The sequence below is a fragment of the Ammodytes marinus genome, assembly GCF_949987685.1.
Source record: "Ammodytes marinus genome assembly, chromosome: 16".
Classification (NCBI taxonomy): domain Eukaryota; kingdom Metazoa; phylum Chordata; class Actinopteri; order Uranoscopiformes; family Ammodytidae; genus Ammodytes; species Ammodytes marinus.
The window spans coordinates 26032911-26149621 of NC_137220.1; the positions used below are offsets into that span (position 1 = coordinate 26032911).

General features: G+C 40.3%; 5 protein-coding genes across 10 annotated transcripts; 1 reads left to right on the forward strand and 4 right to left on the reverse strand.

The window, feature by feature from the left end:
- Nucleotides 1-11530: 11530 nt before the first annotated feature.
- Nucleotides 11531-66673, reverse strand: LOC307263208 (E3 ubiquitin-protein ligase rnf213-alpha-like). 3 transcript variants are annotated; one of them, XM_080044298.1, is made up of 68 exons: nt 66606-66673; nt 64961-65075; nt 64349-64494; nt 63006-63599; nt 61381-61986; nt 61090-61247; nt 60817-60984; nt 58279-58478; nt 57864-58153; nt 57516-57772; nt 57155-57382; nt 56857-57049; nt 56710-56765; nt 47911-48082; nt 47649-47807; nt 47458-47556; nt 47249-47371; nt 46845-47028; nt 46466-46639; nt 46181-46333; nt 45479-46089; nt 40365-40524; nt 40064-40281; nt 39658-39795; nt 39389-39553; nt 37867-39151; nt 37578-37759; nt 36605-36760; nt 32902-36507; nt 32675-32799; nt 31231-31344; nt 31026-31150; nt 30819-30941; nt 30679-30743; nt 29417-29570; nt 29193-29334; nt 28903-29094; nt 28661-28791; nt 28404-28561; nt 28095-28301; nt 27788-27975; nt 27565-27685; nt 27361-27461; nt 27077-27259; nt 26694-26860; nt 26495-26597; nt 26271-26385; nt 24981-25188; nt 24356-24552; nt 24117-24239; nt 22271-22381; nt 20263-20505; nt 20093-20168; nt 19967-20001; nt 19479-19579; nt 19227-19383; nt 18566-18740; nt 17917-18011; nt 17535-17786; nt 15295-15427; nt 14921-15004; nt 14646-14826; nt 14183-14384; nt 14014-14091; nt 13705-13902; nt 13416-13505; nt 13128-13306; nt 11531-12440 (listed from the first exon to the last, which is right to left on the reverse strand). In XM_080044298.1, the coding sequence occupies exons 2-68, from the start codon at nt 65055-65057 to the stop codon at nt 12284-12286; spliced, it is 16167 nt and encodes a 5388-aa protein (XP_079900424.1). In that variant the 5' UTR covers nt 65058-65075; nt 66606-66673; the 3' UTR covers nt 11531-12283. The 3 variants fall into 3 exon arrangements, 2 of the variants coding, with proteins under 2 accessions (XP_079900424.1, XP_079900425.1); XM_080044299.1 differs by having other exon boundaries at nt 64961-65078; nt 66606-66662; XR_013845272.1 differs by lacking the exons at nt 11531-12440; nt 13128-13306; nt 13416-13505; ... (8 more) ...; nt 18566-18740; nt 19227-19383 and having other exon boundaries at nt 19483-19579; nt 20093-20164.
- Nucleotides 66674-70750: 4077 nt separating this feature from the next.
- On the reverse strand, nt 70751-71875 carry LOC307263539 (uncharacterized protein). Of its 2 annotated transcripts, none has more exons than XM_080044702.1 (6): nt 71740-71875; nt 71492-71585; nt 71352-71406; nt 71099-71226; nt 70931-71008; nt 70751-70849 (listed from the first exon to the last, which is right to left on the reverse strand). In XM_080044702.1, exons 1-6 carry the CDS (start codon nt 71744-71746, stop codon nt 70810-70812), a joined length of 402 nt encoding a protein of 133 aa, XP_079900828.1. In that variant the 5' UTR covers nt 71747-71875; the 3' UTR covers nt 70751-70809. The 2 variants fall into 2 exon arrangements, with proteins under 2 accessions (XP_079900828.1, XP_079900827.1); XM_080044701.1 differs by having other exon boundaries at nt 70931-71011.
- Nucleotides 71876-78334: 6459 nt separating this feature from the next.
- LOC307262864 (neuropeptide B-like) lies at nt 78335-79599 on the forward strand. The gene is made up of 2 exons (XM_080043870.1): nt 78335-78612; nt 79364-79599. Exons 1-2 carry the CDS (start codon nt 78358-78360, stop codon nt 79490-79492), a joined length of 384 nt encoding a protein of 127 aa, XP_079899996.1. The 5' UTR covers nt 78335-78357; the 3' UTR covers nt 79493-79599.
- A 621-nt stretch (nt 79600-80220) lies between these two features.
- On the reverse strand, nt 80221-94639 carry LOC307263327 (guanine nucleotide-binding protein G(o) subunit alpha-like; the record flags this gene model as incomplete). The annotated part of the gene is made up of 10 exons (XM_080044459.1): nt 80221-80402; nt 83516-83603; nt 85359-85430; nt 85544-85670; nt 88068-88196; nt 92026-92186; nt 93696-93788; nt 93898-93989; nt 94072-94207; nt 94601-94639. The coding sequence occupies 10 exons, from the start codon at nt 94637-94639 to the stop codon at nt 80221-80223; spliced, it is 1119 nt and encodes a 372-aa protein (XP_079900585.1).
- A 2785-nt stretch (nt 94640-97424) lies between these two features.
- On the reverse strand, nt 97425-101220 carry LOC307262422 (ethanolamine-phosphate cytidylyltransferase-like). Of its 3 annotated transcripts, none has more exons than XM_080043301.1 (12): nt 101132-101220; nt 100408-100569; nt 100171-100237; nt 99807-99891; nt 99634-99675; nt 98918-99050; nt 98701-98783; nt 98529-98606; nt 98041-98106; nt 97881-97946; nt 97695-97783; nt 97425-97559 (listed from the first exon to the last, which is right to left on the reverse strand). In XM_080043301.1, exons 1-12 carry the CDS (start codon nt 101211-101213, stop codon nt 97442-97444), a joined length of 1071 nt encoding a protein of 356 aa, XP_079899427.1. In that variant the 5' UTR covers nt 101214-101220; the 3' UTR covers nt 97425-97441. The 3 variants fall into 3 exon arrangements, with proteins under 3 accessions (XP_079899427.1, XP_079899425.1, XP_079899426.1); XM_080043299.1 differs by having other exon boundaries at nt 98918-99065; XM_080043300.1 differs by having other exon boundaries at nt 99628-99675.
- Nucleotides 101221-116711: the final 15491 nt, after the last annotated feature.

Genomic DNA, 116711 nt, shown 5'->3' on the forward strand with positions numbered 1-116711 from the left:
GTCTCCATGGCAAACACAGTGTAAAAAGCTATTACTGTAAGTGCTACTTGTGTCGTATGAGAATCCAGTGGCCTGAAATCACCCTCTGACTGCAGTGTGGAGTGTTATGCAATATAGTGTACAGATAAAGTAATGCATCATCTCACATATACACATGTCTGATCATTGGCAAAGAAAACACTCATGAGCATGTGATTTAGTATGTCATTAGCTTGTGATTTAGTCAGTCAACGTGCAACGTAACATTTGTCTTGAATCTATCTAATCTATCTTGGGTCTCAAGTGCTGCCTTTCTACATTCAGACCACTAGCCTGTGTATAGTTTACAGGCAGATATAGCACAGCATTGGATGTTAAACAAACAAACTAGGGGCTATCGACCACAATCTGCACAGAACCAAGCTCAAGTTGCTTTTTTCTGTGAGCTCAGCCAGTGCAGTAGATCATTTGGCGGGCCTTTCCAAAACCACAACCTTTAGCACATATTACAAAAATCCACTGAAAACCCTGAGCTCCTTTGCGGCTGACACAGTGGAAGTAAAGTTGGCTTTCCCCAGTAGCCGGCAACAGAGCTGCCGCCGTCACAGCTTACCGACTTTCAGACGTGGCTTTTATAGGGGGACATACAGGGTGACAGGGGGAGTTCAGGCCCCGGCGCAGTGACTTCCTCTGGCTCCTTGGTCTTTGTCTGGACACCACTATAACACTGTACCTTCTCACCTCGAGGAAAAGAATTGAGCTGACATATTGATTCACTGTTTTGCGGCGCTGAGACCCTGAGGAGCTATGGCACCAATGGACTCACAGAAAATAGAGTGAGGGTTACGGGGCTTCCTCCATCTGAGGATAATCCCACCACCCTACCATTACCATACACATATACACATATACACATACACTCCCTGCAGCTGTTGAACATGTGCATGCAGCCCAGCTATAGACGTGGAGATGGTGACACATTCACACCTGTTAGCACCGGCAGAACCCGGCCAACTCTGACTGACAACTTCCCTCTGGCCATCATCACCTCTCAATCGCAGGAGATCTGTCCAAGCAAACAGCCCATCAGCAGCACGTCGGGAAAGGTTTTCGCCGTACAGCATTAGAGTCAACAACCGCTCCACATATCTGATGATTATTGGAGAGAAGGGTCTGAAGAAACAAGAGAAGATGTATTTTCTTTGTTTGTTAATATAAGCTCACTTTCTGGAATATGAGCCACTGGTTGGGAATAAGTGTGTGTGTGTGTGTGTGTGTGTGTGTGTGTGTGTGTGTGTGTGTGTGTGTGTGTGTGTGTGTGTGTTTACATGTGCGTGTGTGTTTGTGCATGTGCGTGTGTGTGTGTGTGTGTGTGTATGAACTGTTACACTGGGTGTATGTTGGGTATAACCTGTAAATTAAAGATATGAAACAAGTATGTATTGTTAATGTGTGGCCTTTGGCATTACAAGAATATATTGTTTTCAGTTTTGTTTAATTGAGTCTACAAAAACAGAAAAAGAAAACTGAATTCAAAAGAAAACATAACGTGTGAGGCAACTTTTAAAATATTTAGTGTGTGTGTGTGTGTGTGTGTGTGTGTGTGTGTGTGTGTGTGTGTGTGTGTGTGTGTGTGTGTGTGTGTGTGTGTGTGTGTGTGTGTGTGTGTGTGTGTGTGTGTGTGTGTGTGTGTGTGTGTGTGTGTGTGTGTGTGTGTGTGTGTGTGTGTGTGTGTGTGTGTGTGTGTGTGTGTGTGTGTGTGTGTGTGTGTGTGTTTAAGATTTAAGGCTATACATCCAATAACAAGTTAAAAGATCTCTGGTCATTGTCAAACAAGTATGTTTTCTAATGTTCCAATAGCTTCAAAAACAGCCTTCATAAGAATCCCTCTTCTTTGCCGCACAGAACAGAGCCATAACAGAGCCATACACACATAACAGAGCCATACACACATAGCCTGTGTGTTTGTTTTCATATGTGTTGAAGAAAGAGCTGTGAGCTTTATTTAATGTGTTGGGAGGAATGGGACCTGTCCGGGATGAGGAATGGGGAAGATAAATTGTCTGTTATCATAGATGAAGATCAGAAGGAGTGCAGAGAGGAGATCTATAGGTATGGATAGGTATAAATCTCACAGAGCTTCTCTGAACCAGGGGACATTCTGTTGAAATATTAAGATCTCATGGCTCTTTATTCAAATGACGGATTTACATGTTTGAAAGGTAGAAAGAGGTCAACAGATTATACCTTTTTTTTTGAGCACCATGGACATAAATCCATATGAGCATGAGAAATAGACTGGGGGAAAAAAAAAACCTGAATGGCATTTGCCAGTATCTGTCCCCGTGACAAGTGATTCAATGTCAATGTCAGCTCTTGCTCAGAAGTGAGGGAGACAGTATGCTACACACTTTCCTGGGATGATCCCTGATCCCTCGTTCCCTGCTTATCTGCACTGGAGACCTACAGATGGATGAGTCCAAAAGGAGGGGTGGGAGGGCGGAGGGGGCGGGGGGGGGGGGGGTGAAGGTTGTGTGGTAAAGTCATCATGCGCTGATGTAAAGCAGGCGCACGGCCGTGGCTTCTCCACAAGTTCAAAAGGAAATGAAATACTTATTTGATTTTTGTTTCATTTTTTCCCTCTCTCTCTTTCCCCCAGCAGCCTCCTTCTCCTCCATCCCACCAGATTTATTGATGTTATTCTTGAGATCGTCTGCATAATGTATGTCAGACGTTTACATGGTTGACCAGATTTTGGTCCGGTGTCAAGGCCTGACATAGTAAGCCTGTCCTCAGTCCTTGGTTTGACCCAGAGGATTGAAAAAGGATCTACTGATGTGTCCAAATGTCCTTAAAATGACAAACTGCTCGTCTCCTTCCCAGTGGAATCCTAAACTTGTTTTCAAAGTGGTGCGTGAAGCATTGCAGCCAGTATATTACACACTGATAAACTGAAATTTCATCTGATATTTACAACTGATAATATAGAACCTTATTGAGGTATAACTACATCTGGTATATATATATATCGTATTCTCTTCGGGATATGACAAAATGTCTGTGGTCAATCAAAGTGTATTTTTTAACTGAGCGCTGAATGCACATGTTTCTCCACTTCTCCAGACCCGTTCCTCACCCCCTTAAAGAGAGCAGAGAAGCTCCTTCACTGGTAGGAAAGCTTATTGTCTCTCCTTTGTAACAGCAACCAAGGACCTCTTAAAAAAACTGCAAGAGGTCTGATGGTCCATGTTTATTAATGTAATTGATAGGATCAGGATAAAGATTTTTTTTCAATGGAGCTTGAGGATACCCAGTATATACAGTATTAACATTGTTCATTTGGCCAAAACAAGCACTTAAAACAACTTGTTTTCCATAAGCCGAGCTGACCTTGGTTATCTGTCTCACAGTTAGGAGACAGTGTGATTTCTGCATAGGCCGGGAGCCGTTCAGGTTATCACCTGTGCCTCCTCCTCCACTGCTGCTCATCCTCTCCAGTTTGCATGGATCCCTGGCACCACTGATAAAGTCTATTCAATGAGTCAGTGGGGGTGAAGGCACAAACAACAGTATGACCTCGGTTTTCGCTTTGCTTGGAGATAATGCACTGCTGGGTCTGACGTGTGTTTCTAATACGGCCGATTAACACTATCTTAGTCTGTGTCAAATGAGCAACCTATAGCCGCTGTAGTGTTAGTGACCCATGACAAACTGAAAATCAAGAAGCGCGGAACATGGAAAACCTGCAAAAATAATGAATAAAAAAACAATAAACAGTTCAACTGAATGAGGAGTGTGTATGATATCTTCTGTTTTCATGAGCTCATCACTCTTATCCACTGCAGAACCTCTCAGCTGAGCTGGAGACCCTAAAGGTCAGGAGGCTATAGCATGAGCCTTCCTCCCCTTTGTGAACAGTTAAAGAGTGAGTTCTGACATCTCAGAGCTGTTATTCTCATGCTGTGTCACCGTGAATCTGTCTCCTTTGAGTCAACGTAAGAAGTGCCACTAATTTGACCAATTCTCTTCTTCCAATCCCCACCATTTAAAAGTGCAAAGAGTGCAAATGGATATTCCCTCATTTGATTGTGGCTAGTTGTTGATGGGACCAGCTGCTTGTGGCCAGTAATTCAACCATTAGTCCTGTGTTGGCCGTGGGCCCACACCACCGGCTGTGCTATCAACCCGGCCAACTATCTGATGGTTGTTGAATACTGATGCTCAGCTGTGGGGCCCTGTGAGGGTGAACCTCTGCTCTCAAAATCCTCCTTTTTGTGCCAGTCCCTTTTGTTTAGACTTAGATTTCCTCCTAATAAAGGGAGACCAAAGTGAAATAGATTGCCAGTAAACCAGGTGGAATGAGTTTAGGTCTACAAATTGTTTGGTGGAGATGGAGATTTACATAACGTTCTTGTGTCATGGCTAAGCAAAAGTTGTATCACTAAATTTCCTATTGGGCATCTGGTAGTCGTAATAATCAGAAAATGTTAAAATTGTCCCTTTCGTTCATACAACATACACATAGCCTTGTTATAATCAAAATTCACAAAGCACCATCAAGCACAATCAAACAATTGGTACACACTATAGGAAGTGATCTCACTCAGAATAAGCCTCAGACTTCACATAAGCCATATTTCTGTCTTGCCAATGCTTGAATGTAATATAAGCAGACAACACAAGGAGCTGATTGACTTTCGATACGGAACGTTCAAACAACATTCATTCGAGTCAGTGTGCTCATTAATATCATTTAATTGCATGTGACCTTCCTGTTATCACCAGCTAAACATCATGTAATTCAAGATACATTGTAATTAGTCTGTATTGTTGGTGCAAGCTTTGTGTATACAGTTTGGAAATCCATCCTATGGGGCATTACGAGGTAGAGTAAACAGGCTATTTCTCAAAGCCAAGTGCAGTTCTGGAGCATATTTATAAATGGTCCGATTCAGACATTTCATTATAAATCTAAGTTTTTCTGAGACCTCAAACCGTCTCGATCGGCAATCTTGATTTTGCTTAGAAATATTGCTGCTGTCGACAAAGGAAAATATACATGTTTCATTTTGTGAAATCAGAGACAGAACATGAGTGGGCTGCCAGTGAGGCAGCTAGTAATAACCAAATGACTGGGCCCTGGCAGGAAATTACACGCATGTCGTTCCTGGGCATCACAGGGTATTGCTGACTTGCCCAAAAATAGGCCCTTGCCAGTAACAACAATATAACACACAGATCTCTCTATGCGAGTGCAGGTTAAGAAAGCAGAGGGCTGGCAGCCGTTCCTTCCCCTCATTATTTTCATCTACTTCCCCTAGCTAGAAAATCCTCAATCCTCTGATGCCATCTCTAATAGCCAAGACAATCAACAAATCACAGGCTGATCCCCAGTCAGAGCTCCAGCTTATGGTCGATGCCGGCTGAACCAGAAATGAGACGGATGATCTCAAGACGTATGGGGTGCCAGTGCCACAGTTTGAAGCAATAAGGTCCATAGGTAAATGGGATGCATATACTCTCCGATTGGCCAAGTTAAATATTGCTCTTTTAGGTACAAGAGAGATCGGAGTTTTACCCAAATGCATGCAATGTTATGAGTCTCCTTCACAATCAGAGGTTAGTCTGAAGTCATGTGGTAAAGAACTGCTAGCTAACTAGGATATGTTGGTTTGGTGAGTTTAATGCAGCACATTTAGCTTTAAACTTCTATGTGAAATGGGTTACTCATGACGTTGAAACCCACTAGAGACTTTGTTGCCTTTTCATTTCAGCTCATTGTTTTAGGTTTCCAGTTTGCAACTATTGTACTGCTTGTGTCTACTCTCACTACCATCCAATTGTTCTTCTGGCCTTGGTAGATATCTGTTTTTGCAAAGAAGAAAAACCGCCCAGCCCCCGACAGTAGACAGACGCAGTTAGCGACTAGCAACTTCAAAGTCTGACATTTTCCTCAGGATTTGGTACAGACAAAGAAAAGCAGAGAGGAAAGAGTGTGAATATTGGACTAATCCAAAAATAACATTATGTTATTGTATGTATTGTATGTATGTTAGTGATAGATGTCCACCAATTTAAAATTATACAAGGTAATAATGTGACGCTTACAGCTTGTGTTCTGCTGAACCCCAAGTGGTCAAAAAAATACCTTGAGATTCCATTCTCCCCTTCAAAGACTCATCCAGCATGCAAAGCCAACAACCTGCCAGTGTCGTTTTCCATTCTGGATAGTATCAATCATCTGCTCCTAATTAATCTTTTTCTACTATGGCCGAGACTGAGGCTGAGGAGAGTGTCTGCTTTCAGGAGTGCTTCTCGTACTTGTATATGTGTGTTTGACCCATTTATGACTTCACAGGTCGTGGAGTCCTGTTTAACTGGAGCCATTTATACCTTTGCCTAGTTTGAATGCAGAGAAGAATGAAAGCAGGATTCATGTATTTAAACTGCGACCACCCTCTCACATGCAACACTTATAGTGTGTATCCGCGCTGGTTTAACATTTCACTATAGCAATGCATGCACTCATCACAAGGACAAATATACAGCCAAGTGTTTCCCCCCATTGCACCGGAGCCCTTAATGGCTACATTGCTTATTTTTGCCCCACTGCTAGAAGAGAACACCAATTGTCCAAGGTTCATGCAGTAACACACCTCTGCAAGGCCTAGTCAGGGGGCTCAAGGCCGCTCCGCTTTGTCTGCTGCCACTGTATTCCACTCAAGAATCCATATCTGTGGAATTCTAATTGAGGATAAATATTATCAGGAGCAATCGGAGAGGGTGTTGTGTATTTGTGCTGGGGGCCAGGAAGAGAGACACTGTGAAACTGAACACCAACTTGGTTCCCTGGCCACAAGAGAGCTTAGTCGGAGGCATGAGGAACCATCTTCCTCTATGGACCTCCACAGGCATCAGGAAATACCAAGGTGAGAGGTCAAGGTAGAAAATGACTCCACAACTACAACCATGTATCAGGGGGCTACAGCTAACACAACTCTGAAGAATGAACAAGCCCTGTATGGAGGAGCAGCCCCCCCCCCCCCAGTTCCTTGGGCACATGGCATTGTGACGATCAGCCTTTTTCTTCTAGTCTCTCATCACCAGGTGGAGAGAAAAACAAGCCAGAATCCAAGTTCTCTATGTGGTACAGAAGGACTGTCAGCACCTCCATACACCGTGGAAGGCTTCCCCTGCTTGTTACAACACTGGCACCAGTAGTAATCGCTCTAATCCTTTGGTATCCACGGTAAACAAAGCCTCTCGCAACAGTCATTATCTATTCACAGCCAAAGGCCGTCAGATAACAACAGGCAGAAGAGAGTGAAGGGAGATGCAAGCTAGTGAGAGAAAGTAAAAGAAAGGAGAGAAAGAACGAAAGGAAAAGAGTGTGAGAAAAAGCCAATGGGAAAAAGACAAGGGGACAAAGAAAGGAGAGAGAACACTATTTAATTGTATTATATAACATTTTGCTTTGTGCCAGACAGCAACTTCTCTCCCTTTCAAAAGGAGAGATCTCTGTTGCACCAGCTCCAGGCATTTCTCAGCCTTGATGTAAATTGATACTAGTGTTGTTGGATATATGAATAATATATATATTTTAACACAATCCAAACCCCTCAAAGAATTTAAACTCTACACTGTCAATGTATTGGGAAATCCAACGTAATAGCAATTAAGTGACATGTATGCCTACAATTATAAAAATGGCAAGCATTTCATTCTTTCTTGAAGTACAGCCACCAGCCAGAATGGAAGAGTGAGGGAGGGCACACACACACGCGCACACACACACACACACACACACACACACACACACACACACACACACACACACACACACACACACACACACACACACACACACACACACACACACACACACACACACACACACACACACACACACACACACACACACACACACACACACACACACACACACACACACACACACACACACACACACACACACACACACACACACACACACACACACACACACACACACACACACACACACACACACACACACACACAGCCTGGCAGGTTTGCTTTGAGTGCCTTGAAAAGCGCTATATAAATCCAATCCATTATCATTAAAAGGCCAGAAGTGGTTGTAAGCAAGCACCACTTATAGAGACTTCATTCTTCATGCAGTATCTGCTGGGATACTAGTCCCAGCTGAGGATCTGTAGCAGTAGCATCTTCTGCTAACTTGGCAGTCCATGTTGCAGGGTGGTTTATTTTTAATCTCCACCATAAAACATTGAAGCTGGAGGAAGAATGTTATCTCTCAGGATGCCAAAACCAACACAGTATGTGACCAGTAGGCAGGATATTACCTATTAAGAGTGGATGGCTTCAATTGACATCTTAGGAAAGGCAAGAAATACACAAATGTATGGTGTAAGGTGATGGTGAACATTAGCCACGACTCTGCTATAGCACACTAGCCCAATAAGACACTAGTATTATAACGTGGCAGGAAGCTATAACATTAGAGTATTTGTCGCGGAGCCTTGAGCCAGTGCTAAAGAAAAGTCAGTGAGAGCAGCAGGAGCTCCTTACAGTGAACACTCACCACCTGACACATAACTGTGCCTTGCCTTTGCTTCTTCCTATTATTTGGGAAATGTGAGACATATTCCTGGGCTTCTCAAACATGTTCTCGTCTTACCATAACAATCAGATTTAATATGTGGTTTTATTGTTATGGAACGCAAAGGGCTGAGCTGTCTGCCTTGTAGCCGACAGTTTGGTATTGAAATTCAAGCTGTAGGAATGGGTCGGACAGTTAAAGTTTCTGTGCCCAAGGTGAGTGTTTTGCAGCGGGCTCCACCCAGACTGGGGACTCAGTATTGACTCTGAAAATCTTGAAATGCTGTGCCTCTCATAATCCCATGTGGTGTGTTCCCACTTAACTAGTAATTGTATTTTCTCTTCGCGTATTTAATAGAACAACATGGCAGCAGTGCGCTTAATTTCTTCCTTGTGCTTGGAAGGACAACCTAAGTGTTGAGTGCACGGAGAAGTGCATACAATTAGTTAATATATTTCACAGATGTGCTCACTGAGGGATTTTTCTGTTTGCCTCATTCTCCCTCATCCCAGCATTTAACACAGCAGCCTGGGTGACCTGAGAGTTTGGACACGGTCTCTTGCTCTCACCCCGCCGTGACCTACTGGCACATACATTTCAGATGACGTAGCAATTAAAATACACTAATTTGATAATAATGCAATAACAGCAGCACCCTGAAGGGCTAATTCAAAGAAAACATTTTCCCAGACCTCCAGTAAAGCATATTTAATGCCCCCATAGAAAATACAGTAGCCTATTGGTTGTGCTTTCTGAGGTCTCAGGGGTGTTTCGGGGTGCTGATTTCATAGCACAATCATTAAAAAATCTTAGCTCCCTTTTGGCTGAGAGCGCCTGGCTGGCGACGGGCGCATGCGAGTGATATTGGATCCCCGAGGTGTAAACTTGATGAATATCTGAGGCTGTTTTGCAAAGGGTTAAAGTTTGAAGCTCAAGGAACAGATCAAGGAACATTGACGATCCAACGTTGAACTTCATATTATTTTAACTGGATTGTGAAGTTCATAGGGCATCTCTGTGAGGGTGAAGCCGCAACTCAAGACATGTATAAAAGGGGAGAATTGATTAGGATGGCTGACCTAGATTTAAAATTTTAAACTATGGTTTCATATTTGGCAGAAGAGAGAACAGGAACCAAGTGGAGAAAGTCAGCGGGGTTACATGCCAGGTTTGCTGGACACGTTCAAAACCGAGCATGTCTTCAACTAACGAGCCACCAGGGAAACTGCTTTTGTTTCAGATATGGTTTGAAATGAAACCAGATCATTTGAACTTTTCTTGTGCTTTAATGCTGTTTTTTTCTAAACGAAACATCCTTCAGAGTCTCATTCAACAGGTTTTAGAAAGAGAGAGTTCACGATGCATGATCTGTATTGGGCCTAGAAAACTAATTCTTCTTAACAATATCCTTAACACTTTTGTGCTATTGCATAATTATTTGAGGAGGCACTGCAATGCCGGTCAATTCTTCCGACATACTGTAGCTGCAAACCAATAGAGGTTCTGCACATCATTATCTTGCCGTTAGTCACAAAACACTGGTGCTTGTGACCTGATCCCGACTGTCCATCTAACATGAATTATCATTAAATGTGAGCCACGATGCACAGTAATTTTGCCCCTTATTCCTCCTCATCAAGAGACAAAGACAGGGAAACAAACAGAGTGCAGCGAAAAATAATTTGGCCCCTTTGTGTCCTTTCCCTTTGTACCGTTGGCATGGTGGCTTTGAAGCCTACGGGAGTGGAAGTTAAAGCAATTGAACTTGCTCAGCGAGGCTTGTTCTTCTGCAGCACATAGTTGGCGCTAAATCACGCCTCGTGACCCACTTGTGGGTGTGTTTATTAACCCGATGTACAGTTCTTCCACATTTGGGTTTTTGCTAATGAGCAGCGAGGACATGGCTGGATAGCACATGTCAGCATCACCTTTGCCTGGTGGAGTTCAGCCCCGCCAACTAGAAATGAAGCAAGGCCTGCTGCAACCTATTTCACAATGTTTTATAGATCAGATTTGTTTGCATCATCATTATGCCACATAGCAGAAATTAAATAAAAACATAATGGTATTTGGTAAACATGTGAAAACACTACAGACTATGACTACTCTTAAGGATATCATTTATAAAGCCTGCAGACTCCCAGAGGGTGGTCGCTGACATGGTTTACTTTCACAGGCGCATGCTTCCATTTGTCATTGTTATGCTAAACACTGCTTTGGTATAGAGGAAATTCAATTAAAGAGCCGTCTTGTCCTTATCATTCCGTCTCCATCAGCCTGATCAGAAACACATTGCGCTCCCACCAACAGAGGGTCAGAAAGTCACGTAACCCTAGGCAGGCAGCCATTTCCTGAGCACTCCATCACGGATAGCCTCTCACGGCTTTTAGCGGTGATGTAACATGTAAATAAGTTAATTTACTGGTGACCTACAGTTGTAGGTAGTTGACAATCTACTGTCTAATACTGGTTTTATAACTGTACATAGATACAATGAATTTTAAGTAGAACAGTATAACTTGTTTTACCCAATTGTCTGTGGATTATCATCACTGCAGAACACACTGTTGATGCCCTGTTAAAGTACTGTGAGAACCAAAAATGTAATTTTAGTCAACCCAAAGAAGTATCAGAGATGAATATCTAAAAGTCTTTCCAAAGTATAAGCAAAATGATGTGTATGGGCAGATACCACAAGGAGTAGGACAAAACAGGTTTTGAATGATTGCAACAACACACCAGAAACTATATGTAGAAAAAATCCCAGTGGAAGCTTCACTTCAGTGTACTTGAAACAGTATTTAGGACTACTGAGAGTCCAATTAGTAGCTGACAGATGAAATAAACCAGTGTGTTCATATTAAGGTGTTTTTACTGAGTAGCACTGAAGCCCCTGACACACCAGCATGACATAAGACACATTTGAGAAATGTAGGCAATGTATTGTGATGTATTTCACAAAAAAAGTTACACAAAGGGTGAGATTTCTGCTTTATTGGAAGCAGTATGTGTTACCAAGTGCACTCCAAGTGAAAGTATATTGTGTTCAGTGATTATGCTAAACACCTCATGAATAAAGAAAACTAAATGAAGAAAAAAGTCTAAACCGGAATGCACAAGTACATTTGGTCTTGAGTAATATGTTGAACACAGTTTCTTTAAAAAAGTGGAATGAAATTGTACACAAACATGACACCATCTGCATAAGATGACTGCACCATGATACATAAAAACTGAACAAAATGACAGAGCATGCTTGATCAAGTGATACAGGTAAGTTTCAGCATTATTTTTCTTTTTAAACCTGAGTAGAATTCAGATTTTGTTTTCTGCCTCTGTGGGACAGACCCAGTCACATTACAAACAAAGTGCAAGAAGTATTTCAACCTTACAGAGAAACCCTGTAGCTAAGGACGAAAATGGAAAAAATAATACAAAACGAGAACGGCTAATCGAAAGAACAAAAAAATCTTCACATATTCATTATTATGTGGCACTGTGTGAAGTTTCAGAATATAACTCTTATAAAAGGCACGTTTCCTTCTGCATAAATGTGTTAAATACACACGTTATCACACCGCTTAAACACTATGGATAGGTCATGATTGTAAACTTGATTGTAAAATGATTTGAGGAGATCAAGTAGAAGGAAGGCAGACAACCCCAAAAAAAACAATCCTTTTCACCTTTTCTTTCTTTTTTTCATTGTCTCTGGCCGCGCTCCTGCTTGAAGGCCACGATGAACTTCCAGGCTTCAACATACTTGGCCAGGCAGATCTCCTCTGGGAAGTGCTCCTCCACATCAGGGGGGATGTCCAGGTTTTTGCGCTCCATGTAGGATACTAGAGTGTCCTTCAGGCTTTGAAGAGACAAAACATAACACTTTATACACGTGACATGTATGTCCATGACATGATGCTCCAGTCAAATGTATTTGTATTCTTTAACTAAAAAGAAAACTTAGCATGTTGCATGTAGGCTGATGACTAGACATTTTGAAGAGTTATAGACACAGAAAACTCTTACACTAAAAAGGTTCAGGGCCCTGTCACTTTAAAGCATAGTTATTCTTGAGGGATAGGGTTTTCAACTTCATGGCTTCAAAGGAGTGAAAATGTTCTTCGTAACCCAGCCCAATCAAATAAGAGGAATTTGTCCAAAATGTAAGAAAAAACATTTTGTCTGTGGCTTTTCCCCCCCAAGACAACCGATTCCCAATTTGTAGAGAGAGTCAACTGTGAATAAAGTTGAGTTCTGGTTTGATTGATTGCAACAAGGTGGCTCAAAGCAGTAACAGAACGACATCCACTTTGTTTCAACTGAGAGTTAAAAAGGTGCAACACAATGTGATTTTGCTGTCATTCATTTTTTCAGCGAGCCGTCGTTATTACAAAAGTTCAGAAATGAATTCAGTTCTTTTATCAGAGTTGTCACAGGATTTCTAAACAACACACCTAGAATCACAGCATTTTAGAGTGTACTGAAGATTTTAAGTAATCTACAGAAACTGTCGAATAATCTAATAAAAAAAAACATTTGGTTTTACCCCCAGTCTGGCCTGTAGATGTCAGGTGGGTGGGGCTTCTTAAGAACCAGCACCAGGAACTCGTGCATCTCCAGCAGGAAAGTGTCTGCGCTGTTCTTAGAAAAGAAGCCGGTCAGCAGCCTTTGCTCATCCTCACCCAGGGCCTGTTTGTACTTCTCTGGGACTCCCACAAATGGATCCTAAAGAACACAGGGAATGCATGGAATTAGCAATAATAATAATAATAATAATAATAATAATAATAATAATAATAATATTCATAAAAATAATTTGAAGAAAAAATAATACCCTTTTGAGTCGCAGAATATTTTCTGATTTGAGTGAGGCCAGCAGCTGCCAGAGAGCCACACAGTGCTTTAGAGAGCACATGCTCAGGGCCTGTAGACAAAACAAAGAGAAGTCTGATCTCATGTTCATAATCTAGTTTTGTATGATAGCATAAATACCAAGAAAAAGTTGCACTGGGATTTTAAATAATTAATTTGGTTGCCAGTAAACAATGTATCATAATTGTTTGTTCGGAGGGAGCGAGAGAGCATGCAACAGGATAAAGAAATGGTGTGTCAGATAGGCTGACCTTGAAGATATGCGGAGCCATCTGGTTTTTCATCTGCAGAACTTCCTCCAAGTAGCAGGACAGCTGCATCTGAGGCTCTCCCCCAGTCATGGCAAGGAAACCAAGGGCCATTTGCAGTGTGGACAAGGCCTCACATACCTCACTGTAGGAGTGCAGCTCCCCAGACATGGCAAACAGAGTTTGAATTTGAAGAGGCTCCTGTCGGAGGTCAAATCATCTCATTAGAGAGAACAAAATGTTTAACAAACTGTATGTGATAAGAAAATTATAGCCAGTGGGATACCTACTGTACTGTGTGTCACAACTTACTTGCTGGATCTTTGCTTTGACATCCTTCAGGATGATCTCATAGTTGCGCTCATGTCTGTTCACTAGTGTTGGGATCCCCTGTGAGGAAGGGAGACAGTTAATATGGAAATATAAAACAAATTCAAAATATACACAATTCTAAGTCACTGCGCTTCCTCCATTTGCTCACATTGAGAGTGATGAGAGGCTTGCCCTGTAAGAAGCGAGAGACAATCTGCTGCTGGATCTTGGGCAGGTCATACTCATGCAGAGTCTCCTGACCTCTCTCAATGCTGTACTGAGTGTTAGACAGGACCAGAGGCATCAGGTCCCTGTCCAGCTCATACCGGATCACATGCAGGTCGGTCAGATCAGCAGGGCTCACTTTGTAGCTGGGGGAGGGGAAAACAGACAGCCATGAGTCAGTGTCTACAGTATGTATTGTGGTATTAAATCTGTAAGCAAGCTTTTTTGTCCAGTTCCCCCCCCCCCCCATCTGTCTATGACTGAAGTGACCTCGATATGTTTTTAACAACATCTCAGTAAAACCAATGCACACGTGTAGTCTGAATTTAGGGGGAGAAGTTCACACACTTGAGTTCTTACAGCCAAACATGCGCTAGTGAGGAAAAATGTGGCATGAGCGCCCCCACCTGGTGTCCTCTCCAGAGTGTTTGTCCACACAGTAGAGCAGCTCATTGTGCAGGGTGATGAGGTAGCTGACCAGGGCCGTGGAGCACAGACCAGGGCCCTGTCTCTGCGGTAACAGCACCTTCAAGTCACTGTTGACGTCCAGGTCTTTCTTGCTGAACTGGTCCGGGATCTTAATCTCACCTGAAAGACAAACGTTTTATATCACAGTCAGATCACCAAGCTGAACAGGCCAGTGTCAATGTTCAAAAGATAAAATACATTGTTTTGTATTTACCGTTAGTTGCCAAAGACACTCTGAGCTGATTCCAGGTATTCTGGAAGATTTTGATGTGTTCCTCATACCAGGCCTTCAGCGAAACTGCTCACATGAAGAAAGCAAATATGTAATCTCAAGTGAACACATGCCAACTGACGAGTGTAATAAGACAGCTGTTCACATTAGTGGTTCTCACACGTGAAATACACTTAGTTATTGTAAAAACTTATTTTTCCAGGTTAAAACAACTCATTATTTGGCAGGCAGGTCTTTTAAACATGTTGCCAGCTGTTTGACAATAACATTGCAGAGAAAGAGGGTTTTTTTTAGGACTTTGTATCTGTGTTGTAAATGAGTCATTCAGTTGAAATGGTTGAGAACGAGTGGACTACCTGCTTTCTGACCCTGAAGAAATTCGGCAATGGTGCCACAAGTCAGCTCTGTGACGTTTTGAAACTTCTTGACCAGATCTCTCTGAAGGGTGAGGATGTCAGGAAGGTGCTTCACCAGACGGAGCTCTGCTTCCTAAACAGACAGACACAACAACCCTGCCTCAGTGATTTGCTGCAGATTATCATTTATCAAACACTCTCCGTCAACTGGTTAAGCATGTGAAAATCCCAAAAAAATGCCAATTCATGAAAGTCTGTTGTGAAATTGAGCTGGTTTTCTGGCATAAGAATTGGATTATGATTTATGGTAGCCTAATTATGGAACCTTAACACTAAAACCGCCAGAAGGAACATTTTAACCATGTTTTTTTTTTATTGCCTTTAATTATAATTTTATAAAATATTAAAGCCCCACTCTTTGACTTTTCCTAAAATGGTGTTGTTAAATGAAGTCACAATTAATCAAGACTAAAAAGGTCCAAAACACATATGATGATTAAACAAACTAATTTATGACTTTATGACTTTTTTGACACTAGAAATGCGGTGGGCAGGCGCATGTGGTGGTTACAGTTATGAAGAGAATGCTAGCAGTATTACACAAATTCAATTCAATACATTTTAAAGGCAGATACATTTTTATTTTCCGAAATTTTTTACCATTCAGGTTAGGAGTAACTTCCCCAAAACCTGCTATACAGATGCATCTAAAAAAAATGTAATATCAATGAAAAGTTTATTTTTTTCTGTAATTGAATGCAATAAGTGAAACTTTTATATAGTCTAGGTTCATTAAACATGAAGTGAAATTAATTAAGAATAAACATACTTTTCAGAAGGTTGACATTTATGTATTATAAATCCTTTTTTTGATTGGTTTTACGTAACATTATACCTAGGGGGCAAAACCCCTTTTTTTGAAAAACAGACATGGAGCGTTGTAAAAGGTTGTTCACCAGAAATGATATCCAGGACCTTCCAGGATCCCAACCTGGGTGGACAACCTGGTCAACTATCTGCTGGAAAGCTTCAGGGGGCCGACATAGAGCAAATCAGAACCACTGTTTAAGCGAATGGGGGTGGGCTAATAGGGAATTTTTTAAACTTATAGATATCATTATGAAACTTTGCAAGTTGATTACTGACATTAAAACAACAACTTTTTTTATTACAGTATTTTCCAAAAAGTTTGAATAAATATGAAAAATCATCAATATCTTACTAATGATGCGTACATTTGCATGTCTGCAAAGCCCCAACATCTAGATGTTGGACAAAAGCAGAGTCAATTTGTTTTTAAATTTTGAAAACAAAACAAGTGTCCAACTGCTTGAAGCTTTTCCTAATCACAGTTCAAATTTGATCAATAACCCATAGAAAATTAATATTTTACACTGTTTTTTCCAAGGGAATGTCTAGCCGTTTCCTAAAATACCAGCTGGAGACTCCAAAAGGACGCTTTTGGTCCATGGCACATGAAATGTAACTGTGTAAAAAATGTATTTTCTATGGGTTATTGATCAAATTTGAACTGTGATTAGGAAAGGCTTCAGGCAGTTGGACACTTGTTTTGTTTTCAAAATTTAAAAACAAATTGACTTTGTTTTCTTCCGACATCTAGATTTTGGGGCTTTGCAGATATGCAAATTTTCGCATCATTAGTAAGATATTGATGATTTTTCATATTAATTTAAACATTTTGGAAAATACTTTAATAAAAAAAGTTTTTGTTTTAATGTCAGTAATCAACTGGCAAACTTTCATAATGATATCTATAAGTTAAAAAAAATCCCCATTAGCCCATCCCCATTCACCCCCATTCACTTAAACAGTGGTTCTGATTTGCTATGTCGGCCCGCTGTAGCTTTCCAGCAGCTTGTTGACAAGGTTGTCCACCCAGGTTGTGATCGTGGAAGGTCCTAGATGTCATTTTTGGTGAACAACCTTTTACAACGCTCCATGTCCATAAAATCACTTTTCCCCCTGGGTATTATAATATTTTGAGTTACTGGATACTTACCTTGAGCTGTAAACCGTAATAATCAAAATTAAAACAAAAGAAAGGCTTGACATATTCCACTTTGTGTGAGGAATCTAGAATATATGAAGGTTTACTTTTTGAATGGACTTTTCCCATGATATTCAAATGACATTTTAAATGCACCTGCCAGTAGCGCAACAGCATTCTTTGGTTATCTTTTTAACAGTGGACTTGCATGCTAGACCCCTTGTTTTCCTACCCGGTGCAGAAATCTCCAGAGCACAGGCAGGGTGTCCTTGCCATCATTCTGCTCTACAATGTGGGTTAGGCTCATCAAAGACACTTTCTCCCTGCAGCTCCACACAGCAGACCGATGGATCAGAGAATCTTTGGGGAGAGAGGCCAAGAGGAGACGGGGGTCCCCAAACAAGAGCTTCATGATTGGATTGGCGGAGATGTGGGAGTCGGCCCGGATGAATGCGTTCACTTCCTGTAGATGCCTGTCCAAATGCTGAAAACAAAAAAACGCATTTCAAGCAGATCACTAATAAACAGGCAGAATTATAAACTGAAGTGTAATTATTTTTGACTTGAAATGTTCCCATTTAAAAAAACAAAAACATAGTCAAAAGTATGTATACCTTCAACTGAGGTGTGACGATAGCCTGGCTCACTTCCATCTCCCAAGCATTTCTTGATTCTTTGGTGGAGAGCAGATTGTCATAAGGAACTGGCCCTGAAAGGGAAGACCAGCTGTGTTTAATAGTAGAAGGGTTAAGGTTAGGTAAACACACCACCACACATTCTAGTGAGGCAGAAGTGGTAATTGAGTCGGATTACTTTTGTGTGACTATTACAATTTTAATGAAAATGTTGCAGAATCTACCTTTAATAACAATACATTTCCATATCATCATGGACTATTTGACTATTAGTGGAAATCCTGATCTACAAATCATGCAATTGTTGTGAGCAACATGCAACTGACCATGTGTCTGACTTGTAAGGACTCCATATGCACACCTTTATAACCACCCATGCCTAAACATCAATTTCAAAATTAAACCCACACAGTTTCTACCACTAGAGGTCAACCCTTCTTCTTTTAACAATCGGTCAAGAGAGGGGATTCAGGAGCAATAAATGGTTCAGGAACGACCAACTATAGAAACATGTTTCACCACCCTTAGAATGGAGGTGGAAACAAGATTACTCTGCTATCATTATGTCTCTTTAAATATTGAAGCACATAATAGTTTTACTGTAGGTCTGTTTTAAGTTGTTCCTTACATGTGATTGGCTGCTTGGTTTCCAGCAGGCTGCTGATGAGTAGGTGAACAGCACTGACTGTGTCGTCTGTTCCTTTACCCAGGGATCTGATCAGATGTTTCATGTCCTTTCGCAGGTGAGAGAGTAGAAATGCACCTGGGTCAGCTACCGGAGGCTTGATGATGGCAGAGATAGACTAGAAACACAAAAAAATTAGGGTTATTGCCCCCTCTCAACCACAAACAACAGGATGCCAACCGTGCCAGAACATTAAAATTATGTGGTTTGCTTTGTTCAGGAGCTTTTGTTTTGGGTCGCATACAACCGCACATCTTGCAAATGGTCTCATTGATCACCAATAGAACTGTACTTAAAGACAAACTTCACCGGTGGAAATGTGAAGGTGTATTGTAATCTGAGATCCTATGTAGTATAAATGTGCAAAACAAATTGAAATCGGTTCATCCTAGCCTGAGAAAAAAGACAGAAAGAGTGTGTTACGGTCTCACTGTCTAACCCTACATTTTCCCAAAATGTAGGGTAAGGATTAAAAGGACAGCTGGGCCAAGGGAAGACTGAGGGAAGAAAAACCTCATTCAATATATTATAATAGCAATTTTATAATGATAGAACGCCGGTTCCGTATGGTCAAAGTATTCCTTTAATGCTTTACTCAAGCTACCTGTGGGTCACGGCAGACACCGAGCAGCATGGCCATGTGAGTGAGCATGCGGACCATGGCGAAGGAAACAGGGGAAATGCTCTTTGTGTCCAGCATGTCTGGATGGTCCCTGCGACCTGGATCACCAAGGACGTGGCCCGTCTGTGTGCGGTCGCCCCTGTCAGAAAACAATTTAGAAGTTAATAAAAAATTTGAATAATTCTACTCTTCTTTTCGTCATGTTTTCCTTTAATGAATTTAAAGAACACATACTGAAACTGAAGCCTTTTAAATCCAGCCACAGGTTGGTGGTTGATTCCTCCAATCGCAGCACCACAGTCCAAACAATGACTTGTTTGTGCAGGCTGGCCACACTAGAGGACACAAGAAAGATGGATTCATCTATGAGAGAATACTACCGTATTTTCCGCACTATAAGCCGCACTGGACTATAAGCCGCAGGTGTTTTAATGTTTAATTACCATGTAAGAGTTTGTGCACAGAGGGGATTGTCGGGAAAGAGATGGCTGCTTGAGGAAGGTCCCATTTATTAGCATTTCAACAAACAAGTTGCATATTTTCATAACGTATTCAAGTGTTACCATTTAGTGCAATAGTAGACTAGCTACAGAACATATAATGTGCTGTGTAATAACAGGGTCGAAAAATGGGGAAAAAGTCGCGGCTTATAGTCCGAAAATTACGGTACAACAAAGAGACGCATTACAAATGTATTAAGAGTCAGACTGCACATAACATACCTCTCCAATGGTGCAGGGGTGACCATTTGGACAATCTATGAAAAGAGTCAATCAAAAATTACCATAAAACTTGTCGAGCGCTGCTTTAAAGAATCAAGAGTACAATTTGTTCTGTTTGTGACTTACAGTACCACTGCAATGGTCCCATAGCTTGATGAGCCACTGCTAACATGTCTTCTGGCATGGTCGGCAAGAAAGCTGCCTGTACAAACACATACAAAAATATGTTCACTTCAAAGAAGACAGCCTACAGTAGTTGCTAGCATTGGAAAAAGCTGACAACATACAGTACATACCTGCATGTTAGCAGGTGCCATTGCCAGCTGCTGAAGGGGAGCTGAGATCCCCTGGTTCCCACAGAGCAAGACAGCAGCCAGGTGGATAGTTAAGTCCACCAACACACACTGGGCACCAGAGATCCCAGGAAGAACACTCAACGGCCCAAGTTGGTTGGTCACCAGAGCCCGTGCGAAGGCCTTCACCTCTGGGCTGGCAAGGACTTTGGAATTCTGGATGTATGCACCCAGGGTATTCAATTGCTGTATGTACAAATATATATTATTAAATGTATGAACTTGGGCTATGCCATGAAATGAAAACAATAGTTATCTCAATATGATTTTCCTAAATAGAAATACAGCACATTTAAATTGAACCCGCCATATACCGTGACAGAGGTGGCAATAAGGCAGCTAAACCTCTAGTTGCCACCCCCAGTAAACAAAAGAAAATGACAACAGACCATTATAATGCAGGAATAGAAGTTGGCTTGGCTGATGGGCTTCCAGTTGGAACATTCAAGACTAAACAAAATCACTAAAAGCAACTCTGAAGAATGCGCATTTTTGATCCTGCTAACTTTTACAAAATTGTACAGTTTTTCTTTTCGAAGACATTTGCACATATTTAGGGGAGAACAGGGGAATGTGAGCCATCGGGTAATGTGAGACACCCCCAGTATCTAGGCAATGGAACACATTTTTGGTCACCTGAGATATATGTTTTCAAGCCCCTCTCATTTCCCCTTGGCCATGAAAGAGAGGACCTCATGGTGATGTTGTAAGCATGTTTTTTTTTCACAAACATTTCTTTTTTGCATGTAAAAGTACATTTTCTTGCTGTCAACTTAATCGATTGTTGTGCTAAAGTAAATTCATTCAGATAGAAAAACTTATATCATACATGTTGATGAACTACCAACATATGACACCATGTGATGATGATAACTGAAGATTAGCCTGATTTTCTGAGAGGAAGTTTTTTCTCAAATTGTGGCAGTGGGGTAAAGTGAGACAGTGTCTGTGCCCTCTTTTAATGCATCCATTATATTTGAGGTAGCAAGGAGACTAGTTTGAATAAGACAAAAGACAATGTGGGCTGGAGGAGGGTGGTGATGGTTGAAGGGGTGTCAGCAAGGGCATGGTTTGGCACGTATGTATGTGGGGGACATGACAGTGACCTTTAACATCAATAGACTCTAAGTAATATGTATTTATTCAATGAATGATCCCAATAAAACAAATGCAGAAAAATATTAATCAAAGACTCAAAAAATGGAAAATGACAGCTGGGTCTAGTCCTGTGTTCTGAGTCCCAGGCTGTTCTAACTGGTTTTGATTGTTCTTTGCTCTGACCCCCAGACACTAGCTGGCTCTAAGGGTCCTGTGTTCTGACCCCCAGACTGTGTTTTAATCTAACTGGTTCTATCTGTCATTTGTCATCTGTTCATCAATCATATTTTCACCGCCTTTTGTCATGAATAAATTCTGCTAATGCCCTTTTCTAGGAAACATCCTGACTTAATGGGAAATGTGTAAATTTGACTGATAAATCATTTTAGCTCCCTTAGAGGGGAGCAAATGTAAAAAGTGTCTCACATTACCCTGTTCTCCCCTATAGTTTATTTTTTTCTTGGACCTTTAAAATATTTTTTTACTTAATGTTGATTTTATGAACAGACCCAGAATTTTGTTTTTAGAATACCATTTATAGGCATATAGCTCAGCCCATATATGAACTTATTAGACAAAGACACAATTAATTCCTATAAAGAACTGATTTAGAACTTATATTTGGTACTTTCAATTCAAATTTCTAATATTTTAAAATAAAAAAAGGCAGAAAACCTTACAACAAGTCTGTTCATTGAAAAGAGCATATGGGACATTTGAAAGTAAAATAGAATTTCAGTTTCTGTTTTGTTGTGGTCCTTTGCAAACACAGGTTCAGATGAATGTATATAAAAAAAGACCAATGATCTGATTGTATAGGAGCAGCTCATTATGTCTAGATGTAAGGATCTACCTCAGGCTTGGGGTGGAAGCTAACATTGGCCTCTCTGTAGAGAGTGGTGACTTCTCTGTACAGCGCCAGCAGAAGATACACTGTTGTCCACTGTGGTGAGCATCTACACCCCTATGAGGAAAAAGCAAAAGAGCAACAGCATACATACAGTCATATGAAAAAGTTTGGGAACCCCTCTCAGCCGGCATTATAATTGACTCTGCTTTCACAAAAAAAAGATAAAAGTGGTATGTCTTTAATTTACCAGGAACAGCTAAGTACTGGGATGTTTTCCAAACAAAGATTTTTTGAAAAGCAGTATTTGGTTGTATGAAATAAAATAAAATGTGAAAAACTGGCTGTGCAAAAATATGGGTACCCTTGTGGTTTTGTTGATTTTAATGCCTGTAACAGCATGTAAAACTGATGACTTTAAACGCAAAGTTGGTTGGATTATGTTGTTAAGCCTTGAACCTCATAGAATTGTCTGTTTAATCATGGGAAAATGTATTTTAGGTGCCTAAATGCAAGTTGCACTTCTCTTTGACTCTCTGCTGAAGTGAGACATAATGGGATCATCAAAACAGCTCCCAAAAGATCTGAAAAACAAAGATTGTTCATTGTCATGGTTTAGGGGAAGGCTACAAGAAGCTTTCCCAAAGGTTTCAATTGTCAATTTCGACTGTAGGGAACGTTGTCAGGAAATGGAAGGACACAGGCATAGTGGCAGTTAAACCCAGGCATGGCAGACCAAGAAAAAAACAGGAGCGGCATAGGTGGAGGATTGTGAGAATGGTTGCACACAACCCACAGATCACCTCCAAAGACCTGCAAGAACATCTGGCTGCAGATTGTGTATCTGTACATCGTTCAACAATTCAGCGCAATTTGCACCAAAACATCTGCTTTTTATAAAGACCAAATAACTTAATTTTTGTCTCATCAGTCCAAAGCATTTTCTTCCAATATGAAGCTGGCTTGTCTAAATGAGCTTTTGCATACTCCATGCAACTGTATCTGTGGCGTGGGCGCAGAAAGGGCTTCCTTCTCATCACCCGGCCATACAGATGTTTTGGTGCAAATTGCACTGAATTGTAGAACCATGTACAGATACACAATCTGCAGCCAGATGTTCTTGCAGGTCTTTGGAGGTGATCTTTGGGTTGTGTGCAACCATTCTCACAATCCGCCGCATATGCCGCTCTTGTACTTTTCTTGGTCTGCTAGACCTGGGTTTAACTGCAACTGTGCCTGTGTCCTTCCATTCCCTGACAACGTTCCTTACAGTAGAAATTGACAATTGAAACCTTTGGGAAAGCTTCTTGTAGCCTTCCCCTAAACCATGACAATGAATAATCTTTGTTTTTAAGATCTTTTGGGAGCTGTTTTGATGATCCCATTATGTCTCACTTCAGCAGAGAGTCAAAGAGAAGTGCAACTTGCATTTAGGCACCTAAAATACATTTTCTCATGATTAAACAGACAATTCTATGAGGTTCAAGGCTTAACAACATAATCCAACCAATTTTGCGTTTGAAGTCATCAGTTTTACATGCTGTTACAGGCATTAAAATCAACAAAACCACAAGGGTACCCATATTTTTGCACAGCCAGTTTTTCACATTTTATTTTATTTCATACAACCAAATACTGCTTTTCAAAAAGTCTTTGTATGGAAAACATCCCAGTACTTAGCTGTTCCTGGTAAATTAAAGACATACCACTTTTATATTTTTTTTGTGAAAGCAGAGTCAATTATAATGCCGGCTGAGAGGGGTTCCCAAACTTTTTCATATGATTGTATGTAAATACACAAACAAAAGCAGAATCCTGACTTGATGCTGAGAAGAAATTCATGTAACATTACCTCACAAGTCTTGTCCAGTCCATCCACTTTGCCTTCCATAACTACCTTGGCAACAGCATTTCTGATAGTCTTGTAGTGTTCCCCACACACAAGATACTGGTCTATTGGGGTTGCTTCTTCACTCTAGGTGTAATGGAAATCAAAACACACTATATCATTACTGCTAGCATTGTATTTAGAATACAACTTTTCCTTCATTTTGGCTCTAACACTGAAAATCACAATGTGGATAAGTGAACCTTTTCCAGAACTTCTTCGGGGAAGAGCCAGCCCATTTGATCCACTTTAAGAAGTTTCAGGACATACTCCACGCCATGCTGGCTGCTGATCTTACGGATCAAGTAGACGCGATACCAGTTGTTTCTGCTGTGGCGACACAAGTTCCTCACACTTGTCAGGAAGGCTGTGGTTCGACCGTCACCCCTCTCTTGAGCCTCTGTTGAGAGTAAAGAGGAAAAGGAAGAATTACATGTTGGTAAAGTTCTAAAACACCCTCAACAATCACAAACCTCTTCACATCTTTCAATTACTGATATGTGTAAAATGGTAAATGGACCTGACTTATATAGCGCTTTTTAGCCGATTTTCTCAGCCCCAAAGCGCTTTACATTTCTTACCACATTCACCCATTCATACACACACTCATACACCGATGGCAGTAGCTGCCATGCAAGGCGCCCTCTGAACCATCGGGAGCAATGTGGGGTTCAGTGTCTTTCCCAGGGACCCTTCGACATGTAGGCGGGGGATCGAACCTCTGACCCTGCACTCCAGAGGCGACCTCCCTGCCCACTTCGCCACTGCCGCCCTACTATGTATACAGTATGCTAGAAAGGGATACTGCGTTTCATCAAAATAACACACCTTTGGTCCTTAGTTTTTCCACAATGAGGTTAACAGCCATGTCGAGGTCCATACGCACTCTGGCCACCTGCTGCAGATACTCCACAGTGGCTGTTTCAGCAGACTGACCATGGGACTGCAGGTAGTCATTCAGGAAGGCACTTTCCTCTTGCAGACAAACCCGCTGTTCTTCAACGGACCTGAACTGCAACCTTTCAAACATTGAATCCTAGAAAAAATGACAAGGTAAAGGATTAGGGTTGCAAAATTCCGGGAATTTTCAAAGTTGGAAACTTTCCATGGGAATTAACGGGAATTTATGGGAATTAACGGGAATTTTGGGAATTAACGGGAATAAACGGGAATTTACTAAATTTAAAGCAACCCAAATGCACTAAATCCTTCTAACTATGTTATTTCAGTCCAGGCAAACGTTCTAGACTGTAAAAAGCAGTTTTTTCAACTAAGTTTTAATATATTTATGAACATTTAGTTTCAAATCAGATTTTTTTTTAAGTTTATTGACACACCCAACTTGATATCATATATTGCTTTTTACTAGACCAGGTTTACAGAGGCTTAAACTGTGATTTTAAATATAGTTGGGGACGATATATTTTAGCATAATCTTGACTAAAACAACCAGATTTTATGCAAGTACACTTGGCAAATTGCACATAGCACGTCCTACTGCAGGGGTACTGAGGCTATGCCCCCTACATGCTCTGTGCATTCCTCCATCACATGGGGGGGGGGGGGGGGGCATTTGACTTTATTTATTGAATGGGTGGGTTCAGAGAGATGAGTAATATTTAACTCAACATTCATCTTTTTGTTGTTCAGTGAAATTATTGATTGTTCATAAAATAATCAAAACTTGATAAAGTTCTTCTTACAAATAAATCTGTTCAAATGTAATGTTTTTTTATTATATTATTTTGCATGGATGTCTGCCTATGAACAAAGATAGTGTTTAGATTTATGTTTGGATATGAAAAAAAAAATCATTTAAATGACCGACATTTAGTTAATTCCTATCATTTCCAATTTTGAATATTCCCAAAATTCCCGAGCGAAAGTTCCTGTGGAAACTTTCCGGAAACTTTCCGGTAATTTACCGGAAACTTTCCACCCCTTTGCAACCCTATAAAGGATAAATATATACTATGGAAACAAGTTGCATCGCAATACAAGGCACTGCAATCCACATGTTTGATTTGAACATTCACATTTATTAATCTAAACAAGTGTTGCTGAACAAAAGGAAAATACTTTATTTTAAATGAACAGAAGGTCTGATTTCATATGTACCTCAAGGCAGTTTATGTACAACAAGTAGAGCTCTGTTTTGTCCGTCTCCTCCAAGATGTTGCTCTGCTCAACAACCACTAGATGTTGCTGCAGGTATTCTTTAACGTCATCAAAGCTACAAAAAACAGTACAATTTATACAAAAATTTGAAATGCAGCTACAAATATTTGAAGCAAAAATACACACAGATAAGACTTATGCAACATGCAATTATAGCACCTCACCTGTACTTCAACAGGAGTTTGAGCACTACTGACCGAACCACTGGATTTTTATCCATAGACTCATCAAACGGAGAGAGAACCTTTGTCAGGATTTGTCGATTACCTGGCAAAAAAAAAAAAATATAGTCAGAGCTGACATTTCTAAGCATGGACAAGGTTGGGCACACAAACACAAGGTGCCAGGGTTAGTGTCCTATACCTCCGAGAATTGAGACAGGGTTGGCCTCCGTCATGAGAAAGGACAACAAATGGAGAATGACGGCTGGACAGGGGGGAGAGTTGTCCTTGAAGCAAACAGTGGACACCAGGTCTATGAAGAAAGCGTTGCACCGCTTCCTGAACTGAGCATGTTTATCGATGAGAGTCCTAGAAAAAACAAAAGACATTAGAGTTCAACAGTTCTTGTTGGAATTCATTACATCTCAGATTTTTACTGAACTAATAACCACACCGGATACATCAAATGATGTTGTATGTGTAAGTGTGTGATGAGAAAAATTGCATATCAATGTCTTTCATGCCGAAAAAAAACATAATGAAATCAGTTCCTGTTTCTTTAAATCCACATCCTCATTCACAAACCGTATGCTGTCTGAAGGAACCATAGGGAAGTCCTCATCCACTGGCTGCATGCAGAGGGGACAGTACATCTGACCGGGTATCAACCACTGTTTGATACAGGCTACACAGTAGATGTGATCACATGGCAGGCAGAGCGGATCTTGGGGGTCTCCCATACACACTGGGCACAGCTTTAGACCAAACCTGGATGAATCATTACCAACAGGTGAAGAGTTGAGGATGAAGGCACACTACGGTAAGGGGGGATTCTGATAACATTTAAAAGATAGAAAGTGAATCTTTACCTGAAGATGCGCTCGATGGCTCCATCTTTGCAGGTTTTGAGCAAACCAATTACCGCCTCAAATGATTGCTGAGTTTTGAGGTCGGAATTCTTTTCCAGAATCTTGATGAGAGAGCACACAAAATTATTTAGTATGGATGGAGGACGCAGTATGGTAATGCAAGTTTCAAGGTAATTTTGGTTTGGAGAAAGAACACACACTTACCTGGCAAAGCCCTTTTGTATGCTCCAAAACTAAAGGTGTCAGCTTACTCTCGACCTCCTCGATGCCCAACAGCATGTGCTCCACAAATAGAGAGAGAGAAAATATCCGATTCCATCCAGCCCTAAGAAGAAAGAATCAAATAAGCATCCAACTCAATAAAAAGAAAATCAAAGAAACTGTCCCAATGGTCCTACTCAAATACTTTTAGTGACGCTTCACTTACTGGACTCTACAGACGAGTGCCTTGCTCCTCTCTCCACAGTGTCTCACACTCTCCTCTGAGCAGATCAACTCAATGGGTACCTGTAGTGTTTTGACCCGTTTTAGCCAGGCTTCTCGTTTGGCATCCGTGTCCAGGACTGTAGGCTCAAGGTACTCCACGCATGCAAAAGCAGCATACACATCGAGTACCTTGGAGACAAGGGGAATGTGATCACTACACTAAAACGGCAATTTAAATAGTGTTAAATATCTCTAAAAAATAATAAAATCTTAATAAAGGTAATAGCTTGCATGTCCAATTCAAGTACCAGTTCATCCCTGTCAATGGCATGAGGATTTTTCAAGAGGTCCTGTGTGACTTGGGGCTCAATGCAGATCATTCTGGAGAGGTTCTGCAGCCGGTTCTTGAAGTCATGATAAGCAGCATGGACCCATGGAAGGGATGTTGCTGTATCCATGGCATTGAGATGCAATCTCAGCTCATTGACACAACAATTCAAGGCACCACACAGGAGCTAGAAAAGCAAATAATTTCCATTAGTATACAGTATGCACGCCTTCTATGGCGCCTGGATGGATGGAACCATGTAGAGGTTCCGAAACAAAAAAACAACAACCTGTAGATCATCCGGACAAGTCACATTCATGGTCATGGAGATGAAATCCTGGAGGTAGCGGTGAAAAAACTCTGTCTGCATCTCTGGGTCTGCTTTTGCAACGTATCGTCCCAGTGGTGTCTTCCAAAAGAACTCATTAAACTCCAGTTGAGTTTGGCCTAACAGACATATACATTTATTGTAGAAGCAAGTCACAAAAACGTTATAGTAGCGAAATTCCAATTATGGAGAATCCTGATAGACTAACCCATCATTACCTTCGTGTTGCAGCGCATGAACCCAGAGTTCCTCCAGGTAGTTCTTGATCCTCCAACTGAAAGGCATGCTGCAGCTCATGTTCCTGTCTGGGGCAATGTGGTTCTGTACAAGGATTGTTCTTGTTTCAGAGCTGTAAACAGAAAATAAAAAAGTTAAAATAAAGTAAGTAAACTATGTTCAATCTTATTAAGTATAGGAAGTCGGGATCCTTTATGCAAAGAGCAATTTTATCACCACTTACTTGTGGTCCAGTGTTGGGTGTGGGATTTCTAGCAGCTTGTCATTGCCAAAAATATCTAGCCACAGCCTCTTGACAAATTCACCACAGTTTCTATCTAGCAGGATGTCCAAGTTTTGGTCGCAATCAATGACTGCAACCAGTTGCGCCAAGAGGGGGGCGACCACAGCCTGAATACGCTTCCATAAGGTGTGCCTGTCATGACACCCAAGAGTTAACAGTTCTGTTTTAAAAAAAAATAGGATTGTACAGGCAAAGTTACAAGTGTTATATTCGGCAGCTGAAGCACAAACCTGAAGGTGCCTCCTTCTTGCAAGGCATCGATGTTTGAGGCCTCCTTAATGACCCAGTTGCTTGTTATGGCTGAGAAGGTGATGCCATCATGAGTCCCCAGCAATGAGTGAAGATGCCTCTTCACAGTCTGCAGAAATTCACCTGGCAAGAGTAGGATAATATGATGAGTATGATGGTGTAACAAAAAAACAACAAAATACTGAAAAAAAGTTGTTCTTAGTACCCTTCATTTTGTCATCGTCACTGAGGAGTGTGAGAAGGATCTCAACCCTCCGAGTACTGCGAAAGCCACTTTCTACCTGGTCCCGCAGCATGCCTACTGCATTCTGAACACAGCTGCGCACCAGTGCTGTAGTGTCCAGAATGTTATCCCGGCCCTGCAGAAGGGTTAGACAGGTAAGACACACTGGTTAAAGCAACAACAGGTAACTTTACCACCTTAATAAAACATGTTCAAAGTCATTCTAATAGTCCAATTTGTGTAAACAGGGAGAATGATGTCTGAGCCAATCCCACAGAGCGCCCCAGTCGCCTGCTTATAGCACTATGTAACTTTGGCAGCAGGCCACGGCAGTCTTGTGAGAATGCATGGTGCTTTACGGCACGAGCAGCATTTGACACACCAGCATTCAGGTAAATGGAAGGCAGAAAGACAGTTAAGATCAGGTACAATGGAGACAGAGTAACGGTAACAGAGGAAATCAGGAAGAAAAAGAGAGAAAGTGACCGAGGAAGAAGCTGGACTAGAGTGAATATTGTTCAGGTGTTTACACGTTGGAGAGTGCTTCACCAAGCAGTGGGCTGCAATGCTAATGCATATACAGTCTATTGTCCGACGCTGAGCTAGTGAGCAGCTTTATCGAGGGCAGAACGTCATGTCATCTGTTATGTATCAGGCTTACATACAAATGAATAAATTGACCTTACATAGAAAAGTGTCTTCTTACTGTTTAATGTTCAATCTTCTAGTTGTATAAGTTTGGAGCCTTACAAAGCTATATCAACTAAAAGTGGTGTAAGGAGTACCCAAAAACCATACTTAAGTAAGAGTAGAGCTGCGGTTCTAGAAAGGTTACTCTGTTACAAGTCACCTATTACAAAACCACTTGAATAAAAGTATAAAAAAGTATCTAATATTAAAGATATTTAAGTATCTAGAGTAATCGTGTAAGTATAATCAGAAAATGTACTTAAAAGAGCACCTAGTATGCTTTTTCAACTTTTTTGACATATAAATGTTATGTTATAAGAATGTTGTATAGTCATGTAAAACGATACCAAACTGTCATATATTGACTTACATGCATTTAGACGTATTCCCCTATTTTCCGATGGAAATACACTTAAATGCAGATTGCAGCTTTTAGCCCTAGTACAATCCACATGAGATGAATATGCAGGTCTAGATTTCCAGGCTAGTACATATGTCAAATATAAGTCAAAAGTATTGGATTCTTCATTTTAGAATATAATGTCAGTGCTCACATTTTCATCCAACTCTGCTGCTTCCTTCTGCTCATCATCAGTGTACATGTCATCCACTTCCATGGCTGTAGAAAAAAACATGTTATTTAATGCCTTGATCGATGGATATATAAGCAATGACTTATTTATCAGTCAGTTACCTTCTGGCTGACTCATCTTTGTTTCAAACATTTCACTGATTGTCATTCTTTGCAAGGCTTTAATGTCTGAAACAATGTCTTTTGACCGTCTGAGGTCATCAATATGAGCTGATCTCCAGGGCCCTGGAAATATCAACATATATTGGATTAGTCTCTATTCATCAAATAATGTGATAACATTGTATTCACAAGTTGTGGTAACCTTACCTCCATGAAAGCCAACGTAGGAAGACCCTCCTTCCATTCTTGGTAGTCTGGTGATAAAGTAGACAAACACCCTGCTCCCCGAACTCTCCTGTGTTATTTTGCTGATTTCATTTATGGATGAATACCTAAAAATTAAAAGTAAAACTCAATATGGCAAAATCAAACACTGGGGCATAACCAATAGAAAATACAATTTTGGACCTACTTTGCTGATGCAATGAGATTGGCACTATGAGAGGCATCAAAATCGCACTGAATGATGAGGATCTTGTTGCAGAGTCCAGTATTGCTTCTTCCATTTTCAGCTGTTAGAAAGTTCCTACAAGGAATTTTTTGTGTTAATATATGCGTTATATCACTCCATATTCCTACAGCAATCACTTCCAGAGTGCGGACGTCATATCACAGGTCTCCAAGTCATTCTGATTTGCAGTAATAGCCCAATTAAAATGTTGTAGTATCCCGATGTTCTATCCAATCAGGAGAAAGAACGCTACAAACCGTCACTCGTCTCACTCATATTTACTATATACACTCCATGGTCTCACTGCCGGTGCACGCCAGAGCAAGAGATGAGTGAATGTGTATGCGCCTACAATGGCGGAGCAGGTAAAAATCCTTCCCAATGTCTGTTTTGATGGTTTTTATCATGTTTTATCCAGTTTTATCACACTTATGGATCCGAGATGATGCTAGATAACTTGCTGCTTGAAGGGACGAGCGAGGGGACTGCTAACTGCAGTAACTGACAGGAAGTTAGCTAAAAGAACCATTCCGCTTACAGCTCCTTTAAAGAGGACCTATTATACTACTTTTCTGGTCTTAATTTCTTGTTTTACACTGCTATAGAGCAACCTGACACGAATCACATCACAAAAAACTATGTAGATTTTCGGGAAGCTCTTTCTCTTATTTTGGCGATCCAGCACGTCCTGTCAACACTTGAGTGTGTGTGCTTCGGCAATCTCCGCTCCCTCCGCCTGTGCATCGGCCATCTCCGCTACCCTCCCCCCCCCCCCCTCTTGCAAACCCCACTCCGTTGTGATTGGTTACCTTCCTTCCGGAACACTTTCAGTGGCGGGAAGCGCGAGCATGGACCTATGAGGGCGCGAGGCAGACGCGAACAGGGAAGTGACAGCATTACCATACATGGAAACATCCGCGTGGTCACGTCACAAATTTTTATGCGACGTCACGAATTATGAAAGGGTAGACCGCTTTGAAGACGTGACTTCTCGACTGGCTAGAATAGTGTTTAGTGCTCTGCACAGACACCCCAGACGGTCAGCAGGGAATTCGTCGAAATGCATGCAAGTCATTATTTGATAATTTAGTATGGTTAAGCATGACTATGAATCATCATAACAACGTTTATAGGTCATAAAAGTCAAAAAGCATCATAGGTCCTCTTTAAGTTCTTTAGACTGAGATCATATCTCAAGATCACAGGGGTTAGGTATATATCCTTGCTAATGATTCAATTCAATCCTCTTCTGAACATAGTTTATCCTTACAAACACATGGTAAAAATGCATTTGTATAAATTGCTTTAAAAAAAACACATTTAACTTTAATTCCAGTAAGAGTGTAATTGCCATCTGAAGTTTTTGTAAACAAGTGTAACATTATTTATTCCCATATCAACTAACCTGATTTTCTTCAGGAAGGAGTGTTCAGTGTCAAATTGCTGGAGTGAGAGAAGTTCAACACTACGCAACATTTGCTCCAGTGGTTCCAAGTCAGACGCTGTTAGAAGTCTGGAGAATGTTGTCACCTGTGGTTAAGAATTACAATTATTCAAACCTTATAAGGACTTAGAATACAAGAATATATCTGAATATCTGAATCTGGCATTGTATGACAACTTTAAACTTACCTCTGTGAAGGAGGAGTAGCAATGAACTTCGTGGGCAGTGTGAGCAAGAATGAAGTCAGCTAAGCAACTGTTATTCTGCTCTTCAAAGTAGACTCTGGCCAGATTTTCACTCTCAACTTTGGGAAGGCCTGTGCAGTCCAACCGCACAACTGAGTCTGGTGTAGCACATTTGAGCAGTATGAGTTTAGCTTCTTCCAGTACTCTCATCTCTGGGTCTGGCATCTCCAAACGTTCCTTTTGTGTCTCTATTACTTGAAGTATCACAGAGGCACATGTGTCTGAGTGGTAGCCAATGAAGACGTCTGGCGGTTGGTACTTGTAAGTCTGAGCTACTGCTGCATGTTGATTGCTAAGAGACACAAAAAGCCTCACCCATTCAATTAATTCTTTCACCATCGTCTTCTGTTCAGTTTTAAGGACGGTGTGAATGTCGAGGTAGTGTTTCTCCAGTCTGTTGATGAGAGGTATTGGGAACTGTTTGTAGACCACCTCTCTTTCCTCAATGACAATGAGTCGGAAGTCTTTGTGTACCCGGCATTTTACACGGTGGGTTCCCAGTCCAAGGTCTACATATTTCTGTCCCCCCAAGTGGACATAGTATTGGTTGAGGGCATCATAGAGACTTTCATAGAGGTTCTGCAAGTTAAGGAGCACAACTGTTAGACCTGTCTCCATGCAGATCTTTACTCTGTTTATGTTGCGGCAGATTTGGGTATACTCTTGATCTTTCGGGAAACTGGATCCAAAGATTATTTCTGGTTGACTACTCTCTGTGAAGAAGGTTTGCTGAAGGATCTGTAAGGCTGCATAGTTTTTCGTTAGCACCAGCAGGTACCGACATTCTTCTTCCTGTCCAACTGCCTGAATGTTTTCTCTCACAAACTCAATGGCACTTATGTTCTCTAGGTTGGGTGCAATTTTCAGTTTTTTGGTAAAGACAGAAACTGCATCCACATCGTCCCTGCCACTGAAATTTCTCAACACTGCCTTTGCAGTTTCTTCTGCAGTGGGTTTCCGTTGAGAGGCCTTGGCCACTGCAAAAATCATCTTAATCAAGCTGTAATAGTCGCGCAGGCCGAAAAATCCCTTGCCTTGTTTGTGGCAGATGTTCAAGTAGGCTTTTGCAAATGGTTGGAAAAAATCTCTGACTTTCTCCAAAACCATAGCATCAGATCTGCATATGCCTTTGGCACTCTCTATGAGTTCCCTCTCATCAGGGTCACCACGTGAGACAAAAATGCCTCTGTTCATCTTTGCAGGGTCTAGAGCCCAGTTGGAGATGCCTATGAATCCAACTTTTTTGTGTGGAAGTGGCTCATCATCAATGCATCCCTCCTCTAGCAGAGGATGAAGGGTTTTCAATGGCATTTTTGGGGAGTCCTCAGCGAGCCCAATTTCATCAAGAACCACAACTGAAATGTACTCATCCAGGTTCTTCCCTTCTTGAAAGCGTCCGCATTGCTTGAATGTATTAATGATGCCTTCTGGTGTTGAGTGAGGGCTACACTGGAAGGACACCAAATGGATCTGTTTAAGCATTTTGTAGAGATCAGAATGAGCTGCTTGTCCCTGCATTGCATCTGCCACCAGAGTTTTGGAGAGGGATTTTGAACTTCCAGGTTTTCCAACTAAGAAAAGAGGGATTCTTAGCTCAATGCAGAGCACCATCATGAAAACATTCTCTTTGAGGGCACTGTTTCTTGCAATAGTATCCCCCATTGGCACACCTCTCAAAAGTAAATCCTGCATCAGTGAGATTTCCTGCATTACCTTTGCTGGGCTGTATGCTGGTGGTAGGCTTCTGCTGACTTGTTGTCTGTATTTATCCTTATGTTCTAGGCAGGCATGGTAGCACACTCCAATGGCCAAGACTAGAGACCAGAGCACAGCATCTCTGCCCTCAGGTACTCTATAATGCCTATCAATCTCAGAATTTGGATTTCTCTGAAATTCTTCAAGCTCGGCAAAGAACCTGACGTGGTTGGCATAGAACCAAGAAAAAGCCTGCATGCAGCGTTCTACATCTCTCAGGCTGACAAAACTGCATTCATCCTTTCTTGTCCGCATGTACTTCTGTGAAGCTGAAAGGACATCAGTGATCCACTTGATGTAAGTTTCATCAATTGCCTTGTTTTCAATCACTCTTTGCACAATCTGCTGGATGTATATTTTCTCTGTCTGATCGTTTAACTGTCCAAAGTCCCACACCAGAGGAATCATGCTTGGTGGCAATGCTTGAACTCTATAGACTAACTGGCGGAGAGGGATAGAGCCAAGCTTTTCATCAGTTTCTTCAGCTCGAACTCTGTACCCAAGGCCAGCAGATTCTAACCTCTGAATCATTACATCTGTGTGCTTTCGGTAAGGGTTGCATGCTGCAATAATCTGCAAACCACAATCGGGTGCCAAACTTTCTCCCTTGACTGAATTGTCACATAGGATTTCCTTTATACTGCTGATGGCCTCTGTCGTATTAGCCTCATCAAAGAAGAGAACAGAGTCAAATCCATAGTCTTCTTTGTTTATTGAAGCAATGTCTTCTGCTTCTCTCACTTTGCTGTAAATCATCTCTGAAGTGGTACCTCCATGCACCTTGACCAGTTTCATGTTCTCGGTGGCCACTCCACTTCTCCTCAATTCACAGAGGAATTTGATAAGCCTTGTTTTACCACACCCAGTCTCTCCCATGATAATGACAGGGATGCCACACCTGAACCGCATGTGGATTGCCAGCATCTTCAGTATGTTGTCAGTTGTAAGCTCATATGTTTCATCTGGGTCCAGAGGCCACTGGATACCAAGAACATTGCAAAGTCTCTCAATTTTCTCCCCTCTTGGAAGGCCATCAAAGTCCATGTTGAAGGGGACTCTCTGTAGTATTAGGCCTTCATACAGTGCTCTTGTCATGATATTCTGCTTAATCACCTTTCCTGATCTGGGATCAATGGCATCAATAGAGTTCTGACCATTGGGTTGAAGATAAAAACCAATAAAGGTCATGGACACATGGTCATCATTAAAGAAGATGTATGGATGTGGTTCTGTTTCCCATCTCTTTCTAATCAGAAAAGGAGCCAAGTCTTCATCTTGGACACCAGACCGGTCCATTTCCATCCTGCCAGGACTTTGGTCAGAGATGCTGAGTGATGGAGTGGCAAAGTCCTTTGCCATTAGAATCATGAAGTCCACAACAAAGGTTTTGAATCCAGCTAGTGTGTCTCCAGTGAAAGTAGCATCACAAAAAACAGATGTCTCACAGTCTTGTAGTTGAAGGTTAAGGAACCATGCAAAGTTTCTCAGTTCTGCCCAGGATGGGTCCATCATTCCACAGTACATGAGAAGCATCTGAAGACATTCAACGTGTGACCCTTCAACACCCTGATATGTGAACACCTCAAGATCATTGTGGTTATGAAACCTTGTTAAATACTGGTATGGCCGCTGAAATGCCGCACTCCTGAATTCTTCGTCATCCATCATTGGGTCGTCAGTGCTTACAATTGCGGGATCTTCTCGCTTCCTCATCTCTAGCATTAGCACCTCTTTGGGTGGCCGGCAGAAAATATTTGGAAACACTTCTGTAAATGTGCTGTTCACAGTTTGAGCCTGTGCAAAAAACAAAACAAAGATGAAAACAAAAAATTAGGTATCGAGTGGTATAGACTGAGATGACAAATGATAGTGTAAGTGCCAAAACTCTCACCTGTCGTGAAGCATTTGTGGTTGACTTGACAGTTGGCTCTAAAATCTCTATGACATACAGTTGGTTATCACTGCACTTCCACATCCTTCCTTCAGAGTCCATCAAATATCGCAGAATCAACAATTTGAAAAGGAACTCATGGAGACCTTTCTGCACCTTTTCAATCACATAAAATACAGTCTATTAACACCGCATAAAAGCTGTCAAGACATGTTTTATTAATGACAGTGTTTCCCCTATGTTCATTCAGATGTGGGCTGTTGTCAGACTACTCCCTCCCACTTCTCTTCAAGGGACGTATACATAGAGTAGCTTCGTTAAATAATTGGGAAGTGTGTAATGTAGCATAGCTGCTTAAAGGAAGAAGACAGTGCAATCAACATAGCAATTCTGTGGGCAAGCGAAAGACGAAGCACAATCATCTCCCAAACTGCATTCACCATAATCTTTCAGAGGAAAGGGTAAGCAGTAAGTTGGCCGTCTGGCACTAAATGAACAGTATAGGCTACAGTGTGTAAGTTAATAAGCCCTAGAAAACAACAGTTAATAAGCCCTAGCATCCCTTTGGCTAATGTTTCGGTTTCTTAGCTGAGCAGGAGACTATATTATTTATATGTTGCCTATCTAAGTGCATCATGGACCCCCCATCAGTGACTTAATCTATAAAAGAGCCCTGGAGCTTTTCTACCAAAGGCCCAGAAAAATGTAATTATCACAGGTAGGATTATATTTTATTTTATTACGTGCTAATATAAACGTCAAAAGCTGTGATTTAAGACACAGAAGGCATATAACTAATATATGTCTATATTGATACCAATGTGAATCCCACCCACATGAATAGGAGCCTGTGTCGCATGTTCGCGGACATAAGGCACACTCAACAACACCGCAGCGGAAATAAATTCTAGGGGAAACACTGAATAAGGCGATATTTTACTTAGTTAAGCATGGACTTGAAACTCATAATTACCGATGATGTGATGTCAAAGTGGAACATCATGAGTTTATTCCTTTTGGGGGTGTTCAACAGAGATTGTAGGATGACATTCTCATCAACATTAGGTTCTGTCAAGCGAATGCATTTCAACATTGACGCATTTTTGGTTGAGTGCTTCAGCTTTTCATACATCCTCCTAATGAAGAGAGATTTACCTGAAAATGTTTAAAATAATGGCAAGTATGAATTAATTAAGCAGGGAAATATTCATCATCAGTGAAATGTAGCAATTTCAAATGGCAGAATAATAATATATACACACCAACTCCAGCCCTTTTGGATGATACAACACCGACGCACAGTTGGTCTTTGAATGCAGCTGCAGCACTGCATTGATCTGCTGGGTCAACAAAGTGTTTGTGGAGGTACCTCTGGATTCTTCCCAATGGCTCATGGGGAACCATGTGCAATCTGTACTGGCTGAAGGCTGAAGGAAGGTAGGCATGTTCTCTTTCTGAGCTGCAGATGATAACAAGTCTATAATCTTTCCTGCTCTGCATTTTCATTCGCTGAAAAAAGTTCTCAACTTTAGAGCTCACATCATAAGTGAGCAGATCTGCATACAACAGAGAGTATATCTTCTGTCCCCTGTAGCCTGTGCTGAGACAGCGTCTGAGGAATAGCTCCACCTGTTCATATGGTGTTGAAGAGTTGCATAGGAGAACCTCATCATAGGTGGGAAGAGTCTGGTCTTCAATACTCATGTAAATGGAGATGCAACAGGTAAGGACCTCATCGTGCGGGCAAACAATAAGGTTTGGATTTCCAGTGGCCAGGCCTTTAGGTAGCTGCCTCATAATGAGATGTCCAAAGGTATCATCAGAAATGTCCTCTTCAGTCTCATCATCTTCACTCTCCTCTTCTTTGTTGGCCAGTATTTCCAACAGCATTCCAAGACTTTTTGTATCAAGAATGTGTGGGAGATAATTCTTCATGTCTTTCATATAGGCATTCCATATCAGATCAAAATTGTGCGAACCATTTGTTTGTTCCACAAGACTTGGCAGAGGAAGGTCACTGGTACATGCTGGGTCTCCCAGCACATTTATTGGCACCACAACAAAAGTCTGGAACTCAATGTCCTCATTTTGCTCTTCTGGTGTTGTGAGGATTTCATACTGGAGTGCATGCCAGACCTGCCTCAAGTCTGATGCTGTGCAATTTGGCTTGATGAAGGATAGCATCATGAGAACTTGGTCCTCAACATCTGTCACATTTTGCTGACTCAGCTTCCTGCATAGATACACAATCTGTTCAGCTGTATAGTAGTTAAGATAGTAATGATGGGATCTCTGTTTGTCAACAAAATCCATCCAATAGTCCAGGCATTTCTCCATTTTCCTACAAAATTCAGGAAGCTGTTCCTCTATACTGCCCTCCACTATGATAACACTGACAACACTGCCCAGGTTGAAGTCCATCATAATGCTGGGTTTCTTGCTGCTAAAACAGCAGTTGATTTGTGCTTCCCAGTGTCTGAACAGAGGATTCCCAGCAGTGTAGAGTGCAATGAATGCCTCAGCTAGTCTTTGAACACTGGCAAAAATCTGAAAAATAGATACAAAATAACAGTCAGATGCAACTTTTTATTTTTTTTAATTACAGTATTTTCAGAAGGCATACAGGTTTTTTGCACACAGGGCGAAACAATTCTGTTGACACGTTCTACAAAAATAAAGATGCATTATCTTTGAAATATATTAATATACAGTATTATGAGGATGGTGCATTTTTAATTATTTAATTATTTTCTATGCTAAACAAAATAACAACAGTCAATATACCTCTGAGAAGTGATCAACTTCATTCTGCCCTTGGTCCCCTTTCCCAGACATGAGCATGAGTTTGTTCTGAAGCTCCCGCAGGTCCTCGAGAGAATAGCTGCGCATCTGTGTACCCTCATCATGCTCTTCTGGAATCTGCAGCTTCAGGGCTGTGTCAAGACTCAACTGGATTGAAAAACAGAAATTATTCTGTAGGAGCTTTGATCTCAGTGACAACCTCTGTGTTGCATGAACATTGAAATACTATCATATTGGATGTAGTGATTTACCTTTTTCACATTTTGCGCACTGATCAGGTAGATACCCTTGTTGTTAATGGCTGATGCCAAAGAGAGAGATGACAGCTCCACTGACCCATGACTGTCCTTTACAGACTTCAGCCATTCCAAATGGCGTGCACTGTCCCGCTGCAAAATAAGATGACATTCTTTATTGTGCTGTTGAATATAAGGTTACATGATAGGGTTAACCAATATACCCTTACTGACTTTACTTCGCCCAGAAGAAGAATATAGATTGATAGACGTAATAGTGGCATCAACAAATCTACTAGTGGCATCAACACTAAGTCACTACCATTGTTAGTTAAATAATTTCAGATGAGACCAAAGGCTGAATTGATACTTTTTTGTGATGAGGCTTCTGAGTAGTTGTATCAGCAAGGTTTCCTCTTACCAGTTTTTTTGGTAGGTTACTGTCATTTTCCAAAGCTCTCCAGAGCTTATTGAGAACCTCTCTGAAGACATGGAAACCAGAGTCTGGCTTGAGCTCATATAGCATTGAGGAGTAGCCGAGGACAGCATCATGGAAGCAAGCAACACGATCCACATCCATGTCATTCTCTCCCGCAGAGATAGAAGCCAGGTCAACAAACACCTTCAACTCATTGATATCTGAAAAGAAAATGTTAAAGTGATTTGCCTGGAATAAAAATATACTGACATTGTGACTTAAAGCAGATGATAACTATTCTTACCTTCCAGTGCATCTTTGACCCATTCTATGAAGTGTCCCCTGAGTCCTACCTCCTGCAGGCACAGTCTGCGGGGCTCAGTGATGTCCATCAGAACCCTCTTTGCCTGCATCAAGTCATTGTCAATCCGATTGAGCTGCTCGTTCTGAAAGTCTTCATGACTCTGAAGGGAGAAGAGTCATTACCAGGAGACACAAAGAAGTTTACTCAGCTATCATAATATACGTATTATATTAAACAAATCATTACTTCATTGAATCATCTTTTTGCTCCCCTTTGTTTTAATTGATTCCATATACACATCTCCAGATACAGTAACGTAATGCAAATCATTTGCAATGGGTTTTTTTTAGCCTAAAGCAGTGCTTCTCAAATGGTGGGGCGCCGTGAGTTGTCAGGGGGGGGGGGGGGGGGGGGTGGCCTTGATTTTCAACTGACCAAAAAAAAGCGCAATGTGTGCTTGTGTATGGTCATAACCGCGCGAAAGGCCGCGATTTGCACATAGATAGTAAATAATATGGATGTAGCATCCGGGCTGACCTCAGTTATTCACACGGCATCCAATAATCCTCGTTTGTGCGCGTCGCCATCTTGTGAGATTTTTACTCCGCCTCACTCCTCTTGCCGAAAAGGGGAATCGACGTCACGTCGGGGGGAGGGAGATAGCTGACGTATACCTCCGAGGCAAAGTGAGGGACAACGGGCGGAGAGCTGTCACTCAAGAGATCGCGCCAATACATTTTAACCTCCAAAAGAATAAAAACTAGCGTGGGCCAAAAAAATGTACCCCCCTCAGTGTTGTCATGGAGATATGACCTAAACCAGGGGTGTCCAAACTTTTTTCACTGAGGGCCACATACAGAAAAATCTACCAAGGGCCGGGCCACTTTGCAAAAATAACACATTTATCAGGACATGTAGCTGCTCAGTTACATAGTGTCTTCGTAAATTGTAATCCTTCTTCACGGCAACACTTTACTTGCACATTAAACAGATACATTCCCCCTCTTGTTAAATGCCATTGATACACCCAGTGTTTTCTGCTTTTGCGTCCAATGTCCAGCTAGGTGAAAATAGTAGCAAACCGAGATCGCGACCCTCCTAGGGGGGTCGGGGGGTATGCCCCCCCGGGAGATTTTTTTAAGTTTTTAAAGTGAAATGCATGAATCTGGTGCACTTTGAGAGGGAAATTAAGAGGCTAAATCTAAATCTAAAATGGAGACACTGTGTCAGATGAATCAGAAGCTATTGGAGAAGGACACATGGATTTTCCATAATAATATTAATTTAAAATAAAATACTATGCAGGGTCCTCTGGGATGGGCTTGGTGCTCTTTTTCTTTTATGGGACATATTTCTCTGTAATATAATGAGTGCATTTAAATTATTTAAAAATTAAACGGGCCATATTACATTATATTTTTCAAATGTGCCACGGGCCAATCAATCAGTTTTGACACCCCTGCACTAGTGGGTTAACTAAGAAATGAAAAAAAAATAAAAAAAATATTATTTTTTTTTTCAAAAGGGCCAAATTATATTATATTTTTAAAATCGGCCGCGGGCCAATAAAAAGCGGGCCACGGGCCGCAGTTGGCCCGCGGGCCGTAGTTTGGACACCCCTGACCTAAACATACAGACTACAATGGTTTTGTGGCCCAGGCTGTAAATAGGTTAAATAAGACTTTGAAAATCGAGGGCTTGGAGCAAAAGGGGCGTAAGTGACATATTTTGCGAAAATGACTTTTATATATAATTTTAAAGGTCTTGATAAGTGCTATCAAATGGTGAAAGAATAACGTCACTTAACATTTTATTTTTTGAAATAAAGGCTAAAAACATAAAGGCGTAAGTGAAAACCTTCAGTTGAGTTTGGAGCAAAAAAGGCGTAAGTGCACTGAGCTTGGCGCACAAAAGGCGTAAGTGCATCATAAATAGGCTAAAGAGCTGACAATACTCGTATTGGCTTGGAGCGAAAAGGGCGTAAGTGACATTTTCAGAATTTTACAGGAGAGCAAAAACAAACTTTTTATTGATCATAAATATTTAAACAGCATATGAAATCAATCTCTACTTTAATAGAGATTAGGCTTCAAGGAATTAATATTTAAAAAATTAAAAAAAGATTTATTTAAAAAAAAAAAAAAAAAAAAAAAAAGTGTTTATTTTAGTGTCCATATGTTCTCCATCATATGTGGGTATATCAAATTCTCCAAACATATTCAAAAACACCTTTTCTGTAGTATAAATGATGGTCTTTTCTGCAATCCCTCCATATTGTCAGCTCTTGAGCATATTTATGATGCACTTACGCCTTTTGTGCGCCAAGCTCAACTGAAGTTTTTCACTTACGCCTTTATGTTTTCAGCCTTTATTTCAAAAAGTATAATGTTTAGTGACGTTATTCTTTTACCATTTGATAGAACTTATCAAGACCTTTAAAATGATATATAAAAGTCATTTCTAATCTCTATTAAAGTAGAGATTGCTTCCATATGCTGTTTTTTGTTAAATATTTACAATCAATAAAAAGTTTGTTTTTGCTCTCCTGTAAAATTCTGAAAATGTCACTTACGCCCCTTTTGCGCCAAGCCCTCGAAATGTCCTATTTAACAAGTGAGTCAAAGAAAAACTGCTCGTCTTGGCGCCACCCCCAGTGGCACTTTCTGGTTACTACAGTTGTAGGTCACTTCCTTATTGGATGCCGGTAAAAATCGCTGAGGTTGGGGCTTGGATTTGCAGTACATAAACGTCCACATGTGTCTCCAAGTGTCTCTGTATGCTATTTAAAAAGAAATCAAGCAAGTAGACTAATAATAACATTAATGAATTATAGGTTATTGCATCACAGAAGGCATATTGGCCTATACCAGGGGTGGCCAACCCGCAGCTCGCGAGCCGCATGCGGCTCTTTGCCCAGCTTTGTGCGGCTCTTCCGTTCATATCAAATGATGTGATTATAATTTCTTTTTTTTTTTTAATATACTTTTTTATTTGTGTGGGCCTATGTGTGTGCATGTTCGCAAACGTTTCATGCGGCTCTTACGTTCGTTTTACATGTTGTCTATTATTTCATTTTTTATTTTATTAATGTGTAGGCCCTATGTGTATGCCTGTTCGCAAATGTTTAATTCAGGACGCAACATAACGTTCGCAAACGTTTGGTGCGGACGCAACATAAAACTGCCCGCTCAGCTTGGAGGGAGGTTTTCCGTGAGTAAACTATTTGTGTCAAGTTCGCTCCGAAACAGAGTGGGAGAGTTCATATTTTTTGTTGAACGTTATGCCAAGCCATTCTGCCTTATATGCCAGGTGTCATTTGCGCATTTCAAGGCTTCAAATCTTCAGCGCCACTTCAGCTCTCTCCATGCTAAAAGTAAGTCCCACAAAGCAACATGCATAGTAAGAGAAAAACGCTATTTTAAATTGTTATATTTTTGTTTGTGGACTTGGTTGAATAGAGAGTTTGTGTGTGAGGCAGTGCACACAATGTTCATTGTTGAAAATGACTGCCCAGTCGTCTTTAGTCCAGTCCTGTCATTATCACAGGGGCGGCCTTAACGATCTGGGGGCCCGTTTCAAGTCCTAGTGTGGGGCCCCCTGTTTTTTTGTTTGTTTTTTTTTTAGTTTTTTTTTTTTTAATAAATAATGCTTGTGCATGCATGTGCAAGCTCCCCGCGAAAATAACCCCCCCCCCCCCTGAAATCTTACTGGCCACCCCAGTGCCCCCCCCCCCCCCAGTTCAAATGTTATTTTTTATTTTCATTTTATTTTTTTAATTACATTTTTTTCCTTATATGTATCCTAGTTCAGAGATGATATGTATTTTTTTTTCTTTCTTAACTTTTTTTGATAGGTAGTTGCCAAGTTCATCACACAAACACTCCAATCCACTGATATGAGATCAGTTTGCAATTTTCAATTACTAAATTAATGGTAGGACTGTGGCCACTAGAACTGGTCTCTGGTCAGCAAAGGTCTTGAAAACAGCATAAGTGTGCTTGTGACATGCGTGCCACCCATGCATGTGTATAGGCACGTGTCCCAGCAGATTTTTGAAATCTGAATAAAAAAATGTAAGTTTGTAGTTAGCGAGTGTAACATGTTCTTAGCAAGGGCAGACTTTCATAAATAAAGGTTTATTTGTTTAGCAAGATATTTGGTCAAAAGCTAGTGGTCATCCATCCCTCTGTCCAGTTGTTAGGCATCTGGCTGCTAGCAAGTTATGTTGTCTTGCTAATTTTACTATTCATCTGAGCTGAAATAAATATTGACTTTTTCCTTTATTATCTTCGCGAGAATGCACCAGAATGCTTAGATTACATGTTAAAAACACAAAAAAATCTTCTGGGGGGGGATGCCCCCAGACCCCCCTTCAGGGGTTTAGTTTTCTGACAAACATTACAATGGATACTAACATGATTTGGGCATTTGGGATTATAAATCATCTTTGAATTGGTTGTACAGCATATCACATGCTATTCATTCAGGGGTGCGATGGCCACCCCACTCTAACTCTGTGGCCCACCTTGGCCACCCCCAGTCAAAATTTCCTGGAATCGCCACTGTGTGTACCCGTGTGTACCCGTGTGTACGATGTGGCTCTTTGCAGCAACACAGTAAAAAATGTGGCTCTTTGTCTCTGACTGGTTGGCCACCCCTGGCCTATACTAATAAAAGAACACCACCTTAACTATGTTTACAGTTTACATTTTTTTTTTAATAAAATGCAAACCTCAGTGAATCATTTGCTCGTTTCTCTGTCCTGAGATTCACACAGACTGAGCAATATTGTTTAAATGTTACAAATTGAGCTAATAAACTGAACTTCGATTTTTTTTTAAGTTGCTGCAGAAGTTATCTCAGCTAATTTTATAATCTAACATCTAATTTGATAATAAGGTGATTGTATGCAGAATGCTCATGTCATAAACTCAATCAGTGGTTTTGTACAGATAAATAAATAAATATTAGCAGGTTCTCAACAGAATTTCAATGTCTGTCCCCTAGGGGGGGCATCACAGAAAATAATTGAGAACCACTGGCCTAAAGAATGTTCACATAGTGTGACATATTTTTTGTGTGCAATATAGTCAGTTCAAAAGATGGCCACTTACAACTTCTGTGAGTGTCTCCAGAACCCTAAAGTCCCCCTGAAGACGAAGCGTCTCTTTGACCTTGGTGATGATTTGAGCCGAAGCTACAGCTAGATGAAGCTCATGATACTGCTCGATCTGTTGAACCCTGCTGTGGATCCACTTCTTGTCGGTCGATTTATCAACTTTGCACATAAGGTCAAGGTCCTTTGCAAGCTCTTCATAATTGCCCTTGTAAATGCTGAATAGCTGGTTGACCCTCTTAAGCGTTATTTGGCCACTCTTCAGGCAATTGTAGATGTCTTTGTAATCAGCATAGCATGGCTCGAAAATGTCTTCATGTATTATTTCTGGAGTTGCCTGAATTTCATGTTCATCAGGATTTTCGTCTTCCATTTCGGAAGTTGCCATGTTTTTGGCTTGTTTCTCCCAACACACTTTAAATATGTAACTGTCTCTGAAGGTGTACAGGACCTCCGCCATTTGTCGGATTTCTTCATCCAGACTGAAGTAGGTGACCACGCCAGCTATAGGAGAGGGCATTTGGTCCAACTGATGAACCTCCATGAATCTGTTCAGGGCCGTGATCTCAATGTTGACCTGTTGCTTCTCTTCCAGGTCAGCAACATCAACTATCATGGAAATTAAACATGCATATGTTAAATTTGCTGTAAGCGCATGATCAAACCAACCTTACTGCCTTTCATAACACGACCACCATACCTGTCATATGTTCCTCAAGTTTGCGGCTCATTGTTAAGAAGGTGTCCAAAAGCTCCTTCTCATGGTACACAGCATCCACTTCATCTTGTCTCCACTGTAACAGCCTCCTCATTTTGGCATAATCCTTGAATTGTGCATTCTCACAGAGGCAATCTGATAATATGAAATCCCCCCCACACATCACTTTAATATTTATATTATCATATGATCCAAGGCATATGGATCATAACAAGGTTCTGTGGTTAATTTTTGAGAAATCTTTCATTACAAGCAGATTGTTATTACCTATCTTTAGCAGATCTAAGAAGGTGCTTCCCCTCTCCAAAATGATTTTGAGTAGGCTGATATTAATTTTTCCATCTGCCAGTTGTCCATTCATGGCTGTGAATGATGATATTGCTATAGCAATTCTTTCCCTGGCATCTTCAGAGAGCTTCTCAATCAGATTTTCATCTGCACCTGCAATGACAGAAATTACATGTCAGTGTTTTGTCTAAAAGGATATCAAACATTGCAATGTTAAACAGAGGCCTGGTTTCCTACTGTTGGAAGATCTTTCCTTTGACAAATTAGAGGTCATGCCAGCATTTCTATCTGTTTTTTTACAATTATATTCTAACTCCCTACACTAGAGTGATTTAATGGTTATTATTTCCTGAGATACCGTATAGTTGGAAAATGTTCTTGGCAGCAGTCCAGGAGAGGAGGTGTTTCAGGACCACTTCTTCGTCTTTGTCATACTCTCCTTGACGGTCCCTTGGCCAGGATTTCTGGATGAGGGCCGAGATGAGTGTCCCAAACTTCCAGTTTATCTCGATCCTCTCAAATAGCTTTCCCTCCGACTTGCTCTGCATGTGTGGTATAAACAGACATGAACATTATTGTGCATCTTCAGACGCAGTGAATCAATTTTATACAAAACAATGTTCTCCTTCTAATGATAAAAAATGCTATTCACTTAATTTGGTCTATCAAATTGTTGTTATTCTTAAAATATGGCCAGGACTGTTTTAAATTATGCCATTCATTTAGCAAATATATGTACATTTTAAAGAGCAGTATTCATACCTGGCACAGAGATGTCACAGCCTCAAGTGCACACTTTTCAATACAACCAGCAACGTGTGGATGGGATTCACGGAACTTCTCTATCTTTTTGCAGTACAATTCAATTTGATTCAGAGCGGTTTCCTAAAATCAGAGAAACACATTAGATTGATCAATATTTTATTGTATAACCAAAACAGGGATCTGAAAAACGTAAATGTATCACATACCTTTTTGTACTTGCCCTCAAAATCCAATGTAAATGTCTGTCTCCATTTCTTTGTGCATTCTTCATCTTTGAAGTGGATGGAGATGATGTTGTTCCACATCTGTTAAAACACAACCAAAATAGGAACATTGTCCAGCCTTCTCTTCCACATACAAGTTTTTTAAGCAACCATAAATATAAGTAAATGCTCACTTCAATCTCTGGTGTGGTTTCAACTACATAAAGGGATGTCAGACCCGTGCTTAACAAACCCTGTCTGAAAGACCGACAGATCCAGTCTCTCATAAAGGCCATCGCCTGAGAGATTAAGTCTTCTGCATATTGCTTCTCCGTTTGCCCATCTCGAGTCTCCTAAAAGAGAATTATTAGGAAAGTATTTCATATTGGCAACACTTAATTTGGTCTGAAACATTAACAGCTTGCTTTATTTGATTAATACATTATGTTCAAATACCTGTTGCTGTTTACAGTTGACAAAGTCTGACACTGATGCAACCAGATGCATACAAGCTACAGGAATATCAGAGGAGCCCTTGACAGATGCCGGTCTAACTCCTTTGCAGAGCTTCTCCAACAGTTTCACTGCTGTTGCTAGGCACCCTCTTCTATACGCTTCAGTGAATTGACTATATAGAAAAAGAAAAGAATATTAAAGCACATTTGACAAACATGTAACCTTTCATGTAGAAATTCTGCTTCACGACCTGTACTACAAAATAGTCAGAAGAAAAAATGGAAGAACAAAATACACATCTCACAATGGGACCAGTCTGTAGAATTAAAATTGAACCAATACAGCAGAGGTGTCAAATTCATTTTCACAAAGGGCCACTCTACCAAATGAGAATTGCAGAAGTGCTAGACATGTACTTTACTGACATGCCTTCTTTTTACAGGATATCTACGAATATATTGTATACAACCTGCGTACAGGGGCATAGGCTAGGTTTCGTTTTAACATGTTGGGGGACAAATTCTAGTCTGGGGGTATGGGGGTGCTCCACCAGAAATTTTTGAGCGTCAAAAACATTTAATTTCCTACATTTTGGCGGATTTTTAGGCACACATTTTTTTGTCTTTTCTGCATCAATCTATGCTGGAAATGTTGAAAGGGGTCGGCTATCAGCAGCTAGCTAACGTTAGCTAGTTAGCTATATTATAACTTAGGGCAAAAGTTAGAAACCAGATAATGTTAGCATTCATCCTTAGACACTTGACACAGTCAATCATCAATATTAGCATGCTATTTAGCCACATAGATTGGCCTATTTACAGCCCTCAGAAAACTGACATATTTTCTTCGATGCAAGTTCATCAATTCATGGCTTAAAATCCTGAGCTGTGGAACATTCAGCAGACATTCCTAGCTGTAAACTACGTGAATGTCCTAACGGTCAGGAGCATGTGCCACGTGCGGATACAGCACAGGCTCTGCATGTAGGGGAGAACGGGGGAATGTGAGCCATCGGGTAATGTGAGACACCCCCTGTATCTAGGCAACGGGACACATTTTTGGTCATGTGAGCAGTGGCGTCTTTGCATTAGGGGCCGGTGGGTGCTGCCGGGCAGGGCAGGATTATAAGCTTAAAGGCCTACTTCACCGGTTTGAATATGAAGGTGTATTGAATTCTGAGATCCTATGTAGTATAAATGTGCAAAAAAAATTAAAATCGGTTCATCCTAGCCTGAGTAAAGGCAGAAAGAGTGTTTTTTTTAACCCTATATTTCTCTTTCTCGTGACATCACAGAAAGAGAAATATAGGGTTAAAATAAAACTTTCTTTGTAAATATTACTGTGATGTCACAGTAAAAGACATCACAGTAATATTTACAAAGAAAGTTTTATTTTAACCCTATATTTCTCTGTGATGTCACGAGAAAGAGAAATATAGGGTTAAAAAAAACACTCTTTCTGCCTTTTCTCAGGCTAGGATGAACCGATTTCAATTTTTTTTGCACATTTATAATACATAAGATCTCAGAATTCAATACACCTTCATATTCAAACCGGTGAAGTAGGCCTTTAAGTTTTTCTGTGTCAAAAATGTAATTGAGCACAAGTTAATAATAAATCAATTGTTAATAACTAGAAATGCAATTCCTTGAAGAAATTGCGGTGTGAATGCTGACGCGGCTGAAGCTGATGCTGTAGAAGCTGACGCTTCACTGCTGAATGTTGATGAAGAACGAAGGATGAATATATCTGAATCAACAAAAACCGTGTAAGCGTTCATGAGATAATGTTGTCACAAAAGGCAACGTCACAGTGACCTTGAAATTTGACCTTTGACCTCTAAACTCTTGTGATGTCATCTCTGAGTCATACTCAACATCTGTGCAAATTTTTAAGAAAATCCGGTGAAGACTAAAATGTTGTGTTGGAACGGGGATTCGAACCCCCAACCCTGTGTTCAGCTCAATCAGGATACTACCATGTAATGTCCTGAAGTAGCTGAACATGTAAAATGTGGAATGAAGTTTATCGGATGAAAAATTACTTGAGTTAACGCAATTTGAATCTTCTCCATCCGCTTAGAATGGGGCTGTGGCGTCATTTTGGGACCACAAAATTTCAAATAAATATACATATTTTCGGGGTCCTAGAGCACATTCCAGAGGAGGTAATTTCAAACTCCTGAAAAAGTTGAACATTTGGAAAGTTATTAGAGGAAAAGCATTCTCAAACTCTCGACTTAGGCAAATTTCACTTGTATTCTGGATGCATAATAAGAGATTGGACTCTTCTCCCATTCTGTGACCTACATTATCCTATGATGTCACAGACAGGTGCAGAGGCAGGTCTCCATAGCTGGTACTGTACACACACTTCTCTCCCAAAGAGGATCTCACACACAGGCGATTTCAAATGAACGCATAAGCCCAAACTGCTGCTTTTATCTCGCAAACCGTTTGTCTGACAGAAAAAATGATCATACCGTGAGAACCAGAAGATTCCAATTAATATTCAGTGTCAAATTTGTGTTTGTAATTTGAAAACTTTGGAATTCAGAGCAAGAAGCAAATGGTGTACACTTTGAATCTCCTCGTTGAAAGCAGTCTATTTTAATATTAGAGTCAATGAGGGAGGAGGCATCGTTCGGTGAGACTTTTTTCCGCTTAGAAGCTCACAGCTCCCAATATGTATGTCCATTTGGCTCCAAAGAAACATTTCTGCGACCGCAACAATAATATCTACAGTTAGAGACCAAAATCATCCACGAGGAGTTAGATTTTTTGTGAGTTGACGCAATCTTAAAAATGTCTGGTGTTCTTTTTTATTCCCTCTTCTCCACTCTGGCAGTTGATGTGCACACTCTAGAAATCACTCAAATTGATGTTACACGCGTCAAACATGGCTGATTAATTTGAAAACTATGCTTTTTTTTTTTAAAGGTTGAATTTTAACAATGAAAGACGAAAGATAGCTGAATATTTGGTCGAAGAAATGAACTTTGTAGGATGAATTATCAGTGAGCTGGAAGTGCTTGAAATCAGTGCAAAACGCTCTGGATGAGGATTTTTGGTGTAATAAACCTATAATTATCTCTGAAATTATGCATTTTATGAAAAAATTGTGAATTATGGAAACGTGTCGAGTTTCTACGATGAAGTATGAACGAGTAGGAGCATTCATAATTTTGCAAGAAATATTAATTTCATAAATGGTTTATTTTCTTTGAAGTTATGGAATTCCTGAAAATTCCATTCGTAGAATATTTATGTCTGAACTGTTCTGAACAGTTATATGTGACAATGAAGTGACAATGAAGTTTTTTTTGGATAAAGTATGAAGGAGGAGTAGGGATTTGAGATTTTGCATAATTTTGCATAAAACGTTGAAGAAGTATGAAATTATGAATTTTTTTGAAAATGTTGAAGGGGAGCAATAAAGTCCTTGAAGAGCTGAACATGTCGATATTTGAATCAGGTTTGAAGGTTGAAGTATGTTGAAGATATGGAACGCGTAGGAAACGGCGGAATAATAATAATAAAGAAATGATTTGAAGGCTGTAGGATATTAATCTGTAGGATATTAATTGGTGTGAATGCTGAAAGCATTCACACCAATTAATTAAATGTCCGCGGTTTTAATTTGATGAACGCAATTGTCTTACTTTTTGTAGTGTAGGCCTAGTAGCCTAGTTAGTTGTGTGTGAAATAGTTTGTTGCTCCGTCTCGTCTGTTCCGCTCGGTGGGGCCCAGCCGAGATGGCCCTGCTGCTGTGTAGCCGCGGACTGGGGAGCTGGTGCGCGAGCATGCGCATGCACAGTGCCGACTTTAGTTTCGGCAGTGGGGCCAGAAGTTTAGGACCCCAGACTGCTTCTCATTGGCTGATTTGTTGAAAGGGCGGGGTTTACGGCGGGAGCTGTTCAGATCTTGCTAGCTCGGCTAACGTAGTAATACAGTAATAACAAATTGACGTTTCATTCATTCATTAAATGATGATGAATCGCCCTGGCGATGCTTTCTATTGAAAGTGAACTCATCCACGGACTGTTGGATTTTAACAGCAAAGTCACCTACAGGTTTGTGCACATGAAGGACCGCAGAACGTCATTTCTGTTCAAGAAGTGATCCTCATTGGTGAGTCTAATTTGTAATTATTTTTATTCTAAGTGGAATTTATAATGTAGTTAAGCCTACATATTATTGTTTGAATTAGAATTTCTGTATGCGGAACTGGCGATACGTGTGTGTGTGTGGGGGGCACAACCTCACGTGGGCTCCCCGAGGGAGCAGTTCACCTGTCTGTGGTGGTGAAATGGCTCTTTGGCTGTGGTAGCCTATATTGTGAGTGGTGGCTTTGTATATTGATTGCTGTGATTTAATGAATCCATTATATAGGGTGTGCGCCGTTGTGTTTTTATTGTTGCCACGTTGTTGTTTCGATCTTGAGATTTTGATATTGTGAAATCTTGAACACTGCCTTTTGGTGATGCTATTGATATAATAGCCGAATATATGTCGTCAGATTCGCGTTTGAGTGATGGCATTATTCAGCTGCAATTTTGGTTCCCTCTGTCACTTGCTACTTTGCTTTTTGATGGCAGTAATATGTGGTATTTCTGGATTGCATTATAAGATTTTCCTGCATGGCCCCACCAGAGTTTCCAAACCAAAATCGCCACTGCATGTGAGATATATGTTTTCAAGCCCCTCTCATTTTCCCTTGGCCATGAAAGAGAGGACCTCATGGTGATGTTGTAACTATGTTTTTTTCACAAAATTTTATTTTTCGCATTTAAAAGTACATTTTCTTGCTGTCAACTTAATAGATTGTTATGCCAAAGCAAATTGATTCAGGTAGAAAAAGTTCCATCATACATGTTGATGAACTACCAACATATGAAACCATGTGATGATGATAACTGAAGATTAGCCTGATTTGCTGAGAGAGGTAGTTTTTTCTCAAATTGTGGCAGTGGGGTAAAGTGAGACAAATGCTGTGGGGTAAACTGAGACAGTGTCTGTACCCTCTTTTAATGAATCCATTATATTTGAGGTAGCAAAGAGACTAGTTTGAATAAGACAAAAGACAATGTGGGCTGGAGGTGGGGGTTGATGGTTGAAGGGGTGTCAGCAAGGGCATGGTTTGGCATTTTCTACCTTTATTTATATAGGAAAATCCCATTGAGACCGAAGACTCTTTTACAAGGGAGACCTGTTTTCCTTTCCCACGTTACCATTCACACACCGATAGCAGGCTAACTATCGACATTCACACAAGGCAAGGTGGGTGAAGTGTCTTGCCCAAGGACACAACAACTATGACACAAGTGGCAGGGCGGGGATCGAACCTCCAACCCTTTGATCATTGGCCGACCCGCTCTACCATCTGAGCCACTGTCGCCCCATGTAGGTACAGTATCTCACAAAAGTGAGTACACCCCTAACATTTCTTCAAATATTTCATTATATCTTTCCATGCGACAACACTGAATAAATGACACTTTGATACAATGTCAAGTAGTCAGTGTACAGCTTGTATAACAGTGTAAATTTACTGTCCCCTCAAAATAACTCGACACACAGCCATTAATGTCTAAACTGTTGGCAACAAAAGTGAGTACACCCCTAAGAAAAAAATTCCAAATTGGGCCCAAAGTGTCAATATTTTGTTTTGCCATCATTATGTTCTAGCACTGCCTTGACACTCTTGGGCATGTAGTTCATTAGAGCTTCACAGGTTGCAACTGGAACCCTCTTCTACCCATTCATGACGACATCAAGGAGCTGGTGGATATTAGAGTCCTTGCGCTCCTCCATCTCCCATTTGAGGATGCCCCAAAGATGCTCAATAGGGTTTAAGACTGGAGACATGCTTGACAACCTTTACCCTCAGCTTCTTTAGCAAGCCAGTGGTCGTTCGGAGGGGTGTTTGGGGTCGTTATCATGTTGCAGTACTGTCCTGCGGCCCAGTTTATAAAGGGAGGGGATCATGCTCTGCTTCAGTATGTCACAGTACATCAGGGGTGTCCAAACTACGGCCCGCGGGCCAACTGCGGCCCGCGGCCCGCTTTTTATTGGCCCGCGGCCGATTTTAAAGATATAATGTAATATGGCCCTTTGAAAAAAAAAAAAAAAAAAAAAAAAATTTTTTTTTTTTGCATTTCTTAGTTAACCCACTAGTGCAGGGGTGTCAAAACTGATTGATTGGCCCGTGGCACATTTTAAAAATATAATGTAATATGGTCCTTTTAATTTTTAAATAATTTAAATGCACTCATTATATTACAGAGAAATATGTCCCATAAAAGAAAAAGAGCACCAAGCCCATCCCAGAGGACCCTGCATAATATTTTATTTTAAATTAATATTATTATGGAAAATCCATGTGTCCTTCTCCAATAGCTTCTAATGCATCTGGCACAGTGTCTCCATTTTTTTTCATACAAAATTCTTCAGCTTTAGCCTCTTAATTTCCCTCTCAAAGTGCACCAGATTCATGTATTTCACTTTAAAAACTTAAAAAAAATCTCCCGGGGGGGCATACCCCCGGACTCCCCTTGGAGGGGCGGGATCTCGGCTGGCTACTATATTCACCCAGCTGGACATTGGACGCAAAAGCAGAAAACACTGGGTGTATCAATGGCATTTAACAAGAGGGGGAATGTATCTGTTTAATGTGCAAGTAAAGTGTTGCCGTGAAGAAGGATTACAATTTACGAAAACACTATGAAACTAAACATCAGAGCAGCTACATGTCCTGATAAATGTATTATTTTTGCAAAGTGGCCCGGCCCTTCGTAGATTTTTCTGTATGTGGCCCTCAGTGAAAAAAGTTTGGACACCCCTGCAGTACATGTTAGAATTCAATGAACTGTAGATCCCCAGTGCTGGCAGCACTCATGCAGCCCCAGACCATGACACTCCAACCAACCACCATGCTTGACTCTAGGCAAGACACACTTGTCTTTGTACTCCTCACCTGGTTACCGCTCCACACTCTTAACACCATCTGAACCAAATAAATGTATTTTGGTCTCATCAGACCACAGGACATGGTTGCAGTAATCCATGTCCGTAGTCTGTTTGTCTTCAGCAAACTTTTTGTGGGGTTTCTTGTGCATCATCTTTAGAATAGGTTTTCTTCTGGGATGACAGCCATGCAGACCAGTATGATGCAGAGTGTGGCGTATGGTCTGAGCACTGACAGGTTGACCCCCCACCCCTTCAAGCCCTTCAGCAATGCTGGCAGCACTCATACGTCTATTTTCCAAAGCCAACCTCTGTGTACGACGCTGACCACGTGCACTCAACCTTCGTAAACTGGGCCGCAGGGTGGTATTGCAACATGATAACGACCCCAAACACACCTCCAAGACGACCAGTGGCTTGCTAAAAAAGCTGAGGGTAAAGGTTATGGCCTGGCCAAGCCTGTCTCCAGACCTAAACCCTATTGAGCATCTTTGGGGCATCCTCAAACAGAAGGTGGAGGAGCGCAAGGTCTTTAATATCCACCAGCTCTGTGATGCTGTCATAAATGGGTGGAAGAGGGTTCCAGTTGCAACCTGTGAAGCTCTAATGAACTACATGCCCAAGAGGGTTAAGGCAGTGCTGGAAAATAATGGTGGCCACACAAAATATTTACACTTTGGGCCCAATTTGTACATTTTTTCTAAGGGGTGTACTCACTTTTGTTGCCAGCAGTTTAGACATTAATGGCTGTGTGTCGAGTTATTTTGAGGGGACAGTAAATTTACACTGTTATACAAGCTGTACACTGACTACTTTACATTGTATCAAAGTGTCATTTATTCAGTGTTGTCCAATGGAAAGATATAAAGAAAAATGTGAAGAAATGTGAGGGGTGTACTCACTTTTGTGAGATACTGTATGTGGGGGACAGGAGAGTGACCTTTATCACCAATATACTATAAGTAATATGTCTTTATTCAATGAATGATCCCAATAAAACAAATGCAGAAAAATATTAATCAAAGACTCAAAAGATGGAAAATGACAGCTTGGTCTAGTCCTGTGTTCTGAGTCCCAGGCTGTTCTAGCTGGTTCTGATTGTCCTTTGCTTTGACCCCCAGACACTAGCTGGCTCTAAGGGTCCTTTGTTCTGACCCCCAGACTGTGTTTTAATCTAACTGGTTCTATCTGTCATTTGAATGTTAATTATTGAATATGAATTATATGGTGTATTTGATCAGAGTTACTTTCAAGTGTTTAGAAAATGTTTCTCTTAATTGACCAAACCCCATGATTCTGTTACTCCTCCGACATGAGTTTTGGAATATTTGGTTTTCAATCTAGCTGTCAGGATTGTAACTGTTACAACATGTGTTGTTATGGTAGTTTCAGAGTGGAAAAAGTAAGTGGATCACTTTACCCCCTTGATTTCCCTGGTCTGTCTCAGTTTACCCCACAGCTGGGGTAAACTGAGACACAAGACAACTTTTTTAAAACAATCATATTTGCACTGCCCTTTGTCATGAATACATTCTGCTAATGCCCTTTTCTAGGAAACATCCCAAATTAATGGGAAATGTGTACATTTGACTGAAAAATCATTTTAGCTCCCTTAGAGGGAAGCAAATGTAAAAAGTGTCTCACATTACCCTGTTCTCCCCTATAAGATTTGTATTTTTTATTTTTTTTAAAGACCTAAATTGATATGCGGCCCGGATCAATGATTTGGCCTGCAGGCCTTGAATTTGACACATGTGCAATACAGTTTATGTCTGTCACCTCATACCTTTACTATTCAATTAAATATCCTGTAAAATGTATAAGAACAAATCACCTGTATTTTTCTTCAATGAGACGTCCTTGGATATGTGAGAGAATATCAGGTATGGTCTGTAAAAATGAAATCAGAGAACAGGACACATTTATTAAAACATAGTATAACCCCCAAATGTTTTATTTTCAACTGGTGTTCATATCTCACCTCAGCAGTACTGTAGCTAATCTCCAGCGGAGCCTTTGAGGTAAAAAGAAGAAGAATGTCCGATAGCTCAGTGTCAAGGTTGTCGATACACTCAATTAGACCATCAAGTGGCATCAAGAACAAGAAGGAACGCACTAAAACTGCATCCACTTCCATCAAATGACTGTGCTTTTTCAACAGATTCAGCATTGCCCTGAAAGTAAATAAACATATAGAGCAAAATCGCTTTATTTTCAAATAAATGGACAGGAAGATGCTTGTGTACGATGTACTATAGCAAAAGTAGGGGCACGCTTACTTCCTGTCTTGACTGTTTATGTAGGCTGTATGTAGGCTGTAGGAGGAACCCATTTCAATGTCTTGCAAACCTGCCCAAGGTTTACCATACTTGAGGTTTAGTGAGGTTGGTGCTTCAAAGGGCTTTATGGTGCCATTGAGAAGGTGGAGGAGCGGGAGAACCAGAATCCATCCATGCATTCTAGCTGTTTTCACAGTGTTCATGAGGTACACCAAAAATTCTGGAAGACTGCAAAAAAGACATGTTTATGAGTATCTTTGAACAGAAAAAGTCTTAGGTTACTCTTTCATCAGTAGATTGTGACTTATTTCAAATTATTTATATGAAAACACGATTATTCAAAGGATAAAAAGGTACCTACCGTTTAATAGGGACGTCCTGAGAAAATTCTTTCCAGTACTGGAGTAAGTCTTCTTTATTTTGTTTGGGTAAACACAGCACATTGCAGAGCTGATTGAGCTCACCGTTATCCAGTTTGAATTGATACTGTCTCCATACACAAAGCATGATAACACCCGCTTTCATTGGATCCTCAATGTAGAGCATCTTCTCTCCTCCTTCCTTGTGCAACTGAGGAATCACCCTTGCCAGCATGAATTCCTTCAGCATCTTCCTCACCTACATTTTTTACCAGAAACACAGAGAGACTAAGTTCAGTTGGCCATACCTGGATGCATCTAGATTTTGTACAAAATGATTGTGAACTTACGTCTTCTTCCCCATAGTTTAAGGAGTACCATTGTCTTTCTCTTTCTTCATACACAAAAGGATCCTTATACACCTGATAAAACTGATTCAGCTGCATCAGAAAACTTTTCAAATTAGCAGCAGTCCAGCTCCTGAGAAGATCAAATATGGTCTCAAGCATTACATTCCCGGCAATATTTCGGCCTTGAATCAGATCCTTCCTTTGTTCAGGCCAGATCTTATCCTTCAAGCGTTTGAGCATGTTTTTCGATGGCTGGGTACAGATAATGTCATCATACTGATGCCAATCCCCTTCACAAAAAAGATACAACATAAATGTTAGTGTCTAATGCAAATACATACAATTATAATAGTTATAGGTATTTAGAATGCAAGCAAATATAAATGCAATTGGAACAAGCCAAGGTTTCATTTACCATCTTCACTGAGGAGGCGGGGCTTCACAAACAAACATCTGTTGGTAGTGTGTTGTGTAGAATCCATTTTGTATATGAACTCATACTCATATTTATCCTTTTTATAGACAACATATTTGTATGGTATTGACACAGACTCAGCTTTACTTCTGACTGTCGTCATTCTGCCCTGGACCAGAAAACCATGTTCTCCAAGATCCCTGTGTGAGAAGGAAAAGAAATGAAGATGCCACGGCTATTCCTCTCTGCAATGTAACCCCGTGTTCAGGACCAGGCTGTAAGTATGCCCAATCCCAATGTCCCCCCAAAAGCATAAAGCCCTGAACCCTTTACCCCGGAATTCCACTGGCTGCGCGTGCGGTGTCCAAAAGGTTTGCTCCGTGCGCCCACGTCCGTCAATACCCACCGGCTCCGTTTTCAAAGCAGGCACGGCCAGCTCCGCTGAACAGCTGGAGTCGCGAGACCGAGGAGTTCCCGCGGTAATAAAAGTGACGGGCGATCGCTCTTGATAATATGACTCTCATATATGGTATAACAACAACGAACGCACGGAAGGTTATTGTTCCCATCCGAACGAGTAAAAGAACAGTGCTTGTATGTGTCTCTGTTTTGAGAATGTCACCTGCAGTGAACACTGAGTGTCTTATTTTGAAAATTAACCAGAGGTTTTATTGTTTTGTCGGTGCCTGTGTTCCCGTCTCTCTCGATGTGTTCTGTGCTAAATTGATGCAGTCAGCTCCGGCATCCAGCAAAAATAGAAGCAGTGCGTATTTCACCGGACAGCTGGAGCAGCAGCGGAGCAGAGAGACGGTGCAGCGGACGTGGTGGAAACTCAACCACTGACTAAAGTTAAAAATGACAGCTCCGCTGCCGTGCTGGAGCGGGAAAGGACCGGAGAGGCAGCCGGTGGAATTCGGCCTTAAGAGAGTTATTCTGGCATCATCCGTAGTGCCTGAGTGCAAGGGCTCAAAAAGGTCAAATGGGACAGAATTTTACGACACATCATGTTATCATTGGCGAAGCAAATACTTTTGGCATGGAAAACAAAACGTTGCCAAAGCAATTGAGCAATAAATAAATAAATAAAATAAAATGCAGAATAGCGTACTCATGGAAAGTGTGCATAAAGAGAACAGATAGAGCCCTATTGGACTTGATGATTTGACAGTGGGACAACGCTAAGCCCTCACAGACTTAGCGGGAAGGCGCCTCAAAGTCCATATGTCTGAAGGGGGGACATTGGGATGGGATAGAGCCACTCATCATGCTCCCTTAGTTTGTCCCAGCTTCCCCAAACTGATACTGCTGTCCTAAAGCACAGCTTTTTGTAGTAAAATTGCCATGAGGGCAATGGTCAGCATCAGTGGAGCAACATCTTTCTGACCATAGCCAGACCGCCTCATTATTTCCCTTGTTGGATTGTTCGGTACTATTAGAGAAGCTTTAGATCTGGCAAGTAAGGTTTTATATGTTGCCAACTTGCCACTACACTGGATAGACAGTACATACAGTGCTGTTTGAAAGTTTGTGAACCCCTTGAGCATTTTGGAATTTTATTGTGTTTAACCATTATTAATTCATTTTTATCAATACCAGTATTTTTTATATGAAATAACAAATGTTTGTTTATCAATTCAACATTTTCCTTTTCCAGAAATCAATTGTTAAAAGAGATTAAACAAATTATTTGACAACTGTTGTATCTGCAAAAGTGTGTGAACCCTGAGCTGCAGTGCTTAAATCGAGCACGTTAACACAATCAGGTGGGCCAAACTGATTGATGAAATAATAGACCAATGTAATGAGAGATATTTAGGGAAGAAATTGGGTGGCACAAGGTAAAACAAAGGAAAAACCAAGTCAGTTTAGGCTCACCAAAGTGAACCCATACAGGTCAGACATGCCAAAAGGGAAAACAATCTCAGAGGTTCTCAGGAATAGAGTTGTGATTGTCACAACTTTGCCAGAGAGTACCTGGAGATACCTGAAGAATTATTCTGTGGACAGATTAGTCCAAAATTGAACTGTTTGGTCACAACCAAAACCGCCATGTTTGGGCAAAAACGCAACTCTGCCTACCACCAAGAGAACCTTCTCCCAAGTGAAGAACGGTGGTGGCAAATGGTCTGCAAATCTCCAGATGTAATGTTTGGGTTGGCTTTACCAGAAAAATCACTTTTCTTGTGGCGCTTGAGGATATTTTTGAAGGAAGTCTACTTCTAGGCAGATTTTAAGTCATTCTTAAAGCTCTCTATTTGTAGATGATTTGCCTCACGGTGGACCGATGGAGCTCAAACTTTTTTATATGAATTTATAGCTGTCCCCAGACAAATGTGCAACATGAAATTTTTTTTGAATTGATAAACAAATATATGTTATTTCATATAAAAAAAATACTGGTATTGATAAAAATGAATTAATAATGGTTGAACACAATAAAATTCCAAAATGCTCAAGGGGTTCACAAACTTTCAAACAGCACTGCATACTGTATGCATACAATATTGCTTAATTGACAATAAAGCAAAGAATGAGTACCTGCTCGCAAACAGCTCAACTGCATTGTCCTCCCAATTACCAATGTGGGACCCAGCCCTGATGAAGACGTGATCTTCACTTGGATCAAATTTGAAATCCTTTGAGAGAATTGCATGGAAGTAAATTGTGAGTCTGTCACGTGCAGGGATGTTTTTGTTGCTGTTTGGCCTACAAAAAGCAAAAACAAAATATGTCAAATATAATGCACGGACATAAAACCAGCAAAATAGATCTAAAGTAAATGTGAACAGGCATCTCAGAGAACTTCCTCACCTGTTGGGTGGGCCAGCTGGAGTGTTGGATTCTTTGTTATCTTCATTTCCCTCGTCAGTGTGTGAGCTTTGTGCAGGGCTCGAGTCTTGCCCGTCCCCAGACTGCTCCACCTCCACGTCTGTCACCTTGTGGTCTACACTGGAGCCTGAGCTGTCAGCCTGTTCCAGTAGCAATGAATATGTATGTTAAATATTACGTCTTAAACCCCAGTACTTTCTCCACTAATACAATACAATCCAGCCTTCTGTTTGTCACTTACAATGACTTTTTATACATTTCAGTCAGAATTACCTTTGATGTTTTAGAACGTAAAACCATATTTTGTTCAGCGGCCGCACTCTGCTTCTGGTCCTGCTGGGTCTTCCCCTGATGTTTGGTTTGTCCTGTCTCTTTCACACTTGGCTCCACGTTGGCATTCTGGTCCAGTGTTGCTTGTTTAGCGTCTTTCTTGTTCTTTGAGTTTGTTCTGTCAGTCTTTGGATCTTTGGGGTTTGTGGCCTTTGTCCCTTTGTCTGAACCAGACTGAGTTGACGCATTCTTGCTGTCCTCAGAGATGGGCTGTTGAGTTGCTGTGTCATCTGGTGCTGTCTCGAGTGTCTGATCCAGAGTTGATTTGGGGTCACCTGGAGTTTCGTCGGACTGTCTCCCAGCTCTTGCCTCTTCTGCAGCAGCTTGTGTGTCTTTAGACAGTGCAGTGGAAGTGTTAGCCGCTGAGGAAGTAGGCTGGCTGTCTTGGGAGGATAACCCGTCCTGGAGTGAATCTGGTGTGACATCCATTTCATTACCTGAGCTTTTACCGTCAGAAAACTCTCTGCTGCCCTGTGTCTTCTTCTCCTGGTTGTGCTTAACCACCATGTCTGTCACCTCTGGGTCTACATTGGCGCCTGGGTTGTCAGCCTGTACAAGTAAGAATAAATATGCACGTTAAATATACACCTGGAACCTTAGGCAGGGGATTTGCCCCCTCAATATTTAGAAGCATTAAATTGTTCCCCCTCAAAAAAGTATGAAAAATAAACAATTTCTCCCCAAAAAGGTAAAAATAACATCATGTATCTATTCTTCATACCTAAACCCTAACCTCTAATATGTGTGCTGCTGTTACGCGCCCCACACATATCCTGCGTCTACCTCTGGAGCGCGTCGCGTTACCTTACTGCTGCCTCTCTCGGACTTTTCTCGGACACACATGCAACGTCTCAGCAGCTGCTGCTGCAGCGCTGCTTCTAAAAGCCCTATCTTTCTACATAGAGTTTTCATAGATAATTCCCATTAAAAATGAAGTTCTTTCATGTCATCTATGATGCATATGATTTATATTGAGTCTGGACAGTAATCCGTGCGCCCCATTGCCATTTTTTTTCTTTTTTTTTTGCCATATTTTCGCTTGTTGGAAGTTTTATTTTGAAGGGGACACACCAGGAAATGGTGAAACTACAGCGAAAGCTGCCAGTATGAAGTCAATATGACTCTCAGCAGAGTATTTCTCTATCAGTTAAAGCACAGAGACGCGAGAGAGACGCGCTGCTCTCAGAAAAAAATAGGCGAGCCTCCTGAGGTGAAGGGGAGCGTCGCTGCAGACGTGCCTCCGACGCGCCTCAGCAGTGCGTCTGAGGTTGGATGTGTGCTCGCTCTACGTTGATTTCACAGTCTGTGACAAAAAGTCAGACGCAGACGCGAGGTAGACGCGCAGTAGAGGTAGGATGTGTGTGGGGGCCGTTAGAGTTGTCTAATCCTTTATATTAAAGATAAATATGTGATTTCTTGTGATTCTGACTGTCATGGTTTGTATGTAGATTTAAACTGTGGAGCTTTAACAAGGTCTCATTCTGTTATAGATGTGTTGTTGAGATGAATATTGAGGTGAGACATGTTTTGAATGTGCAAAAAGTTTTGAACAATCCAGGGGGAATTACCTTCGATAACGTTTGAGGACCAAAAACCATCTTTTGTTCAGCGGCCGCATTCTGTTTCTGGTCCTGCTGGGTCTTCCCCTTCTGTTTGGTCTGTTTCACACTTGGCTCCATGTTGGCATTCTGGTCCAGGGCCACTTGTTTAACTTCTTTCTTGTTCTTTGATTTTTTGGCATCAGTATTTTGATCTTTAGGGTTTGTGGCCTTTGTCTCTTCACCTGTACTAGACTGAGTTTTTGTATTCTTACTGTCCTCTGAGATGGCTTGTTGAGTCGATGCGTCAGCTGGTGCCGTCTTCAGTGTCTGATCCAGAGTTGATGTCAATGAATTGCGCTCTTCCTCTTTAGACAGTGCAGTAGACGTGTTAGCTGCTAATGAACTAGGCTGGCTGTCTTGGGAGGATAACCCATCCTGGAGGGAATCTGGTGTGACATCCATGGTATTATCAGAGCTTTCACTGTCGGAAGAGTCTCCTTTGCCCTGCGTCTTCTTGCCCTGGTTGTCTCCCTGGACATGGGACAGGTCAGAGTGGCTTTGATCCTGGTCCAATGACAAGGTGCCATCTTTCTTATTTTTGGGCTTCTTTTTCTTCCTTTTCTATGAAGACCAGAAGTTAGAGGATAGGTTTTAAAAACTGCTACAATGGTAATGTGAAACCACGCCACAGTGTTTGTATACAGTCAACATATTCTTAATGCTATAAAAAGATGAACATTTTATATTATTAAAAGTCTAAACCTCAACCACATTACTAGAGCACCTGATAATTGGCATATCGGCCTTAGAATTGTTTTGAATGTGATGGAAGTTCTGTTTAAGGTTGGAGGTCAACTCAGGTGGAAGAATATTTCAGGAGACTTGGATGAATTATGAAGCAATATTTATTACAGACTTGGCCAAGGAGAACTGGACTGCAACTCTCGTGACTTGCACTTCAATTCTGACAAACTCATGTTTAGAGCTGTGTTTTAACCTCGCGCTATCTCTATCACCTCCCTGGCTCGGGCACCAAGCGTACCAATGTTTTGGTTCAGAGCTGAACACAGTGAAACATAACATTCTGGAGTCTTAGGAGATGAGACTTTATCTATACAACTGACCTAAGTGTCTCCTAACAGGCTCCAAAACTGACCTAGAGTCTGAGAGACAGACACACAAGATAGGCATATATGACCTCTCAATCTTTCCCATTAATATTACAACTAAAGACCCAAAATTCCCTCACATTGAGTGTATTTTCATTTTAAAGTTACCCTAACATTGAAAAAAAACACTTCAGAATTGAGAGATCAACATTCACAAAGTCACTATGTGAAGTGAGGCAACACAGTGGCAGATACACTAACCTTTTTCTTTGGGTTGCTGATGCTGGTTTCATCATTCTGTCGTTTTGGGGATCTATTGGATTCCTTGCTGTCCACAGGTGGGTTGGTTTCTCTCTCAGCCGTACTTTCCGATTCTGCAACCAAGGATCTGGGCTGATCACTGGTATCTGGATTTAAAACATATAGTATACAAATAAGACTGCAAGTGTGAACTTTGAGCAGTAGAATGAATGGACTCTTTATAAAGTAGATCATTATAGAGAGACACTGCCACCGTGAGGTAAGGGAGTTGCACTAAAACTGTTCTGCCACTATATATTTTATAATTATGCTTTCTTACTTTGTTACATTTGATCATTTAGGGCGGAAGTGACATTATTTTATGTATTTCTGTTTATGTTCAAACCAAACATGTGGCAAGTGAAAGACATAGGCCTACACTAATCCCCCATGGCAGATATGTTAATTAGTGTAAATATTACCTGACATGACTTCCAAAATATATTCTGGATGCTGTAATAACGAACTAAAGATGGTTGTTCTTGACTTGTATACATTGTTTGGACATCATTGGTCAAATAATTTGTGTAATGTATTACATTAAACCAAATGTGTTATGAATCTACTACTTACCCTGAGTGTTTGCAGGTTGGACAGACAGCCTTTGGCCACACTCACTGCAGAACTTGGCTTTCTTCTCCACAACATTATGGCCACATAGGCACTTCATCTTCAGAATTGGCAATACCTGCTAACGAGGAAAAAAAGCATAACTGGAAAGTATAGCGGTCCCACCCTATAGCAAATGTATTTTACTTTCACTTTCGCCAGGTGAGGCCTAATGAGACAGTGTTCAGCTGTGCAGACCGACCAATCAAAGTGTTCTTGTTTTGTTTTTGGACTTTGAGCAGTCTTACAGTTTAAAATTGTTAATAAGGTTAATCATTTTCCTACAGTTTCAGTGAACGCCCAACTTGAAGGTCCCGCTGATTAACTTCCAATAATACTCACATCAGCCAAAGCAGGAGAAAAAAAGAGGATGTCTCACTTTGCAACAAAAAAAAAAACATAGCCCCTAAAAATAAAAATCCATCACAACTCATGGGGCTTCAGAAAAACAACCCTGACCAAAATTTATAAGCTGGCTAGGCAGTGCATTTTTTATTGTAGACTTGTATCTTTGTCCATGTCAATGGTATAAACTACTGGGTCTGCATTTAACGTGGAGAAAGCTTACATTTAATGTATGAAGTATGACATTATGTGTATGTGATTGATTGTTGTGGGTGTGTTAAACTCATCACAATGTTCATCATTGGTTTATAATCAATAAGGCCTAGTTGTATTTTGAAATGTAATTCCATGACATCACTAGTGGAACTAAATGTGTGCTAAATTGAAGGACAATTCCGCTGCCTCTTTGTTTCAACCCTTGTGTCTTCTGGCTACACCATGAGACATCAATTACTTTCAATGTTTAAATCCACAGAAATCAGTGATGTGATTGAGTCCAATTTTTATAGTGAATCGTTTCTCATAGCAAAGAGAAGCAGACTGGTGGTGTAGCCTACTTCATCAAAGAGGGGGCATTTTCTAGACTGTCAAACATTTGGACCACTTGTAAAACCACATTGAAAAAGGGCACAATGTATAATATAGATCTGGTAATAATAGTTGTAGGCATGGAAACGTGCACTAAAAAATGAAAGGAGGGAGTAATACTAGAAGGTGTGCGTTTTTTTTTTTTAAAGTCTCGAGTGGTTCATCTTCTTACTAAAATATCTTTGGCTGCACCGTTCAGCCAATCACTTTACTGCTTTGTAAAATATTATGTTAAGTCACTTCCGGTTTTAATTCCAGCCTCTTTCAAGCAAGCGACAGAAATACTGAGAATTCAAAATATACAGTATTATTATTGTTGAAGTGTCACGACATCATTATCAGCTGTTTCGCAATAAACAAGTGGCTTTGCTACAATGTGTCAGCGAGTTAGTTTGCGAACTAGCATTATGCTAACTCGCTCTATAACAATAGTAGCCTATTGAACTGCGTAGGCTATGATAATGATGACAGTGGCTGGGTCAGTCAATGAAATGTGCAAGTGCAAACCAAATGACAAAGCATTAAACCCTGTTTTAACTAGACTTAGGCCTACTCGAAATTGTGTCCAGAAGTGACGACGAGGTCAGGCAGCGTTTATTCCTAGTTTGTCATAAAGGAAGGTCCGTTATCACCCCCAGCTTTCTACAACACGGGTAGGCTATAAATGCAGACTTACCTGAGCTGACGAGCCTTATTTCGTGCTGTTTTTCCGAAAAGGGAAACAAAATCCGGTAGACATTTCTGCTGGGACGCGTGATGTAACTACGGAGTCACATATGAGACCTTTTAGTTTCGTTTCCGCGTCAAGTAGCCTAAAGTTTCGTGTTGTCAGAAGTGGGCGGCAACTAATAATGTGTGTTATCATAATAACTCATATTGCTGTTATTCTGCATTTTGGAATTTCCCTTTTGAATGTTTTATTTTCATTTTATTATGAAACTTTATTTTGAAGGCTTAGTCTGTGTGGGATAAAAGTATATAAAAGCTTTGATGAAAAGCAACATCGTCGTTACATTGTCACATCCAATGACCCAAATGATGTGTTCAAGTGTGCGAATGTGAAGCAAGGACACGGGGCCTTTATCTGAATCAGTAAAATAAAGGCAAAACATTTAACAAATGAAAAAAAAGAAAAGCTGAAGCTATAGGCCTACTTTGTGAGGAGTCTGTACTCAGATGAGATAAACACTTCCCTGTTCCTGTAAATTCACAGTAAAATTAAAACCTGCTATGCTCGTTTGTTGCATATCCTATAGGCCCTGAGCGTCCCGAGATGCCTGTGGGCTGACCATTTATCCTGTTATGAGCTGTGCCTTTCTACAACTCTCACATGACACATGACTCATCTACTGAGGGCAGCTGTATGTTGGCTGGAGGCTAAACACCTGCTCTGCTTTCCAATAGGCCTACCTGTACTTCCATACCCTACTATTTAGTTGGCTATGCCATGAAACATCCAAATGCATTTTGCAGTAAGCAAACCAGCATGCTTCAGTATATGTAGGCCAGTTAAATAAAAAGTAGGGTATGAGATTTGGAACACTGGGGTATGTTTTCTTAGGATGTCATGCTCTTGAATTGTCAGCAGGGGGCAATAGAATCATATATATAAACCACGGGATTTCTCAACGGTGTTTTCAGAAAATCTTTCAGTTTGATTGATTGATTGATTGATTGATTGATTGATTGATTGATTGATTGATTGATTGATTGATTGATTGATTGATTGATTGATTGATTGATTGATTGCATTTATTTCAGACATATCAAATACAAATTAAACATATCAAAAATACAAAACAAAATGAAAAGCACAAAAATACAATAAACAAAAACGATGTTCAAATTATTTAAAAAAAAGAAAACTACATGTAGGCTATTCAATTGACGTGACATGCCTGAAAAGGAGTAGGAAGAAGTATAAAACTTATTTATTCCTACCCCTTTTCCACAGCTCAATAATAAATGTTTTAAAAATGTACTTCCTGTAACATTTTCATTTCATTTTGAAAATATTTCATTTTGTGCTAGCAGCTACATTACCTTGATAACTTGGACTTGCACTCCAACCACATCAGGAGTGTGATTAGCCTACATGCAGGCTGTCAGACCTAAAGTAGTGAAACCCTATCTTTACCATGCAACTTATAGCAAATGTAACTTCATAACCCTTAAAATATGACTTTGGCAATTATGCTAATGAAAAGTAGATGTAGAGTAGAGTAGATGTAGAATAGAGTAGATGTAGAGTAAAAGTAGAGTAAATATGATTTAGGCAAATATGCTATGAGGTTAACGATTTTGTATATTTAACCCACATCCATCACTGAAGCCCTGGAGGACCAGGCCATCTTGTAGAAAAAATGTAAATGAAATGACAGGGTGTTTTATCAATACAAAAAAAGACCAGAGAACATTAATGAGAGCTTTGAGGACGGTTGTTTATACTTTCACTCCAACTGCAGTTGTCCTCGGAAAATCTTTCGTCTCAATAAAATCTAAATTGCCTCTTTTCATTGATTTGCTTTGCTTTGTTTTTGTTTAGCTCTCATTCATCAATATAATAGTTTTTGCCTCACATAAATGTCTGTATTTATTCCACATAGTTCCATCGTTTACAGCCCGTTGAAATTGTCTGTAGCTTGGGATTTAAGATACTCCAGAGAACCTCAAAAACTAACGACAACATGAAAACAGATTGACTTAATTATCCATAATTTGCACCAAAAAGCAAACCCAACAGCCAGTTGGCGCGTGCACATACACATGGTTGACCCCATGGCACATATTCTCTTTCAATGAGACACTGAGATATTTTTCATGAATTTGATATGAACTTTGTAGCACACTTCACCCTCCTCTTGAACCAACGGAGAAAGACTAGTGGAAGGACACCATCTGGAGATGTGTCTGGTCTATCATTGTCTTGTAGCCGAATCAAGAGCAAGGAGAAAATGAATTGGCACACTCAATACTTTGTCATAAGAGGTTTTATGGATTCTCACTGTGCAGCTGAGAAAACACAATTGCAGCAGTAGAAAATATGCAATTCAAAACATATGTATTCCCTAACCAGAATGTAACACTACAATTCAAATACATGTTGAGCCATCACCTTTACAGCAAACACACCAAGGTATGACAGTGAAGGCTAAATGCCTCATTTTATTTCACACATTGCATATGTCAGTTGCATGCCTCTTATTTTCTTAATTTGTCTTAAAAGTGTATGTTCAATAGAAAAAGGTTGCTGACTTCAACCTTAGGTAAAGGTTCAAAGAGAGTATTCTGAACTCTGTTGTGGCAGGGGATACTCTTGGTGGTGTCTCTTATTTTGATTTAGAAGTACTGGTGTTAAAGCTATAGTGCGTAAGCTTTCATATGAATGAATTTCGTTATACATTCAAACCATTGCCAAAAGAGTTGACACAAAGTTGATTAGGCCTATCAGCTCCACAAAAAAGTATTTGTGATTCTCAGTAAGGCAGCATAAACAAACTGGCCTCGCCCCCCGACACTGGAGCTCAAGAAGTGGCCACGAAATGTTTCAGTTGTCGATTCTACTGCTAAGAAAAAACCTGGACATACAGCAGAAGGTATAAAATCCATGCGCGATCACCGACGGCTTGACTCAGGGGTGTCAAACTCTGGCCCGCGGGCCAAATCTGGCCCGTTTCAATATTTAATCTGGCCCGCGAACCAATTCGGCAATTCCATTGAATTCGGCCCGCAAAAAAAAAAAAAAAACGTTTTTTTTTTTTTTTTTTCTCATGCGGAGCCTGTGCCATATCCGCACATCGCACACGCTCCCAACCGTTAGGACACTCGCGCAGCTTACCACTAGGAATGTCTGCTAAAAGTTCCACAGCTCAGGATTTTATGCCAAGAATTGATGAACTTGCATTGAAGAAAATAATGTTTTTTCTAATGGCTGTAAATAGGCCAATCTATGGGGCTAAATAGCATGCTAATATGATGATTGATTGTGTCAACTGTCTAAGGATGAATGCTAACATTATCTGGTTTCTAACTTTTGCCTCAAGTTACAATTTAGCTAACTAGCTAACGTTAGATAGCCGCTGATAGCCCACCCCTTTCATTTCCAATGGTGGCTTTGCATTTCATTACCAATGTAAAGTGTCATAAACATTTAACACTGATGCGTCATGATTCCTATAAAAAATAAAATAAAAAAACGTGATATGTTTTGAATGTGCAGAAAGTTTTGAAAAATCAAAGAGAAAACATATTCTGGCTCAATCCAGAATGCCTGAGAGCCTTACTGCATTATAGTCCTTTAGAATTGTTTCACCAGGAACCTGAATGTTGTCTTTTCCTTTACAAAAATAAAGACATTTCCTCAATAAATTTACGCAGAAAAGGCACAGAAGACAGAAACAGAAAAATCTACCAGAACACAGGAAATTAAGTGTTTGACGCACAAACATTTCTGGGGGAGCACCCCCATACCCCCCACATATAATTTGTCCCCCAAAATATGTAAACAAAATCTAGCCTATATATGCCCCGTATGTACGCAGGTTATATACCTAGATATGTTGTTTGATTTTTGGATTAAAAAGAAGGCAGCGACATGTCTGGCCCTTCGTGTGATTATCATGTCGTAATTCGGCCCTTTATGAAAATGAGTTTGACACCCCTGGCTTAACTCATGTAGATGCACCGACAAGGTTGTTGTAATAACTCAGAATTCCTCATGGGTGCGTCAGAAGTTACACACAAAAGCTTTAAATCGGTAAGATGTGCTGCATTATTTTAAGATTGATATTTAATGTAAAGAAAGAAAAAGAGAAATATCTATAATCTCACAACATCATGTCTGTAGGCTATACAGCTGTTACGGCAAAATGGCTGTCAAGTCACAGAAGTTCAACGTATGAGGGGTTCAACAGTTGGCTCCTGAAAAAAAGAAAAAAGGCATGGATGCACTTATGCTGTCTTATGCATTAACGATAATAATAATTTCCTGTTGAACTTTACCTGCACACTGTGCTGTAAATCACACTGTGGTCTTCATTGTGGCCGTGGTTTGTATGGTATGAGTCCATCTGCTGTCCCCTGCTGGTGATACAGTGCATATCCCTCTAATGAGTGTTTGAAAAAACAAGTAACCGTTAAAAAGAGTATTAATAAATAAAGATATCTCACATGTTTGGCTTTCTCTTGGTGTTAAAGTCAACCGTTGCGTAGGCGATTTCGTCTGTCCATCTCTCACACCAGCTTCCCTCACGTGATTGGTTTACGTCAAAAACAGGCCAGTTGACATAGTCTGTATTCTAAGAAAAATAATGACGGATAAGTGCAGTAAATATGTCACCCCCCAGCTCTTAATTCAGCCACACAATCACAAACACATTAGAACCGTAATCTTCTGTATTTTTCAATTGAACAATAGCGCCACCTGGGTGTCTTCCTCGCACTGCGCCACTGGTACACCAGTCCTTCCTGTGTTGTATCTGGAAGATATAAAGACACTTCAGAGCATCATCACATGGTTGCATAATTATGAGATATAGTGTAGCAGCGCAAAATACAGCTTACCTTCTGAGTGCAATAACAACGGTCACCAGGACAATCACAGACACAGCAACAGTGGAAATGATAAGTACATCTCTGGTTAGTGTCTCCCAATATGCTGTGAAACAAACGCAGTGTGTAAGGTTCTAAACCGAACCTTAAACAATAAAAACTATGGAATAAACGTTTTCAAGCGATTGTTGATCATGATTCAAATGCAAGAATTACCCAGAAGGACAAGTCATTTGAGTCTGTAAACCAACGTACTGTACCTTGCATCTTTATAGGCACAACAGAGGAGTTTTGACTTCCATGTTTGTTGGTGGCTCGGCATACATACTGACCACCTTCACCAGAGAAGAGCACAGGCTGGTGTCCGACAGCCACAATACCATCATGGTCATCTATTTTAAACCAAGTATAGTTCTCCACTGGGGGGTGGGCATGGCTGTTGCAGATAAGAGTGATGTTGCTGCCTGCGTCAACCTCTGTCGAAGGTGTGATGGACACTGTCGTATTTTTTGGGCCGTCTGAAAGAAAAAAAACTAGTGTCAGGGAAAACCATGTGACAAAAAATGTGGCAGAGTGCTGATCTCCTGTACTCACATTCAACATCAATGTATATGACTCCTGAAGTTGTCTGCGTGTGTCTCTTGAGTGAACAAGTGTAGTTTCCGGAGTGAGTGAAGGACGTGTTGATCAAGTGAAGTACAGGCCCTTGGTTCATTAAGTGTTCTCCATTCTTAAACCAGGTGAAAGCAGATGGAAGGTGAGCGCTCCTCTCACAGCCGTTCACGCAGCGCAGACTGACAGAGTCGCCTTCCCTCGTTGTTTGGTGCCCATCAGGTTTTGTCAGAGTAATCTTCAAATCTAGAAGAGCAAAGTAACAGCTTTAGTAATGATATTCTGCATGTTGAAGTGAAGAGGAAAATGAAAAACAATACTTAGTTTATGTCAACAACTTACCAAGGACCTTTAATGTTGTGCCGGCTCTACCAGTCCATTTGCCTTGTTCCGAGTTAGTCCAAAATCTAAAGGTATATTTTCCTCCATGGCTATGCTCTACTTGGTGTATTTTGAAAGAACAATTGTGTTCTTTTTCACCAATATACTCAAAGTTTGAGGTTGTATTTGTCATGTTGCTGTCAAATATAAAAGGACCATAAAAAATATCAGCTATTCCATGCCCCCACATGACTCTCTGTACCATCTCTTTCTCAGGATAGTCAAATGTACATGGGATGACAACAGACGTGCCTTTCACTGCACAGATGTCTTGCCGCTCATATTCCACTTTCCACTCATTGCAAAAAGCACCTGAAAGACATGTATTGATGCATATATTATTTCATCCGTTTAATATCACTTTAAATGAGGTATGAGGGTTTTACCTACCAGATAGAAGGAGCAGAAGCGGTGTCCACGGCAGGTTCCTGTGCTCAACACACATGTTCAAAGCAGGTCAAGCAGTCCTTAAATCCTCTGCATGCTATGCAAATATTTTTACGCTGGAAAATGAGACATTTAGTTTAGCCTTCCCTCTTCTCCTTTAAATAAGCAAAGCTTCCTTTTCGATCATTCTGCGTCTTCTGAAATCAGGTCACTCGCACCACACACCGTATGCACACAGCCTAAAATTAAATGTGAGCGTGACACTTATGAAACCTGGTCCTCCTCAGAAAGGAAATGTGCTGCATAATAATGATGTTTCTTTTCTTGACTACCTCTTGTCAGTTGATTCATTTTTTTCAAACACAGACACACAATGATAACCAAATGTTACTGTACCATGTTCATGATTGTACTCAAGTGTTGAGTATTGTTTGAAAATGAATCAGTCATAGTATTAAGTCACATGTGTAGAGATGATTTTAAGATAGCCCATTTTAAAGCCTACATTACTTCACTCTATACAGCCCACTATTGGTACAGCTATGGTAAAGCAAAAATGAAAATGCTTCAGGTGGCGTTTGGAGCTGCATTCACTGCTGCTCAAGCTCCCGAGATGGACAAGTACAAGTAATATGTGTGTGACTATGTTTCCACTTACCATGCTGTGTTGAGGAATTGTATGTAAAAAAATCAGAAATGTATTTGATTTAAAAAATCATAACGACCTTAACTGATCTTGACTCCATATACGTTTGGGTATGTGAACAGAAAATATTTATAAAACCTGGTGTGGCTTTATTATACGATTTGTTTTAGATTTAGTCAGCATTCATTTGAGAAATCTGTGAAGTTGAATTATCTATAAGGTAGGTTGCTCTAAACAACATGTCACCTCATGCTCTTGGTGCATTGTGTTTAAGAACATCTATGGTTACAAACATTATGCAGTTGATGTCCATTGGTATTTAACACCCCATCGCATCAATATAAAAATACTGATCAATGGAGAGCTGTGAGTAAATGTTTTTGACTGTAGCCTACAATGTTTTTGTTGCGCTCATTAGTTTATAACTCACACCATTTCTTCTTTGATATGTTTGCTTGTTGTCAGTTTTACAGCCTGCAACTCTGGAGACTACAGAAAAAGCTAATTAACTTTCACTGTGGAAAAAAAAACACAACAGCAAGTGTCTGCATCATGCACATCCACACACATCACACCCAGAGGCACTGTGAAAGAAATACAAAAACATGCAATAGAAAAGTACATCGTTTTTTTCAACTTTGATGACACCATTAACATTTTGATCGTTTTACATTCATGTTGGTTGCTGGGAGTATTCACGCTCACACAGGAGCAGATGAGAAGGGGGCACCTGCACCATGTGAAAATGTGTGAGCTGGGTCTCAGACTCATAGTTGAATCAGGCCCCAAGGCGAATAATTAGATGACACAGACTATACTGAAGAAGTTTTATGAATTCTCATACAAACACAGCCAGCAAAATCATTGCAACAGTGGGAGAAATGATTAAAAAAAATATCAAGTTGCAGGTGTAACTTAATTTCCCATCAGGTCCTTTCTAGTGCCAAGATGCTGATTATCTTTGTGGCAACTTTTCTGAGTTACAAGCACGAGTGTGAAGGGGGAAGATGTGTGTTGTTTTTGATATGTTCAAATGTTCTTGTCTGGATAACAATATTTATCTTTGCTGGATTTGCGATGCGAAGAACACCTTACAGAAGTGTGCAATGTAAGGAAATACAAACTAAATAATCGTATAAACCAAATGTGCCTTTTACTGCAAAATGAGACATGGTTGCTAACATAGGTTTAAGAAGGGTTCAAATGTTGACTCCTGAAGAACATGCAAATAGTCATTCAGTAGAAAGTAAATGTGTTTCCTGAGTTTTACCTACACACTGTGCTGTAAATCACACTTTGATCATCATTATGAGAAGCCATCTTTTTTTTTTTTTTTTTAACCTTTATTTATACAGGTAAATCCCATTGAGACCAAAGACTCTTTTGCAAGGGAGACCTGTTTTCCTTTCCCACGTTACCATTCACACACACATTCATAAACCGATTGCAGGCTAACTATCGACATTCACACGAGGTAAGGTGGGTGAAGTGTCTTGCCCAAGGACACAACAACCATGACACAGGTGGCAGGGCGGGGATTGAACCTCAAACCCTTAGATCATCAGCCGACCCCCTCTACCAACTGAGCCACAGTCGCCCATCTGCTGAGCATGTGCCTACAATACAACAAACCCCCTCCTCCCAGATCAAAGTACGCCTTTACGTTTGTCTATTATCAGCTTCTGTATGACTTACCCAACATCATAACACGATCAAAAGCTATTATCAGAGGCACGCCATGTTGTCGTTCATTGAGCGGACACCGACGATGTGGGTTCGATTCCCCTTAACTGCTTATATCAGTTTCATACAACTTCCTTGCAACTGACTAATATAGACTTAACATACTGTACATACTGTTGCGTGTGTGAAACAGATCGGGACAGAATGGTGACATTGATCATTGCTATTACACATAATGACAATATAATTTGGCAGACCAGCGACCCAATTAGTAAGAGATTGCAATGATCTTATGTGTCATGTTTTGCCACTTTCATTTAAAATCAATGAAAGGTAGTTATTACTTCATTTAGCATACATGACTGTATGTGCATGCATGTGTGTCTTCAACAGCACCAGGTGACAAGTCTGAAAGGGTCTATAAACATACACACATATATCATAAAGCTTACCTTTCTCGTGATATATACTATATACTGTGTCGACAGATAGATATAACTGCTGCTTTTTTAAGCAAAGAAAACCTGAGATTTGAAGTGTCAGGGAAAATCATGTGGCAAAATCTATAGCACATTTCTGATTAAGGTATTCACACCCGACATCAATGTTTATGTAAAGTACAGCCCATAGGTTATCCATTCTTAAACCAGGTGAAAGCAGATGACATATTACCACCATCACAGCTGTTAAAGGTTCAGTAAGCGGAATGGTCAGTTTAGCTAACTGCCTGTCAGTGGCTGCAGTTAGCAGTCCCCTCCCTCGTCCCCACGTCACCACATTAATGCACTGTGGTCTTCAAGCAGCGAGTTATCTAGCATCATCTCAGATCCATAAGTGTGATAACACATGGTAAAAACCATCAAAACATACATTTGGAAGGATTTTTACCTGCTCCGCCATTGTAGGCTCATACTTATTAACCCATCTGTCGCTTTGCACGTGCACCGGCAGTGAGACGGGTGTCAGTTTGTAGTGTTCTCTCTTCTGATTGGTTAACAGTAGTGGGATCCCCGAAAAGTTTATTCGCCGATTACATGCAGAGCGAGTGACCGAGAGTTTGGCTTTATGAAACGTGCACACTATATAAGTGATCACTGTATGAATAAAGAGTGATTTAACACTTACATTAACATAAATAAATTGCTTACTTCACCTTTAATGCAGGTCAGAACTGACGGAGTCGCCTTTTTTGTTGCTCTGTTTCCATCAGGTTTTGTTGCAGACATGTTTAAATCTAGAAGAGCAATGCTTCAGTATAACATGTTGCTGTTGCATCTTATAGTTCTGACAAAAATAAATGAATGTTGGGCTTAAATGACCAGGCAATGTGTTTTTTTATAGTAATACATCTGACAGTGTATTTTCCTGCTTCATTATGCTCCAATTTTTTAAGATTGCTATTATGTCTGTCACCAATATACGTAACCCTTGTGGAAGCTTTTCACAAACTGTTGCTAGAAAATGAAACAACCCCTTGAAGTGAGGAGGCTTATCGTACACACACATCACGTTCTACACTGCCTATAGTTGTCAGAATGGTAAACTACACAAGGAATGACAACAGACTGTCCTTTCACTGCTGATATGATGTTGATATTCCACTATCTGTGTAATGCAGATAACAGCTACAATTTAGACAGATTCATCCATTGCACTTAGAGGTTTTCTGTTTTCAATGGGCATGTTTTTTCTATAGTCAAAATTGTGAGAATTTTCAGTCTTTAGTTAAAATGAATGAATAATATTACACTTTTTGCCTGTCTTGTGTGTCTGTCTATCTCTGTAAAAAAGAGAAAAGGTTTCTCACATATTTCTCAGCCTGTGAAATCAGGTCACATAGGCCTAGACCACAGACTCGGCTGTGCAACGCTTAAGCTTGTTCTATTAAACCAGGCCCCATACAGAGGAAACCTATGCCCGGTGTGCATGACTGGAGGCATGGTGGTGCTTTCTTGTGGTTTGAAGCAGTCATATCAGAGTTAGCACCTCATTTGCACCCTGACTTTTTATGGTTTCTGTTGAAGTGATGAATCAAATTTACCAAGCACTGTTAGCAAACCTGAAGTGTTTGAGCCTTCATCACATTTTACTGTGTTGATAAGTATAAGTCTAACTTCAGGCTGACGGGTTTAAAACGTTTTCATTCTAGAAATGTTTAATGTTGTGGTGAATGTGAAATGTCGTCCCCTGGCTTGCCATCTCTGAAAAACGGTCGATATACACAGTATTTAAAATCCTTTTTTATAAATGTCACTTCTCTGTCAACGGTAATAATTTACAATACGGTACACAAAAAGTGAGTAGTTACTGAGGAACGAATGAGGAAAGGCTGGTTAGTTAAAAAGTACTATTGATTAGTTACGGTAAACAGACCGGGAGTTACTCTATTTATGAAGCATTAAGTAATGATACGTTAATGAGTATGCACTGGTAAACAGACTGGAAGATACTGTATTGAACGATCGATCCAGCGTGGGACCCAAGCCAGCTTTAAACAGCAACAGACACCAAGGATGGCAAATTTAAGGCGAACCCTGCAGCAGCGATGAAACCTTCAGCATTACTAGTGCTACAGAATATAACCTGGATGTGAATGTATATGTTCAAAAAATAATATGATCATCCTGTGTCTGGCCTGACAGTTTATTGTGAAATCTAAGGGGAAAGAAAACTACCAAATTAACTCATAATTACCTAACCATTACCTCATGCTTCAATAATACAGTATCTCCCTGTCTGTTTACCAGTAACTAAACAGTGCTTGAATCAGTTTCTCAGTACACACCTAACTCGCAGTTTGTTTTTACAGTAACTAATCAATAGTGCTTGAATCACGGTCTCTCAGTATCTATACTCATTAACTTACTATTCGTTCCCCAGTAACTACTCACTTTTCGTGTACCTTATTCTAAAGCGAATCTCGTCACTCACATTGAAGATAAACACACACGTTTCAAACGAAGCACGTCAGGAGGCACTTTCTCCGAGGTGTGTGGTAATCGCCCACTCCGGGGCAGTTAGTGTTGACGAAAGTGTGGATGATGACGGGCTCCCTATAAGTAGGCTGCACTCTGAAAACAGGGATCGAAGTAGCGAACGGTTGCAACGAGGAGGACCGGTCGTTTAAAGCAAGAGGTACCACCAGGTAGAAGCAAGCCAACTGCTCGATATGGAGATGCCCGCTAAACTCGTGTTCCCCATCGTGATTGTTTTCGTGCTGGTCGCTTGCAGTCCAACGGAGGCATGGTACAAGCAGGTTGCCGGTCCAAGCTACTACTCGGTGGGCAGGGCGTCCGGCTTGCTCTCCGGTATCCGGAGGTCGTACGTCAGGAGAGCCGAACTGGAGCCATCAGACAGTGGAGAGGCAGCGGCCAACAGCGCGTTTTCTGAATTAACTGGGCTAAATGTAATCCCGAAGACGATGGTCAGTGCTCATTGATTTTTATCAAAGCATTATGGGTTCTATGGGAATGCCATTACGCATTACGCACGGCGGATGGTATAGCTCTTCGAACGAGCGCAAGTGGATCATTCACATTTAAAATTGTGTTCAATCTGAATGTCCCATTTACCTCAACTGTTTTAATTGACACTTTTCAGATTGTAAATTTATGGCAATTCTTGCACCATACTTAATGGCAAAGTTTGAATGAAATGCATTTTACAAAATGTATATAAAAAAATAAACTTTAGCTCTCTTGTGCATTACATTCATGGGGTTTTTAACTGGCAAGTGAAACTTTAAATGTAGTTGCTGGAGGTCGAGCTTATTTAAATAACGTTATAGACTATTGGGCTATTAAATCTGCAATAATGCATCCCATTGTTTGAACTGACTGTTTTAACTTTTTATATAAAGTACAGCCGTCACTAATTAACTAAAGTATAGCGTGCAAGATTTCCCTCTGAAACGTAATGGAGAATAAAGTAGCATAAAAGACAAACATGTGACCTCAAACTCACGTACAGTACTCGACCAAATGTATTTAGTAGGCTACCTAGCATTGCGTGGTCACATGACAGGAGATACAAATAACTATGGAATTGTAGTCCATATTAATCCTTAGTGCAATTCTCCACAGGAATATTTACCAGGACATCAATGTGATTCAAGTGTACAGAATGTCAAGTTATTTTAGCCTCTCTTATGTTAATGTGTGCTTCTCTCCACACAGCCTGTTTGCATCAAAACCATTACACCAAACCTGCAGAGCTGTGAACCCATCCAGGAAATCAAGGGCTCCTTTAAGTGCCAAGCGGACGTCTTCCTGTCTCTGGACTCCTCAGACTGTGCAGAGACTTGAGTAGTGAAGCCGGCAGCTCGTTCGGATGTTGAAGCCTACTTCTTGAAGGCGCAACTATTAAAAACTGTACATTGCTCCAACTTTAAGGCTGGTGTTGTACTATAAGATACGCTAAGTTTATTTGACCATTTCATCAAAGTATTTATTAATTTTGTGATAAATCTGTTTAAAAAAAAAATGTAAAAGTAATGTATTATTTGATCCAAGTTTTCATTAATAAATGTATCATATTGCAGCCCTTTGTTGAAATTACTGAATGCAAAACCCATTAAAGCGTAAAGATCTCTCTGCTATCTTCACGCGATAACTAAACCACACATGCTTCATTTCTGGCAAACATGAATGCGTTATAAACACATGGCTTGCACAATCATTTTGTAATTTGGTAATAGATGATGTATAAGCACTGAATGTGTTAATACAATCTTTAAACAAAAAAACTGACTTAATCAATTGTTAACATGAATCTTAACAGCCCACTGATGCAAGACTAATTAGTTTAAAATGCTGATATATGATAACCATATTAGGCATTAAAAGCACTAAGGACGCTTATCAATACATTTTTAAAAATATTTTATTTAAAACATTTAAATTGGAGTACAGCTTGTAGAATACGACCACAACCTAGTCATTTTAAAATGGTTAAAAAATCTTTCTGCAGAATTGATAAAAATTTAAATAGCACTGCTGAATGACTAAAAACATAATCGGCCTTCAGGAGACTTTTACAGCAGCTGGACAGCTGCCAGGCTTCCCTTGATAATCTGCTCTATGACCATGGAGAACACTCCCTGGATGTTACAGGTGTCTGTGGCAGTGGTGAAGTGGTGGTACACAGGACTACTGGTGCATGATGAGAACATGGCAGTGATGTGTTGGGCTGCACACTCAACGTCAACATCTACTCCTGGATGGGGACAAGGAAGTAATCAAATTAAATAAGTTTCATTTATTAAATATTGATAAAACAAGAACATTATTATTATTATCCAACTACACAAAAAACATGACAGTTGCTTCTCATTTGCTGTGAATGGGAAATATTTATGATCGTGGTCAGGCCAGAATGAATGATATACACATATACACTCACCGGACACTTTATTAGGTACACCTGTTCAATGGCTTATAAAAACAAAAAGCTAAACAGCCAATCACACGGCAGCAATTTAATGCACTTATGCATTAAAATTTTTTTTCGATCACTAACCCATAGTGGGCACAACTGTAGCTCAATTAGCAAAACTAACTACAGTCTGCACTACCAACAGTCACTGGAGCTGAACAGTTCACATCACCTGCAAAATAGGCTCAGTGCAGCAAACGCTATGAACCAGCCTCATTGAGATAACACACACTGTCACTCAGAACACACAGAGTATAAACACTAGCATCAAACCCCAATACACAAATGACAAACTTTTAATCTTTACAGTTTAAATAATTTGAGTTACTTCACACAAATGATGTAATATTTTCTTTGAGGAAAGAGTGAAATTATTTCACATGAAATTATTTTAGAACATACCAGTTTTTTTAGATAAACAAATAAATGAAAATGAGAAGTTTGCTTCAATAGATACATCTTTTTATTTAATACTTTATTGATAAGATTTCCAAATGTTATATTTAGCTGTGTAAATATTCTATAACTGTAATACAGAAAACAATTCCTGTAATGTTGTCATTTACTGTAAGGATGCAACTCTTAAGTTTGTTGGAAAATTTGTATTACAGATGCAACTGTATATTTTTGCAGATTGGGTTGCACTCTCAACCCTGCCTCTCATTCAGTGCGTTTACATGCAGACTCATAATCGGGTAACTAAACGAATAAGACTTCAACAGGACTTTTAAACTGCATGTACACACCTTTATCCGATCTACTTCGGACACAAATCGGCACAATAACGGACAAGAGAAGTCGGATAAGAACACCTAGATAACTCGTTCATTGTCGGCTTTCTCTCTGCATGTATACAGGGATCGGACATCGCATATCGGACTTCTCGTTCTGTGCTTGTGTGCCTGCGCGTCATAGACATTATAATGTCTATGCTGCGCGTGATAGGGTTATTGACATATACATTTATAATGTCTATGGTTATTGACGGAAGGGAACCGGACGTGGCTCTAAAACCACTTGTTGAAAGCATGGTTGAAAGGGCTACAGCGCCACCTAGCATAGTGGAGACAGCCATGCATCGGACATTTATCCGATTTCTGAAAGGCCATGTATACTCAGACAAGTGACACGGTCCGTTCGAGTGTCTTGTTCGATATATGTGATAATCCAATCTAGTTGTGCCATGGAAACGCACTGAATGAGAGACCATGATTCACAACAGGGTCTATCAGTGTTGCCCTTACTGTATTTCATCAGAAATTACAGCTCAATGTCTTCTAGGTCTTCCTCCACACTCTCACTCTTCTCCCTCCACCAACCTGTCTTCATTGGTCCATTCCCCCCAAAACACTTAGTGTTTCAGTTGAAAATGCAATCTGCAGTGTTTGAAATGCACTAGGCTGATATCCATTCTGTTTTGAATGTGTGGTTTACAGTTGTGACAGCAGTGTTAGCATTTGAACAAACGGCTGGAAACCCACAGTGTTGTGCAGGCTGTGGTTAAGCCATGAGATAAGTGTGTAAAGTTTTGAAAATTGTGTTTAATCAATGAAAAACAAGATAGAGTTTGGTCTGAATTAACTGCTGCTGTGCATAGTGTTGTTAAGAGTTTTGCAGATGTTACTCTAGTTGTGCCCACTGTGGTTTAGCGATCGGAAAAAACTGTAACACGTGGTCAAGACAATGTACTGAAGTCAAACCGAGCATCAGAATAGGGAAGAAAGGGGGTTTAGGTGACTTTGAACATGGCATGGTTGATGGTGCATGGCAGGATGGATCCATACTTTCATGTTGTTAACTCCAAATTCTGAACCTGCCAACTGAATGTCGCAACTGAAATCGAGACTCATCAGACAAGGCTTGATTTTTCAATCTTCTATTGTCCAATTTTGGTGATCCTGTGAGAATTGTTGCCTCATTTTCCTGTTCTTAGCTGACAGGAGTGGCACCCGGTGGGGTCTTCTGTTGCTGTAGCCCATCTGCTTCAAGGTTGGTCGCGTTTTGCGTTCAGAGATGGTATTCTGCATACCCTGGTTGTAACGAGTGGTTATTTGAGTTACTGTTGCCTTTCTATCATCTTGAACCAGTATGCCCATCCTCCACTGACCTCTGACTTCAACAAGGCATTTTACATCCACACAAATGCCGCTCACTGGATATTTTTTCTTTTTCGGACCATTCTCTGTAAACCTTAGAGATGGTTTAGAGTGAAAATCCCAGTAGATCAGCAGTTTCTGAAATACTCATACCAGCCCTCCTGGCACCCTCAATATTGCCATGTTCAAAGTCACTTAAAACCCCTTTCTTCCCCATTCTGTTGCTCAGTTTCAATTTCAATACGTTGTCCCATCCAGGTCTACATGCCTAAATGCATTGAGTTGCTGACATGTGATTGGCTGATTAGTTATATGTGTTAACAAGAAAGTGAACCGCTGTACCTAACAAAGTGGCTGGTGAGTGTATATAGAGGACTCTGATTGTGAATACCGACAGTGTGGTCAAAAGGAATACTGATTACCCAACAGACAGGAAGGATGCAGCAACCAGTCCAGCAAAACAATAACATACAGTTCATGCAAAATATTCCTTGAAGAATTTCAGAAAAAATATCTTCAAGTTTCAAGGAGTCAATTCTTGAGTAGTAAGAGGTGAGCAGAAACTGCAGTATACCACGTCAGCAGTATATACTTTGGAAGGTTCTCAAATTTGGCATTTGGGTAAAATTACCAGGAACAATAAATTGATAAATATCAGTTTTTTTTTAAAGATGAACGAAATGTTTGAAATCATTATTTAATTTACCATTTGAAAGGGAAAAAATGTACAGTGCTAATCATGCAAACATAACACACATATTTAAATGGGAAGATGTGTGTATTTCACATATCGAGTACCTTTATAACTAGAGAGGTAAAATCTCAAGTGTCTTCCAGAGTGTAGGATCTTCTCCTGGAAAAGGTCAGTTTTGTTCATAAGCAGAATCTGTAGGAGAGAGACCAGAAACAATGTCTACCAACAGTCACAGTATTCAGATAAGCCTCCAGTTGATGCCTTTCTGTGCAGTTTCTCACAACACAATTCATGCGGGTACATAGCGTTTATCTACCTAAGGCCCAATATTGTATTCAAGCTAAAACATTGTGGTTTGTTTTCAATCATTTCCCTTGCAAAAATCAGAAGCAGTAGCATGATAAACATATCAAAGTTCAAAATCCAATGTTTATATTGCTGCATAACACTGTGCATCTCAATATCCTCTGTAATGAAGTTTGTGTCTCTCCAAGGGCACAGCAATTACACTTCTGTCGTGAGCAATTTGATAAAACTCTACAACTCTAGAGCCCAAGCAAATGCCACTGCATGTGTCAGACTAGTCCTTTGTTCCACACACACCCACACACACACAACACTAAAGTACTTAAAAATTGAGTCAGCATTAGTGTCTTGAAAGCACCATTACAAAATAACCAATTGGCTTCATGATGCGATTATTGCTTCCTTGTGTGAACATTTTCCAGTGACCTTACCATGAATTCACTACTTCAGATTCTGATTAAACAAGATTAAGGAGAAAACTACGTTTAAGGACATGGCTGTAAGATACATCTCCCCCCTAGATGCCTTGAGTTAATCAAGTGCCGATCAAAATGCTACTGACTAGGGTTGCAAAATTCCGGGAATTTTCAAAGTTGGAAACTTTCCATGGGAATTAACGTGAATTTACTACATTTAAAGTGACCCAAATGCACTAAATTCTTCTAACTATGTTATTTCAGTCCAGGTAAACGTTCTAGACTGTAAAAAGCAGTTTTCTCAACTAAGTTTTAATATATTTATGAACATTTAATTGTTTATCGAGACACCCAACTTGATATCATATATTGCAAGTACACTTGGCAAATTGCACATAGCACACATCCTACTGCAGGGGTACTGAGGCCACGCCCCCTACATGCTCTGTGCATTCCACCATCACATGGGGGGCATTTGACTTTATTTATTGAATGGGTGGGGTCAGACAGATGCCTAATATTTTACTCAACATTCATCTTTTTGTTCAGTGAAATTATTGATTGTTCATAAAATAAACTTTATAAAGTTCTTCTTACAAATAAATCTGTTCAAATGGAATGTTTTTGTTATTTTTATTGTATTATTTTGCATGGATGTCTGTCTGCCTAGGACCAAACATCGTGTTTAAATGTTTAGATATGAAAAAAAAATTATTTAAATTACCGCCATTTAGTTAATTCCTATAATTTCCAATTTTGAATATTCCCAAAATTCCCGAGCGAAAGTTCCCGTGGAAAGTTTCCGGTAATTTACCGGAACCTTTCCACCGCTTTGCAACCCTACTACTGACCAACCAGTGAGTCATTCATGGCTATATACAACAGTCCCACACACTCATGAAAACAATAAAGCAAACTAATTACACCAAGTGTGAAACAGTGCTTTAAGCCAACAAACTCAAACGGAAACCTCCTGCTGCACACCACAATTAGACCTTGTATGCCAATTACGTATGTTAGACGCAATCATGGCCACTTTGTTTCCTTCCTGGTACGCATGAATGATTGTTAACACTGCCTCTCAGAGCTTTAGTCACTTCCACACATTTAAAGACCTACAGTCCATGCATAAAAGCAAACCTCTGAAGTGTTACCTTATTTGAATTCTATGTGCATTCATTTTGATCTTTAAGAAAGCCATCAAAAAAAGTGCAAGTACACTTACCAGTGAGGTTCTCTGAAAGACGGCGCTTGTGCAGATGGACGTAAAAAGTGTGAGACTTTCCTGCAGCCGATTCTAAAAAAGGAAACGTTATTTTAAAGTAGAGAAAGGCTTGCACACAAAGACAGATGGTTTGCACCACATTCAGCAAACAAATTATATTTCCAGTCCTTTGTATATCACACTACCAATGAAGGGTCCTTCAGTGTCATGTCATAGCTGCTGAGGGCCACCACAAACAACACGGCGTGAATACAGTCAAAACAGCCAAGCCACTTCCTCCTCTCGCTCTGCTGGCCCCCGACATCATACAACCTGGAAAGAAAGAAAATAAATCTATTCACAGTGCATTAGCTCAATGAGTGACCTCCATCTTTTGTGCATTATTTTCCAATCGATAAAGACACGTTTTTCCACTGGAGAGGCCATGTGTACCAAATACCCTCAAACAGCTGTATTGATGATACTAGTGTTAGAGGGAAAGTCTCAATATAATCTACACTTATAGTTAAGGCCATTCGTTATATAATCAAACAAATACAATATACATGAACAGTCTTAAACCTACAGCAATTCAATTAATACCATCATATAGCAACATTCAAAATGATTTCAAATATTGGGTAAAAATCTATTTCACAATATATGATCTGGCAACAAGTGAAGCCGAGGGGTCTTGGTGACACAGATAATGAGTTCCCATTTGGGCCTGACAGTCTCCAGGTGCATGATTGTGGTTGGTCATGTCAGAGGCAATGCAGCGTTCATCTCCTGGGTCAAGAGAGTTTTCGCGTTTTAACAAACTGGGGGGGGGGGTTCAATAAAGCATTAACCGTGGCATTTGACAGCAGAAAATCACTCACGACAATGAGTTTGACATTTTTTAGATCAGCAGAAGCAAGAATAAACGTGTAAACAGACGCAACTTGCAAGACTGGAGGAAATCAAATGGAGCTAATTAGTAGAATCAGACCCAGAGATATGACTCACTCCAAAGTTGTTGGAGCCATGTTCCTGAAACTTCAAGTTGATATTAACATTTAAAATAATTAAGAGATAAGACACAACACTAGTGTATCCAACTACAAACAGACAAACAGAAGACGAGGATATGAATAACTGCAGAGATCATAACAGATTACATGAGAACATACTTTGTACATGGTCTTCATTGTTGAAAAAGTTTGGCTGGTTTATTGTTGTAGCTGAAGGAAATCTTGCTCACAACCTTTACACAGTGTTTTAAAGGAGCTGTAAGCGGAATGGTTCTTTTAGCTAACTTCCTGTCAGTTACTGCAGTTAGCAGTCCCCTCACTCGTCCCTACGTCACCACATTAATGCACTGCGGTCTTCAAGCAGCGAGTTATCTAGCATCATCTGAGATCCATAAGTGTGATAAAACATGATAAAAACCATCAAAACAGACATTGGGAAGGATTTGTACCTGCTCCGCCATTGTAGGCGCATAAACATTCACCCATCTGTCGCTCTGGCGTGCACCGGCAGTGAGACCATGAGTGAGACGGGTGTCGGTTTGTAGCGTTCTCTCTTGTGATTGGATAATATTTCGGGATCCCCTAAAAGTTTATTTTGCAGATTACATGCAGAGCGCACATTATTAATTGATCACTGTATGAATAAAGAGCGATTTAACACTTATATTAACATAAATAAACCGCTTACTTAACCTTTAAGGGTTCATGCTATCTACTGTACAACTTTATAGTTTGGTCAGGGGTGGACAAAATGGAGCCATACACTACTTTTTTCCCCCTCAAATGTCTTTTCTCAGCATCTATAATAATAATAATAATAATAATAAAAAAAAAAAAAATTCCATGAAAACATCCAAAATAGAAAGTGCTGAAAAGTTTAAAGTTGTCCAATTCCAAAACATTGACACATGATGATGCCATTGGAACCTTGATGAAGCTACAGTATCTATGCATTATTGATGAAGGCCTGGTCTGTATGTATTATAGATTTTATATTGACCCACACTCTGAATGTCATAGCACAGGGATTGGGCTCAGTCTTTTGATCATGATTGGCAGTATACTTCGAAAAAAAATGTCATTGCGCTAGGCTTCCTCCACATTTGTTTATTCTTCCTAGCGCAGTGAAGCCATCAATATTTCATGTGTGAGTCATCCCAGGCAGCTGCTTCCCTCAGCTCAGAAACATTCAGCTTTGGTGAGGAACCCTTCAGAAGTTGGTGTTGAGGCAGAGGCAGAGTCCCCAGAGACTCAACAAGCTGCTCTGTATAACAACTCCATGAATACATCTCAATCCAAACTTTTCATAGACAATGGATCAGGTTTTGTTGGTTAAACCCACTATTAGCTAATTGAGTATACTGGTAGTACTGGGACCAACTTTTCAAAATGTATTATTGTGTCTAGGTTGTTGTAGGTAATCGACCAAAGACAATATTTAGTGAAGTGCACTGTAAATGAGGGGTTCCCAGGTGGTTGACGCGCAGTGCTCCTGCTTCAATCACAGCCAGGGAACTGTGTTGCATGTAATGCCCAAGCCAGTTCTCTTTGCAGTGTTACATTCCCCCTTTGGGCACACACTGGAACAGAGGAAATATGGCAAACTCTCCATAAAGCATTGCTCTGTCTACAGTGCAACAATTGATTGATGATTCATGTTGCAACCATCGATAAAATTGCACTGCTATATTTGCATTGCCCTTTTAATAAGTCTTACCGAAAGATGATTTCATCACGTTGAAACTGTGTCTCAACAATTCCACGGGTCCTCACTCTCACTCGGAGAACATCAGCCTCGGAGGGAATGTATTTGGGAGCGATGATTCGATTGATGTTCTCAAAGAAACTGGAGGGATGATAGGACAAGAAGGTCATAACTGTTGAGTCTAACGTTTCAAAATGTATTGTGAGCAGATTCATATCCAGTTACTGGTTTTGTAAGTTTTAGTGAAGAAAATCAGGCAAAAAGACCTGATTTTTCAGATTTTTAAACTGAAGTCATGATTTTGCATTTTTCGCTTTATTAAAACAGATTCGAAGATAGAGTTGAAATGGACCAAAAGCGGGGAGGGAAAAATATGAGATTTCATCTCATTTGCAACCGAGTATAAACTCCAGATAGTAAACAACTACTGTAATTTTCGGACTATAAGCCGCGCCTTTTTCGACCCCGTTATTACACAGCACAGTATATGTTCTGTAGCTAGTAGCTACTATTGCACTAAATGGAAACACTTGAATACGTTATGCAAATATGCAACTTGTTTGTTGAAATGTTAATAAATGGGAGCTTCCTCAAGCAGCCATCTCTTTCCCGACAATCCCCTCTGTGCACAAACTCTTACATATGGTAATTAAACATTAAAACACCTGCGGCTTATAGTCCAAGTGAGGCTTATAGTGCGGAAAATACAGTAGTAAAGTTATTTAACTATATTCGTAATTTGATGAAGTGGAGACAGTGAAGTCTTTGGAGTACTACTGCATATTGTGGTTCCAGAGGGAGCCGCTCAAAGTCTGATACACACTGCATGAGTTTATATCACTTGAGTCACTGTTGAAAATGAAAAAGAAAGTATGCATGTGGAGTTAGAAAGTAGTGAGTTTCACTGACGTCCGGTGCCCACCACTACTCTTTTTCTGACGTGAGCGGCTTGAGTCAACTTTAGCCGTTACAGGCATAACACATTTGAACCTGTAGAGTCGAATAAATCAAGGAATGACTGGGAAATTGTGGAATAAAAAAAATCTAATACTCCAATATAATTTTTGGGAGTGCAATGCTGAATTGGTACAGTAAATATCTTGTACACTCACACAAGCACCAATGTGTGATTTTACCCGAGTTACTGTACAGCAGATGTGACGCTCTAGGAGTACAGAGATGAAGCAGAGCTTAGGGAATACTTCTACTGACAATATTGGCTGCAGGTCTAACTGTTGAATCCACACACCTTTGAATTGCATTCTTAAACAATGTTTGTCACATCAGGTATACATCAGGAGTGATTTGTTCTTTAAATCTTCGAGTACTCGCAGAAACACTTTAGTTATTGCCAGAGCTAATATGCCAGAAGTCATTTTACACATTGAGGGTAGAGGTCCTGGGGAAGTCAACTGTGTCACGACACAGTCTCAAAGATTTCTGGAGAAAATAAATCAATGTGGAGTCCAGCAGTGAGGGAAGATGGAGAGAGAGCTAGTGGAGTTTAATATTATCCTCCAGCTGTAACCGTATTGAGCTGCGATAATCAAGCTGTCACATCTTCAGCTCTCTCTGTCTGGCCAGATGCAATATGTTTCAACGTGGCTGTTGCCTCAGAGATAAGGATTTTTGCTCAGACCATTTATTTCAAGTAAAGTTAAAAAAATAAGACTTAATAAAAAAAAAAGAAAAAAAAAGAAACCCGTCACAATTCCTGATGTTATTGGTTGTGATTCACCAGTGTAAAGCAGCAGTGGAATCAGAAAGGCATCACAAGATGAGGTACGGCAGTACGTTTTAAATCAAGTAAAAAAAAAAAATTAATATAGCTGCTGCCTGGATTCTCTTGGTGCAATGGCTTCACTGAAGAATCATCCAATTGTTATGTAGATATGTCTTAGTTACAAGTGAAATACTAGACTAGAATTTCTCAAATGCCCACCAACCATGCATTTCCATATGAAAGAATTCTTATTCACACATTCCTAATTACGCAGCATTATAAGAAACACATGATGCAAATGTTCAGTGAAGAAATGTTCTATTAATTTTATATATTTCATTATTTGCTTGTTTCTTAGTTATATTTAGTTTGTCTTTTTTTTAAAGTCTTGACCAAGTGTATTGTCTGTACATTGGAAAATTACCTAAATAAACTAAACTAATACAAAAAGATTTGGTTTCAAAAAGAGGGGGGGTTTGTTTTAATTTTACCTTAATGTGTGGCTGGGTCATTATTTTAAAATCATCACATTTCATAGATGGCATGATAGTGTTAAAAAGCATTTATCAAAATGTATTCCAAACCCATGTTAGGTGTTTATTTTATTTTGTCTTTTGTGTGTGTGTTCACAGTTTCTTAAAAAAAAAGGATCAAAAAATAAAGTATTATTTAAAAGAAAATGTATTCCAAACTTCAGCTAATCATCCACACTTGTGACACTGATGCAAAGCACACTCAAATGTTCCATTCAAAGTACTGGGATTTTTATAAATAATTGAAAGAATACAATTCGCGAAGGACAGCAATAGTCACAAAAAGTTTTGCCATAAATAAAAAAGTATTTTAGTAACCTCTGTCTCATAATAACATGGGCATAATTTGCATGTACTGTGTTTGAATACAGTTACAACTAAAATCATTTAAAGCTACTACGAGTAAGTCGGCACGTTGGCGACACCTTTGAACAAAAGCGGTAGTATTATTACGACGCCAGCTGTCGTGAAGCTGTTTTGTAGCTCATGCAGGGAGCGCAAGATTCAAATAATCAGGAAGCAATATGGTGCGTGTCGTGTGTTGAAAGTGTGAGGGCAGTGGCACCGGACTCTTTTCGGCTCTGTGAGTCTATGGGTGACACAGCATCAACTAATGCCAGTAAGTGCTAAACACACCTGATTGCAATGAGTTGATGCATTGTCACCTCTCACGGAGCTGAACGAGTCCCCGTGTCCTCACACAAAGCGAATGAACGAGAGATGGCAGTTAGTATGGATCACGATGAGGTAATGTGTTTATGTTGTTGTAAATAATGACTATTTCCGATGAATAATGGTCATCTGATGATGCTGGTGAGGCAAAGTAAACTTTGTTTTAGTAGGCTACCGCTCATTCATTTAGGAGTAAACACTGCAGTCTAGTTTCGCTGCGTGAAATTGTGTATACGTTGCTTGGCAACGCCCTCCCGCCCGACTATCACTCTCCCTTTTAGCTTTTCTTCATTGCATTTTCTTTTTTTTCTTTTATGGTTCAGCCCCGTTATCAGTCATTATGACGACAAACAACTGTCTCAAACAAGGCTCCCGCTCCCCTTCCCTCACCAGGAGGGATAGGCTTCTCAATTCACGTTCCTGCGCCACACTGAAATTTGTGACCAATACGGATATGTGACCATAGAGCATGCACGCGTGAACCGAAAATCGGACTGGGTGTACGACCAGATCAAATGCAGCAATAAAAACTATATAAAAACGTCTTTCTTTGCACTGATGGTCTCGTTTGCTGTTAAAGGTAATTTATGATTATGAGAGGAAACATGAGGCTGTTTAAAAGATATTTAAATGTTACTCGTAGCCGCTTTAACTTTAATGACGGATCAAAACCTCAACCGGAATTCCCACTGATTTGCTGCTTGACACATGATGACGTTTGACTCTCTACAGGAGAAAACTGACATTTAAAATCACGTCCGTTTCATCTGCTCCACCCTAATGCCAGACTTCCTGGATATCTGCAAACATTGCTTAATTATTTGGTCCTAATTAAGACTGCCATTCCATAAATGTCACAGGAATTATTTACTGAGGACTAGGGTTTTCTCAGGGCCTGCTTTACTGTTGCTCTGTATTGATAAGATGTCACGACGTGCTTCTTATTGGGCAATTTCCTTTGACATTTTTACACTGTTGGTCATAATTGGGGCGGTGGTGTTGTGCAAACAGATTTCGCTTATTTGTCGGTCATTCTACTCACTAGAGTGCAGAGTCATTCAGCTCAAACTGGTGGCCTCGGGCCGCCGCTGCTCTCAAGCCTTGGTCGGCCCAGAGAGCGCAGAAAGCGTGGGCGATGAAAGGAAGCAGCTCAGTGTCCTCCCCCAAACACTGACTGCAGGACAGGATGGCGCGAGCGTGCATCTACAGCATATGGGATGACATATCACCAGAAAAAAGGTCAATATTATTTATATCTCATTTATCATGTTTATAAAGATACACATTATTTGTCTTTGATGGTGGTTACTTCCAGTATTTTTAAGCTTGGGGTCTCTAGTGACCCTAATCGGGAGTCCATGTATGTAAAAATAGGTCTGTAGGATGAGAGTTAAGTAAGTTAGTAGTAGTAGATTTTTATTTGGACATGGACATGACAATGTCATTGGACGAACCAGATGCATTGTTCACAGTGTGTTAGCATAAATGCTAGTTTACAACACCTGTCCACAGGAGGCTTTTTAAAAACAACAAAATAAACTAAACAAAACAAGATCAAATACTGATAAAACAATGATAATTAAAAAGATTAAAAATGCAGTATACAATAGAGTACAGAGCAGCAATATAATGAGTCAAATATATATAGGCTACGTAGAGTAAAACAAAGGCAGCATGATCAAACAATAAACCAGTTGTAAATTATTTGTGTGAGCACTGTTGATTTGATTTGAGCCGTTGTTTAAGTTCTCTGTTAAAAGTGTTGCTATTAGTCTCTAGTTTTAGACTAGTGGGCAAGAGGTTCCACAGTGTTGCCCCCTTTGCAGAGAAAACAGACTGACCGAAAGATGTCTTGTGCATTGGAACAAGACAATCACCATTGATGGAGGCTCGTGTATTTGCCCGACGAGAGCTCTGACGTCTGATGGCCAATTCAGACAACAGTGGTGACACATGGTTATTTACACACTTGAAAAACAATTTAAGATTACTCAAATTAATAAAGTTATCAAAGGTGAGAAGGTTGTGTTTTTTTAGAATGCCACAGTGATGCCATCTCATGGGTTTCCGGTCCATGACTTTTATTGTCCGTTTGTATATTGAAAAGATAGGTTTTAATGTGGTAGAAGAAGTTTGTGACCATGATGTGATACAGTATGACAAATGAGAAAAAATCATAACGTGCATAAATAATTTGGCCGTTTGACATGACAAGTCCCTTCTTATGAAACGGAAACAGTTTAGATTTAGTTTGACCTTCTTTGCAACATACTTAACCTGCGTTACAAATTTTAAATTCTTATCCAGAATGATGCCCAGATATTTTACTTCATTTACTGATTCAATTAATTCATTTTTGATCCGTACCTCAAAAACATCGGTGACAGGTCTATTACGGATGGAGAAGCACATAGAGTACGTGTGTGATGCTTTTCACCCCCAAAAGTAATGCAAGTATAAGTAATGCAGTGCGATGTGCTACATGGAGGTACAAATGGATCAATGTGTTGTGCCTCGCAACATCAATACTTATAATGATCACCAATCATGTCTAAAGCCGACAAGGGGCCGTGCACAGATAAAGACTGACCTCTAGTGTGATACAGAGGGGGCTGCAAGATAAAACTGATGGAAAAGCAATGTTGATTAAAACGTTATGTGAAATTGCCTCTCCACAATATCATATATGTCTATACCATGTCTCTCCCTCACCTTGTTCTTCTTGTTAGCAAGGTTAATCCTCAGCATCCCCATTCCTTGAAGAACAAACTTCATGGAGGTCAGTAGGTTGTCCAGTATTGCAGGCTGCAGGATTGGAATGGCGGTGAAATAAGTTTCGCCTTTGCAAGTTCAGCGTGTCAAGGCAGGCAGGTGAAAATGAATGCTTCATTTCTTGTCTCAGCTGTCTCAATACCTTAAAACTGAAGAGCTCTTGATTGGAGAAGCCGTGACTGTGGATTATTTTAATCTGTTTGATCAGGGTGCTCTTTCCACTCTCTGCAGCTCCTGACACACACACACACACACACACATTACTTCCAAAATACCAATACCTCAGAGAAACTAAATGACTGTAGTTCGGACTTACCAAGCATGAGGATTTTGACCACATTCATCTCAGTGCTGGCATGTTCAAAAAGGTCTTGCTCTATTTTAGAACTCTGGAGTTTGGCCTTTTTACCCTCCTCCGTGACATCCTGGTGAAGGCACATTCCCATGCACATCTAGAGAGGAATTCAGTTCACATGATACCTGGGTTACTTTGGGACTAGAGGAAAAATACTGCTATGGACAGCAACAAAAAAAGTGGCTAATCATTCAAATGGCTTATAGCAACATGTAATACTATTTTGTATACTATTTAGTTTTGGTGAATATTTTGTCATACAAAACTCTTAAACTTAATATATTCTCAGAATCTGAATAAGTCTAAAAGAAGACATAGGCCATTTGTGTCCCATAAAATGTAATTAGCTCAATCCTGCCACATGTAAGGTGTCATAAAACGCAAAGTAGGCTACACCTCCCAGACATTGGTCACCAGTATATTCTCAATTAGGCCTACAAAAAAATAAAAAAAATAAACAGTTTAACATTTGAATGAATATGTTACCTACCTGCAGTGGGACTGGCAGTGAGTTAAGACAGCAAAACATAGCTTTGCTTTTTTTTGCTTTGTCCCGGCGGTGTCGTTTGAATGGCAGCCAGACTAGCAAACATAACAATGTTAGCGAGGGACGGTACAGCTAATTGCATAATTAGGGGCACGTGCGCACGGTCCAGTCTTCAAAGAAAAGAAGCTGCTTCGCGCCAGTTTAAAAAAAATAGTATTGTTTCCTGCTTCTGAATTTCTGCTTTAAAAACACTTATGATTTAAAAGGTATTGGGTCATGACTCATGACCCTCAGTAAATTCCGCCTATGCAGTTGTAATAAATATAACTATCTTGGCATTGTTTTTTTTTATTTAAAGTATCGAACACCATCAGGGAGAGTACGGGAGTTCTCTCAGTCATATCGAAGTTGACAGCCAGCTGAGTGACTCTGAAACACTGATATTTCCATAAAACACTTTCATTCCATATTTCTAATTGAGCAAATTAATTTGAACTCTCTCAACATATAGTAAGCTGTTGTCTTTCTCTCCAGATGGCATTAATTACATAGCCTAACTAATAATGTTTATAGAAGACAAATAATGTATCTTTATTTGATGGTGGTTTCTGCCAGTGGGCCTATTTCTTTCTTGCCTGGGTTTAGTGAGACCGTCGATAGTTCTAAAATGCGTTGTTAGGATCAGGGTTAAGGTTCATAATTATAAAAATGTAGCTTATCCCAAGCTGGACCTCTTGGACGGACGTAGTTTTAGCTGTTTTTTTTTTTTAAGGTTTAGCTTCTTTACGTTTAGCTAGGCCTACTTTACGTTTTTAGCTAGGCCTACTTAACAATTTTGTTGAAAAGGTTGCTCATTTTTCCATTAGGCTATACAATTCTTTCTAATTATACTCCATGGTTCTCAGTGAGAAATGTTGAACTTTTACTCGAAACATATCCGATAGCTGTAGGTTAGGCCTACTAATTAATTTCAAGTCAATAAAATCACTGTATAAATAGTGCAATGTCGTCGTCATCAGTCTATAGTTTGCCTATTATATGCAGGTGTTTGGCTATATGTAAAACTGATATATTAAATAGAAATATTAAATAATTAGTAGCCTACTCTTACTTTTGATTCTTTAAGAACATTCTGCTGTTGTACTTTTACTTACTGCACTATTAATGTAGGACTTCTACTTTTAGTAAAGTGTCCTATTGTTTGATTGTAGTAGGTTGTTGCTACTTTTACATAAGTAAAAAAAAAGATCTCAATACACAACATATGAAAATTGGTAAATTAACTATTAATGGCTTGTCTAGTCAAGCACTGAAAACTTAGGCCTAAGTTTCTGGGTCACTATAAAGACTCCTATAATGGCATGGTTCGGATGTAAACAGGTCTTCCCAAGGTCCTGATATATGCATTAATTTTTCTGTTGCTGCTTACAGCTTAGAGAACTTTGACATATCTGTGACTCATTTATAGTTTGCAATATTAAGATCATTTCTGTTTCTAAAACTTGAACTTAACCTATATAAATGTTACCCATGCGTTGCCTGCTCATTTAACCTAATTTACTAAATAAATAAATTGGACTTTACAGTCCTCTTATCCACCCACACACGTTTTCTTTCCGGTTTAGGTGAAAAGAAAATGAAAAATATCCTTTCAGGTTAAAATTGTGTTTTTATCAACAATAGTATTCTGTAATCCAATCAGTTTTTTCTACAGTATTTGTCAATTGGGAGTTATCAATAACATAGATATACACTGCGTACATTCCGACTTGACATAAAGACATATTATTATGATTTTTAAACATGTGAAACCATCTATACATTGGTTAATGGAGAGGAGGTGAGTAATATATACAACTACAAAAAATATATTATTTGATGATACATAGACAGAGGTTAAATTGTTCGGGGCTCAATGACAGTTAGCGGTCTAATTGAAGAGCAAGAGCTCTATTTTAACAACACTGAGCATCAGTGATAGTTTCTGGTTATACTAAGAGAACTAAAGGGTTAACAGCTGTCTGTTCGAACTCTGTAGTGTCCTCTATATTAGGATTAAATAGAGAGCAAGGTCTGATGTGATGACGCCCAGTAAAAATCCAGCAGAGTTTAAACACCTTCTCACGTTCCAAACAAAGTTAGATGAAGAGAGGTGGGGAGATGTTCTCCCTCAATTATTTAGGCTTTTTTGCATCCACCAGTCAAAGTGTAATCATTTCATAATACAAACATACAATACAGAATATACAAAGTTGAAGCACTTGTGAGGCTATGCCCAGTGCTGGGCAGAAAGCAGCAAAAGCCCCACAGAAATGACAAATCAAATCACTTCTTTTACAGTGCAGTGCCTGACCAACATCTCAGGTTCCCCCACTTCCCCTTCATAAGTCCAAATCTGATGATATAATACCTCAAAATGATTTTATTTTTTTTATTTTTTGAATGCAAAAAATAAAATTACTTGAATAAAAAATATATATAAGACAGTGCCTTGCCCCAACTATTTATTTAGTCACTAGTTTGACATCTGTAGGTGTGTTTGTTGACTGACATGAACATTTAGTTGCATATGCAGGAAATATGAATACACAGAAGATTCTCTCTCACTCACACACACACACACACACTGTATACCTGATGATCCCACAGCAGACTTTGCTGCCCTGGATGTATTGGGGCTGCTTTATGAGAACAGCTGTTATTAGCCAGGATCGTGTGTGGAGGGTGTCATATAATAACACGTATAAAAGGGTTGATCTTTTTACTGTACATGAGTTTAGATGAATTGAGCTTGTCAGTGTTAAGTCAACACTAAGTTGATGGTGCTTGTTTTAAGGCCTCTCTCTACAGCACTGCTTGGGGTCTTTCTTTAGTTTTCTTTTCTTCCTCTTGTCTCTTCATAGCCTGGATCACAGCAATCTCTTTGGCCTCTTTCTTCTGGTTCCTTGCTTCAAATAGCAACCTGTATCAAAGAATGAACATTGGACAAGGTGCATGGTAAGCTAATCTAATACTTTACTTCTTATAGCAGTAAGCAAACTGTCCTTTTTTATTTATGTTACAAAGATACTGCTTTAAATTGTCTTTTGTCTTTTACCTGTTTTTGATTATCCTCTGCACAATGGCATCCGTAGTGAGGCTGTTCCCACTGTGAATGGTACGCAGGATTCCTTTTCTCCTGGGCTCCTGGATGTGAAGATAACATTGCCAATTGAACGTGATTCATCATCTGTGTAGATTACAGTATTATGTTTTCAAAATATCTCTTTATAGAGAGTCGTACAGCATAGGGGTCGGATCCATCTTTGTCAGGATATATTCCTGTCTTTCCATGGCATACAAGATCCACCTGTCGATAGAAAGATGGTCTTATTGTAATTATTGTAATTGTAGAAAAGGGGTGTTATCTGGTGACAGGAGATAACTGCATTGGCTGCACTTACCTTGAAATGGTCCAGCAAATCTTTTGTGACTGCAAAGGGTGCACCAATCACCACTTCTGACACATACTGCAAAAAACAAAAACAAAAAAGCACACAAAAAGTCAGAAATCAATCACACAAAATGAACTGGAGATACATCAAATATACACCCTGTGTTCCAAATCACATACTTGTTCTTTGTACTCCACTACATACTAAAGTACAGAAGAGTTTAAGGGCCACAGGAGAGAAAAAAAATCAGATAAGGAAGATTTTTGTTTTCATTTATTATGTCAAGAAATGTCAAGAATAAAGACGAATACTCCAAAATGCTATTGGAATTAGTGGGGCATTTATGTATTTTCAGCAAACTACAATTGGCATGCATGTATTGGGAAATCCTAAATCTTTTTCTGGCATACTAAATAGTATGGCATGCAGTATGAGAATTGGAACGCAGGGATAGTTCATGCAACACACTGCAACACTGAGGGGTTTGAAGAACCTACTCGACAAGCCAGTACACTGAGCGTCCTCTCATGGACATTCATGATGGGGTAGTTCTTCCCTTTGTAGCGATTCACCTCCTGGAAGATGTGAGCAAAAGAAGAAATGTTTAGTAAAAATGCCAACACTCCACTCGGAGAGGCCTTAAACGCTTCACATAGATATGACACTCACCTGATCAAAGTGCAACCCAACTATAATGTATGGCTTTTCTGCAAGCTTATGCACTGCTTCCAGGAAGTCCACGTGGCCAATGTCTGTGACAGTGTATTTCAGAAATGATGACTATTTGTTGCAATGCTTCACAGAATTATTAAAAATGAATACCATTCTAACAGTAAATGTGCAGCTTTTAAAAATGATGTTTCTAGGTGAGGTTATAAAAGGATACGGAAGAGATCAAATGCTCCTGCCACATAGATGATGGTTTCTCCAGGTTGAGGGTCCTGGCCTGAAGCAAACTGAATGATCTTCTGTGAAGTCTGCAGGAACTGAGACACCCCCGTCCAGGGACTGTGGCCCTTCTGACCATGTGACCCCCGTCATCAAGAAACAGGCACAGTGAGTACAAGGTGACAGTTGAGCGATGAAATAGAAGCTCTTCAGCATTGATAAGGTATCAGCATCACTGAAGTGTGCTGAGTATGAGACCACAGCGGTGCATCATCACCACCTAGTGGTGTGAGTGGTGATCTCTTTTGGGTCAATGGCTCAACTCAAAGCTGTCCCACTAAAGTTTATTCAACCTCCGCCAAATTCCCAGCATTACTCTGCCAGTGTTAAATATTCAACTGGAGAGGCTTTTTCAGTTGCTTTTGAAAGCCAGCATGTTGACTCTGAGTTACTTTCTGCATCCTAGGAACAACAGTGGCATTCACTGTTTACTGGCAAGGCCTGTAACCTGATTATAAATCGGCACCACAGTGAAGGCCTTTGTTCAATAATGGTTGACATCTGGCCCACACAAGCAACTATGACCACTTGAATGACAAAACAGATAAAGTATGTGATAATAAACATACACCAATTCTGAGTTTGAATCTGGCTGAGGGGGTTTGATATTGACTTGAGGATGCTGAATATGCTGAACATATGTTTGACACCTACCTTCCCAAAGTTGTCTGTGTGCTGCTGATAATCTGAACTATCCTGAGGAGAGAGGAGAACCAGCACATTAGGCTTGCACTGTGTACTACGGATCCGTAGGAAGAGTAAAGTATCCTATGGGTATTTGTGATTGTGCTAATAAAACAAATTTGATTTGATACGATTCTACTCACAATGTTGCTGTGGTGTGCTTTAGTCATCAGTAGCATCCTGCCAACCAGATCTGTGGTTGAAACTCCCTGGGTTCTCTTACATTCCCTGTAAGCACATAAAGCAACATGTTAAATCCCATCCTGACTTGTATTATCAGCTCGTGTAAAGGGTTTTTTACTGGGAGTTTTTTCTCAGCCGAGCTAAGGGTGTAAGGGCAGGGTGTTGTACTGTATGGAATGTAAAGCCCACTGAGGCAAATGTCTATTTGTGATATTGGGCTATACAAATAAAACTGATTTGATTTGATTTGATTTGTGCACATATCCAACCATGAAGACAAACTGACTCCAGCTGTAAAGACTTAAGCATGAAAGAGAAACTCACCTGTACCGCCCTGACTTCTTCACCTCTTCATAGGTGTCTTTCCCATCCACTGTTAGTGTTATATCATCTGAAAACAACAAACAAACATGAGTCATGACACACTGCATGTATCAACTAATAACAGAGCCAAAATCAGGGTTGTAGCATTATTCTACAACCTGATTAGCGTTATTTGTGACAATTCATCCATTAGTGTGTGTACATAACGACAGGCGGTAGTGATGTAGCCTACTGTACCTCCGTGTACACAGAAGTCACAGTTGTACTTGTCGAGGGTCCCAAGGGTAGTGACATAAGGTGCCCCTTCTACGACCTCGTCCACCCATTTAATGGCCCGCACCATCTTGTATCTTTCTTCCTGAGTGAAGACTGGCGGACCCTTGTGCTTTGCAATCTCACCTTGGAAGAAGAAAAAACACATGGGCTGTGTTTGAAAAGCGTTACTGCTCATCCTACTCTTACTCATTTTGATGTCAATTTTTTTTTTTTTTTTCACAAGTTCTATGCAGTGAAATAAGAGGAAAGAAAGCTTGTAATTTGCAATACTTGTAACCCTAAGCTTACACCAACCGCTTCATTCATTTTCTGTTACAGTAAGGTGTTATGCATCAAATTGTAATAGGAAGAGCTATCTACTAGGCTAAGTGTCATCGCCGACTACTGGCTTGGCATGTGTACTACAGCGATTTCAGCCTGTTGTCTCCAAAACCGTGTACACAAGTAAAGTTTTCAAAACTATTGCGCCTGAACGCGGAAACTTTTGAGGGAAAATGTTTCTGTTTTGACGGTGTTAACAGGGCTTAAAAGAGCTATACCTACAGGTGCTGCATTGGCTTCAAAACAACAGTGAGAAATATCTGAACTGGGATTGGAAAAAGTCACAGCTAATAGGGGATTTCCTTTGAAGATACACTGTAGGTACGTAGGGGCTAGTGTTCTTGCCTTGACAGTCAAAACTTACTGTCTGTGTGTACTCCAACGATGAGGTAATCTCCCATAGCCTTGGCCTGTCGCAGCTGGTTGGAGTGGCCATAATGGACCATGTCATAACTGGGAGGAGAAAAAGATAAGAAGAATGAATATGAAGAAAAAACAGTTGCATTACCATAGTGAGCTAGAGTGGCTGTAGGGAGGGATCGTTCTTTAAGAAATCATAGAAATGATAACTCATAGCACCACTCGTATGAAGCGGCATGGTAGTGATCACACTGTACTTTTGCAAAAAAAGGAAAGTTGATTAACGCTGAAATATTATTAAATTACCTTATTTTAGGAACGGCTAAAACATGCAAAACACAGTGTGCTCCTTTTTTTAATATTCAGTGTTTCTGATGATCCACACATTACATGTTATCTGCAAGATAGCTTATCAAGGTCTAGACATAAAAAATTCACGGCACAGACTGTTTTTCGCTCCACCCAGGCTATGATAGTATCTGTAGATAATAAGATTAGCACAGATCGGAAACTCAGATTGTAACATGGTAATCTAGCATAGTAATAGAGAACAGATGGCCTTTTAGCCTTCCATCACTATACCGCCAACAGCTGACATCAGCCTGATGGACTACTTTGAACATGATGTCATGAATGCCTTATATACACACACACAAACATAAGAACCTGCTTTGACAGAAGATACAACATTGAATTTGGAAACTGTGTAATCGTTGGCACATTATAGTACACGTAAAACATTGAATTATGAGTAGCATTTTAAAAAATCTATAAGAAAACACATGAGCCCTGTTTAAAGTACAGTTAGTACACAGCCACAACAGTGACACAATCACATTTTGTTCTCAGCTCAGGGATATGCTGATGAAAGATAGCATCTGTGTCACCGTACCGACTGAGAACATTCTGGTCTGCACTACAGTGCTTGGCAATACAAAAACAGCTATTCCTAGACGGGGCGGCATCTCTGTGTAAGTCAAATATATCCTCTTCTTTAACAAAACATGCCAAGGCGTGTTCGAAGGAACCTCATTAGAAACCAAGGGATTGTAAGTAAGTCAATTTAGTCAATTGTACACTGAAATTTGTAATTTTGCAAGTTTTCCACTTGAGTTTTCCACAGTTTGGGTCTAAGAGCAGTGGCGTGCACAGGTAGACCTGAAGTGGTGCTGAAGCACCTGCCCTTTTCCCCTGGCCCAATCAAGTGCCCTTTTGAAAAAATAAAACATCTGAAAGTTCTTTTTTTTTTTTTACAGTGTATGTGGCCCATGCCGACATTATCATCTATAAATGCTCAACGATTAAAAACGTTTGACAATAATGCCCCAATAAATATGCCCCCCTTCCTCCTCCTCCGCACACACTTCAACGTGAATGCGCAGAGTGGACACAAACGGAGGCGCGTTGGCATTGCCGCAGCAGTTCACAGCTGCTGCACACACACACCTACTCCCCGGCCTGCCCTGCCCCACCAGCGAGGTAACACATACATTGAATGGAGTCAAGAGTGTATTGTTTGCCCCCTAAGCCTCAGTTGCCAAGCTATAACTTGCATTTATCTGTCTCTGTTTTAAAGTAGCCTCTATCATGCAGCGCCACACAGCTGAGCATAAATTAGCCGACTGTCCTGCTTAACAAGCTAGCCCAAAAAAAAAAAATAGATATGACGTGATGAACACAACTAATGTCGGCGGAGTTTGTCACTGGTACAGCATGTGAATCTATCAGTATGCTGAATATTTAGTGTTGTTTAGGTTTACTTTAGGCTATATAATTAACACGTGCAGTAATTTATTTGCTAAATGACAAACAGGCAATTCCCAATTGCCTGCAGATAAAGTAGCCTTGTGCCTGGTTGTAATGTAACCAAGCAGTCTTATTTTATATGGTTGGTCTCTTTTTATTTACAAATTGCAGTAATATGCAATAATAATGCCTAGAAAGGAGAGGTTAAAAAGGCAAAAGAAAGGGAGCTACAGCAGGCAGCCCAGGGGAGCAGCTCTCTGCTCTCCTGGATGAAAGCATCCACCAGCAGCAAGGAGGAAGATGAAGATGAAGGGTCAGAGTCTGTCCATTCTTAAACCTGGTCTTAACTACGCCCATTCTTAAGCCTGGTCTTAACTACGCCCATTCTTAAGCCTGGTCTTAACTACGCCCTACTTAGCAGTTACAACCAGGCTTAGTTAAGACCAGTTGGTGCAACCGGCCCCTGGGGAGATCGGAGATCAGGGGCCTAACGAAGACTTCAAAGAGATAATTCGGGATAAGGGATTATTTAAAAAAATCCGAAACTGTTTTTTCAAACATGTACATTTTTTCTTTCTGCTTTTTGGTAATTCTGTGTCTCCAAATTATTCCAGAAAATAGTACTAAATAGCCCACATTGACACAGGTGATTTAGCCTTAGCTTTCTTCTCAAAGTGCACCTGATTGATGAATTTTACTTTAAAAGGTTAACATTTTTCTTCCGGGGGAGCATTCCCCCTGACCCCCCTAGAAGGTCCAGGGTCCCAAACACAGTCTCCCAAATTCCTTTGAGAAACACATGTGTGGCTGGGTATTAAAAGTCATTAGGCCAGGGGGGGATTTTGTACAAGTACCCTTAAAATGATTTGGTCATTCATCGATAGAATATATTGTGCGCTTTTTTTTGCAATGAGCACCTGCCCCCCAAAATGTCTGTGCACGCCACTGTCTAAGAGCCTTGCTCAAGGACACAATGGTAGAGATAGTGGGCACCGTAGATGTTATACAATGGCTTTAGGTTTTTACTGGATTTCTTGAGGCAGAATCCGCAAAGGTTTTTTGGTCTGTGCTCTGCCCTGCACTGTGAGAGAAGACTTACACGCCAATGAGACACAGAACACCTCAAATAATCTTTAAAGTAAGATTACAATAAAAATGTGCTTAAAGGACATCTTTGTGTCAAAATAACACATCTGTGTGTTGACTTATTTGACTCAATAGATAATAACATACACATTAGATTAGTCAACATGTGTTGTACCTGAGCTGATGCAGCACATGTTTGAACATTGAACCCATCATGTGTTGTTTTTAACACATCTGTTTATAGAGTGCAGCCACCACTAGTTTTTACAAATAGCACCCTCCTGTCTGGTGCGGGGGATTGAACCAGCGACCTCATGGTTGCTAGTAGTGGTCCCCTCTTTTCTTTAGGCCATCTTACCCCCATTGTTTTGTGTCTTGTGCTGTCACTGTTGAAATGGGATCCGCGTGTGCAGGCTCTGAGGCGACAGTGCAGGGCAGAAGAGTGTACCAAAAGGGGCAGCATTTAGAGGTGAATGACCCGGAGAAGAAACCTCTGAGGCTGAGGCAGTTACATAAGACCCAGAAGGCTGCTTTTGGGGGGAGTTATACAAGCTAGATGCCCGACGTGATACCGTACTCCTGTTGTATTTTTTAGCAGGGATGGATCAAGACGGGTTTCACTGCGGCATGATGAAATATATATTAGCGTAGCCTGTTAGCGGACACCTGAACAGCACTTAAGCTTCCGAGGAGCACAACCAGACAGACCTAGGTGTACACAGGGATAGAACATACTCGGACACGTGTAGGGAATTAACACCGGTGAACACAGGGAGCACTAAAATTATAACGTTGACATTTTAGTAAAGTGTCATCTGAATTGAATGTCATACTGTTTTGATTGGATTTATCCAAATGAAAATACCTGCAGCCAGTTTATTTAGTTGAAAACCTAATTAAACTATTTTCTCAGGACATGAATGGTCTCAAATACGCCTGGAATGAATGTGAAACACTGTGACATAACAGAGACCTTTTTAAACAGCTGAGCTTATACACTTCCTTAGCAGATGCACAGTGGAAGTGGACTTTGCATTCATCACTGATGATGCTTCTCCAACAACTGATCTTTAACCTCCCAGTCTTTTCAGGGTGACAAGCAAGGGGAAAAAAGATTTTTATGCAGACAGACAGGGGACAGGGTCAGAGATTTGTTTCCTCTTGTGATGTTTACATGTCTGGGTGTCTATAAGAGTGAGGCCTTGTCCAGCAGTGCTTTTTGGGTGAAACGATGTGATGGGCACGGCTGCACGTGCTGCAGCAAACCGTAGCAGGCGTGAGTGGGCCCAAAGGGTTTTAGAGGGGGTTAATAACATGAGCTATGTTGACGTTGACTCTCTTTGCGTGTTAAGCCCACCGGTTAATATTCTGGCATCCCAAATATTCCGCAACATTCCATCAAACCACGGACAGCAGCCACACCTAAATGGCAGGAATTCTGCGAGAGAAAGACCATAATCCTGGGCCTTCATGCACAGAAATTCAAAACATTTCATTTTGCTGCCGCACCACGGAGCCAGACTCTGTCCACCATGCCGCTTGTGTTTTCCCCCAAAATATCAGGCATCTTAAAGGGTCAGTTCTATGGCTTCAACTCATTTCATTTTCAATTGACTGTAGGTAAACAGTAAAGTATTGTCCATTTATAATTTCAAACCACTAATGGTGACATGTTTTATTTAACAAACAGTCTTTGCTATCGCATCATGTGCGCAGCAAATCCTCATAGTTGATAAACTGCAGCCACAGATTAATCAGTAATAAAAAATGGTTGGCGATTAATTTCCTGTCAATTTCATTCATCTTTACAGTTTGTCTTCACGGATGAGATGTCTACCGCAGTAAACATTCTGCTGCCAACTCATCACTTTAGGGATGGAATTGTGAAAAGTGATTGTTTTCAGCAACGTCCCGTTTACGTCTAATAGGCCAAAGACCTCACAGTCAACATTTCATTACACTTCTAATGAAAACTGTTCACATGCACCATGGTCTGCCGGCAGTATGTATGGTAAGACAGATTGTTGTTATTTTTTCTTTCTCAAATTGCTCGCATCAATGCCATGAGCACCACAAACAAAAAATCCATTTGCGTGCATAGTTTCGGCGAGGCAGCCAGAGTCTAAGCACCGGAGATGTTAAAAAGTTTGGCCATGCCTTGCCCGGTATTATACACATGGAGAATATTGCTGATGCTAACTGCTGGGTGTCTGTTGAATTGTTTTAGTTTGGATGATATTGTCAATGCATTTCTGACATTCCGTAAATTTGTAAAAAAACATTCATAGGCCGGATAAGACACAGAATTTCAAGGACAACCAAGTAAAAACATGAACTTTGGACAAAAACTTAACTTAAAGAAGAACTCCCATCATTCACACTAAAAATGATAATTTAAAAAATATATATCAGACATTTAGTTCGTAGGAGCAGAGTGAACGAAAGCTGTTGTTGTTTCTTTGTTGTACATACACCCTTCTGAATGTGCCATGGTTAACCTTGCCCTTACGTGTGTTCACATTAATCCATCACCTGTCCGGCACCAGGGCCGGCGGTAGCCAGGGGCCAGGGTGGGCCGTGCCCACCCAAATGTGGGCTGTGCCCACCCAATCAAAAAAAAAATATATATATATTTTTTTTAAGGTGGAAGTCCAGACCCACTATCGGACGGACCTGTTCATTCGCTGTACAAGAAAATGTCAAATAAAATTCAGACAATTAATTAATACTAAAGAATATACCATTACCATGCATTGGTTCTAATTGTATTATTGGGTGGGCAGGACAGCCTGCCTCCAAGTTACCCACCCGCTTACAGTGGTCACTGGTCAGCAGCGCCGGCCCGAGGCATAAGCGAAATGAGCGGTTGCTTAGGGTCCCGACTGCCAGGGGGGCCCCCCCAATTTTTTTTTAGTTTGTGTGTTTGATATCAACATCATATTATGTGAATGTAAATTATCATACAATAAAAGGAATACAATGTTTTGGTAGATAGTTAATATCTTAATAATCGAATCAGTTCATCTGGGAGGTAATCCGAGGTTAACTGATCACGTCACGTTCAAGTCCATGGCATGCACAATGTGTATTGAGTTTATTTAAAAATATTTGAAAATGGGGCTGCCCTCAGTTTCCCATGCACTGAGTAGGCCTATAGTCTATAGCCTATTTCAGCCTCGTCTGTGGAAAAAAAGATAACTGGACAACAGAGTTCTTCTGCTTCGTTCCTCTCACTGCATTTAAATTAATTCATTACAGAAAAATATGTCCCGTAAAAGAAAAAGAGCTCCAAGCCCAACCCAGAGGACCCTGCATAATATTTTATTTCTAATTTATATTTCTATGGAAAATCCATGTGTCTTTCTTCAATAGCTTCTAATTCATCCGACCCAGTGTCTTCAAATTATTTGTTCACACAAAATTCCTTACTTTTCCTCTCAAAGTGCACCAGATTCATGAATTTCACTTTAAAAAGGTAAAACAAAATCTCTCGGGGGGCATACCCCCGGACCCCCCTAGCAGGGTCGTGACCTTGGCTGGCTACTATTTTCACCCAGCTGGACATCAGAGGCAATAGTGGAAAGTAGTGTGTATACTATATAGCTCTGGACTACCACCATCCAGGTTGCCCAGTCCCAAAGCTTTCTCTTCAATCAGCTCAGGCTGCCTACAATTAAAAAAAAGATACATTATGTTGTATATAATGTATATTATATGTTATTCATAAACATTTGGGAAAAAAAACATGCAAGAGTCAAATCTCCCACACAGCAACACTCAAAGTTTATTTGCATATTGTGTTCTACACAATTCACAGTAAATGTGCCAAAAAGCAGACGCAGAGATCTTACAAGGGCTAAAAATTTCGGCTCGCGCGCTCTGCGCGTGAGTCTACAGGCCCACCCAAATCTAACTGTCTAGAACCGGGCCTGTCCGGCACTATGTAAGCACCTTGCGCCAACTCTAACATATTGTTCTTTATTAGGATTGCATTACACTGAAAGAAGATACCTTGTTTGTGGAGGTGTCATTATGGCACCATGAAAGTAATCCCAAGAAATGTTAAACCACGTGTGCAAAGTGGCCCAGGTAGGCTATAATAAGGTGTGGTTAATTATTTGAATGGCAGATATTCTGACTTTTTCACAGTAGGGGAAACACTGTCGTTATAACATTAATTATTATATTAATTTTGTCCCAGTGACAGTGATCCAGTACAACAACTGGAGCCTGTTCTGTATAACTAAACGTTTTTTTTTGTTTTTTTTTCTTATATTAAAAGAAAACAAACTGGACATTAATGATTGATTGTGGAATTTGTATTGGCAATTACATTTCTGCAGGATTCTGAGATATGGTCTAAATATTTCAAATAAATCCTACATAAGAACTGCTCAGCAATCAAAAATAATGTTTTTGTGCCTCGTGATGATGAGTAAACGTTTGAAGTGAACCTCATCATTATCGCCCCCTGACCACCTTGTGACTTCCTTCTCAATGTGTAGTTATGTGGATTACAAAATAGCTTTTGATTTCCGTTCAATGCATCCTAAAGCTATAGATACATACCAGTATAGTAGTCAGGTATAAACAATGCATTGTCTGATTTGCATTATTGAAACCAGAACATCAAAAACAATATTAGTGACAAGGTACAGGAACATTTTGATGGTCTCTGTCTGAGTGCACGTGGAACTTTACATATACATTCCACAGTTAACGCATTGCACAATCACGGTATAGGCCTATATTTTAACAGTTAGTGTTACCTTGGTACAAAAAAAAATAAAAAAAATAAAGGAAGTATACATATTATGAATATACAACGACATCACTGCTGATGCTTTACAACTATTTTGCAACCTGTTAATATAGTAAAGGGCTGCATCAAGTGCAGTGGACACTATAGACCTACGTTATGCATTCATTTGGCGGACACACTCGTTGCCAGTATCAGCGTGACTACAGAGGACACTTGGGTCTGGTCAAAGTTAGGCTCCCTCTACATCACAATGAGGAATCGCCGCAAGAACAATCAGTAGCCTGTAAAGCTGTAGCCTACTGATGTTATGTAATAGTGTGTCCACTGAGATGGAACATTGAGAATAGGATGTTCTTCCCAATAATAATGCAAAGCAAATGCAATGGCATGTCCCCAATTGCAGTGGTCATGTGTCTGGCCACTGACACTCTCATGGTTGATTACTAATATGAATTTTAAAGTTTTGTTTTACATTGATATCTCTGGAGGAATTAAGTAGCAGTCCTGCAAGTGCTCCTGCAGCAGGCCTGTCCAGGCGGCAGGTGCAAAGGCTTGACACCTTCATTCGAAAGCGCTAGACAAGAACGATAAGGCTACGGAGCATCGCTATGTGTGCAGCATCTTCATCGCGCCATCAATCCCTCCGGCAGGTTACTCACCAGCCGTCACACCACACCCGGATTCTTCGCCTCCTCTTCTCGGGACTGCAAGCTGCAGCGCCGGGGGTCGTCCCTGCGTCTTTCGCCAATGCCGTGTTCACTTGGTGGTGGTGATGCCCGTTCTTGATCATTTTAAAATCTGCCGAGTTGATTTCTGAAACACTTATAACGGTTACTAGCACTGTCTTTTAGAATGAGATGGCGAGCGGACCGTGCAGGCTGTGTGTGCCTCTTCGCTCCCAGTGCAGGACAGCCGGTTACAGTATCAGCAGCCGCGGCAGCATAGGCAGCAGCAGCAGCAGCAGCAGCAGGGGAGCGATGCGCCAACGCCTCCTCTACTGGCGACGCACGACGTTCGCTACGTTTAGTCGGCAGAAGGAAGCAGATACACGAACCATCACAACGAAAGCAGAGCACTCTCCGTAAACCTCCAAGCAACACGTCTAAGTACTCACTGATCTTATTTTGAAAAGGTGCGAACCTGCAAATCCGTGTTCAGCACAGTGGGCTTGACACAAAGAATGAATCGCACGACGGAGGTGTTGTTACATAATAAAATAGTGGCGTCTTCCCTGTGTCATGTGACGATATCTGGATAGTAGGAGAACGTTGAGTAGGTATGACTATAGCCATGGACCTGTAAAAAAAACAGTGCCAACCTGTCTATGACCTACCAGTTGTCTTGCATGAACTTTAAATTCACTGTCATCACAGCTATAATACAGATAAGATAACCCCTAACACTAGTTCATGTCATCTTTAAATGAAGTAACATGCTTAGAGAAATTAGCAAACAATGATCAGTAGGACATATTATTCCCCTAGCTACTGGGAAAAGTAGCCTATCAAAAAACAATTAACTAATAAAACATAAGTTATGTGGTTAAAGAACACACTCATTCATAGATACAGAAGCACAGGCCAAAATTACATTGTAGCATTTGAGTAGGTCTATATTCATATTTCATGTATCCAAATATATGAAAACATATTGATGACTGCTAACAACTCAGAAAAAAATATCTACAATCACTGGTAATTATGCAATCCAACTGCCCTGCACTAAATATAAGGGAGTGTGTACTCTTTTGTGTTGCTACTCTTATCAGTGGCTTTTGGTCGACTGTATTGACTGTATGATAACTGAAGTAGCCTTGAATTTAGTGTCATCAATATGTGAGCTCACTTAGACTTTCAGCATTGTTGTTACTAATATAGTAGAATATACACACTCACCGGCTACTTTATTAGGTACGCCTTGCAAGTACCGGGTTGGACCTTCTTTGGCCAGAACTGCCTTAATTCTTGGTGGCATACTTTCAACAAGGTGTAGGAAACATTCCTCAGAGGTTATGGTCCATATTGACATGATAGCATCACACAGTTGCTGCAGATCTGGCGGCTGCACATCCATGATGGGAATCTCTGGTTCCACCACATCCCAAAGGGGCTCTATTGGGTTGAGATCTGGTGACTGTGCAGGCCTTTGGAGTACAGTCAACTCATTGTCATGTTCAAGAAACCAGTTTGAGATGATTGGAGCTTTGTGACATGGTGCATTATCCTGCTGGTAGTAGTCATAAGAAGATGGGTACACTGTGGTCATAAAGGGATGGTCATGGTCAGCAACAATACACAGGTAGGCTGTGGCGTTTAAACAATGCTCAATAGGGCCCGAAGTGTGCCAAGAAAATATCCCACACACGTTTACACCACAACCACGAGCCTGAACCCTTGATGCAAGGCAGGGTGGATCCTTGAGTTGACCCTATTCTGACCCTACCATCTGAATGTCGCTACTGAAATCGAGACTCATCACACCAGGCAAGATTTTTCCAATCTTCTATTGTCCCATGTAGGTGAGCCTGTGAGAATTGTAGCCTCAGTTTCCTGTTCTTAGCTGACAGGAGTGGCACCTGGTGGGGTCTTCTGCTGCTGTAGCCCATCTGCTTCAAGATTGGTCGTGTTGTGCGTTCAGGGATGGTATTCTGCATACCCTGGTTGTAACGAGTTTGTTGAGTTACTGTTGCCTTTCTATCATCTTGAACCAGTCTGCCCATCCTCCACATCCTCCACTGACCTCAACCAGGCATTTTCGTCCACACAAATGCCGCTCACTGGATATTGTTTCTTTTTCAGACCATTCTATGTAAAACCTAGAGATGGTTGTGCGTGAAAATCCCAGTAGATCAGCAGTTTCTGAAATACTCAGACCAGCCCATCTGGCACCATCAACCATGCCACGTTCAAAGTCACTTAAACCCCCTTTCTTACCCATTCTGATGCTCGGTTTGAACTTCAAGTTGTCCTGTCCAGGTCTACATGCCTAAATGCATTGAGTTGCTGCCATTTAATTTGCTTATTAGTTAGATGTGTTTATAAGGAATGTACCTAATAAAGTGGCCGGTGAGTGTAAATTTTTTAACTCATATTACGTAAGGTAAATATACACCTACAGTTGACCAATAATGTTACTTTAAGCTTGTCAAAGTGAGAGATGATTACAAAATGTTTCAGTTTCAGACTTCAACAAGTGGGATGAAATAAACTTTCTGCTTTATCAGGGAAGATGTGCCCTTTCAGGGGAAATCCTCATGTTGAGAGACTGTGGCGTCATCTTGTGGAAAAACCTTGTCAAATAATCACACACTAAGTCTTTACACAGCAGAGCCAGCAGAGGGAAGCCCAGACCCACGTATTGCTACACTGGAGCAAGGGTAACCTGCTCCTTCTTCTGCAGGCAGTGATATTTAATATCCTGGTAACTTTTATCTGGCAGAAATGCACATTGGCTTTTTTTCTTTATGCTGGGAGATCCCCGGCTATCTTGGAGAAAAATCACATAGTGTCTGAAATAAGGATAAGAGTGTGTATTCGTCCCTCAAATGCAACAACCCGACAGCTTTAATTGATTCAAATGACTGCTTATGTGAACAAGGAGGAAGACAACTCTCACCCAGTGAAGTATCTCTCATAAACAGGCATATCCTCCAGCCGTGGTGACATTTGCAGAGTGGAGATGCCTGCCAAGCATTGGCAGGGCATGATGTACTAAATGAATGCCCTCGCTGATGGGGATGGCAACATTAATTGTACAGCGGGGCTGTGGGGCTGAGAACTGGGGCAGGCACCTGCTGCAGAAGTGGGTGAAGATGAAGAATGCTGCCCTAGATTGCCCACTGGCTCACCTTAACCCAACACACCAAATTAATCAAGTCTTCAGAGGCCATCCGGCTGTCTGGGGCAGGCACCTAAGGAGGGAGAGGAGCCAGTTTTTAAGGCACAGGTCACACAGACCTGTAGGAGCCTCCTCCATGCAAGAGCAAACAACACTGGGGTTCAGGCGTGCCCTGCAGGATGGAGTGCAAAGATGTAGCATCGTCTACAGCCATCTGTCTCTTTGTCTCTGCCTGTGCTCTCTTGAGATGCATTTTCAATGTGCTGGGGTTGAACTGCTGCTGAGGAGGGTGATGTTTGATGAGGTGCGCTGAGACAGAGGGGGTTTAGGAGGCCCGTAGGGAGCCCAGATGACTAACTCACTTCTCCTAATCTAGGACAAGCACACCTAGACATCCTTCATGACTCTAATGTTTTACTCGTGTCGGGCCAAAAATATGTCCACTGAGGTTAGCCAAAGTGGGTCGCCCAATGGCTTTTTTTGGATCACAGAAAAAGAAATTGTGCCATCTAAATGATCGCTGTCTCCTCAAAACCCAACCCCGGACGGCAGAAAGCCTTTCCCCGCCGGCTTATTTTTACAAGTATCAAACTGGGTCAATGTTGCCACAGAATATGACAAAAGCCCAATTTCAAAAGGGTTTAAAAGCCTTCAAAAGACAGACTAGTAGTGCGTAAAAATCATTTTTCAAAACATTTTATTGGTCTTATAGAAAATAAAGTAAGCTGTATCAACAAACATACAATATATACATCGATAACTTAAAACACCTCAGAGAAATCACATTTAAATCCACAGTTCTTACTGTATAATATGAATACATAAGTACTTATCTACAGATTGCAAAAAAGTACAATAATTTAATTTATAAATAGTTACAATTAACTTTCTGTCTGTTTTTCATACAAAGTACTGCAATATTTTATTTCAACCCATTACAGAAATGTAACGAAAACAGATTCACTTTTGTATTACTCGCCTCAGTCAGCTTGTATACCTTTTTGAAAACACAAACCCACTCCATGGAGTAAGCATGAAAAAAAAAAACCTGCACAGTCGACTGTTTACAAAGCATAATCTCATGGAAAAAAAGCCAATGTCTCGAGAGCTTATTCCGACTGCCAAACAAATGCTGTTATTTATCCTCTCTTAACATGTTGCTTTCAAAAAAACAAAGCGGCATAACCAATTAAACATGAAAATCTGCAGAACAAATTACAGTGTTAAGATCAATTTCAAATACACACTCGACAGACACATAATGAGAACAGAAACGCTGCGGGTGATGCTACAGCAAAATAAAGAGCATTAATGACTGGTGTACCTAAAAAAACGCGCACACACACACACGCACGCACACACACACGCACACACACACACTAAAGAAAGAAAAAAATATTGCAAGTGGCCCTGTGACAGAATCTAGTGTAGCAACCATTTCACTCAGTGCACATTTAGATAGCAATATCTTTCAGCCACATCCCCAAATCCAATTCATGGATCCGGTAAATTCAGCTCATTTACGACCAGAGTAATTAGTGAGAAAGGCTCGGCCACAACTGTCCCATGATTCCTCTAAAACACAGCGCACTATAACAGTTAAAACATGGTAGCTGCTTTAAAAACACAGCGCACTATAACAGTTAAAACATGGTAGCTGCTTTAAAAACACAGCGCACTATAACAGTTAAAACATGGTAGCTGCTTTAAAAACAGGGCCAATTGCTCTTTCATTTATTGGATTCAAAATCTGAGGGAAAAATAAAGATAAAATAAACACATTTTTTTTACAAAAAAAATACAAAACAGCAATAATTATTAAATAACAGACCATAGCCACTTTGACAATATTGATTACTCTTACATCTACTCTTTCACACCTTTTCCACTGAGTTGCATATTAAGGGTCACTTTTTCACAATGGTCATTAATACCTACTGTAGCTACATATTATACACCTGTATGTGTACGAAGAGAGACTCATCTCTAGTGGAGATTGAGAGATTGGTCACGGTGCCACTCGAACACCTTTAAAAGACACTTGACACGAAAAAAGATTCACTCCACAAGACTGCCACAGCAATAAGGACGCCAACATCAATACTGGGCTATGCCAAGAGTCGGATATATAGTTTTCCCACAGTTAACCAGTCAATGTAGATAGCTAGGCATGTTGACAAAGTGAGGACAGGATGCTTTGCGCATATAGGCGATATAACAAGCACTCAGTTCTCTGGCATGGAGGTTTGCTGAGGCGTAGTTTAGAGTGACTGTAGATTAACACTTGGCCGACACAGTAAGACATTGTGACCAGCAGGAGAGCCAGATCTGGATGAAGTGCATTCCGTTAATGTCATTACACGTCTACTGTCACCTTGAGGCGGAAGACTCCTTCCCCGTTAAATTCCTTTTAGAGGACCAGGAGAGGGATGCGACACTTGGCACAGAAGGGAGCGCTGCTGGCGGCTGTTGTTGATTGTAATTCTAAGTAGTCGTGCTGTGTCTCTTTTCCAAGTGTGGATTGAAGCCCTTTATGACATGCTTTTTTTATAAAAAAAAAACTAAAACAAAAAGGATAATAAAAAATGAACAGAGCTGCCATCCCTGCCTCCCTTCTTCTTAATCTAGAATATTTTGTTCATTTAAGAGTGACCTGTTTTGTCCTGAGCAAAACAAGCAGGAGTTTAGTGCATACAAATCCATCATCCAAAAAAATCCAACTGCTTTAAATCCGAAGACTAGTGGGGTAAGATTTACACATGTGATGCTGCACCATTTGGAAGGGATAACCTTTAAGTTCATTGATACTTCTCAACAATGTTTGGAGGAAAAAAAAACCCACCCATGGTTAAACCGTTGAATTGCTCTGTTAAACTTCAAATTTAATTTAATCCGTCAAAAGTGAACATTGACAGCTTGTTCATTTCTTTTCCAGTGATTTAATTCAGACCAATTAAGTGGCTGGAATGAATAGGGTAATGACAATCTCCCTAACAAAGAGCTCATTTACTTTCAGGTTACAGGGCATGTAGTGAGAGGGCATCCAGCACCATTATTATTCTGATTCTAAAATGATGGTGTCACTTGAAGTCTTTTCAGTTTATTTCCACTAACGTCATTTCACCCAATTCTGCCTCACATGGCTCAATGTGGTAAACTTTTTACGATATGATTTTGTAACTAACACCAAGGAAGCGGAGGATATCACAGATGCCAGTACACACAAAGACAAATTGACCTTGTTTACACCACCTAGTTTAGCTCTACAGATTTGTTTTTAAATAGCACAGCATTGACATCTATACAGTGAACGACACTGCCAACTTGTCACTTACACGTCACGTCACGCGCTACCCCACACAGTACGCGCCTAGTCACTAGAAAAAAGCTATCAGACTCCAATAGTAAGCCACTTTCGGTACAATTGCAAAAAAGATGTCACAGGATATTTTTTTTGTGTCTTTTCTTTTTCTGTATTTCTAGAAACAATGGAAGGTTATCTACCTAGTAATAAAAAAACAAGAACTCAACATTAGACAAAGTTTTCAAACACCTTAACTATTCAAACAGTAAAGCTTGTGTAAAGATTTTTCTTTTGGAAAACATCCGACGGCCCTTTTCGACAAGTAATTACAAAAAAAAAAAAAAATGCAATAGATATATTTTTTTTTAACTAAAAGAACTTGAACATATTATTCACTATGAGCAAAAAAATGAATTTTTTTAAAATGTTTGTGGATTTCACTGTTCCCACCACAAACACAAGGATATTACTGTTATAACATTCAGGGTTTCAGATACCGTGGAAGAATCTTGTCATATATGGAATGGCACTCAGCTCTGGAACAATATCATTAAGAAGAAGTGCTGATCATTGTTAAACGTTTTCCACTTAACCATAAATATGCAAGACCTCTTTGTATTTTCAGTGCATACATGTATTATTGCATCTACCGGTCATATCGATAATGACAAGTTCATTTAAAGTCTGTCACAGACACATAAACAGAAATGAATGCTGGATTTGGGAGCATTATTTCATGCTTATATTCTTGAGAGACAACCAACACAAATCACAAATTGGATTAAAATGTCCTAGTTTTGGGTTAGTCCGGCTGCTTTGAAGACATCTGTAGCATCCACACACCAAACG

What these genes read in the sequence shown, in the direction of transcription:
- LOC307263208 (XM_080044298.1), bottom strand. Translation starts at nt 65,057, where the DNA reads ATGAAGTGCCTATGTGGCCATAATGTTGTGGAGAAGAAAGCCAAGTTC. An exon ending in TGACGATGACAAAATGAAGG is followed by an intron (nt 29,335 to 29,416) that starts GTACTAAGAACA and finishes TACTCTTGCCAG; the next exon opens with GTGAATTTCTGCAGACTGTG. An exon ending in TCTTCAGGGTCAGAAAGCAG is followed by an intron (nt 15,005 to 15,294) that starts GTAGTCCACTCG and finishes TCATGTGAGCAG; the next exon opens with TTTCGCTGAAGGCCTGGTAT.
- LOC307263539 (XM_080044701.1), bottom strand. An exon ending in GTTGTTATTGCACTCAGAAG is followed by an intron (nt 71,407 to 71,491) that starts GTAAGCTGTATT and finishes TATATCTTCCAG; the next exon opens with ATACAACACAGGAAGGACTG. An exon ending in ACCAAGAGAAAGCCAAACAT is followed by an intron (nt 71,012 to 71,098) that starts GTGAGATATCTT and finishes CTGTATCACCAG; the next exon opens with CAGGGGACAGCAGATGGACT.
- LOC307262864 (XM_080043870.1), top strand. Translation starts at nt 78,358, where the DNA reads ATGGAGATGCCCGCTAAACTCGTGTTCCCCATCGTGATTGTTTTCGTG. An exon ending in ATGTAATCCCGAAGACGATG is followed by an intron (nt 78,613 to 79,363) that starts GTCAGTGCTCAT and finishes CTCTCCACACAG; the next exon opens with CCTGTTTGCATCAAAACCAT.
- LOC307262422 (XM_080043299.1), bottom strand. Translation starts at nt 101,213, where the DNA reads ATGGTCCATTATGGCCACTCCAACCAGCTGCGACAGGCCAAGGCTATG. An exon ending in AAGAAGTCAGGGCGGTACAG is followed by an intron (nt 99,892 to 100,170) that starts GTGAGTTTCTCT and finishes ATGTGCTTACAG; the next exon opens with GGAATGTAAGAGAACCCAGG. An exon ending in CAGAGGATAATCAAAAACAG is followed by an intron (nt 97,560 to 97,694) that starts GTAAAAGACAAA and finishes TCTTTGATACAG; the next exon opens with GTTGCTATTTGAAGCAAGGA.